At 49.6% G+C, this 143,401-nt stretch overlaps 1 protein-coding gene and 1 pseudogene across 1 annotated transcript; one reads left to right on the forward strand and one right to left on the reverse strand.

Annotated features, from left to right (window-relative positions):
• Nucleotides 1-342: 342 nt before the first annotated feature.
• LOC133282549 (olfactory receptor 14J1-like) lies at nucleotides 343-1,358 on the forward strand (annotated as a pseudogene).
• Nucleotides 1,359-2,040: 682 nt separating this feature from the next.
• Nucleotides 2,041-73,881, reverse strand: LOC133282546 (olfactory receptor 14J1-like). Its single transcript, XM_061478552.1, has 2 exons — nucleotides 73,322-73,881; nucleotides 2,041-2,062 (listed from the first exon to the last, which is right to left on the reverse strand). The coding sequence occupies exons 1-2, from the start codon at nucleotides 73,879-73,881 to the stop codon at nucleotides 2,041-2,043; spliced, it is 582 nt and encodes a 193-aa protein (XP_061334536.1).
• Nucleotides 73,882-143,401: the final 69,520 nt, after the last annotated feature.

Consider the following 143,401-nt stretch of genomic DNA (forward strand, 5'->3'; position numbering starts at 1 on the left):
GGCTGCTGGCCGTACTCTGCTGCCCACAGACCTTTGCTTCTCCCCGTGAGAGCTCTGTGGACTGTCCTTTGAAACCGTTCTCCCCTGATCTCAGCACAGGACACATGTTTGTGGGAGTTCTTAAGATCAATTTGTGTGTGAAGGCACCTTACAGGCAGTGCAAGTTTGAGCACAGGGCAAGTGGGAGAGGACTGATGGACACTGCAGCTCTCTCGGTTCTGCAAAGAACTGAGACTTTTTGCCTGATGCAATGCTCTTCTGATTGTACCTAGGAAGAAGCCTCAGCAGTGTAATGACATCACTGACGATGACACAGAACCTCTCCTCTCCTGCTAAAATGTGCTCAGTTGTGAATGTGTAAACTGAACTTCTGTATCTGACATCCCTCCTGTCCTAACCTGTCACTGCCTTTTTCTCCTCTGACGGTGCCCCATGCCCAGAGGCAGCAGATGTCCAACGGCAGCTCCATCACCCAGTTCCTCCTCCTGCCATTCGCACACACGCGGGAGCTGCAGCTCTGCCACTTCTGGCTCTTCCTGGGCATCTCCCTGGCTGCACTCCTGGGCAATGGCCTCATCATCACCAGCACAGCCTGCGACCAGCGCCTCCACACCCCCATGTACTTCTTCCTCCTCAACCTCTCCCTGCTGGACCTGGGCTGCATCTCCACCACTGTCCCCAAATCCATGGCCAATTCCCTCTAGGACACCAGGGCCATCTCCTACACAGGTTGTGTTGCACAGCTCTTTTTCTTTCTCTTATTCATTTCAGCAGAGTATTTTCTCCTCACTGTCATGTCCTACGACCGCTATGTGGCCATCTGCAAGCCCCTGCACTATGGGACCCTCCTGGGCAGCAGAGCTTGTGTCCACCTGACAGCAGCTGCGTGGGGCACTGGGTTTCTCAATGCCCTGGTGCACACAGCCAATACATTTTCACTGCCCCTCTGCCGAGGCAATGATGTGGAGCAGTTCTTCTGTGAAATCCCCCAGATCCTCAAGCTCTCCTGCTCCCACTCCTACCTCAGGGAAGTTGGGCTTCTTGTGGTTGGTGTCCTGATTGCTGTTGGCTGTTTTGTTTTCATTGTGGGGTCCTATGTGCAGATCTTCAGGGCCGTGCTGAGGATCCCCTCTGAGCAGGGACGCCACAAAGCCTTTTCCACGTGCCTCCCTCACCTGGCTGTGCTTTCCCTCTTTGTCAACACTTCTGTCTTTGCCTACCTGAAACCCCCCTCCATCTCCTCCCCATCCCTGGATCTGGTGGTGTCAGTGCTGTACTCGGTGGTGCCTCCAGCAGTGAACCCTCTCATCTACAGCCTGAGGAACCAGGAGCTGAAGGATGCTGTGAGGAAGCTGGTGACCAGATGTGTTTCAGCAGATATACGCTGCTTGCTTTAGCCTTGAAAGGGCTTCCAGTGTAGGTCATGACAGGCCATGTCTGTCTTTCCTGCTTTACATTTGTTTTCCTATTTCAATTTGTGATGATGTTGTCTTCATAGAAATGTCAGTTTTCATCTTCTCCTAATTAAGTTGCCACTCGTGTTGTGTGACCCACAGACTTTGTGTCACTCTGGTCTCTGACTGTATTTAAGGGAAATAAATGATCCTGCAGCAACTTCTTCTCTGTGATATGTCCTCACATGGCAGGAATGAAGGGGAATGAAAGCAGCTTTCTGGCTGCTCCAGCTCTGGGATGGCTGCTCTGTGCCTGCAGCAGGAAGAGCTCTTGGGAGCCCAAGGCCTGGGGCTGTTGTGCTGGAGTGGGGAGATGGGATGGCATGGGGGGGCTGCAGAGCTCTCAGGGAGTCCTGGGCAGGGGAGCTGGGGACACAGGGGTCCTGCAGGGAACTGCCCTGCAATGGCACAGGCTGGGGCTGCCTGGCTGAGAACAGCCCATGGGAAAGGTCTGGGTGGGCAGGAGCTGGACAGGAGGCAGCGTGTGCCCTGGCAGCAAGGGAGGACAGCAGCATCGCGGGCTGTATGAGCAGGAGCACGGCAGGAGAACAAGGGAAGGGATGATCTGGAATCCTCCATCCAGGTTTCAGATCTCCAGTTCAGGAATGCTATTGGCAAGCAGGAGGGGGTTTAGCAACAGGCCCTCAGGACAGGCAGGGACTGGATCACGGTGCCTGTGGAGAGAGGCTGGGGGAGCTGGGCTTGTCCATCCTGGAGAAGGGAAGGCTGATGGGGACCTGAGATCTTAGGAAGGGAAGGCTGATGGGGACTGGCTGCCTGTAGCGGCAAGGAGGACATGGAGAATACAGAGCCAGGCTCCTCACCATGGTGCCTGGTGGGAGGACAAAAGGCAGTGGGGGACAGTGACAGAGGAGAGGTTCAGCCCGGATAGAAGGAAACCTTGTTCCCATCGGCTCAGGCAAGTGCTGCATCAGGTCACCCAGAGAGGCTGTACAGTTTCTGGCCTTGGGAATTTCCAACTCAGCCTGAATCAAGCCTTGAACCACTTGCTCTGACCCTGTTCCTGGTGGGTTCAACTTGAGACCTCCTGGGGTCCCTTCCAACCTCTGTTCACTTCTGATCCTACAATGACGGGCTTATGAAGAGTCACAAAGATGCTCTAAGGGCTTGAGCACATCTCCAACGGAAACAGGCTGAGAGATGTTGGTCTTCAGACTGGAGAAGAGAAGGTTCCAGGGAGACATCTTAGCAATCTTCCCGTCTCTAAGCAGGGCCTACAAAGAATCTGGAGAGGGGCTTTTTATGAGACTGTGCAGTGACAGGACAAGGGGGAATGGCTTTAAGCTGAAAAAAGTGAGATTCAGCTTGGACATTCAGATGAAGTTGTTCCCTTTGAGAGTGCTGGGACACTGGCACAGGGTGCCCAGAGAAGCTGTGTCTGCCCCATCCCTGGCAGTGTTCAAGGCCAGGTTGGATGGGAGTCAGCTTTGCTCTGAAGCAGTGCTTTGTCCAACTCTGATGTTCACAAGGGATGACAGATGAAATCCAACTTCATTGTAAAGTTCACTACTTGCACTCATGACTCGAGTGAGTCTGGGCTGCACAAGAGAGGCTCAGCATGGCCTTAGAGTCATTTGGACTGTGTTATTTATTTACTGGCATAACACTGCTGAGGTGTTTTGTTTTGGATTTTTTTTTAGGGGGGGGAGGAGGCTATAAAACATTCTTTGTATGACAGAAAATGAGAACAATATTGAAACAGGGAGAAGCGCCCAGCTCCTTGTAGCTTAGTGTAGAGCGAGGAGGGCTGCAGTGTCCATCAGTCCTTTCCCATTTGCCCTCTGCTTACAACACATGTGTATGATGCCTTCACACACAAATTGATCTTAAGAACCCACACAAACACCTGTCCTGTGCTGAAAGCAGGGGAGAACAGTTTCAAAGGACAGTCCACAGAGCTCTCACGCTGAGAAGCAAAGAGCTGTGGGCAGCAGAGCACAGCCAGCAGTCACCTCCAGTGGCAGACCCCAAGAGAGCTGCCTGAACGCACCCTCCCCAGGGCTGGGCTGCACTTTCCCCCCACTCCCTGCCCATGTCTCTGCTGCCTGGAGCTGTCCCTGCCAGGAGCTGCTGCTCTGTGCCCAGCTCTGCTCCCTCTCCGTGCTCCCAGAGCCCATGCCATGGGCTGTGTGCTCAGCTCTGCCCTGCACACCCCTCCCGGCAGCAGGGCTCTACCCAGGGGCATCTCTGCCTCTGCAGGAACCTCACACCTGGCACTCAATGGATCCATCAATGGTGAATGGAGAAACATGGTCACTCCCTGAGGAAAGCCTTGAGAGCTTCTTAACTCTTCAGTTAGTTACTGGTGGCAATGAGCAGTGTGTAGGGAGGTGAGAGAGGGTGGAGGGAAGTCAGCAAGAAGCAAGGTGATGGTTCAGGGCTTTAACAAATGCTTACAAGCAGGACGGAGCCCAGCAATGGGGAGCAGTTGGTGTCTGTAGGTGGAGGAGGAGTAGGTGTTCCTGGAGTGTGGCTGCAGGCCCTGGACAAACCAGAGGCTACCTGAGAACTTTCCCTCATGGGAATATGCCTCAGCGTGGCAGATGGGGAATGCCCACCGCTGGGGGTGCCTGAACGCTGCTCATCATGGCCCATGAGCCCACCTTCCTGTCTCCCTCTCCTGCCCTACCCAAACTTGCCTGGAATTCAGCATCCATCACTGAGCCTGGGGAATGCAGGAACCTCCTGCAGTGAGGTGTCGCTGCTGCAGGGGAGGTGCAAAGCTTCTGTGAGACACTTGTGAGTGCAGGCAGAGAGCAGGGTGTGTGCAGCAGAGAGGGTTCTCAATCCAGGCCATTGTCTTTTCCCACTGCTCTCCCATGGTGCTTAGTTCTCTATACTGATGACCTGACCCATTCTTCTATAAGTCCCCTTTAGATCAGCTTGCTGAGGGATATTCACTCCACCTGCTGAATTGGCACTGTAGTAGCAGCCTACAACTAGGTGAAATGTGGCTTCAGAGATGATGGAGGTTTTCTTGCTAGCAGGAAGAGAAGGAAATGTCTGCAAAGTGCAGCTTGGAAGGTTCAGACTCAAAGTTAGGAAAGAGAAATGTCTCTCAAAAGGTGGACTTGTGGTGTAAGAGGTCACCCAGACCCAGTCTGGCTCAGCCCATGGCTTTGTGTTTCAAGGAACAGGCAGCCATGGGTGCAGAGATGGGACTGAAGGTACAGAAATGCCAGGTGAGAGCTAGCTGGGAAAGCAAGATGGGGGTCAACAGCCTGAAGGGAAAGAGGTGCAGGCATGGGCCAGTGTAGGACAGCCTGCAGCAGAGATGACAGGGTTCTGGCATGGCTGAAAGGCCCAAAAGAACAAAAGGCCTCTGTGCCCTGGGCTATGGCAGTTGCCTCTTTCAACAAGGCCTATGAAGAGAATTTTCATTCTCAGGATTTCAGGCTCTGCTTCTCCAAGGGCTGTGGTCAGGGCTTGGCCTTTCTGCATCATCAAACAAACCAAGGGTTTTCTCACCATCAGACACCTGCACTTTGCCTTTGTCTCCCTGTAATCACAACCTGCAGTTACTTGCTTTAACGAGTCCCTGGGGAGGCTTTGTCAGCAACAGCCCTCAGTGGGGCCCATGAATGCTGAAGGGACCTGGGGCTTTGTTTCTGAGTTGGACTTCTTGAGAGGTTTCCTCAGTCTCCTCTCAGCACCTGAGGTTCACGGACTCAGTCCAAATACACCATGGGACTCATTAAACCCTGATGAGCCATGTCTCAGCATGTAGTTTTTGTCAAGTCTTCTAGATTGTCTTCCAGGGAACTGGGGAGGTTTCTGGGTGCAGGAAGATTACAAAGGGCATCTGATAGAAGTTATTTGAAAGGGTTATTTGAAAGGAAAATCTATGAAAGATGAGAGGAATGAAGGACGCGGTGTAACAGGCAGGACAGTGGCAGTGCAGTTACAGGGGAAGATCGGCATTCCTTTGGGATCCCCCTTGTGAAAGGTCATTGGATTGGCAGAGGTCTCTTGGGAGGGAGGACAAGGACACGTTGCGCTTACCTTTGATAAAGGAACCCAGGCTGCACAAGCTGCCTTTGGTGAGGCATGTGCCAGCATCAGAGTCCTCTTGGGTGACACCTCTGGGCACCTAAAAGCCGTCCGAAGGGTAACTGCTGCCTGGCCAAGCTGAGAGCCTGCAGTTGTGCGTGAGGAGGCAAAGAGTGGATGTGGTTTCCCTCAGCTTCAGCACAGCTCTTGGCACGGTCTCCCTCAAGGCTGCTGTACCCAAGGGGTACACCACAGACATAACAATCCTCCTGTCCTTCTACTTATCAATTAGTTTAACTGCAGCCCATCCTGGACACCTGCCATTCCCAGATACCCCTTATCCCTGTGTCCTGTTCTTCTAGACTGTTTTTCTTATACTCATTTTGTACTAAGGTCATAAGGGCCTAAAACTACGTCAGCTGTAATGGTTTATCTTACATGAGAAAGAATTCTCAGTCTGTTCTCTAGCCGCGCTCTGCTTTTTTTCTGTGTATCCTGCACCTCAGTAATTTTCCATTGCTACTGTTACAAAGCCATCAAACAACATTACTTAAAACTGATTCTAAAGGTATATATATTTCATTTTGTAATGTTTTGCCCCCCCCTTGTCTCAAATTCCCCCTTTTTCTGTCCTTTTGCAAATTCTTTTGCAACATTTTTTATATTACCATTACCGTCTAAAGTCTTTTTGAAATAATTTCCCGTTTCTACCTGGTGCTTAATTTCGTTCCTTTGCCAATCTTCATAATTTATCATAGACCATTTACAAGACCAGAGGGAACGCTGTATCATACCACAAGTAATCAATATTAAAACAAATAACATCAATATTCCTGCAACAGGTTGCCTCAACCAGGAGAGGTTCAGGTAACCATGAAGTTAATTTTTTCCATATTTCTTCAAAACCCCAGGAGATGTCATCCATGGCCATTTCATGAAATATCTTAGTTTGTTTCCAAATTTCCTCCAGATCTGTTTCGATTCTGCCACTTTAGTCTGTATAGGAACAACAACTTTCATTGATTATGGAAGAAACCCCTCCTTGTCCTGCCAATAACATGTCTAGAGCTATTCAGTTTTGTAATACCACTTTAGACAGGCTGGTTATCTCTTGTTGTTCTGCCTGAATTATATCAATGGTTTTACTTTCCATTTCCTCTATGGTTGCTGAGATATTTACAATTGCCTTCTCTAATTCACTTACTCCCAAAGATGGAATTAGCCCTCTTACAAAACTATGAAATGCAGTGTGCCATTCAACAATAGGGTTAAACCCTCTCTTAATCCGTTTAGCAAAGGTTCTAATCCAGGTCCCAGAAGGATACCTGTTGATAATAGTAAAATTGGGTATTACAGCACCTAAGGTGCATGCCCCCTTAATTGGAACTCCAATTAATGGGAGATCCAGGCTTTCTCCTGATTTAGGCAACTGTGCACACACCCAACAGTCAGTACGATGAAAAACATTAGTAATATTCTGCACTAACTTCAGGTGTAAGTTCTGGTCCCAAGCTCGTGCGCCAGTTATCATATGAGTCCAAATTATGACCGACGCAATTTCACACGTAAGGGTCCTGAAGGTTCGATCCGCCATGTCTTCTCTGGCTCTGGTGCTTTCTTAATTCTTGAATGATGTATCCAAGCAGGTTGTTCCTTCATCTTCACTGCTGTAAAGGTGGTCAGTAATATCGTAGGGGAGTCGTAGAAGAGTCATAGTGTTATAGAGGAGGCATAGAGGAGTCAGATGGCTAATAGACGGCTCATAGAGGAATCTTAGGAGTCATAGTAGAGTCATAATGGGGGTCATAGAGGGGTCATAGAGGCATCATAGTGGCATCATAGAGGTGTCATAGAGGAGTCATAGAGGAGTCATAGAGGTGTCATAGAGGTGTCATAGAGGAGTCCTAGAGAAGTCATACAGGAGTCCTGGATGAGTCATAGAGAGGTCATAGAGCAGTCGTAGAGGAGTCATGGAGGGGTCATAGAGGACTCATAGATGGGTCATTGAGTGGTCATAGAGGAGTCACAGAGGGGTCATGGAGAAGTCATAGAGGAGTCATAGAGGTGGCATGGAGGATTCATACAGGAGTCTGAGAGGAGTCTTAATGTCAAAAGTCACAGAGGTGTCATCGAGAAGTCATAGAGCAGTCATACAGCAGTAACAATGTAGTCATAGAGGAGTCATGGACGAGTCACAGAGGAGTCATAGTGACATAGAGGAGTCACAGAGTTGTCATAGAGGTGTCCTAGAAAAGTCAGAGAGGAGTCACAGAGTAATCAGAGAGTCATAGGGGAGTCATAGAGAAGTCATAGAGTCATAGAGGAGTCATAGAGGTTTCATAGAGGAGTCATAGAGGAGTCATAGACGGGTCATAGACGGGTCATAGAGGCGTCACAGAGGCATCATAGAGGTGTCATAGAAAAGTCATCCTGTCCAAGACTCATAGAGGATTTGGAGAGGAGTCATAGAGTCATAGAGTCATAGAGGTGTCATAGAAAAGTCATCCTGTCCAAGACTCATAGAGGATTTGGAGAGGAGTCATAGAGTCATAGAGTCATGGAGGTGTCATAGAGGACTCATAGAGGCGTCATAGAGGAGTCATAGAGGAGTCATAGTGTTATAGCGGAGTCATAGAGGAGTCATAGAAGAGTCGGGGGCTCATTGACGACTCAGAGGAGTCATAATAGTCATAGTGGAGTCAGAGGGGTCATAGAGCGGTCATAGATGCGTCATAGAAGCATCATAGATGTGTCATAGAGGAGTCATAAAGGTTTCATAGAGTTATAGAGGAGACATTCAGGAGTCATAGGGGAGTCATAAAAGAGTCATAGAAGAGTCATAGAGGAGTCATAGAGGAGTCAGAGGAGTCATAGAGGACTCATAGAGGGGTCATAGAGGAGTCATAGAGGAGTCATAGAGGAGTCATAGAGGAGTCATAGAGGAGTCATACTGTCCTAGAGTCAAAGAGGGGTCATAGAAGAGTCATAGTGTCATAGAGTCATAGCGGTGTCATAGAGGAGTCATAGAGCAGTCAAATATCAGTCATAGAGGAGTCATAAAGGAGTCATAGAGGAGTCATAGAGCATTCACAGGGGAGTCATAGAGGAGTCATAGAGCATTCACAGGGGAGTCATAGAGAAGTCATAGAAGAGTCATGGAGGAATCATGGAGGTGTCATAGAGGAGTTATAGAGGAGCCATTGTGTCATAAGGGCATAGAGGAGTCATAGACAGGTCGTAGAGAAGTCACAGAAGTTTCATTTAGTGGTCATAGAGGAGTCATAGAGGGGTCATGGAGGAGTCATAGAGAAGTCATAAATTCATACATGTGTCATAGAGGAATCAGAGAGGAGTCACAGGAGTCATAGAGTAGTCGGAGAAGTCATAGTGGAGACATAGAGGAGTCATAGAGTAGTCAGAGGTGTCATAGAGGAGTCATATAAGAGTCATGGAAGAGTCATAGAGGAGTCATAGAGGAGTTATATTGGAGTCATAATGGAGTCATAGAGAAGTCATGGAATAGTCATGGAGGAGTAATGGAAGCGTCATAGAGGAGTCATAGCGGAGTCATAGGCGTGTCATAGAGGACTCATAGAGGAGTCATAGGGGAGTCATGGAGGAGTTGTAGATGAGTCGTAGAGGAGTCATACTGGAGTCATAGAAGAGTCCTAGAGGACTCATAGAGGAGTCCTAGAGGAGTCAAAGGGGAGTCCTAGAGGAGTCAAAGAAGATTCTTAGAGGCATCTTAGAGGAGTCATATAGGATTATTAGAGGGTTCATTGAATAGTCACAGATGAGTCATAGAGGATTTATAGTGGAGTTATAGTGGAGTCATAGAGGAGTCATAGAATGGTCAAAGTGGAGTCATAGAGGAATCATAGAGGATTCAGAGAGGAGTCAGAGAGGAGTCAGAGAGTCATAGAGGTGTCACAGAGTCACAGATGTGTCATAGAGGCGTTATGGAGGAGTTAAGGAGGATTCATAGATGAGTCGTGGTGGAGTCATAATGAAATCATAGAGGAGTCATATTGGATTCATACAGGAGTCATAGAATAGTCAAAGAGGAATCATAGAGGAGTCAGAGAGGAGTAAGAGAGGAGTCAGAAAAGAGTCAGAGAATCACAGAGGAGTCATAGAGTCATAGATGTGTCATAGAGGAGCCTTGGAGGAATCATGAAGGAGTCATAGTGGAGTAATAGAGGAGTTGTATAGCTTTCATGGAGGAGTCATAGAGGGGTCATGGAGGAGTCATAGAGGAGTCATGGAGGAGTCATAGAGGAGTCATGGAGGAGTTGGAGGCATCATAGATTCATAGATGTGTCATAGAGGAGTCATTGTGTCATAAAGTCAGAGAGGTTTCATGCAGGAGTCATTGAGGGGTCGTAGCAGAGTCATAGAATGGTCATTCTGTGGTCATAGAGGAGTCATAGATAGGTCGTAGAGAAGTCATAGGGGTGTCTTAGAGGAGTCATAGAGGATTCTTAGAGGAGTCCTAGAGGAGTCATAGTGGAGTTAGAGAGGAGTCATAGAGGAGTCGTAGAGGAGTCGCAGATTACTCACAGAGAAGTAGAGGAGTGGAAGAGGAATAGTAGATTAGTCATAGAGGTGTCAGAGGATTCATAGAGAAGTCATAAGGGAGTCACAGATTCATAGATGTGTTGTAGAGCATTCATAGAAGTGTCATAGAGGAGTCATTGCCTAAAGTCATAGAGGATTCATACAGGAGTGATAGAGGAGTCATAGAGGAGTCATAGAGAAGTCATAGAGGAGTCACAGAGTCAATAAGGTGTCAGAGCAGTCAATAAGGAGTCCTACAGGAGTCATAGAGGAGTCGTGGATGAGTCACAGAGGAATCATAGAGAAGTCATAGAGGAGTCATAGAGGAGTTGGAGAGTAGACATAGTATCACAGAGTTATAGGGATGTCATAGAGGAGACAGAGGACTCAAAGAGGATTCATAGAGGAGTCATAGCGTCTTAGAGGAGTCAGAGAGGAGTCAGAGAGGCATCAGAGAGGTGTCCTAGAGGAGTGCTAGAGGAATCCTAGAAAAGTCCTAGTGGAGTCTTAGAGGAGTCCTAGAGGAGTCATGGAGGGGTCATTGGGTGTTCATAGAGGAGTCTTAGACGAGTCATGGAGGATTCATAGAGGAGTCTTAGAGGGGTCATGGAGGAGTCATAGGGGCATCTTAGGATGGTCATAGAGCAATCATAGTGGAGTCACAGAGGAGTAATAGAGTCAAAGAGGAGTCATAGGGGGGTCATAGAGGAGTCATAGAGTAGTCATAGAGGATTCATAGAGGAGTCATAGTGTCATAGAGTCATAGAGGAGTCGTAGAGAACTCGTAGAAGAGTCATAGAGGAGTCATAGGGGAGTCATGGATTCATAGATGTGTCATAGAGCATTCATAGATGTGTCATGGAGGAGTCATAGAGGAGTCATAGGGGAGTCATAGATTCATAGATGTGTCACAGAGCATTCATAGCGATGTCATAGAGGAGTCATAGAGTTGTCATTCTTCCATGAAGTCATAGAGGATTCATACAGGAGTCATAGAGGAGTCATAGTGGAGTCACAGTGCAATCACATTATAGTTATAGAGGTGTCATAGAGGCGTCCAAGAGTAGTCACAGAGATGTCACGGAGGAGTCACAGTGTCATGGATATGTCATACAGATGTCCTAGAGGAGTCCAAGAGGAGTCCTAGAGGAGTCATAGTGGAGTCATATTGGAGTCAAAGTGTAGTCATAGTGGAGTCAAACAAGAGTCACAGTTCAGTCTTAGAAGGAGTCATAGAGGAGTCTTAGAGGAGTCAAAGAGGAGTCATAGTGGAGTCAAACAGGAGTCACAGAGGAGTCACAGGGGAGTCATAGAGTTATAGAGAAGTCCTACAGGAGTCCTAGAGGAGTCAAAGAAGAGTCATAGTGGAGTCAAAGAGGAAACATAGTGTAATCATAGAGGAATCAAAGAGGAGTCACAGAGGAGTCACAGAGGAGTCACAGAGGAGTCACAGAGGAGTCACAGAGGAGTCACAGAGTTATAGAGGAGTCATAGAGGAGTCATAGGAGAGACATGAATGAATCATAGTGAAGTCATAGAGTCATCAAAGAGGCGTAATATAGGCGTCAGAGAGGAGTCAGAGAGGAGTAGATGAGTCATTGAGGAGTCATATTGTTATAGAGGAGTCATAAAGGAATCATAGTGGAGTCATAGGGGCGTCACAGAGGCGTCATAGAGACGCCTTAGAGGAATAATAGATGAGACATAGAGGGGTCAATGAGCGGTCATAGAGGAGTCATAGAGGTGTCATAGAGGAGTCAGAGTCGAGTTAGAGAGGAGTCAGAGAGTCATAGAGTAGTCATAGTGTCATAGAGGAGTCATAGATTCATAGAAAAGTCATAGAGGAGTCACAGAAAAGTCATAGTGAAGTCATAGAGTACTCAGAGAACTCATAGAAGACTCGTAGAGGAGTCATGGAGGAGTCATGGCGGAGTCTTAGATGAGTCATAGTGGAGTCATAAAGGATTCGGAGAAGAGTCATAATGACATAGTGTCATTTAGCTGTCATAGAGGAGTCATATAATCATGGATGTATTATAGAGAAGTCCTAGAGGAGTCCTAGATGAGTCTTAGAAGAGTCATAATGGAGCCATAGGGGAGTCTTAGATGGGTCATAGAGGAGTCAAAGAGGAGTCACAGAGGAGTCACAGAGGAGTCATAGAGTTACAGAGGAGTCATAAAGGACTATTGGGGAGTCATACAAGAATCATAGTGGAGTCATAGAGGCGTCATAGTGATGTCATAGAGGCGTCTTTGAGGCGACATTGAGGCGTCATAGATTAGTCATAGATGTGTCATAGAGGGGTCACAGAGAGCTCAACGAGGGGTCAGAGAGGAGTCAGAGAGGAGTCCTAGAGGAGTCTTAGAAGAGTCATAGAGGAGTCATAGAGGAGTCATGCAGGGGTCACAGTGGAGACACAGAGGAGTCACAGTGGAGTCATAGAGGCTTCATAGAGGCATTATAGCAGCGTCATAGAGACGTCCAAGAGGAGTCATAGAAGAGTCGTAGAGGTGTCATAAAGGAGTCATAGTGTCATACAGAGTCATAGAGGAGCCATAGAGGAGTCATACAAGGGTCATAGAGTAGTCATAGTGGAGTCATAGAGAGGTCATAGAGGAGACTTAGAGGAGTCAGAGAGAAGTCATAGATTTATAGAGGATTCATAGAAGAGTCATAGGGGAGTCATATAAGAGTCACTGAGGAGTCATAGAGGAGTCCCAGTGGAGTCTCAGTGGAGTCACAATGCAGACACAGTGGAGTCATAGAGGCGTCATAAAGGTGTCATAGAGGCATCATAGAGGTGTTGAAGAGGAGTCATAGAGGAGTCATAGAGGAGTCACAGAGCAGTCATAGAGGAGTCAAAGAAGAGTCATAGAGGAGTCATAGAGGATTCATAGATTTGTAATGGAGGAGTCATGTAGGAGTCATAGAGAAGTCATAGAGGAGTCACAGAGGAGTCATAGAGGAGTCATACGACGGTCACAATCTAGTCACAGTGGAGTCACAGAGGAGTCATACGACGGTCACAATCTAGTCACAGTGGAGTCACAGAGGAGTCATAAAAGCTTCATAGAGGCATCATACAGGCGTCATAGAAGCGTCATAGAGTTGTCATAGAGGTGTCCAAGAGGAGTTATAGACGAGTCATAGACAAGTCATAGAGGAGTCATAGAGCATTCAAATATCTGTCATAGAGGAATCATAGAGTAGTCATAGTTATAGAGGAGTTATAGACGAGTCATAGACAAGTCATAGAGGAGTCATAGAGCATTCAAATATCTGTCATAGAGGAATCATAGTCATAGAGTTATAGAGGAGTTATAGAAGAGTCATAGACAAGTCATAGAGGAGTCATAGAGCATTCAAATATCTTTCATAGAGGAATCAGTCATAGAGTTATAGAGGAGTCATAGAGGAGTCCTAGAGGAGTCATAGAACATTCAAATATCTGTCATAGAGGAATCATAGTCATAGAGTTATAGAGGAGTTATAGAAGAGTCATAGACAAGTCATAGAGGAGTCATAGAGCATTCAAATATCTTTCATAGAGGAATCAGTCATAGAGTTATAGAGGAGTCATAGAGGAGTCCTAGAGGAGTCATAGAACATTCAAATATCTGTCATAGAGGAATCATAGTCATAGAGTTATAGAGGAGTTATAGAAGAGTCATAGACAAGTCATAGAGGAGTCATAGAGCATTCAAATATCTTTCATAGAGGAATCAGTCATAGAGTTATAGAGGAGTTATAGATGAGTCATAGAGGAGTCCTAGAGGAGTCCTAGAGCATTCAAATATCTGTCATAGAGGAATCATAGTCATAGAGTTATAGAGGAGTTATAGAAGAGTCATAGACAAGTCATAGAGGAGTCATAGAGCATTTAAATATCTGTCATAGAGGAATCAGTCATAGAGTTATAGAGGAGTCATAGAGGAGTCACAGAGGAGTCATAGAACATTCAAATATCTGTCATAGAGGAATCATAGTCATAGAGTTATAGAGGAGTTATAGAAGAGTCATAGACAAGTCATAGAGGAGTCATAGAGCATTCAAATATCTGTCATAGATGAATCAGTCATAGAGTTATAGAGGAGTCATAGAGGAGTCACAGAGGAGTCATAGAACATTCAAATGTCTGTCATAGAGGAATCATAGTCATAGAGTTATAGAGGAGTTATAGAAGAGTCATAGACAAGTCATAGAGGAGTCATAGAGCATTCAAATATCTTTCATAGAGGAATCAGTCATAGAGTTATAGAGGAGTTATAGATGAGTCATAGAGGAGTCCTAGAGGAGTCCCAGAGCATTCAAATATCTGTCATAGAGGAATCATAGTCATAGAGTTATAGAGGAGTTATAGAAGAGTCATAGACAAGTCATAGAGGAGTCATAGAGCATTCAAATATCTTTCATAGAGGAATCAGTCATAGAGTTATAGAGGAGTCATAGAGGAGTCACAGAGGAGTCATAGAACATTCAAATATCTGTCATAGAGGAATCATAGTCATAGAGTTATAGAGGAGTTATAGACGACAAGTCATAGAGGAGTCATAGAGCATTCAAATATCTGTCATAGACAAATCATAGAGTAGTCATAGAGATATAGAGGAGTGGTAGAGGAGTCATAGAGTAGTCATAGAGTTATAGCAAAGTCATAGAGGAGTCATAGTGTTATAGAGGATTCATAGAGGAGTCACAGGGTAGTCATAGTAGAGTCATAGTGAAGTCATAGAGGAGTCATAGAGGAGTAATAAAGGAGTCATAGAGGAGTCAGTGGAGTCACAGTGGAGTCATAGAGGCATCACAGGGGTGTCGTAGGTTGGTTCAAGAGAAGTCATAGAAGAGTCATAGAGGAGTCATAGAGGAGTCAAAGAAGAGTCATAGAGGAGTAATAGAGGAGTCATAGAGGAGTTGTAGAGTGTTCATAGATGAGTAATAGCAGAGTCATAGAGGAGTCATAGAGGAGGAATATAGGACTCATACAGGAGTCACAGAGATGTCATAGTATCATAGAGTCATAGAGAAGTCTTAGAGGAGTCATAGTGTCATAGAGTCATAGAGGAGTCTTAGAGAAGGCATAGAGCAGTCGTAGAGAAGTCAATAAGATGTCAGAGCAGTCAATAAAGAGGCATAGAGGAGTCATAGAGGTTTTATAGAGGAGTCATAGAATCATAGAATCATAGAATAGTTCGAGTTGGAAAGGACCTTAAGATCATCAAGTTCCAAGCCCCCTGCAATGGGCAGGGACACTTCATGCTAAATCATATCACCCAAGGCCTTGTCCAGCCTGGTCTTGAACACTGCCAGGGATGGAGCATTCACAACCTTCCTGGGCAACCCATTCCAGTGTCCCACCACCCTCACAGGAAAGAATTTCCTCCTTAGATCCAATCTAAACTTCTCCTGTTTAAGTTTTAACCCATTACCCCTTGTCCTATCACTACAGTCCCTAACGAAGAGTCCCTCCACAGCATCCCTATAGGCCCCCTTCAGATACTGGAAGGCTGCTGTGCGGTCTCCACGCAGCCTTCTCTTCTCCAGGCTGAACAGCCCCAACTTTCTCAGCCTGTCTTCATACGGGAGGTGCTCCAGTCCCTGATCATCCTCGTGGCCTCCTCTGGACTTGTGCCAACAGTTCCATGTCCTTTTTATGTTGAGGACACCAGAACTGCACACAATGCTCCAGGTGAGGTCTCACAAGAGCAGAGTAGAGGAGCAGGGTCACCTCCTTCGACCTGCTGGTCATGCTCCTTTTGATGCAGCCCAGGATACGGTTGGCTTTCTGGGCTGCAAGCGCACACAGCTGGCTCATGTTCATTTTCTCATCAAATAATAATAATGGGGTTCTATGAGGCTATGATGGGGCGCTATGAGGCAATAATGGGGTGTATGAGGCAATAATGGGGCTCTATGGGGCTATAATGGGCTCTATGAGACTATAATAAGGCCCTATGAGGCTATAATGGGGCTCTATGAGGCAATAATGGGTTTCTATGGGGTTATAATGGGCTGTATGATGCAAAAATGGTGCTCTATGGGGGTACAATGGGGCTCTATGGGGATATAATGGGGTCTATGAGGCAATAATGGGGTTCTATGCGGCTATAGGGGTTCTATGAGGCAATAATGGGGTTCTATGGGGCTATAATGGGCTGTATGATGCAATAACGAAGTTCTATGGGGCTATAATGGGGGTGTATGATGCAATAATTGGACTCTATGAGGCAATAATGGGCACTATGGGGTTATAATGGGGCTCTATGAGGCAATAATGGGTCTCTAACCAATAATGGGGCTCTATGAGGTTATAATGGGGCTCTATGAGGCTATGATGGGACTCTATGGGGCAATTATGGGGCTCTATGAGGTTATAATGGGGCTCTATGGGGCAATAATAGGGCTCTATGAGGCTATAATAGGGTCTATCTATGAGGCAATAATGAAGCTCTATGAGGCTATGATGGGGCTATAATGGGGCTCTATGAGGCAAAAATGAGGTTCTATGGGGCTAACATTGGCTGTATGATGCAATAATGGGGTTCTATGGGGCTATAATAGGGCTCTATGGAGCTATAATGGGTACTATGAGGCAACAATGGGGCTCCATGAGGCTATAATTTGGTCTATGAGGCAATAATGGGGCTCTATGAGGCTATAATGGGCTGTATGATGCAATAATGGGGTTCTATGGGGCTATAATGGGGCTCTATGAGGCTATAATGGGGTTCTATGGAGCTATAATGGAGCACTATAGGGCAATACTGGGGTCTATGAGGCTATAATGCGGTTTAGGAGTTAATAATGGGGTTTATGAGGTAATAATGGGGGTATATGAGTCAATAATGGGGTTCTATAGGGCTATAATGGGCTGTATGATGCAATAATGGGGTTCTATGGGGCTATAATGGGGCTCTATGGGGCAATAATGGGGCTCTATGAGGCTATAATGGGGTTCTATGGGGCTATAATGGAGTTCCATGAGGCAATAATTGGGCTGCATGGGGCAATAGTGTTGTCTTTGAGGCAATAATGGGGCTCTATGGGGTTATACTGGGGTCTATGGGGCAATAATGGGGTTCTGTGGGGCTATAATGGGCTGTATGATGCAATAATGTGGTTCTATGGGGCTATAATGGGGCTTTAGGGGAAATAATGGGGGTCTATGAGAATCTAATGGTGCTCAATGGGGCAATCATAGGGCTCTATGGCTATGCTGGGGTCTACGAGGCCATAATGGGGTTCTATGAGGCTATAATAGGGCTATAATGGGGCCCTATGAGGCAATAATGAGGTTCTATGGGGCTATAATGGGGCTCAATGGGGCTATAATGGGTCACTGTGAGGCAATAATGGGGCTCTATGGGGTTATATTGGGCTCTATGAGGCTATATGGGGGCTCTATGGGGCTATAATGGGGTCTATGAGGCTATAATGGGGCTCTATGGTGCAAGAATGGGGTCTGTGAGGCTATAAGGGGGCTCTATGGGGATATTATGTGGTCTATGAGAAAATAATGGGGCTCTATGGGGTTACACTGGGCTCTATGCGGCAATAATGGGGCTCTATGAGGAAATTATGAGCCTCTATGAGGCAATAATGGGGCTCTATAGGGCAATAATGGGGTCTATGGGGCTATAATGGGGCTCTATGAGGATATAATGGGTCTATGAGGCAATAAGATCATTCAGTTCCAACCCCCCTTCCGTGGGCAGGGACACCTCACACTAAACCATGCCACCCAAGGCCTCGTCCAACCTGGCCTTGAACACCGCCAGGGATGGAGCATTCACAACCTCCCTGGGCAACCCATTCCAGTGCCTCACCACCCTCACAGGAAAGAATTTCCTCCTTAGATCCAATCTAAACTTCCCCTGTTTCAGTTTTAACCCGTTACCCCTTGTCCTGTCACTACAGTCCCTAATGAAGAGTCCCTCCCCAGCATCCCTATAGGCCCCCTTCAGATACTGGAAGGCTGCTATGAGGTCTCCACGCAGCCTTCCCTTCTCTGCCCAACCTGTAGCTGTGCCTGGGATTGCTCCCACCCAGGTGTAGGACCTTGCACTTGGCATGGTTAAACTCCATGAGGTTGCCATCAGCCCACCTCACAAGCGTGTCAAGATCCCTGTGGATGGCATTCCTTCCCTCCAGGGTATCAACCGAACCACACAGCTCGGTGTCATCGGCAAACTTGCTGAGGGCGCACTCAATCCCACTGTCCATGTCAGCAATGAAGATGTTGAACAAGACCGGTCCCAACACCGATCCCTGAGGGACACCACTCGTTACTGGTCTCCAGCCAGGCACTGAGCCATTGACCACAACTCTTTGTGTGCAGCCATCCAGCCAGTTCTTTATCCACCAAGTGGTCCATCCATCAAATTGATGTCTCTCCAATTTAGAGACGAGGATGTCGTGTGGGACAGTGTCGAACGCTTAGCACAAGTCCAGGTAGATAACATCAACTGCTCTACCCCTGTCCATCAGTTCTGTAGCCCCATCATAGAAGGCCACCACATTGGTCAGGCAGGATTTCCCCTCAGTGAAGCCATGCTGGCTGTCACCAAGCACCTTGTTGATTTTCATGTGTCTTAGCATGCCTTCCAGGAGAATCTGCTCCAAGATGTTGCCAGGCTCAGGGGTGAGACTGACTGCTCTGTAATTCCCTGGTCATCCATTTTCCCCTTCTTGAAAATAAATACAGGGTCAGAGCCTCAAAACAGACCCAAAACAAGACAAAAACAGCAAAATCAGCCACAAAACAGACCCAAAACAACCCCAAAAAACCCTGGTCCTGCTTCTCCTGTGGGATACAGGCTCAGAGCCCCAAAACAGACCCAAAACAGGCAAAAACAAGGCCAAACCACCCCAAAACCACCCCCAAATCACCTTCTCCTGCTTTTCCTATGGGATACAGGGTCAAAGCCCCCAAAAAGACCAAAACCAGGCCAAAACCAACCCAAAACACCCCAAAACCACCTTGTCCTGCTTCTTCAATGGGACACAGTGTCAGAGACCCAAAACAGGCCAAAACCAGGCCAAACCACCCTAAAACCACCCCCAAATCACCTTCTCCTGCTTTTCCTATGGGATACAGGGTCAAAGCCCCCAAAAAGACCAAAACCAGGCCAAAACCAACCCAAAACACCCCAAAACCACCTTGTCCTGCTTCTTCAATGGGACACAGTGTCAGAGACCCAAAACGGGCCAAAACCAGGCCAAACCACCCTAAAACCACCCCAAAATCACCTTCTCCTGCTTCTCCTATGGGATACAGGGTCAAAGCCCCCAAAAAGACCCAAAACAGGCCAAAAACAACCCAAAACCACCTTGTCCTGCTTCTTCTAGGGGATACAGGGTAAGAGGCTCAAAACAGACCCAAAACAGGCCAAAAATGGGCCAAAACACCCAAAGCAAACCGCAAACCACCCCAAAACCACACCAAAAACACCTTCTCCTCCTTCTCTTATGGGATACAGGGTCAGAGCCCCAAAACAGGACAAAAACAGGAGAAAAGCGGGCCAAAACACCCCAAACAACCCCCAAGATGGGCCAAAACCACCCCAAAATCACTTTGTTCTGCTTCTCCTGTGGGACACAGGTCAGAGCCCCAAAACTGGACAAAACCAACCTAAAACCAACTCGTCCTGTTTCCCCTATGGGTCACAAGTTCAGAACCCCAAAACAGGCTCAAGAAAGTACGAAAACAACCAAAAACTTTTCAAAAGCACCCCCAAAACAACCCCAAACCACCCTAAACCCACCAAAAAAACACCTTGTCCTGCTTCTCCTGTGGGATACAGGGTCAGAGCCCCCAAACAGACCCAAAACAGGCCAAAAAGAGAAAAAAAACACACCAAAACACCCAAAACCACCCCTAAAACAGCCCAAGCCAACCCCGAAGCACCGGCTCCTGCTGCAGCTCTGCCTCATTCCAGAGCCTTGGATCATCTGGGAGCACGGGATCCCTTTGGCATCACAGGTCCTGGCGCTTGGGAGCAGATCCTATGGGATCTGGATCCAGATCCGGATGCTCCACACATGGACACGGATCCAGGTCTGGATCCGGTTGTAGGGGGGAGCGCGGACACGGAATTCCATGGGGGTGGAAGAGCAGAACCGGGCTCCTGGAGGGGGGGCTCTGGGGTGGGGGGGAGAGACGCCATTGCCCCTCATTGTCTCCATTGACCCTATTGGCCCCCATTACCCCCTTTGCCCTCCCCATTACCCCCACTGCCCGTTACCCCCATTGCCCCCACTGCCCCCCATTGCCCCTGTTACCCCATTACCCCCATTGCCACCCATTACCCCCATCCCCAACTCACTTCCCACTGCTCCGCACTGGATCCAAAGATGGGGCTGGGGATGCCCCGGTCCCGCCGCGCATCCGGTTGCGGCTCCCATTGAGGCTCCAGAGACCCCGGGTTCGAGCCCCGGTGCCCCCGGAGCAGCGGCGAGAGCCGGGGGGGGAAGCCCCGGTGCCCCCCCCCAACGGAGCAGCGCCCCCAGCACCGAGCGGCCCCGCTCCCGTAGCAGCACCGGGGCCCGGTGCAACAGCGCCCCCAAGCGGGCGGCCAGGACCCGCGCTATGGGGTGTTGGGGGGCGGGCACTGGGACCCCCAGGTTATGGGGCACCCCCTTTGTAGCCCCCAAGGTATGGGGCAGGCTCTGGGAGTCCCCTATGGAGCCCCCCAAGTTATGGGGCGGGGTCTGGGTCCCCCCTATGGAGCCGCCCAAGTTATGGGGCACCCCCTCTGTGCCCCCCTCAAAGTTATGGGGCACCCCTATAGTGCGGGGGTGCCGAGGCCCCGCCCAACGTGACCCGAGGTGACCTGGAGGGCGAAGAGCCCGCGGGGGTGGGGCAGGAGGCGGTGCTGGGTGATGACCACTTGACGTGGAGGGGGGGGAGGGGGGGCGCGCAGGGGCCAGGATCGGGCCCGGGCCCCGCCCCCCCCCCCCCCCCCCCCGCCCGCCCAAGTTTGGTCCCGTCCGGTTCCCGCCAATTTCGCCCATCATGGCGGAGCTGGAGCTCCCCTCCGATCCCGACCTGCGCAGGTTGGAGCCCGCGGGACCCCCCAGTGGGGGCTTTTGGGGTCCTGGGGGGGTTGGGGTGCTCCTGACCCCCTCTCTTTGTCTCCCCCCCACCTCCAGGCTGTGCACGGGGCCCTGTGCCCCCATCCGGGAGTACATCATGGGCCACGTGCGGCACCCGCGGTGAGGGGGGCACCCCAACATCTGGGGGGGAGGAACTGCAACATCTGGAGGTGATGCGCGGATAAACTCCACGACTCGTTAAAAGTTGTAAAGTAGGTATGCTTTTGATTCAGCGCTGAGACGCATAGGGATAATTCCTCAAAGATATGCGTGTCTCAGTGTTGTTTCCCTCTACATTTATTCTCTAAAGTTATATATATTCATGAGGTTACACAGTACGCCTATACATATTCATGTCCTATCCCCGCTTCGTATTATAATGAGTCAGAAAGTCCTCTGTGCCTGCTCAGTGCCCCCCTCCGGTCGTGGGCAGGGGTCTCAAGATGAAGTAAATGAGTCTTCCTCCTCTGGGCAGGGGTCTTCAAGATGAAGTAAATGAGTCTTCCTCTTCTTGCACTTTTCACCTTTTCTAGTCATTACATGTGGCCGTCGAGTTTGGTCATTATCCCAGCCGTAAATTCTCTGCTTCTCCCCTTTATCAGTAGAGTTTGGTCAGTTTCCCAGCCATAAATTCTCTGCTCCTTCCCCTTATCAGTAGAGTTTGATCAGTGTTCCAGCCGTAAACCTTCTGCTTTTCCCTTTATCAGTAGATTCAGGCATCTGCTCATTAACAGGACAGGAGGCCTCTGTTTTGCTTAGCAGGCATTTACAACAGATAGTCTATTTGTTTAAACAGATTCCTCTAGCAAACAAATTCCTCTAACCCCCTTACACAATTCCCCGTTCAACCCCCCTGTACCACAACCCCTATACTACCCCCCTGCACTACCCCCCTGTACATTGGTCCACCCTTTGCATCAATACCCCCCTGTACATTGGTCCACCCTTTGCATCAATCCCCCCTTTTCTTTTAAAAGTTAGTAAATTCTTTTACTATATTATTCATGACAGAGCTATCCATGTTCCTTTTATCGACTTATGAAGTGATTCTGATATACACTGTATTATACAAGGTACAATCGTTAAAATGAGTAATCCCATAACCAAAATTAAAAGGCCTTGTTTCAGTATGTCCCTGAACCATCCAGTAACTCCTAAGTTATTTAACCACTCATCCAATCCGCCTCCAACAATTCTAAGCTCTTGCATATTTTCCTGCAATTTTCGCAGCTTAGCATGAATTGATTCAGAATGGTCAGATAAGTTCATGCAACACATGCCTTCGAAATCCTCACAACCATGTCCATGAGCCAATAATAAAAAGTCAGTTGCTGCTTGGTTTTGTAAAGATGCATGTCTTAAGTTATATTTAATTGCTTAGCCGCCCAACATGCCAAATGATGTATACCTGCCAATGCTTTCCCCGCATCTACATTTGGTACAAATAATGCCACCAAAAATCTTGCTGTGTGATTCCAGATTAAAGTGGAATCGCAATTCGGGCCTAATTGCCCAATGGATTGTTTGTTTCTGCGGAGGTTGTCCTTCATGTCCTGGACTAAATGCCCTTTGGAGGCTGCAAACAGGGACAATTTACCTAGATAACATGGTCCTCCAAAGGGTTTGGTAGGAATCCCTGGCCATGCACGGTCTCCACATATCAAGAAATATCCTGGGGGTAGAGCTTTAGGTATTGTATCGTACCATGTCTTCCCACTAGTTACCTTGGTCTTAGGGACTTTGCTTGACCATGTATTAAGTTATAAAGCTCTGAGTAGTCTTGTCAGATCCCAAGAGTTGGAGTAATTTAAGTTTCTTCCATTTGCACTGATGCAACTGTCCAGTCGGTTCCATGAGCTCTCTGGACCATTTTGATCACTGTGCTAGGATTTAGAATCGAGTCATTCCTAACCCATCCCCGAAAATCAAAGGGGTTCAAGTATGGTATACCAATTAGGCACGTTTGAAAGGGATTTTTCACCTGTGCCAAGGTCGGACAAAAATCAGTAATCCCAGTCTTGTTTGCCCATGTGAGCCAGACATTCGTATTTGAACCCAGTATTGAAGTTTCTTTTTTCTATGGCTTGGACCATGGTACAGGTATAGGGGATTAATATCAATAATCGCTCCGTTTTAACTATTCTACTTAACTATGTATGTTGATTACAATTGCAACATCGTATTGACACCCATGAATCACTCTATTTTTTTTTTGTTTGTTTTCCCAGATTGACCAGAAATTTTAGGAGATAAACTTCTCCCACTTCCAGAAGACTTTCTCCTTTAAACTGGGACCGATAGGGTCTTCCACATAAAATTTTTACATAGGATAGCCTCTGGTACTCCAAAACCTACAAGGGAATGCTTCTGGCCACCCTAAAAAAGTATTCGTTAGCACCCTTCAATTTGTTCATATGTATAAAGACTTGCTATCTCAATGAGTTTTATTATGTTCCTCCTGAACTACCATCCAGAGTTGGTTACAGGGGATTATAATTCACCCATCAGGTATCTGAACCCAATCTTCTTTGTTTTCCTCTCCTCCTCTGCGATCTTCAATAAATTTTCTATCCTACTTTGATTTTCTAGGTTTAGATTTCTCAATTGTTAGTTTGCCGTCAGGGATTAAGGGAATGAGTTTAGATTGTTAAAATCAGCCAAATTTCATCTTGTTGATATCCTTGACAACACATAATAGCTACTTCCTCAGGTAGCTGAACAGCTCTCAGTAGTCGTAGCATGTTTATTCTGTTTCTCCTGTGTGTTCAAAGGTCCTCGTTCTTTCCAGATGGCACCATGTGCATGGACCACACCAAATGCATATTTAGAACCAGTGGGCTTCTTTCTGTTCCAGGAATGCTGATACAACACAGGACACTAGTACAGTAAGCGGGCCTCTTCAATATTCATGACAACTGCTGTCACAGCTCATAAGCATCCGGGCCATCCTTTGCTCACTTCATTCAGCTGTTTTGAAAAATACACCACTGTTTTTCCTTACTGTGTCAGGATGTTCCCATTTAAAAGCAAATAAATTCTGGTTTTCTTTGGCCAATGGTAAGCAAAAGAAAGAGTCCTTTAAATCCAAGATGGCAAATCATTTTTGATTTGGTTTAGTCAATACGGATTAGCTATTACTGAATATCATCTACAAATTTGTTGATTCCTGAGATCTTGAACCAATCTGCAACTTTTCTTTACTGGCAAGATAGGAGTATTTTAAAATTTATTAATGATTTTTTTTAATTCCCTTTCCTGCAACTTTAGGGGCTATTGTTTTATTCTAATTGGGCAGGCCCCCTTTTTTATTTCTACTTTAACAGGCAAAGCATTTTTCGCTTTACCTGGAACTTCAGATGTCCATATTCCCAGGTATACCTGGATTAAGGATTTCTTCTATTTCAGGGAGGTCCTCCTGTTTGCTTTTTCTGTTGAATTAAAGATAAACTTAAAACTGCAATTAATTGATTTTTAACTCTTTAATTCCATTTTGCCTTCTTTAAATGTTGCTTTTTCCAATTTTTGCCTTTTTTTTTTTTTTTTTTTTTTTCTTCTTTTCCTTGGTGGCCAGTAGCTCCCACATCTGTAACAAATTCTTTTCCCTCTGAATGAACACCGAATAAGTTGCTCCTGTATCCACTAAAATTCCACTTTATTTCCTCTGGTCTCTAGTTTTAATTTAATCAGTGGATCTACTAGGGCAGATTCCCCAGGTCCTTTGTCCATGGCATTCTTCCCCCAGGGCAAAAACTCTCCACAGCACCCGGTCCCATAGGAGAAAAACCCACTTCCCCCACCTTTGCCCGACATTCCTCCTCCACCAGTTTCAAAACATTCAACAACCCCTCAGTCCCGTCTATCAACATGTCTGTTCCCACTTGTTTGCCTGCCCCAGCACTCATTCCGTGCTCAAACACAGGAGCTGCTCGAGCTCCCCTCCTTTCCCCTTTGGTTTTCCCTTTTTTTTTTGTTTTTTTTTTTTCTTCTCACAGCTGCTCACCCTGCTCTGCAGGGGTTACAGATGCCTGCCTCTGCAACAGCACTTCTGGTTTTGTTGCTTGTTGCGAGTGACAGAATCTCCTCCTCCTTATCAATATCTGATAGGACAGGTATAGAGGATGCTCCTCTCAGAGGTATCTGTGATATATATAATTTTTCTATTATTTATTTTCCTGATTCAACTTTTAAACATCATTCTCCCAATATCACAGGCTGAACGACACCTCTTCAGCTTAGCTTTCTGGTTTTCTCTGTCCTTTTCCAAAGCCAAAATTAGGTTTTTCACTTTAAGAAACCACCCGGAGTGGCAGACAGGATGTGAAATTAGCTCTGCCAGATCCCTATCTGTATATAGTACTTCATCCCATTTTCCTGGCCCCCTCAAAACCAACATTAATTGTAGCAATGTATTATAATTTAAAGTTCCATTTTTAGGCCATTTCTCCTGATCACAGAATTGTAGAATTAACCGGGTTGGAAAAGACCTTTAAGATCATAAAGTCCAACCATTACCCCAGGACTGCCAAAACCACCACTAAGCCATGCCATTAAAGGCCTCATCTCAATGTTGTTTTTTTTTTTTTTTTGAACGCTTCCAGGGACACGTATTCCACTACTTCCCTGGGCCACCTGTTCCAATGCTTGATCACATTTTGGTGAAGAAATTTTTCCTAATACCCAGACTAAGCCTCCCCATGCCCAGCTTGAGACATGAGATTAAAATGTGATTTTTTTTTTTTTTTAACCTCTTTCCTATAATTCAACCATTTTCATTGCTTTATATAATTAAATTCACTAAGATTTACCAGACAGACAATGGGAGCTGTAGCCCCATTTTCTGATCTGATAAATTTAAAATAAATAAATTATACATGTACACACTGCCAGAGGATCCTCTGCCTTAGGCATCAAACATCCTTAAAGAACTGCTATCAAACCCTAACACACGACAGACAGAAGGAGGAATCCAAGTCAGGGAAAATTCCATATCAAATAGGAAAAATGCTTAGCAGTCTCCAGAGCAATCCAAGTCTGGAAAGGCAAATCAAACACATACAGATGATGACCATGGGAAAGAGTCATTTCATTGACACACTGTTCTCTTTCCATATCATTCCTGAATGTCTTATGGGTTTTTTTTTACGGATAAGCATATAATAAATAGGGGGCTAATACTTGTCCTCTGGTACTCAACTTCAGAGACTTCACACCAAAATCCCAATTAATACTTTCCCAATCTCATAAACAATCACAAGCTTGGCAATGAATTTTTCAAAAGTAAGCTTTTTACACTCACAGTATTTTTACAGATAGGAACATCACAGTCTTCATAAAATTATATACCTGCACACAAGACCTGATATTCCATACGTATGCATCAAGTACTCAATTTTATCCAGAGAAGTTTCCTATCAAATTTTACAAGTTAAAAATAACAGGGGTGTACATCATGCAAAATTACAGGAATGGAGAATTTTACAATATTTTATCAACGTTTTCTTGTTTACCGAACCCCCAGAAGACCCTCCCAGTTCTTTCCAATGTGCCAAAATGTAACCCAATGGGCTTTTCTTCAGAATTCCCTTATTTCGACCGGCTCCCATTTCAAACAATCTTTTACAAATCTATAGCTTCTCTTTCCTAGTGCTCTGCAAATGCACTTAAAAATGAGAGCACCTACACACAAGTTTTATGATATTCTCAGGGGTTCAGTGAAATAATATCTCTGGGTTCTGCAGATCAGTTCCCCTGTTGTTAGATCATAGTTTCGGTTCCAGCAAAATTTACACTAGTATCCACGGTAGGTTCCACTGTTCAGAAGTTAATATGCACCCATATGTGAGGCTACAAGCCTCTGGTACTGAGTGTAAAGTCCAGATCTCAAGAATAGGACTGCAGATATTAGAGGTTATACTTTTCTTATACAGCCACTGGCGCGCAGAGAGGGAACTCTTCTTAAACCCCCATTAGCCACAGTTTACTTTTGTCTACTCCTCCCCCCACCGCTTAAACGCTAATCTTTAACACTAACGACAGACATATACACACACAAAGCACTTAGGCACAACACAAAACAAAGACGCTTAGTCCGTCTCCGGCCACTCTCCTCGCGGAGAACACGGAACCGCGGATCAGGACTCCACACTCGCTTCGTAGCTGTGCTACGTCTCAGTCACGCAGAAACACAAACACACATGGGATCCCACACACTCACACCATGGTTCCGCCTTACCCTTCTCCTGCTTCTTATGGTAGCAGGTCTGTAATTTGAGATGCAGCGGAGACCTGGTGGGTTCGCCTACCGGTTCATCTGCTTCCACTACGGTCATTAGCAGATCCTTCCTGGCTCCCAAAACTTGGGATGCAGCGAAAACCCGAACTCACCCGATCCACCCTCAGGATCGTTAGCGGCCGCTCTACCGGTCGGCGAGTCCCCTGCTTGCAAGCCCTACCTGCCAAGGGGAACTACGCTGTGTGCCAGACGTCTCTGCGCGCCTTACCAGCAGCCCCGGGCCACGCGTACGCCTTACAGGCCCCCCGTTTCTCCGCAGCCGGCACAGGTTGTTGTCTGTCCTCGCAGTGAGCGGACGAGGAGCGGAGCTCCTCCAGGCAAGCGGCCTGGGGCGCCTAGGATGTCCGCCCCCCAGCCGATCCTGCAGCCGAACAGAGACCTCCTGGCTGGCTCGCCAAATTGATGCGCGGATTGACTCCACAACTCGTTAAAGTTGTAAAGTAGGTATGCTTTTTATTCAGCGCTGAGACGCACGGGGATAATTCCTCAAAGTCATGCGTACCTCAGTGTTGTTTCCCTCTACATTTATTCTCTAAAGTTATATATATTCATAAGGTTGCACAATACGCCTATACATATTCATGTCCTATCCCCGCTTCGTATTATAATGAGCCAGAAGGTCCTCTGCGCTTGTGCAGTGCCCCCTCTGGTCATGGGCAGGGGTCTCAAGATGAAGTAAATGAGTCTTCCTCTTCTTGCACTTTTCACCTTTTTTAGTCTTTACGTGTGGCCTTAGAGTTTGGTCAGTGTCCCAGCCGTAAATCCTCTACTTCTCCCCTTTATCAGTAGAGTTTGATCAGTGTCCCAGCAGTAAATCCTCTACTTCTCCCCTTTATCAGTAGTGTTTGATCAGTGTCCCAGCTGTAAATCCTCTGCTTCTCCCCTTTATCAGTAGATTCAGGCGTCTGCTTATTAACAGGACCAGAGGTCTCTGTTCTGCTTAGCAGGCATTTACAACAGATAGTCCTTTTGTTTAAACAAATTCCTCTAACCCCCCTGTACAACCCCCCTGTACAACCCCCCTTGTACAACCCCCCTGTACTACCCCCCTGTACAATGGTCAACCCTCTGTATCAGCATGATCAGGGTTGTAGTCCCTGTAGTCTATGGGTCTCTATGGGGTCTCTATGGGGTCTCTGTGGGGTCTCTATGGTTCACTTTGGGTCGCTTTCTGGCTCTCTGCGGTGTCTATGGGTCTCTATGAGTCTCTATGGGGTCTCTATGGGCCTCTATGAGTCTCTGTGGGCTGTGGGTCTATATGGTGTCTATGGGTCTCTCTATGGGGTCTCTATGGGTCCCTGCAGGGTCTGACCATGGAGGGGGGGATCTCTTTACGAGTCCCTTGGAGGGGGAAGCAGCAGCAGCTCCAGTACCAGGATGCAGGGGGCAGAGCTCGAGACCCCGAGACCCCCCCTTTACCCCCATTACCCCCCGTTACCCCAAATTGCTCCCATTGCCCCATTACCGCCACTGCCCCCATATAAAGCCATGGGGGGAGCCAGCAGTGGGTGTGAACCTGTCCCTGCCCCATAGGGTTCTATAGGGGTCCCATCACCCCCCATCTCCCTCCTTTCCCCCCCCAGCCAACACGCGCTCTGTTCTTGTCGCCCTGCCCACTTCCACGGCAGCCAATCAGCGCCTGGCTCCGCCCACTGCACCGCGGAGCCAATCAGAGCGCAGGGTGGGAGAGTAACCCCCTCCGCTCCCCTCAGCTGACTCCGCCCCCTGTAACAGCCGCAGGCTGTTGAACGAGACCGGTCCCAACCCCGATCCCTGAGGGACCCCACTCGTTACTGGTCTCCAGCCGGACACTGAGCCATTGACCACAACTCTCTGTGTGCGGCCATCCAGCCAGTTTTTTATCCACCAAGTGGTCCATCCATCAAATTGATGTCTCTCCAATTTAGAGTAAAGGATGTTGTGCGGGACGGTGTCGATCGCTTTGCACAAGTCCAGGTAGATGCCATCAACTGCTCTGCCCCTGTCCATCAGTTCTGTAGCCCCATCATAGAAGGCCACCACATTGGTCAGGCAGGATTTCCCCTCAGTGAAGCCCTGCTTCAAGCACCTTGTTGATTTTCATGTGCCTTAGCATGCCTTCCAGGAGAATCTGCTCCAAGCTTTTGCCAGGCACAGAGGTGAGACTGACTGCTCTGTCATTCCCCAGGTCATCCATTTTCCCCTTCTTGAAAATGGGGGTTATAGTTCCCTTTTTCCAGTCGTCAGGAACTTCACCTGACTGCCATGTTTTTTCAAATATGAAGGCCAGTGGCTTAGCAACTTCATTCGCCCGCTCCTTCAGGACTCATGCATGGATTTCATTAGGCCCCATGGACTTGTGCATGTTCAGGTTTTTAAGATGGTCTCGAGCCAGCTCCTCTCCTACAGTGGGCCCAAGGTCTTCATTCTCACAGTCCCTGCATCTGCCTTCCAAGACTTGGGTGGTGTGGTCAGAGCCTTTGCCAGTGAAGAGCGAGGCAAAGAAGTCATTCAGAACCTCAGCCTTCTCCAAATCCCGTGTAGCCAGTTCTCCCGAGAGCTTCCGGAAGGGGTCTATGTTCTCCCTAGTCTGTTTTTTATTTGCTACATACCTGAAGAATCCCTTCCTGTTATCCTTAACATCCCGAGCCTATCTGAATTCTAACTGGGTCTCAGCTTTCCTAACCTGGTCCCTAGCTTCCCGGAGAAATTCTTCCTCAGCTCCATCTAAACCTGCCCTGGTGCAGCTTGAGGCCATTTCCTCTTGTCCCATCCCTTGTTCCTTGGGAGCAGAGCCCAGCCCCTCCTGGCTCCATCCTCCTCTCAGGCAGTTGTAGGCAGTGATCAGGTCCCCCCCAGGTTCCTCAGCCCTTCCCCATCACATTTGTGCTCCAGGCCCTGCACCAGCTCCATTGCCCTTCTCTGGCCCCTCTCCAGCACCTCAATGTCTCTCTTGTAGTGAGGGGCCCAGAGGTGAACCCAGGATTCGAGGTGCGGCCTCAGCAGTGCTCAGTGCAGGGGCACAACCACTGCCCTGGCCCTGCTGCCGCACTGGTGCTGATCCAGGCCAGGATGCTGGTGGCTTCCTGGCTGCCTGAGCACAAGCTGCTCATGTTCAGCTCCATCAATCAGCACCCCCAGATCTTTTCCCATGAGCAGTTTTCAGCCCCTCTTCCCCAAACCTGGAGCGTTGCAGGGGGTTGTTGTGGCCCAAGCGCAGGACCCGGCACTTTGCCTTCTTGACCCTCAACACATTGGCCACAGCCCATGGATCCAGCCTGTCCAGATCCCTCTGCAGAGCTTCCTACCCTCCATCCCCCACCACACCTCCTTGGTCTTTTGGTGGGACATCCCAAATTAGGCAATCCCCCACTCTGGGGCTGGCCCCCCAACTCCCTGATACCAGAGATGGGGGAGCTGGGATGCCCCATGGGGTGTGGTTTGGGGGCAACGAGGAGCAGTTGGGGGCGGGTGTTTGGTGGGGCTCCTCCAGGTTTTTGGGTCCCTGGGTTCATCTGGGGGGGCCCGGGGTGATGGAAGTGTGTGGGTGACTTTGTGCTGCCCCAGGCCCCCACTTGGGGGTCCTGCCTGCTTTTGTGCTGCTTCAGGGAAATTTGGGGTTACCCTAGGATTTAGGGGCAGCACGATTGCTTTGGGTGCCTCCAGGGCCCTTTGGGGTGCAGTGTGGTTTTGGTTTGCCCCTTTATTGGGGTGACCCTTTTGGGGGATCCACCCCCTTAGGCCCACCTAATTCACTACTGAACCGAAAGCAATGTTGGGGTCCCCCCAGTGTGTTCGGGGTTCCAGAGCATCTTGATGGATCCCCAGGGCAGGTGTTGGGGGAACACCACTTTTCGGAACACCCCTTTTTTAGCAAGTCTGTGCCACTGTGCTGAGCCGGGGCGGCTTTGGAGCTGTGGGCTTTGGGTTTGGGGGGATTTGGGGATTCAGGCTGGTCCACAAAACTCTTTGGGGTGGCTCATTTATTTGGGGGACTCCCTGTCTACTGAGACTGGGGTGTCCATCAATCCCAGGGCAGCCGAATCACATTGGATGCCCTAGGGAGCCCCGTTGACAGAAGCGGGAGGAATTTGGGTGTTCAGAGGGATTTGAGGATTCAAGGAACATTTTGAGGTTCAGGGGGGGATCCCCAAAATGTTCTGTAGGGGGCACATTATATTGGGAGATCTCCCATGTACCTGAGTCCCAGGGCCCCCTCAGTCGCTTTTGAGTGAGCAACATTCCCCCAGCATGGAGATGTGTTGAGGGGAAGAGTTTGGGGGTTCAGATGGGATTTTGGCATTGGGGGAGATCCCCAAAGCTCCCCGGGGTGGTGCAGGGATTTGGGGAACAGCCAGTGTCCCAAAGCTAGGGGTTATATTTTACCCAAAGTACCCTGACTCTTCAGTGCCCCTGTTGGCCCATGGCAGCAAATGGAAGGGATTTGGGGTTCGGAAGGGAACTGGAGGTTTAGGGGGATTTGGAGGTTCATGGGAATGTGCCCAAGCTCTGCAGGGGACAAATGGAGGCCTCAAACAGGGGCTACAGCCACCAGAGACCACCCCACAGATCACTGGGGCTTTGGGATGGCGGCAGCATCGTGCCCATGGCCACTGGGCACCCAGGGGTGCTCCAGGAGTCGCTGCGGGGGGACCAGCCTCTGCCCAGCCGGCTCGGGGAGGTCCCTCACGGGCTGCTCTTCCTCAGTGCCTTTGGTCCGGAGGTGGAGCATGCGAGGGGTCACAGCTCAACGTGGGCCATGGAACAGGGCGTCACGGCCACCTACGAGGAGTGGAGAGGGACCGACATTGGCACAGCAGAGAATCATGGAATCCCAGACTGGGCTGGGCGGGACCTTAAAGCTCACCCAGCTCCAACCCCCAAAGGCACGGGCAGGGACACCTTCCACTAGAGCAGCTTGCTCCACGGCCCTGTGTCTCTGTGCACTCCCAGGGCATCCTGGGGATACCCCTAGAGAATCCCAGAGAATGCCTGCAGCACCTCCAGAGCACCCCATGGACCCAGTCAGAGCTCATGCATCACAATGACCTTGGGGACATGGAGACCACAGGGGTGGCTGATTCTGGAACTCCCCGTGTTCAGGTGTGTGAGGTCACAGAACCCCACAGAACCCTCCAGCAGAGGCACCGGGAGACGACAGCTGCCCCACGGAACACAAGCTACCGGTGGAGGAGGCAAGAGCAGCTCCTCTGGTGGTTCCTCTCTTGGTGTCTCAGAGCCGGTGCCGCCTGTGGACACAGGAGCGTGGAAGGAGGTGGGTGGCGATGGCGATCTTGGGGTGCTGTAGGAGTTGCCAGAGCACCTCAAGAGACTTCCCCAGAGTGGCTGCTTTGGACTCGGTGTGTGAGTTGGGCTGGCTGAGCCGGCAGCGGAGCGCTGCGGCTGCCGAGGGATGATCCTGGGATCTGCCCTCATTTCTTGTGGGGAGAGCAAGGGCCTGTGGGGATGGGCCAAGGGGGAACGATTTTAACGTGACCGAGAGGGGAGATTGAGATGAGATCTTAGAAGTTGTTGCCTGTGAGGTGGTGGGACAGTGGCACAGGGTGCCCAGAGAAGTTGTGGCTGCCCCATGGCTGGCAGTGTTCAAGGCCAGGTTGAATGGAGCTTGGAGCAAGCTGCTCCAGTGGAAGTTGTCTCTGCCAGTGGCAGGGTTTGGAGCTGGAGGAGCTTTAAGGTCCCTCCCAGTCCAAACCATTGTGTGCTTCCGTGATATCCTCAAGTCCCCTGGGGGGAAGTGAGTGAACAAGCTGTCTGTCTGCGTTTAAACCAGGACAGCAAGGCAAGGCAAGGCAAGGCAACGCCAGGCGAGACCAGGCCAGGAGATGCAAGACAAGGGAAGGCAAGGCCCATGAAGGGAAGGCCAGGCCAGGTCAGGAAAGGAAAGGCAAGGCCAGTTAAGGCAAGGTAAGGCTAGGCAAGGCAAGGCTAGTCCAGGTCTAGACAGGCCATGTAAGGCCAGGCAAGGCCAGGTAAGGAAAGGCCAGGCAAGGCCAAGCAGGTCAGGGAAAGGCCAGGCCAGGCCAGGCTAATAAAGGCAATGCAAGGCCAGGAAATCACAGGGAAGGCAAAGCCAGGCCAGGCCAGAAAAGGCCAGGCCACACAAGGCCAGGCCAGGCAAGGCCAGGGAAGGCAAGGCCAGGCCAGGCCACTCCAGGCCAGGCAATGCTAGGCCAGGTAAGGCAGGGTAAAGCAATGCAAGGCACGGCCAGTCGAGGGCAGGCAACCCAAGGCCAGGTTAGGCCAGGTAAGTCAAGGCAAGGAAAGGCCAGGCAAGGCAAGGCAAGACAAGGCAAGGCAAGCGAAGGCAAGGCCAGGCCAGGGCAGGCAAGGCAAGGCAAGGGAAGACCAGACAAGGCAAGGCCAGGCCAGGCCAAGCCGTGCAAGAGAAGACCAGACCAGGCCAGGCAAGGCAAGGCCAAGCAAGGCAAGGCTAGTCCAGGACTGGCCAGTCCATGCAAGGCCAGGGAAAGGCCAGGTAAGGCAAGGTAAAGCAAGGCAAGGCCCATACAGTAGTAGCAGTGCAGGACCGGTAAGGGCAGGTAACGTAAGGCCAGGCAAGGGCAGGTAAGGTCAGCCCAATCAAGGCCAGACAGGGCAAGGCCAGGCCAGGTTAGGCCATGCAAGGCAAGGCTAGGCAAGGAAAGGCAAGGCCAGGCCATGCCAGTCTTGGTCAGGCTATACCAAGCACGGCCAGGCAAGGCCAGTTCAGGCAAGGGCAAGGAGGTCAAGGCCAGGCCAGGCCAGGCCAGGCCAGGAAAGGCCAGGATAGGCCAATCATGGCAATGCAAGGCCAGAAAAGGACAAGGAAGGCAAGGCCAGGCCAGGCCAGGCCATGACGGGCCAGGCCAGGCAAGGGAATTCAAAGCAAGGCAAGGCACGGCCAGGCCATGTCAAGCCATGCAAGGAAAGTCAAGACCAGGCCAGGCAAGGCAAGGCAACCAAAGGCAAGGCAAGGCAAGGCAAGGCCAGGCTAGGCCAAGGCACGAAAGGCAAGTGCAGACCAGGCCAGGCAAGACAAGGCAATGCAAGACAAGGTAAGGCAAGGCAAGGGAAGACCACTCCAGGAAACGCAATGCCATGCCAGGTAAGGCTATGCAAGGCAATGCCAGGCAAGGCAAGGAAAGGCAAGGCAAGGCAAGGCAATGCCAGGGAAGGCAAGGAAAGGCAAGGCAAGGCAATGCTAGGGAAGGCAAGGCAAGGCAAGGCAATGCCAGGGAAGGCAAGGCAAGACGAGGCAAGGCCCAGCAAGGCCATGCCAGTCCAGGACGGGCAATGCAAGGCCAGCTAAGGCCAGGCAAGGCAAGTTAAAACAAGGCAAAGCAAGGCCAGGAGAGTCCATGCAAGGTCAGGCCAGGCCAGGCCAGGCCTGGCAAGGCCAGGCAAGATAAGGCAAGTCAAGGGAAGGCAAGGCTAGGCAAGGCAAGGCAAGGCACGGCCAGTCCAGGACAGGCAATGCAAGGCCTGGTAAAGCCAGGGAAGGCCAGGCCAGGCAAGGTCAGGCCACGTTAGTCAAGGCCTGGGAAGGCAAGGCCAGGCCAGGCCATGACAGGCCAGGCCAAGCAAGGCAATTCAAGTCAAGGAAAGTCAAGACAAGTCAAGGAAAGGCTAGGCAAGGAACGGGAAAGCAAGGCAAGTCCAGGATAGGCAATGCAAGGCCAGGTAAGGCCAGGCAAGGAAACACAAGGGAAGGCAAGGCAAGGCAAGGCAATGTCAGGCATGGCAACGCCAGGCCAGGCAAGTCATGGCAAGGCTAGGCCAGGCAAGGCAAGACAAGACAAGGCAAGGCAAGGCCAGGCCAGGCCAGGCCAGGCCAAGCCATGCAAGGGAAGACCAGACCAGGCCAGGCAAGGCAAGGCCAAGCAAGGCAAGGCTAGTCCAGGACTGGCCAGTCCATGCAAGGACAGGGAAAGGCCAGGTAAGGCAAGGTAAGGCAAGGCAAGGCCCATACAGTAGTAGCAGTGCAGGACAGGTAAGGCAAGGTAAGGCAAGGTAAGACAAGGCATGGCCCATACAGTAGTAGAAATGCAGGACAGGTAAGGCCAGGTAAGAAAGGCCGGGCGAGCCCCGTCCAGGCAAGGGCAGGCAAGGTCAGGCCAATCAAGGCCAGCCAGGGCAAGGCCAGGGCAGGCCAGACAAGACAAGGCAAGGCAAGGTAAGGCTAGGCAAGGCATGGTAAGGTAAGGCTAGGCAAGGCAAGGCAAGCCCAAGCCAGGCAAGGCAAGGCAAGGCTAGGCTAGGGAAGGCAAACTTAGGCCAGGCCAGGCCAGGCAACGCAATGCCAGGTAATATAAGGCCAGGCAAGGCAACGCAAGGCAATGCAAAGCAATGCAAGGCCAGGCCAGGAAATGCAATGCCAGGTAATATAAGGCCAGGACAGGCAAGGGAAGGCTTGGGAAGGCCAGGCCAGGCAAGGCCAGTCAAGGCCATTAAAGACAAGGCAAGGCAGAGCAAGGCAAAGCAAGGCCAAGCATGGCCAGGCCATGCCAGGCCAAGCTAGGCCAGAGAAGGAAAGCAAAGGCAGGGCAAGTCAGTGCAAGGCAAGGCAAGGCGTGGCTAGGCAAGGCAAGGCCAGGCCAAGCCATGCAAGGCAAATCCAGACCAGGACAAGCAAGGCAAGACAATGCAAGGCAAGGCCAGGCCAGGGCAGGATAGGAGATGCAAGGCCAGGTAAGGCAAAGCAAGGCAAGGCACAGCAAGGCCAGGACAGGGCAGGCCAGTCCAGGCAAGGGCTGGCCAGGCAATGCACGGGAAGGCCAGGCCTGGGCACGCCAGGCAAAGCAATTCAGTGCAATGCAAGTCAAGGGAAGGGAAGGCAAGGCCGGGCCAGGTGAGGCCATGACAGGCAATGCAAGGCCAGGCAAGGCAAGGCCAAACCACGCCAGGCCTGACAAGGCCAGGTAAGGCAATGCAAGGGAAGACAAGGTAAGGCAAGTCCACGACAGGCAATGGAAGGCCTGGTAATGCAAGGCAGGGCCAGGCCAGGAAAGGCCGGGCCAGGAAAGGCCGGGCCAGGTCATACAAAACCAGGGCACGCCATTCAAGGCCAGGCAAGGCAAGGCAAGGCAAGGGAAGTAAGGCAAGGGAAGGGAAGGTAATGCAAGGCAATGCAAAGCATGACTAGGCCAGGCAAGGCCAGTCAAGGCAAGGCAAGCAAAGACAAGGTAAGGCCAGGCCAGGCAAGGCAAGGCAAGGCAAGGCAAGGCAAGGCTACACAAGGCGAGGAAAGGCAAGGTAAGGCATGTCCAGGACAGGCAATGGAAGGCCTGATAAGGCAAGACAAGGCCAGCCCAGGAAAGGACAGGCCAGGCCAGGTCATACAAAAGGAGGGCAGGCCAGGCAAGGCCAGGCAAGGCCAGGCAAGGAAAGGCAAGGCAAGACAAGGCCAGTCCAAGACAGGCAATGCAAGATCATGTAAGGCCAGCTAAGTCAAGGCCAGGCCAGGCCATAAAGGCAAGGCAAGGCCTGGCCATGCAAGGCAAGGCAAGGCCAGGCCAGGCAAGGCAAGGCCAGGCTAGGCCATGCAAGGAAAGGCTAGGCAGGGAAAAGCAAGGCAAGGCAAGGCAACAGAAGGCCAGGCAAGGCCAGTCCAGGCAAGGCCAAGCAGGTCAAGGCAAGGCCAGGCAAGGCAATTCAAAGCAAGGCAAGGCTAGGCAAGGCAAGGCAATGCAAGGCAAGGCAAGTCCACGACAGGCAATGCTAGGCCAGGTAAGGCCAGGTAAGTTAATGCAAGGCAATACAAGCCCAGGACAGGCAATGCAAGGCCTGGTAAGGCCAGGTAAGGCAAGGCAAGGAAAGGCCAGGCAAGGAAAGGCAAGACAAGGCAAGGAAAGGAAGGCCAGGCCAGGCCAGGCAATGCAATGCCAAGTAATATAAGGGCAGGACAGGCAAGGGAAGGCTTGGTAAGGGCAGGCCAGGCAAAGCCAGTCAAGGCCATTAAAGACAAGGCAAGGCAAGGCAAGGCAAAGCACGGCAAAGCAAGGCCAAGCAAGGCCAGGCCATGCCAGGCCAGGCTAGGCCAGAGACGGCAAGGACAGGCAGGGCAAGTGAGTGCAATGCAAGGTAAGGCAAGGCCAGGCCAAGCCATGCAAGGCAAATCCAGACCAGGACAAGCAAGGCAAGACAATGCAAGGCCAGGCCAGGCCAGGCCCGACCAGGAGATGCAAGGCCAGGCAAGGAAAGGTAAGGCAAGGCAAGGCCAGGCTAGGCCAGGCCAGGCCAATAAAGGCAAGGCAAGGAAAGGTGAGGAAAATGAAGGCCAGGCCTGGCAAGGCAAGGCCAGGCCAGGTAAGGACAATCAAGGCAAGGAAAGGAAAGGCAAGGTGAAGGCCAGGCCAGGCCAGGCAAGTCAAGGCCAGGCCAGGCAAGAACAATCAAGGCAAGGCAAGGCAAGGGAAGGCAAGGCAAAGCAAGGCAAGGAAAGCCAAGCCAGGCCTGGCAAGGCAAGGCAAGTCATGGCAAGGCCAGGCAAGGCAAGACAAGGCAATGAAAGGCAAGACCAAGACAGGCAATGCAAGGCCAGGTAATTCCAGGTAATTCAAGGACGGGTGAGTCCAGGCCAGGCAATCCAATTCAGAGCAATGCAAGGGAAGGGAAGGGAATGCAAGGCCAGGCCATGCCAAGGAAAGGCCAGGCTATGACATGCCAGGAAAAACCAGGCCAGACAAGGTCAGACAAGAGCAGGGAAGGCCAGGACAGACCAGGCAATAAAAGGCCAGGTAAGAAAAGGCCAGGCCAGACGAGACCAGAGAAGGTCAGGAAAGACAAGGCCAGGCCAGGTCAGGCCATGGCAGGACAGGCAATCTCAGGCCAGGCCAGGCCAGGGATTGCCAGGCAAGACAAGGTCAGGCCCGGCCAATGTAGGCAAGGCCTGGCCAGCAAGGCACGGCAAGGCCAGGCCAGGGCAGGCCAGTCCAGGCAAGGGCTGGCCAGGCAAGGCATGGCAAGGCCAGGCCTAGGCAGGCCAGGCCAGGCAATTCAGTGAAATGCAAGTCAAGGGAAGAGAAGGCAAGGCTGGGCCAGATGAGGCCATGACAGGCAATGCAAGGCCAGGCAAGGCAAGACCAAACCAGGCCAGGCCTGGCAAGGCCAGGTAAGGCAATGCAAGGGAAGACAAGGTAAGGCAAGTCCACGACAGGCAATGGAAGGGCGGGTAACGCAAAGCAAGGCCAGGCTAGGAAAGGCCAGGCCAGGAAAGGCCAGGCCAGGGCAGGCCAGGCCAGGTCATACAAAACCAGGGCATGCCAGGCAAGGCCAGCCGAGGCGAGGCAAGGCAAGGCAAAGCGAGGCAAGGCAAGCGAAGACAAGGTAAGTCCAGGCAAGGCAAGGCAAGGCAAGGGAAGGTAATGCATGGCAATGCAAGGCAAGACTAGGACAGGCAAGGCCAGTCAAGACAAGGCAAGCGAAGGCAAGGTAAGGCCAGGCAAGGCAAGGCAAGGCAAGGGAAGGTAAGGCTAGGGAAGGACAGGCCAGGCAATGAAGGCAAGGCAAGGCAAGGCGAGGCAAGGCTAGACAAGGCAAGGCTGTTAGCGGTGAGGAGAAGCAAGACACGCCAACCCAATATGGGTGATAAGCAAGCTTCTACTTTATTCATGGCGCACATCCCTTATATCCACGTGGTGTTAGCGACGCCTACTAGTCACAGCGGTATTGGTTAGTTCTACATGGCTTCCTTTACATTCTCTTCCCATGTCTGGTTTCTGGTTACCTGTGAGGCCTACACTTTGCTTTGCTCGCACAAGGCCTCTAAGGATCCATGGCCTTGCTCTTGGCGCCATTCTGCAACACCTGACCTGGCCTTGCCTGGCCTTACCTATCCTTACCTGGCCTTGCATGGACTGGCCAGTCCTGGACTGGTCTTGCCTTGCCTAGCCTTACCTTGCCTTGTCTGGCTATTTCTTGTCTAGTCTTACATTGCCTAGCCTGCCCTTTCCTTCCCTTACCTTGCCTGGCCTGGCCTTTCCTTCCCTTACCTTGCCTGGCCTGACCTTGCCTTGCCTGGTGTGGACTGGCAGCACCTGGCTTGCCTGGCCTTTCATTTTCTTGCCTTGCTTTTTATGGCCTGGCCTTGCCTTGCATTGCCTTCCCCTGCCTTGCCCTGCCCTGCCCTGCCCTGCCATGCCCTGCCTTTCCCTGCCTTGCCTTTCCTGGCCTTGCCTTGCCTCTCATTTCCTTGCCTTGCCTTGCCTGGCTTTGCCTTGCCTTGAATTTCCTTTACTGGCCTGGCCTGGCCTGGCGTTGGCTGGCCTTGTCTGTCCTGATATTACCTATCCTTACCTGGCCTTACCTGGTCTTATCTGGCATTGCAATGCCTGTCCTGGCATGTCCTGGAGTGGCCTTGCACTGCCTTGCATTGCTGTGCTTTGCCTTGCCTTGCTTTGATTTGCCTAGACTCACCTGTCCTTACCTGGCCTGGCCTGGCCTGCCCTTAACTGGACTGTCCTAGCTTGTCTGGCCTGGCCTTGCCTTGACTGTCCTTGCCTTGCCTGGCCAGTCCTGGACAGACCTTGCCTTGCTATCCTTACCTTGCCTTGCCTGGCCTTGCCTTGCTTTGCCTGGCTTGGCCTAGACTTGCCTTCATAACCTGGCCTGGCCTTGGCTTACCTGGCCTTACCAGGCCTTGCATTGCCTGTCCTGGACTGGCCTTGCTTTGCCTAGCCTTACCTTGCCTTGCCTTGCCTGGACTTGAATGGCCTGGCATGGCCTGGCATGGCCTTTCCTTGCCTGCCCATGTCTTGCCTCGCCTGGCCTTGTCTTGACTTGCCTTGCCTTGTATTACCTTGCCTTGCCTGGACTTGCTTGGCCTGCCCTGGTTTTGTATGACCTGGACTGGCTTGGCTTGGCCTTGCCTGGCCTTACCAAGCTTTCCATTGCCTGTCCTGGAGCTGCCTAAACTTGCCTTTCCTTGCGTTGTGTAGCCTTGCCTTGTCTAGGCTCCTAAACTTGCCTTTCCTTGCGTTGTGTAGCCTTGCCTTGTCTAGGCTTGCCTTGCTTTGCATTGATTGTCTGGCCTGTCCTTCCCTTGCCTTGCCTTGCCTTGCCTTGCCTTGTCTTGACTTGCCTTGACTTGCATGGCCTTGCCTGGCCTGGACTGGCCTGGACTTGCCTTGCCGTGCCTTGCATTGCTTTGCTTTGCCTGGCCTTGCATTCACGGACTGGCCTGTCCTGGCCTTGGTTTACCTGGCTTTACCTGGCCTTGCATTGCCTGTCCTGGACTGGCCTCGCCTTGCCTTGCTTTGCTTTGCCTTGCTTTTCCTGGCCTTGCCTGGCCTGGTCTGTCCTGGTTTGTCCTGGCCTTGCCTTGCCTGGCCATGCCTGGCCTGGCCTTCTCTTACCTTGCCTTGCCTTGTATTGCCTTGCCTTGCCTGGCCTTGCATTGCCCTGATTTTGTATGACCTGGCCCGGCCTGGCCTTACCAGGCCATCCATTGCCTGTCTTGGACTTGCTTTACTTTGTGTTGCCTTGCCTTTCCTAGCCTGGCCTTGCTTTGCGTAACCAGGCCTTCCATTGCCTGTCGTGGACTTGCCTTACCTTGTCTTGCCTTGCATTTCCTTACCTGGCCTTGCCAGGCCTGGCCTGGTTTGGTCTTGCCTTGCCTGGCCTTGCATTGCCTGTCATGGCCTCATCTGGCCCGGCCTTGCCTTCCCTTCCCTTGACTTGCATTTCACTGAATTGCCTGGCCTGGCCTGCCTAGGCCTGGCCTTGCCGTGCCTTGCTGGCCAGGCCTTGCCTGACCTGGCCTGCCCTGGCCTTGCCTGTCCAGGCCTTGCCTGGACTGGCGTGGCCTGGTCTGGCCTGGCCTGACCTCTTCTTGACTGGCAATCCCTGGCCTGCCCTTACATCTCCCTGCCTGCCCTGGCCTGGCCTGCCCTGAGATTGCCTGTCCTGCCGTGCCTGACCTGGCCTGGCCTTGTCTTTCCTGACCTTCTCTGGTCTCATCTGGCCTGGCCTTTTCTTACCTGGCCTTTTCTTGCCTGGTCTGGCCTGGCCTTCCCTGCTCTTGTCTGGCCTTGCCTGTCCTGGCTTTTCCTGGCATGTCATAGCCTGGCCGTTCCTTACCTGGCCTTGCATTGCCTGGCATGCCTTGGCATGCCCTGGCCTTGCATTCCCTTCCCTTCCCTTGCATTGCTCTGAATTGGATTGCCTGGCCTGGACTCACCTGTCCTTGAATTACCTGGAATTACCTGGCCTTGCATTGCCTGTCTTGGTCTTGCCTTTCATTGCCTTGCCTGGATTTGCCTGGCCTGCCCTGGTTTTGTATGACCTGGACTGGCCTGGACTGGACTTTTCCTGGACTTTCCAAGTCTACCCTTGATGGTCCTGGACTTGCCTAAACTTGCCTTGCCTTGCCTTGTGTAGTCTTGCCTTGTCAATCCTTGCCTTGCCTTGACTTGCCTGGCCTGGCCTGCCCTTGCCTTGCCTTGCATTGCCTTGCTTCGCCTTGTCTTGCTTTGGTTGTCTTCCCTTCCCTTCCCTTCCCTTCCCTTCCCTTCCCTTCCCTTCCCTTCCCTTCCCTTCCCTTCCCTTCCCTTCCCTTCCCTTCCCTTCCCTTCCCTTCCCTTCCTTTCCCTTCCCTTGCCTAGCCTAGCCTAGCCTTACCTTGCTTTGCCTTGCCTTGCCTGGCCCTGCCTTCATGGCCTGGCCTGGCCTTGTCTTACCTGGCCTTACCAGGCCTTGCATTTCCTGTCCTGGACAGGCCTTGCCTTGTCTAGCCTTACCTTGCCTTGCCTGGCCTTGCCTGGCCTGGCCTGGCCTTGCCTTCCCTGGCCTAGCCTGGCCTTTCCTTCCCTGGCCTTAACTGGCCTTGCATTGCCTGTCCTGGGACTTGCCTTGGACTGACTTGCCTTGACTGGCCTGCCCTGGCCTGGCCTTTCCTTGCCTTGCCTTATCTGGCCTTCCGTTGCCTGTCCTGGACTGGCCTCGCCTTGCCTTGCAGTGCATTACCTGGCCTAGCATTGCCTGTCCTGGAGAGGCCTTGCATTGCATTGCCTTGCCTTGCATTGCCCTGCCTTGCCTTACTTACCAGGCCCTACCTGGCCTTGCATTACCTGTCCTAGACTGTCCTTGCCTTGCCTTGCAATGTCTGGCCTTGCCTTGCCTTGCATATCCTTACCTCACCTTACCTGGCCTAGCATTGCCTGTCCTGGACTGCCCTTGAATTGCCTTGCCTTGCCTTGCCTTGCTTTGCTTTGCCTGGCCTTGCCTTGCCTCTCCTTGTCTTGCCTGGCCTGGCCTGGCCTGGCCTTGCCTTGCCTTACATGGAATTGCTTCTTGTGGCCTTGGCTTGCCTGGCCTTGAATGTCCTGGCCTTGCCTTGTCTTGCCTTGTATTGCCTTGCCTTTCCTGGCCTTGTCTGGCCTGTCCTGGACTTGCACTGCCTGTCCTGGACTTGCCTTACCTTACCTTGCCTTGCTTTGCTTGCCTTGCCTTGCTTTGCCTTGCCTTGCCTAACCTTGCCTTGCCCTACCTTGATTTGCCTTGACTTGAAATACCTTGCCTGGCCTATCCTGTTATGACCTGGCCTGGCCTTGCGTTCCCTGGCCTTGAGTCGCCTGGCCTTGCCTGTCTTGGCCTTGCCTCCCCTGGCCTTCCCTGGCTTAACCTGGCCTTGCATTGCCTGTCCTGGACTGGCCTTGCCTTGCCTTGCCTAGCCTTGTTTTCCCTTACCTTACCTTACCTTGACGTGCCTGCCTTGCCTTGCCTTGCCTTTCCTGGCCTTTCCTTGCCTTTCCTGGCCTGGCCTTTCCATGGCTTGCCTTACCTGGCCTTACCTGGCCTTGCATGTACTGGCCAGTCCTGGACTGGCCTTGCTTGCCTAGCCTCACCTGGCCTTACCTGCCCTTGCCTGGCTTGGGCTGGCCTTGTCTTGCCTTACCTGGCCTGCATTGCCTGTCCTGAACGAGCCTTGCCTTGTCTTGCCTTGCCTTGCCTTGCCTTGCCTGGCCTTCCAAGGGTTTGCCTATACTGGCCTGTCCTTGCATTTCCTGGCATAGGCTGTCCTGGCCTTTCATGGGCTGTCCTGGCCTTGCCTTCCCTTGCCTGACCTGGCCTTTCCTTGCCTTACCTGTCCTTACCTGGACTTGCACTGCCTGTCCTGGCCTGTCCTCAACTGAACTTGCCATATCTGGCCTTGCATTGGCAGTCCTGGTCTTGACTGGCCTTGCCTGGCCTGGCCTTGCCTGCCCTTGCCTGGCTTGGGCTGGCCTGGCCTTGCCTTACCTGGCCTGCATTGCCTGTTCAGGACGAGCCTTGCCTTGCTTTGCCTTGCCTTGCCTAGCCTTGCCTCTCCTGGCCTGGCCTGGCCTGGCCTGGCCTGCCTTGCATTCCCTGGCCTTGCCTTGCCTTGCATTGCCTTGCCTTGCCTGGCATGGTCTGGACTTTCCTTGCATGGCTTGGCCTGGCCTGGCATGGCCTGGCCTTGCCTTGCCTCACCTTGCCTTGCCTTGCCTTGCCTGGACTTGCCTGGACTTGCCTGGACTTGCCTGGCCTGCCTTTCTTTTCCTTGCCTTCCCTTGATTTGCCTTTCCTTGCCTTGCTTGGCCTTTCCTTGCCTTGCTTGGCCTTTCCTTGCCTTCCCTTGCCTGTCCTTGCCTTGCCTTGCCTGGACTTGGCTGGACTTGCCTGGCCTGCCTTTGCCTTGCCTTCCCTGGCCTTGCTTGCCTTCCCTTGCCTTGCCTGGCCTGGCCTGGCCTGTTTTTGTATGACCTGGCCTAGCCTGGCCTGGATTTGCATTGCATGGCCTTACCTGGCCTTGCATTGCCAGTCCTGGACTTGCCTAGCCTTGCCTTGCCTTGCCTTGCCTGGCCTGGCCTTCCCTTGCATGACCTGGCCTATCATGGCATGGGCTAGCATGGCCTTGCCTGATCTTTACCTGGCCTGGCCTGGCCTGGCTTTGTCTTGCCTGTCCTTTCCTGGCTTGGCCTTACCTTGCCTGGCATTGCCTAGCCTTGCCTTGCCTTCCTTTGCCTTGCCTTGCCTGGCCTTGACTGGCTTGGCCTTTCCTGGTCTTACTTGGCCTTACCTGGTCTTGCATTGTATGTCCTGGACTGTCCTGGACTGGACTGGGCTTGCCTTGTCTTGCCTGGCCTAGTCTGGCCTTGCCTTGCCTTGCATTGCCTGCCCTGGTCTGGCCTTGCTTACCTGGCCTGGCCTGGCCTGGCCTGGTCTTGCCTGGCCTTACCTGGTTTTGCCTTGCCTTGCCTTGTCTGCCTGGGCTCCCTTGGTGTGGACTGGCCTTGCCTGGCCTGGCCTGGTCTTGCCTGGCCTGTCCTTAATGGCCTATCCTTACCTGGCCTGGCCTTGCCTGGCCCCGACTAGGCTGCCTTGCCTTGCCTTGCCTTGCCTAGCATTTCCTGGCCTGGCCTGGATTTCCTTGCCTTGTCTTGCCTGGCCTTGCCTTGCCTCTCATTTCCTTGCCTTGCCTGGCCTTGCCTTGCCTCTCATTTCTTTGCCTTGCCTGGCCTTGCCTTGCCTTGAATTTCCTTTACTGGCCTGGAGTGGCCTGGCATTGGCTGGCCTTGTCTGTCCTGATATTACCTATCCTTACCTGGCCTTACCTGGTCTTATCTGGCATTGCAATGCCTGTCCTGGTATGTCCCAGAGTGGCCTTGCACTGCCTTGCATTGCCTTGCCTTGCCTGGCCTTGCTTTGATTTGCCTAGACTCACCTGGCCTTCCCTGGCCTGGCCTGGCCTGCCCTTGACTGGACTGTCCTAGCTTGCCTGGCCTGGCCTGGCCTTGCCTGTCCTTGCCTTGCGTGGCCAGTCCTGGACAGGCCTTGCCTTGCTAGCCTTACCTTGCCTTGCCTGGCCTGGCCTGGCCTTGCCTTCATGGTCTGGCCTGGCCTTGGCTTACCTGGCCTTACCAGGCCTTGCATTGCCTGTCCTGGACTGGCCTTGCCTTGCCTAGTCTTACCTTGCCTTGCCTGGCCTTGCATGGCCTGGCCTGGCCTTTCCTTGCCTGCCCATGTCTTGCCTGGCCATGTCTTACCTCACCTGGCCTTGTCTTGCCTTGCCTTGTATTACCTTACCTTGCCTGGCATTGCCTAGCCTTGCCTTGCCTTCCTTTGCCTTGCCTTGCCTGGCCTTGACTGGCTTGGCCTTTCCTGGTCTTACCTGGCCTTACCTCGTCTTGCCTTGCATGTCCTGGCCTCTCCTGGACTGGACTGGGCTTGCCTTGCCTTGCCTTGCCTGGCCTAGTCTGGCCTTGCCTTACATTGCCTGTCCTGGACTGGCCTTGCCTTGCCTAGCCTTTCCTTGCCTTGCCTTGCCTGGGCTTGCATGGCCTGGCATGGCCTGGCCTGGCCTTTCCTTGCCTGCCCATGTCTCGCCTGGCCATGTCTTGCCTCACCTGGCCTTGTCTTGACTTGCCTTGCCTTGTATTACCTTACCTTGCCTGGCATTGCCTAGCCTTGCCTTGCCTTCCTTTGCCTTGCCTTGCCTGGCCTTGACTGGCTTGGCCTTTCCTGGTCTTACCTGGCATTACCTGGTCTTGCCTTGCATGTCCTGGCCTCTCCTGGACTGGACTGGGATTGCCTTGCCTTGCCTGGCCTTGCCTGGCCTAGTCTGGCCTTGCCTTGCATTGCCTGTCCTGGACTGGCCTTGCCTTGCCTAGCCTTACCTTGCCTTGCCTGGGCTTGCATGGCCTGGCATGGCCTGGCCTGGCCTTTCCTTGCCTGCCCATGTCTCGCCTGGCCATGTCTTGCCTTGCCTGGCCTTGTCTTGACTTGCCTTGCCTTGTATTACCTTGCCTTGCCTGGACTTGCCTGGCCTGCCCTGGTTTTGCATGACCTGGACTGGCTTGGCTTGGCCTTGCCTGGCCTTACCAAGCTTTCCATTGCCTGTCCTGGAGCTGCCTAAACTTGCCTTTCCTTGCGTTGTGTAGCCTTGCCTTGACTAGGCTTGCCTTGCCTAGGCTTGCCTTGCTTTGCCTTGATTGTCTGGACTGTCCTTCCCTTGCCTTGCCTTGCCTTCCTGTCCCTTGCCTTGCCTTGCCTTGAATGGCCTTGCCTTGCCTGGCCTGGCCTGGCCTTGACCTGCTTGGCCTTGCCTGGCCTGGCCTTGCCTTGCCTAGCCTTATGTTGCCTTTCCTTGCCTTGCCTGGCCTGGCCTGGCCTTGCCTTCCCTTTCTTTGCCTTGTCTCGTATTTTCTTGCCTTGACTTACCTGGCCTTACCTCGCCTTGCGTTGCCTGTCCTGGACTGGCCTTGCCTTGCATTACCTTGCCTGGCCTTACCTGGCCTAGCATTGCCTTCTCCTGCCTTGCCTTGCCTTGCCTTCCTTGCCTTGCCTTGCCTGCCCTGGCCTGGCCTCGCCTGGCTTGCCTGGTGTTGCCTTGCCTTCCCTTGCCCTGCCTTGCCTTGCCTTGCCTTTTCTTGGCTTCCCTTACCTGCCGTTGCCTTGCCTTGCCTTGCAAAGCCTTACCTGGCCTTACCTGGCATAGCATTGCCTTTCCTGGAGTGGCCTTGCCTTCCTTGCCTTGCATTGCCTTGCCTTGCTTGGCCTGGTCTGCACTTGTCTTGCATGGCTTGGCGTGGCCTGACCTTACCAGGCCTTGCATTCCTTGTCCTGGACCTGCCTTGCCATGCCTTGCCTTGCCTTGCCTCGCCTTGCCTCGCCTGGCCTTACCTGGCCTTCCATTTCCTGGCCTGGCCTGGCATTGCATTCCCATCCCTTGCCTTACATTGCACTGAATTGCCTTGCCTGGCCTTACCTGGCCTGCCCTTGTATTACCTTTCCTTACCTGGCCTTGCAGTGCCTGGCCTTGCCTGGAATGGCCTGGCGTTGCCTTGCCTTGCCTTCCTTCACTTTCCCTGCCTTGCCTTGACTTGCTTGACTTGCCCTGCCTTGCCTTGCCTGGCCTTGCCTTGCCTGGCTTTGATTGGCCTGTCCTTGACTGTCCTTTCCTAGCCTTCCATAACCTATCCTTGAATTGCCTTGCCCTGCCTAGATTGTCCTCACCTGGCCTAGCCTGGCCTGGTCTGGCCTGGCCTGGCCTTGCCTTGCCTTGCCTTGCCTTGCCTTGCATGGACTGTCCTGTCCTGTCCTTGCCTTGCCTTGCTTTGCCTTGCCTTACCTTGCCTTGCCTCGCCTCGCCTCGTCTTGCCTTGCCATGCCTGCCTGGACTGTCTTTCCCTTGCCTTGCCTTGCCTTACCTTGCCTTGTATGGCCTTGCCTTGCCTGGCCTTGCCTGGCCTTACCTGGCCTTACCTGGCCTTACCTGGCCTTGCATTGCCTGTCCTGGCCTGTCCTGGACTTGCGTTGCCTTGCCTTGCGTTGTCTTGCCTTGCCTAACCTTGCCTTACTTACCGGGCCTTACCTGGCCTTGCACTGGACTTGGACTTTGCCTGTCCTGGACTTGCCTTGCCTTGTCTGGCCTTGCCTGGACTAGCCTGCCTTGCCTTGCCTTGCCTTGCCTTGCCTTGCCTTTCCTGTCCCTTCCTGGCCTGGCCTGGTCTAGCCTTGCCTTGCCTGGCATTGCCTGGCCTGGCCTTGCCTTGCCTTGCCTGGTCCTGCCTTGCCTTGCCTGGCATTGCCTGGCCTGGCCTTGCCTTGCCTCTCCTTTCTTGGCATTGCCTGACCTGGCCTTGCCTTGCCTAGCCTTGCCATGCATTGCCTTGCCTTATTTTGCCTTACCAGGCCTTAACTGGCCTTCCATTACCTGTTCTAGACTGTCCTTGCTTTCTTTGCCTTTCCTTGCCTTGTATTGCCTTTCCTTGCCTGGCCTGGCCTGGCCTGGCCTGGTTTTGCATGACCTGGCCTAGCCTGGCCTGGCCTGGCCTTGACTGGCCTTACCTGGACTTGCATTGCACGTTCTGCACTTGACTTGACTTGCCTTGCCTTGCTTTCCCTCGCCTTGCTTTCCCTCGCCTTTCCTTGACTTGACTTGCCTCTCCTTGCTTTCACTGCCTTGCCTTGCCTTGCCTTGTATTACCTTGCCTGGCCTGGCATGGCCTGGTTTTGTATGAGCTGGCCTAGCCTGGCCTGGCCTTGCCTTTCCTGTCCTGGACTTGCCTTGCCTTGGTTGCCTTTGTGTTGCCTGGCCTGGCCTTGCCTTTCCTGTCCTGGACTTGCCTTGCCTTGATTGCCTTTGCGTTGCCTGGCCTGGCCTGGCCTGTCTGTACCTGGCCTGGCCTTTCCTGGCCTAGCCTGGCCTGGCCTGGCCTGGCTGTACCTGGCCTGGCCTTTCCTGGCCTAGCCTGGCCTGGCCTGGCCTGGCCTGGCTGTGCCTGGCCTGGCCTTTCCTCGCCTAGCCTGGCCTCGCTTGGCCTGGCCTGGCATTACCTATCCTGCACTTCTCTGGCGTTGCCTGGCCTGGATTTGCCTGTCCTTCCCTTTCCTGTCCTTGCCTTGCTTTGTCTTGCTTTGCCTTGCCTGCCTTTCCTTGCCTGCCTTACCTTGCCTTGCCTTGCCTTGCCTGCTTTGCCTTGCCTTGCCTTGCCTGGCCTTGCCTTGCCTTATCTTCCCTTGCCCTGCTTTGCCTTGCCTGGCTTTGCATTGCCTGTCCTGGACTGGCCTTGCCTGGCTTTACCTGACCTTGCATTGCCTGTCCTGGACTGGCCTTGCCTTGCTTTGCTTTGCTTTGCCTTGCTTTTCCTGGCCTTGCCTGGCCTGGTCTGGGCTGGTTTGTCCTGGCCTTGTCTTGCCTTGTCTTGCCTGGCCTTGCATTGCCCTGATTTTGTATGTCCTGGCTCGGCCTGGCCTTACCAGGCCTTCCATTGTCTGTCCTGGACTTGCTTTACCTTGTGTTGCCTTGCCTTGTCTAGCCTCGCCTTGCCTTGCCTTGGTTGCCTGTCCTGTCCTTCCCTAGCCTTACCTTGCATTGCCTTGCCTGGCCTGGCCTTGCCTTCATGGCCTGGCCTAGCCTGGGCTTGCCTTGCCTTGTGTGGCCTTGCCGGGCCTTGCCTTCCCCTGTATTGCCTTGCCTTGTTTTGCCTTTCGTTGCCCTGCCTTGCTTGGCCTTGCCTGCCTGGCCAGGCCTAGCCTGGCCTTGCCTTGCCTTGCCTGGCATTGCTTCTCCTGGCCATGCCTTGCCTTGTCTGGCCTGGCCTGGCAAAGCCTTGCCTTGCCTTCCCTTGTATTGCATTGCCTTGCCTGTCCTTGCCTGTCCTGTCCTGGTTTTATATGAACTGGGCAGGCCTGGTTGGTCTGGCCTTGCCTGGCCTTACCTGGCATTGCATTGACTGTCCTGGACTTGCCTTGTATTACCTTGCCTTGCCTTGCCTTGCCTAGCCTTGCCTTGCATTGACATGACTTGCCTTGCCTTGCCTAGCCTTGCCTTGCCCTGCTGGCCTTCTCTGGCCTTGCCTGACCTGGTCTTACCTGGTCTGGCCTGGCCTTACCTGGCCTTGCATATACTGTCCAGTCCTGGACTGGCCTTGCCTTGCCTTGCTGGCCTTTCCTTTGCTTGCCTGACCTGGCCTTACATGGCCTTACCTGCCTTGCTTGGCCTTCCCTGACCTTGCATGCACTGGCCAGTCCTGGACTGGCCTTGCCTGGCCTAGCCTTACCTTTCCTTGCATGGTATTGCCTTGCCTGGCCTGGCCTTGCCTTCATGGGCAGGCCTGCCTTGGGCTTACCTTGCCTTACCTGGCCTTGCCTTAACCTGTATTGCCTTGCCTTTTTTGCCTTGCTTTGCCCTGCCTTGCCTAGCCTTGCCTGGCGTGGCCTTGCCTGGCCTGGCCTTGCCTTGCCTTGCCTTGCCTGCCCTTGCCAAGCCTGGCCAGGTTTGTCCTGGCCTGGTCTTGCCTTCCGTGTCCTTTCCTGGCCTTGCCTTGTGTTGATTGGCCCAGTCTGGCCTTGCCTTCCCTTTCCTTGCCTTAGCTTGCCTTTCCTTGCCTGGCCTTTCCTTGCCTGGCCTTTCCTTGTCTTGCCTTACCAGGCCTTGCATTGCCTGTCCTGGACGTGTATTGCCTTGCATTAACTTACCTGGCCTTACCTGGCCTAACATTGCCTGTCCTGGACTTGCCTTGCCTTGCATTGCCTTGCCTTGCCTAGCCTTGCCTTGCTTTGAATTGCCTTGCCTGGCCTAGCCTGCCCTTTACTTGCTTGGCCTTGCCTTGACTGGCCTTGCCTGGCCTTCTGTTGCTTTGCCTTGCCTTGCCTTGCCTTTCTGTGCCTAGCCTTTCCTTGCATGGCCTAGCCTGGACTGGCCTTGCCCTGGCTGGCCTTGATTGGCCTGAGCTTGCCTGCCCTTGCCTGGCCTAGCCTTCCTTGTCTTGCCTTGCCTGGCCTTTCCTGTCCCTTCCGGGCCTTGCCTGGTCTACCCTTGCCTTTCCTGGCATTGCCTGGCCTGGCCTTGCCTTGCCTAGCCTTGCCATGCCTTGCCTTGCCTTATATTGCCTTTCCAGGCCTTAACTGGCCTTCCATTACCTGTCCTAGACTGTCCTTGCCTTCCCTTCCCTTGCCTTGTCTGGCCTTGCCTCTCCTGGACTGGACTGGCCTTGCCTTGCCTGGCATGGCCTCTCCTGGCCTTGCCTTGCCTGGCCTTGACTGGCCTAACCTGGCCTTGCCTGGACTGTCCTGGATTTGCACTGCTAGTCCTGGACTTGCCTTGCCTTGCCTTGCCTGTCATTTCCTTGCCTTGCCTGGCATTGCCTGGCCTTGACTTTACTTTACTTCACTTCACTGGCCTGGCCTGGCTTGGCCTTGCCTGGCCTTGCCTTGCCTGGCCTTGCCTGGCCATGCCTGTCCTTGCCTTGCCTGGCCAGTCCTGGCCAGGCCTTCCCTTGCCTAGCCTTACCTTGGCTTGCCTGGCCTTGCCTTGCCTTGCCTGGCCAGGCCTGGCCTTGCCTTTATGGCCTGGCCTGGACTTGGCTCAGCTGGCCTTACATGGTCTTGCATTGCCTGTCTTGGACTGGCCTTGCCTTGCCTTGCCTTGCCTTTCCTGGCCTTGCCTGGCCTGGCCTTGCCTGGCCTGCCCTCCTTTTGTATGATCTGGCCTGGCCTGGCCTGGCCTGGCCTGGCCTTTCCTGGGCTGGCCTTGTCTTGCCTTACCAGTCTTCCGTTGCCTGTCCTGGACATGCCTTACCTTGCCTTTCCTCGCCTCATGTAGCATTGCCTTGCCTTGCCTTGCCTGGCCTTGCCTGGCCTTTACTGGCCTTGCCTGGCCTTACCTTGTCTTCGCTTGCCTTGCCTTGACTGGCCTTGCCTGGCCTAGTCTTGCTTTTCATTGCCTTGCATTACCTTCCCTTGCCTTGCCTTGCTTGGCCTTGCCTTGACTTGGCTGGCCTTGCCTGGCGTGCGCTGGTTTTGTATGACCTGGCCTGGCCTGACCTGGCCTGGCCTTTCCTGGCCTGGCCTTGCCTTGCATTACCAGGCCTTCCATTGCCTGTCGTGGACTTGCCTTGCATTGCCTTCCCTGGACTGGCCTGGCCTGGCCTGGCCTGACCTTGCCTTGCCTGACAATCCCTGGCCTGTCCTTACATCTCCCTGCCTGCCCTGAGATTGCCTGTCCTGCCATGGCCTGACCTGGCCTGGCCTGCCCTGAGATTGCCTGTCCTGCCGTGGCCTGACCTGGCCTTGCCTTGTTTTTCCTGACCTTCTCTGGCCTCATCTGGCCTGGCCTTTTCTTGCCTGGTCTGTCCTGGCCTGCCCTGCTCTTGTCTGGCCTTGCCTGTCCTGGCCTTTTCTGGCATGTCATAGCCTGGCCTTTCCTTACCTGGCCTTTTATTGCCTGGCACGGCCTGGCCTTGCATTCCCTTCCCTTCCCTTGCATTGCTCTGAATTGGATTGCCTGGCCTGGCCTCAGCTATCCTTGAATTACCTGGTCTTGATCTTGCCTTTCATTGCATATCCTAGTCTTGCCTTGCCTGGCCTTGCCATGACTTTCCTTGCCTTGCGTTGCCTTGCCTTCCCTTGCCTTGACTTGCACTGACTTACCTTGCCTGGCCTGGCCTGGTCTGGCCTGGCTTTGCCTTGTCTTGCCTTGCCTTGCCTGGCCTTGCATTGCCTGGCCTTGCCTAGCATTGATTGGCCTGGCCTTGCCTGGCCTTCCCTAACCTATCCTTTCCTTGCCTTGCCTTGCCTCGTCTTACCTTGCCTTGCCTTGCCTCGTCTTACCTTGCCTTGCCTAGCCTTCCCTGGCCTTGGCTTGCCTTGCCTGGCCTGACCTTGCCTGGCCTGGACTTGCCTTGATTTGCCTTGCCTTGCCTTGATTGTCCCTGCCTGGCCTGGCGTTGATTTGCCTTGCCTGGCCTGGCCTTCATTTGCCTTGCCTTTCCTTGCCTTGCCTTGATTGTCCTTGCCTGGCCTGTCCGTGGCTTGCCAGGCCTGGCCTTCATTTGCCTTGCCTTTCCTTGCCTTGCCTCTATTGGCCTGGCCTGGCCTGGCCTTGCCTTGCCAGCCCGTCTCTGGCTTTGCCTGGCCTTGCCTTGCCTTGCCTTGCCTTGCCTGCCCTTGCATCTCCTGGCCTGGCCTGGCCTTGCCTTGCATTGTATTTCCTTGCTTGTCCTGGTCTGGATTTGCCTTGCATGGCCTGGCCTGGCCTTGCCTTGCCTAGCCACGCCTTGCCTTGCCTTGCACTGACTGGGCCTGCCTGTCCTTGCCTTCTCTGGCCTAGCCTGGCCTAGCATGGCCTGGCCATGCTTGGCCTTGTTTTGCCTTGCTTTGCCTTGCTTTGCCTTGCCTTGCCTTGTCTTTAATGGCCTTGACTGGCCTTGCCTGGCCTGGCCTTACCAAGCGTTCCCTTGCCTTTCCTGGCCTTATATTACCTGGCATTGCATTGCCTGGCCTGGACTGGCCTAAGTTTACCTTGCCTTGCCTAGCCTTGCCTTGCCTGCCTTAGCCTGGCCTGGCCTGGCCTTGCCTAGCCTAGCCTTACCTTGCCTTGCCTTGCCTGGCCTTACCTTTCCTTGCCTGGCCTTGCCTGGCCTGGCCTGGCCTGGCCCTGCCTTCATGGCCTGGCCTGGCCTTGGCTTACCTGGCCTTACCAGGCCTTGCATTTCCTGTCCTGGCCTTACCTTGCCTTGCCTGGCCTTACCTTGCCTTGCCTTGCCGTGCCTGGCCTTGCTTCGCCTGGCCTTTCCTTGCCTGGTGTCCTGGGTTCAGCAGTAGCAGTCATGTTTTTCCTTTGTGTTAACTGGTGCAGTGCTGTGTTTTGACTTCTAGCTTGAGAACAGTGTTGGTGAAGCCGATGTTTTCCGTTGTTGCTAAGTGATGTTTACCCTGACCAAGGACTCTGTGAGGCTCATGCTCTGCCAGGGAGGAGGGGAAGCTGTGAGGAAGCAGAGACGGGGCGCCTGACCCGGGCTAGTCGGGGAGGTATTCCATACCACAGCACGTCATGCCCGGGGTGGGGGGTAACTGGGAGTTACCCAGAAGGACAGGGGCTTCTGGGTGGAACTCGCTTTCTTGGCCGGTGGTATCGTATTCTCTTCCCTTGTTATTTTCCCTTATCATTGTTTTAGCTGATAGTAGCGGTGGTGATTTGTTGCTGGACTGTTCTTGTCTCAACCCGTAGAAGTTGCACTCTCTCGATCCTCCTCCCCGTTCCTCCGGGAGCAGGGAAGGGGAGAGCCCCGGTGCGGGGGGGGGGGAGACGGACACGGACCTCGATTGTTGTCAGCTCGGCACCACTCACTGGGAGTGAGTGAACAAGTTACCTGACTGGGTTTAAACCACAACAGTTCTTTTTGGCACCCAACTTGGGTCACGAGGGGTTGAGATAAGAACAGATCTGACTGGATTGATAGTCACTCGTCACAATGCTGATTTATTGGCTCTCAAGGTTTTTCCTCTTGATCTCACAGTTTCAGTATATTGTATCTTACGTCCATCCGGTATTTGCTGTATTAGTGTTTTTCAAGGGTGGGGCTTGGGCTAAGGTTTTTGTCCCATTGTACTTTATGGTAATGACTTGTAATACAATAGAATCATTGATCATGAAACTGATCTGGCTTATGTTCCCAGTGTGGTCACCACCTTTATACTTTGGGAGGTATATGATGGAGGTGCTTAGCAATTACACATCTTTTTTCTCCTCCTCAGGTGGTCAACCTGTGAAGGAGACATCCTTTTATCCTCCCAGTCGTCCCCCCAGACCATTTACATTTGAGAGTTTTGAATTTTTTGAATGGCCTTTTAATGCTGTTGAGACTTGTTTGCTGATGGTGATGGGAATCACCATGCTAACACGCATACAGAGTGTGTTTTGCCCACTACTGATTTCAAGAGTTAAGCAGAGTCAGGTTTGGGTCTTGTCTGGGGTCAAACGACGATGTAGGAGGACCGAGAGATTTTCCCTGAGGCTGGACAGCCATGAGTGGCAGGGTGTGTGGGATAGTATGGGCAAGTATCTAGGTCAGTGGGCCCCTCCAGTACTTTGGAATTTCACTACCGAACAACTGCAAAATCCAGAAGAATTAGTAAAACACTTAAATGAGGTGTGTGGTCATTCTGGCCATACCAGAGATGGACAAATCACGGCAACGTGCTGGGGCTTGGCCTATGCTTACAGGGCCTTGTTCAACACTATCCGGCACCTTCAAAAGGAAAAGAATGTCAGCGGATTTGAGGGCAAAGTGACAGTCGCTACTCAAACTTTGGCTGCAATGAACTGCGCAGCTACCCCAGTGGCAAGTACAGCAGCTGCTCAAACTTCAACTGCAACAGACAGCGCGGTTACCCCAGCTCCAAGCACGGTAGCTACACCACCCCCAGCAACAAGTACAGTCGCTACTCAAACCACAGTGATAATCACTGCAGCCAAACCAGAGGACCAATTCGTACCAATATCAGTTGCCCCTGCACGCAAGAGAAAAAGCAAAAAGGAGGCAAAAAGGGTGAAGCGAGATGAAGAACCAATGAATTCACCACCCGGTCCAGAATCTGATCAGGAGTCATCATCACATGACGAAGAAGAAGAAGAAGAGGTAACTTCTCGACCTCGGACCTCAACCGAGCTGCGGAATATGCGAAAAGATTTTACCCGTCAACCAGGGGAGCACATCATCACGTGGTTACTCCGATGCTGGGACAATGGGGCCGATGGTCACGAACTAGAAGGCACAGAAGCCAAGCATCTGGGATCACTTGCTAGAGAAGGGGGAATTGACAAAGTAATTGAAAGAGGGAAAAAGTCCCTCAGCCTTTGGAGGCGGCTCTTGGCAGCTGTGAAAGAAAGGTTTCCGTACAAGGACGATGTTACGAGTCGTTCGGCCAAGTGGACTACTATAGACAAAGGCATCCAGTCTCTGAGGGAATCGGCCATCGTAGAGATGCTCTATCACATCAAGCCGAATAACGGGGATACACCTATAGATCCAGATGAAGTTGAATGTACACGACCCATGTGGCGAAAACTTACACGGAATGCACCGTCATCATATGCCCATTCATTGGCAACAGTGACCTGGAATGACATAGTACCACTAACAGTGGATGAAATGGTTCATAAACTCCGAGAGTTCGAAGACAACCCCACCCCTTCCATCATCTCAGCTGTGGAAAAACTGTCCCAGGACCTCAAACAATTGAGGGACGATGTATCTGATTTATCCATCTCCTCACGTGTACCAACACATGTCTCAGCTATTAACAAAAGGCGTCCTATTGTTCAAGAGAGGAGATACAGGAGGTATACGCCACGGGGTAACCTATGGTTTTACCTGCTGGATCACGGAGAAGACATGACAAAGTGGGATGGAAAACCTACTTCAGCTGCCATACCGGACATGCTAGAACTTCAGTATGAACAAGAGTCAAAGGCAGCCAAGTGGTATGCCACGATTGATATTGCCAATGCATTTTTCTCAATTCCTTTGGCAGCAGAGTGCAGGACACAGTTTGCTTTTACTTGGAAACACAGCCCTACCATTTGCCACGGACTGATCCAGACTGCACTGGAACAGGGGCAAGCTCCAGAACACCTGCAATACATTGATGACATTATTGTGTGGGGCGATACAGCGGAAGAAGTCTTTGAGAAAGGGAGGAAAATAATCCAAATCCTGCTGAAAGCCGGTTTTGCCATAAAACGGAGTAAGGTCAAGGGACCTGCACAGGAGATTCAATTTTTGGGAATAAAATGGCAAGATGGACGTAGACAGATCCCCACAGATGTGATCAACAAGATAACAGCAATGTCTCCACCAACTAATAAGAAAGAAACGCAAGCTTTCTTGGGTGCAGTGGGGTTCTGGAGAATGCACATCCCAAATTACAGTTCGATTGTAAGCCCTCTCTATCATGTGACCCGGAAGAAGAATGATTTTAAATGGGGCCCTGAGCAGCAACAAGCCTTTGAGCAAATTAAACGTGAGATAGTTCATGCAGTAGCCCTTGGACCAGTCCGGACCGGGCCAGATGTAAAAAATGTGCTGTACACTGCAGCTGGGGAGAACGGTCCTACCTGGAGCCTCTGGCAGAAAGCTCCAGGGGAGACTCGAGGTCGACCCCTCGGCTTTTGGAGTCGGGGATACAAAGGATCTGAGGCCAGCTATACCCCAACTGAGAAAGAGATACTGGCAGCGTATGAAGGGGTTCGAGCTGCTTCGGAAGTGATTGGCACTGAAGCACAGCTCCTTCTGGCACCCCGGCTGCCCGTGCTGGGCTGGATGTTCAAAGGCAGGGTCTCCTCTACACATCATGCAACTGATGCTACATGGAGTAAATGGGCTGCACTAATTACACAACGAACTCGAATAGGAAATCCCAGTCGTCCAGGCATTCTAGAAGTCATCATGGACTGGCCAGAGGGCAAAGATTTTGGAATGTCACCAGAGGAGGAGGTGGTACGTGCTGAAGAGGCCCCACCATATAATAAACTGTCAGAAAGTGAAAAGCAGTATGCCTTGTTTACTGATGGCTCTTGCCGTATTGTGGGAAAGCATCGGAGATGGAAGGCAGCTGTGTGGAGTCCTGGACGACAAGTTGCAGAAACTGCTGAAGGAGAGGGTGAATCGAGTCAGTTTGCCGAGGTGAAAGCCATCCAGCTGGCCCTGGACATTGCTGAACGAGAAAGGTGGCCAGTACTTTACCTCTATACTGACTCATGGATGGTGGCAAATGCCCTGTGGGGGTGGTTGAAGCAATGGAAGCAGAGCAACTGGCAACGCAGAGGTAAACCCATCTGGGCTGCTGCACTGTGGAAAGATATTGCTGCCAGGGTGCAGAACCTGGTGGTGAAGGTACGTCATGTAGATGCCCATGTAGCCAAGAGTCGGGCCACTGAGGAACACCAGAACAACCAACAAGTGGATAAAGCGGCTAAGATTGAAGTGGCTCAGATGGACTTAGATTGGCAACATAAAGGTGAATTATTTTTGGCCCGGTGGGCCCATGACACTTCAGGCCATCAGGGCAGAGATGCAACATACAGGTGGGCCCGTGATCGAGGGGTGGACTTAACAATGGACACTATTGCCCAGGTTATTCATGAGTGCGAAACATGTGCTGCAATTAAACAAGCCAAGCGGTTAAAGCCTCTTTGGTATGGAGGACGATGGTTGAAGTATAAATATGGGGAGGCCTGGCAGATTGACTATATCACACTGCCACCAACCCGCCAAGGCAAGCGCCATGTGCTTACCATGGTGGAAGCAACCACCAGGTGGCTGGAAACACATGCTGTGCCCCATGCCACTGCCCGGAACACTATCCTGGGCCTTGAGAAACAGATTTTGTGGCGACACGGCACCCCAGAGAGAATTGAGTCAGACAATGGGACTCATTTCCGGAATAACCTTATAGATATTTGGGCCAAAGAGCATGACATTGAGTGGGTATATCACATCCCCTACCATGCACCAGCCTCTGGGAAAATCGAACGGTACAATGGGCTGTTAAAAACTACACTGAGAGCAATGGGTGGAGGAACTTTCAAGCATTGGGATACACACTTACCAAAGGCCACCTGGTTGGCCAACACCAGAGGATCTGCCAACAGGGCCGGCCCAGCCCAGTCAGAACTTTTACATATTGTAGAGGGGGACAAAGTTCCCGTGGTGCATATGAAGAATTTGCTGGGGAAGACAGTCTGGGTTATTCCTGCTTCAGGTAAAGGCAAACCCACTCGTGGGATTGCTTTTGCTCAGCGGCCTGGATATACTTGTTGGGTAATGCAGGAAGATGGGGAAGTCCAATGTATACCTCAAGGGGATTTGATTTTAGGGGAAAACAGCCAGTGAACTCAATTGTATGCTGTTGCCTGCTGTGTAATGCTTTTATAGCCCATCAACTAGATGTCTCCAGGTCACCAGCGACTGGCCCTGACTTCCCTCCAGCCATCATCCCAACAGAGAATGAACTTTGAACATCATGGACCGAATATAGGGATTGGTCCATGCACTAAGAAAATGATCTTTTCCTCTTGGTCTGTATGTATATGGATGTATATATGTGGGAGAGCGATGGTGTATTGAAAATGTGGGATCTGAGCACGACATGAATGGTATGGAATAAGGGGTGGATAATCTCCTGGGTTCAGCAGTAGCAGTCATGTTTTTTTTTTCCTTTGTGGTAGCTGGTGCAGTGCTGTGTTTTGACTTCCAGCCTGAGAACAGTGTTGGTGAAGTCGATGTTTTCGGTTGTTGCTAAGTGATGTTTACCCTGACCAAGGACTTTGTGAGGCTCATGCTCTGACAGGGAGGAGGGGAAGCCAGGAGGAAGCAGAGATGGGGCGCCTGACCCGGGCTAGCCAGGGAGGTATTCCATACCACAGCACGTCATGGCCGGGGTGGGGGGTGACTGGGAGTTTCCTGGAAGGACACGGGCTTCCGGGTGGAACTCGTTTTCTTGGCCGGTGGTATTGTATTCTCTTCCCTTGTTATTTTCCCTTATCATTGTTGTAGTTGATAGTAGCGGTGGTGATTTGTGTACATTGGTTGCTGGGCTGTTCTTGTCTCAACCCGTGGGAGTTGCATTTTTTCGATCCTCCTCCCCGTTCCTCCGGGAGTGGGGGAGAACCCCGGTGGAGGGGGACACGGCCCTCGATTGTTGTCAGCTCGGCACCACTCACTGGGAGTGAGTGAACAAGTTACCTGACTGGCTTTAAACCACGACACCATTGCAGGGGGGGTTGGAACTTGATGATCTTAAGGTCCTTTCCAACTCGAACTATTCTATGATTCTATGATTCTATGACTCCTCTATGACTCCTCTATAAAACCTCTATGACTCCTCTATGCTTCTTTATTGACTGCTCTGACATCTTATTGACTTCTCTACGACTGCTCTATGCCTTCTCTTAAGACTCCTCTATGACTCTATGACACTATGACTCCTCTAAGACTTCTCTATGACTCTATGATACTATGACATCTCTATGACTCCTGTATGAGTCCTATATTCCTCCTCTATGACTCCTCTATGACTCCTTCATGACTCCTCTGACTCCTCTATGACTCTGCTATTACTCATCTATGAACACTCTACAACTCCTCTATGACTCCTCTATTACTGCTCTATGACTCTTCTTTGACTCCTCTATGACTCTTCTATGACTCCTCTTGAACCAACCTACGACACCCCTACGATGCCTCTATGACTCCACTGTGACTTCACTGACTCCTCTATGACTCCTCTATGACTCCTTTATTACTCCTCTATGACTCCTCTATGACTCCACTATGACTCTACTATGACTACCCTGTGACTCCTCTATGAATCCTCTATAACTGTATGACTCCTCTATGAATCCTCTATAACTCTATGACTCCTCTATGACTTTGCTATAACTCTATGACTCCTCTACCACTCCTCTATATCTCTATGACTATGATTTGTCTATGACAGATATTTGAATGCTCTATGACTCCTCCATGACTTGTCTATGACTCGTCTATGACTCGTCTATAACTCCTCTATAACTCTATGACTATGATTCGTCTATGACAGATATTTGAATGTTCTATGACTCCTCTATGACTTGTCTATAACTCCTCTATAACTCTATGACTGATTCCTCTATGAAAGATATTTGAATGCTCTATGACTCCTCTATGACTTGTCTATGACTCTTCTATAACTCCTCTATAACTCTATGACTATGATTCCTCTATGACAGATATTTGAATGCTCTATGACTCCTCTATGACTTGTCTATGACTCGTCTATAACTCCTCTATAACTATGACTACTCTATGATTCCTCTATGACAGATATTTGAATGCTCTATGACTCCTCTATGACTTGTCTATGACTCGTCTATAACTCCTCTTGGACACCTCTATGACAACTCTGTGACGCTTCTATGACGCCTGTATGATGCCTCTATGAAGCTTTTATGACTCCTCTGTGACTCCACTGTGACTAGATTGTGACCGTCGTATGACTCCTCTGTGACTCCACTGTGACTAGATTGTGACCATTGTATGACTCCTCTATGACTCCTCTGTGACTCCTCTATGACTTCTCTATGACTCCTACATGACTCCTCCATTACAAATCTATGAATCCTCTATGACTCCTCTATGACTACTCTATGACTCTTCTTTGACTCCTCTATGACTGTTCTATGACTCCTCTATGACTCCTCTTGAACGCCTCTATGATGCCTCTATGACACCTTTATGACACCTCTATGACTCCACTGTGTCTGTATTGTGACTCCACTGAGACTCCACTGGGACTCCTCTATGACTCCTCAATGACTCTTATATGACTCCCCTATGACTCTTCTATGAATCCTCTATAAATCTATGACTCCTCTCTGACTCCTCTATGTCTCCTCTATGACCTCTCTATGACTCCACTATGACTCCTCTATGACCCTTGTATGACTCCTCTATGGCTCCTCTATGACTCTGTATGACACTATGACTCCTTTATGACACCTCTACGACTCTTCTATGACTCCTCTTGGACGTCTCTATGACGCTGCTATAAGGCCTCTATGAAGCCTCTATGACTCCACTGTGACTCCTCTGTGTCTCCACTGTGACCCCTGCATGACTCCTCTATGACTCCTCTATGACTCTTCTATGACTCCTCTGTGACGCCGCTGTGATTTCTCCATGAATCCTCTCTGACACTTGAACAACACCTCTATGATTCCACCATGACTCCTCTATGACTCCTCTATGACTCTTCTAAGACTCCTCTAGGACTCCTCTCTGACTCCTCTCTGATCCCTCGTTGAGCTCTCTGTGACCCCTCTATGACACATCTATGACTAATCTATGACGCCTCAATGTCGCCTCAAAGACGCCTCTATGACATCACTATGACGCCTCTATGACTCCACTATGATTCTTGTATGACTCCCCAGTACTCCTTTATGACTCCTCTGTAACTCTATGACTCCTCTGTGACTCCTCTGTGACTCCTCTCTAACTCCTCTTTGACTCCTCTGTGACCCATCTAAGACTCCCCTATGACTCTAAGACTCCATTATGACTCTTCTAAGACTCATCTAGGACTCCTCTAGGACTCCTCTAGGACTTCTCTATAATACATCCATGATTCTATGACTCCTCTATGATTCGTGAATGACTCGTCTATGATTCCTTTTGGATGCCTCTGACGCATCTATGAAGCCTCTATGACTCCTCTCTGACCCCTCATTGATCTCTCTGACTATTCTATGATACTATGACTCCTCTATGACTTCTCTGTGACTCCTCTGTGACTTCTCTATGATTCCACTATGACTCCTCTTTGAGTCCACTATGACTTCTCTAGGACTCCTCTAGGACTGCTCTATGACTCCTTTATGACGCGTCTATGACTCCTCTTGGATGCCTCTATGATGCCTCTATGACGCCTGGATTACTCCTCTATGACTCCTCTACGACAGTATGATTCCTCTATGATGCTACGACTCCTCTATGACTCTAAGACACCTCTATGACTCCTCTATGACTCTAAGACACCTCTATGATTCGTCTATGACTCTTCTATGACTCCACCTTGTCTCCACCGGGACTCCACTGTGAGCCCTGTATGACTCCTCTGACTCCTCTCTGATTCCTCTATGACTCCTCTATGACTCCTCTATGACTCCTCTATGACACTATGAATCCTCTATGACAATATGACTTCTCTATGACTCCTCTATGACTCTATGAACACTATTAATTTATGAGCCCTCTATGACTCTCTGATTCCTCCTTGACTCCATGACTCCTCTATGACAGCTAAATGACACTATGTCATTATGACTCCTCTCCGAATCCTTTATGACTCCACTATGTCTCATCTAAGACTCCGCCATGACTCCTCCATGACTCCTCTACAAGTCTTCTATGAGTTCTCTGAGTCCTCTATGACTTCACTATGACTTTTCTGTGACTCCTCTATGACTTTTCTATGAATCTATGACTCCTCTATGACACTATGACTACTCTATGACTACTCTATGACTCTCTCTAACTTGACTCTGACTCCTCTATGACACCTCTATGACTCCTCTATGACCGCTCATTGACCCCTCTATGTCTGATCTATTATTCCTCTAAGGCGTCTCTATGACGCCTCTGTGACGCCCCTATGACTCCACTATGATTCCTTTATGACTCCTCTATGACTCCTCTATAACAATATGACTCCTCAATGACTCATCTACTCCTCTCTGACTCCTCTCTGACGCCTATATTACACCTCTTTGATGACTCTATGACTTCACTGTGATTCATTCATGTCTCTCCTATGACTCCTCTATGACTCCTCTATGACTCTATGACTCCTCTGTGACTCCTCTTTGATTCCTCTATGATTACACTATGTCTCCTCTTTGACTCCACTATGACTCTTCTTTGACTCCTCTAGGACTCCTGTAGGACTTCTCTATAACTCTATGACTCCCCTGTGACTCCTCTGGGACTCCTCTGTGACTCCTGTTTGACTCCACTATGACTCCTCTTTGACTCCTCTAAGACTCCTCTATGACTCCTTCTAAGACTGTTCTGTAACTCTATGATTCCTCTGTGACACCTCTATGACTCCTCTATGACTGAACTGTGATTCTTGTTTGACTCCACTATGACTACACTTTGACTCCAATATGACTCCACTATGACTCCTCTAGGACTCCTCTTGGACTCCTCTAGGACATCTGTATGACATATCCATGACACTGTGACTCCTCCATGACATCTCTGTGACTACTCTTGGATGCCTCTATGACACCTCTATAACTATAATGTGATTGCACTGTGACTCCACTGTGACCCCTGTATGACAACTCTATGAATCCTCTATGACTCTTCTCTGACTCCTCTCTGATCCCTCATTGACTCCTCTTTCACTCCTCTATGACTTCTCTATGACACTATGACTCCTCAAGGACTCCTCCCTGACTCCTCTGTGACTCCTCTGTGACACTTCTCTGACTCCTTAATGACTCCTCTATGATTCCACTATGACTCATCTTTGACTCTATGACTCCTCTGTGACTCGTCTATGACTCCCCTAGAACTCCTCTAACACTCCTCTATGAGTCATCTATGATTCCGTTAGGACTATTCTAGGATTCCTCTAGGACTCCCCTATGACACCTCTATGACTCCACTAAAACTCCACTATGAGTCTTCTATGACTCCTCTAGGACTCCGCTATGACTCCTCTATGACACTTCTAGGACTCCACTATGACTCCAGTCTGACTCCACTATGACTACTCTATGACTCCTCTGTGGCACCTATATGACTGCCCTTAGACTCTTCTATGACTCCTCTAGGACTCCTCTATGACTCCGCTAGGACTCCTCTACGACATCTCTATGACTCCACTATGACTCATCTATGATTCGGCTATGACTTTGCTATGACTCCCCTATGACTCCTCTGTGACTACTCAATGACTCCTCTGTGACTCCTATACGACACTATGACTCCTCTATGAATCCTCTTTGAGTCCTCTGTCTCCTCTATGATACCCCTATGACTCTATGATACTATGACTACTCTCTGACTCCCCTATGACACCTCCATTACTCCTCTATGACTCCTCTATGACTCCTCCATGACTCCTCCATGACTCCCCTATGACTCCTGTAGGACTCCTTATTGACTGCTCTGACACCTTATTGACTCCTCTGCGACTCCTCTATGACTCCTCTATGACTCCTGTATGAATCCTCTATGACTTCATGGAACAATGACTACTCTATGACTCCTCTATGACATCGCTATGAATGCTCTGTGACACATCTATGAATCTATGACTCCCCTATGACTCCTCTATGACACATCTATGAATGCTCTATGACACATCTATGAATCCATGACTCCCCTATGACTCCTCTATGACTCTTCTACGAGTTCTCTACGATTCCTCTATGACTCTATGACACTATGACTCCTCTATGAATCCTCTATGAATCCTCTATGACTCCTCTATGACTCCTCTATGACCCCCCTATGACTCCTCTTTGACTCTATTACTCCTCTATGACTCCACTATGATTGCTCTATGACCATCCTAAGATGCCCCTATGACTCCTCCATGACCCCTCTAAGACTCCTCTATGAATCCTCCATGACTCATCTAAGACTCCTCTATGAACACCCAATAACCCCTCCATGACTCCTCTAGGACTCCTCTAAGACTCCCCTAGGACTTTTCTAGGATTCCTCTAGCACTCCTCTGGGACACCTCTCTGATGCCTCTCTGACTCCTCTCTGACTCCTCTAAGACACTATGACTCCTCTATGAATCCTCTTTGATTCCTCTGTCTCCTCTATGACACCCCTATAACTCTGTGATACTATGTCTACTCTCCAACTCCTCTATGACTCCTCTATGACTCCTCTATGACTCCTCCACGACTCCTCTATGACTCCTGTAGGACTCCTTATTGACTGCTCTGACACCTTATTGACTCTCTGACTCCTCTATGACTTCTCTATGATTCCTCTATGACTTCTCTATGACTCCTCTATGACTCCTCTATCACTCCTGTATGAATCCTCTATGACTTTAGGCAATGACTCCTCTATGACACTTCGATGAATGCTCTACAACACATCTATGAATCTATGACTCCCTTATGACTTCTCTATGAATCCTCTGACACCACTATGACTAATCTACTATTCCTCTTCCACTCCTCTACTTCTCTGTGAGTAATCTGCGACTCCTCTACGACTCCTCTATGACTCCTCTCTGACTCCAATATGACTCCTCTAAGACTCCTCTAAGAATCCTCTATGACTCCTCTAAGACACCCCTATGACTTCTCTACGACCTATCTATGACTCCTCTATGACCACAGAATGACCATTCTATGACTCTGCTACGACCCCTCAATGACTCCTGCATGAAACCTCTATGACTTTATGACACAATGACTCCTCTATGACACATCTATGAATCTATGATGCCTCCAACTCCTCCATGACTCCTCTATGACTCCTCCATGACTCCTCTATGACTCCTCCATGACCCCTCTATGACTCCTCCATGACCCCTCTATGACTCCTCCATGAAAACTATACGACTCCTCTATTACTCCACTATGACTCCTTCCTGATTCCTCCAAGGCTCCTCTATGACACATCTATGACTCTATGACTCCTCTGTGAATCTCTGACTCTTTTCTGACTCCTCTCTTACTCCTCTCTGACTCCTCTATGATTCCTCTTTGACTATTCTATGACTCCTGTATGAATCGAATGACTCCTCTATGATTTCATTATGACTCCACCACGACTCATCTATGAATCCTCCTTAACTCCTCCATAACGCCTCTATGACACATCTGTGACTCTGTGACACCTCTATGACTCTCTGACTCCTCTCTGACTCCTCTCTGAATCCTCTATGATTCCTCTATGCCTCCACTTTGACCATTCTATGACTCCTCTATGACTCCACTATGACTCCACTATAACTCCACTATAAATCCTCTATGACTCATCTGTGACTATTCAATGAACCCTCTAATAATCTTATATGACTCCTCTAAGATGCCTCTAAGAATCTTCTTTGACTCCTCGAGGACTCCTCTATGAGTCCCCTAGGACTCTTCTATGACTCCAGTATGACTCCTCGACGACTCATGTACAACTCCTCCATGACTCCCCTATGACTCCTCTATGAGTCCCCTATGACACGCCTATGACTCCGCTATGACTCCTCTATGACGCTTCCATGACTCCTCCATGACTATTCCATGACTTCTCTATGACTCCATTATGACTCCGATATAACTCCTCTATGACTCCTCTATGACTCTTCCATGACTCTTACATGACTCCTCTATGGCACCTCTATGACTACTCTATGACTCCTCTATGTCTCCACTATGACTTCTCCGACTACTCTATGACTCCTGTGACTCCTCTCTGATTCCTCTATGACACATGTATGAATTTATGACTTCTCTATGACTCCTCCATGACCCCTCTATGACTCCTCTAGGACCACTAAATGAAACTTCTATGACTTCTCTACGACCTGTCTATGACTCCGCTATGCCCTTATGACACAATGGCTCCTCTATAACTCCTCTATGATACCTCCATGATTCCTCCATGACTCTTCTATGACTTCTCTATGACTCTCTATGACTCCCCTGTGAATGCTGTATGACTCCTCTATGACTCCTTTATGACTCCTCTATGACTGATATTTGACTGCTCTATGACTCCTCTATGACTCCTTTATGACTCCTCTATGACTGATATTTGACTGCTCTATGACTCCTCTATGACACCCCTATGACTCTATGACACTATGACTCTTCTATGACCCCTCTTTGACTCTAGGACAGTATGACTCCTCTATGACTCCTCTATGACTCCTCTATGACTCCTCTATGACTTCTCTATGACCCCTCTATGAGTCCTCTATGACTCCTCTGACTCCTCTGACTCCTCTATGACTCCTCTATGACTCTTCCATGACTCTTTTATAACTCCCCTATGATTCCTGAATGTCTCCTCTATAACTCTATGAAACCTTTATGACTCCTCTATGACACATCTATGATGCTTCTATGACGCATCTATGACCCCTCTGACTCCACTATGACTATTATGACTCCTCTGAGTCGTCAATGAGCCCCCGACTCTTCTATGACTCCTCTATGACTCCTCTATAACACTATGACTCCTCTATGACTCCTCTACAACTCCTCTATGAGTCGTCTATGACACCTCCATGACTCTATGACTCTATGACTCCTCTCCGAATCCTCTATGAGTCGTGGACAGGATGACTTTTCTATGACACCTCTATAATGCCTCTGTGACGCCTCTATGACCCGTCTTCAACTCCTCTATGACTCCTCTATGAAACCTCTATGAAACCTCTGTGACTCCTCTATGACTCTATGACTTCTCTATGACTGCCCTATGACTCTCTGATTCCTCTGTGACTCCTCTCTGACTTTTCTAGGACACCTCTATGACAACTCTGTGATTCCTCTATGTCACTATGACTCCTCTATGACTCGTCCATGACTCCTCTATGACTACATTGTTACTGCTGTATGACTGCTCTATGACTTCTCGATGACACCTCTGTGACTTTTGACATCAAGACTCCTCTCAGACTCCTGTATGACTCCTTCATGACTCCTCTATGACTCCTCCATGAATCCTCCATGACACCTCTATGACTCCTCTATGACTTCTCCATGACCCCTCTGTGACTCCTCTATGACCACTCAATGACCCATCTATGAGTCCTCTATGACCCCTCCATGACTCCTCTACGACTGCTCTATGACCTCTCTATGACTCATCCAGGACTCCTGTATGACTTCTCTAGGACTCCTCTATGACACCTCTATGACTCCTCTATGACTCCTCTGACTCCCCTAAGACTCCTCTATGACTCCTCTATGACACCTCTATGATGCCACTATGATGCCTCTATGACACCTCTATGACCCCCATTGTGACTCTACTATGACTCCTAAGATTGCTCTATGAGCCGTCTATTAGCCATCTGACTCCTCTATGCCTCCTCTACCACACTATGACTCTTCTACGACTCCCCTACAATATTACTGACCCCCTTTACAGCAGTGAAGATAAAGGAACAACCTGCTTGGATACATCATTCAAGAATTAAGAAAGCACCAGAGCTACAGAAGACATGGCGGATCGAACCTTCAGGACCCTTACGTATGAAATTGCGTCGGTCATAATTTGGACTCATATGATAACTGGCGCACGAGCTAGGGACCAGAACTTACACCTGAAGTTAGTGCAGAATATTACTAATGTTTTTAATCGTACTGACTATTGGGTGTGTGCACAGTTGCCTAAATCAGGAGAAAGCCTGGATCTCCCATTAATTATAGTTCCAATTCCAAACACTGCCTCATGGACAAATTTGTGGGTGAACACTAGCAATCTGTATTCGAAGGAAAGGTTAAACTTTGGAATAGTTAATCCTAATCCAGGTAATAAACATTACACCTGTGCACAAAGATGTATTACACCAGGAACCAGGGTAGGAGATCATGCTTGTTTCAATGCCACAGATGTAGGTCACCATTCAAATTGCAATCGCGCTATTAATATAGATGGTATTGTAGTTCAGTGATGGCCTGTTCCTAAAGGTACTGGTTATGTGGAGAAAATGCTTATAAGACTCTGCCCCCCAGCTGGAAGGAGGCATGCACCTTAGGTGCTGTAATACCCAATTTTACTATTATCAACAGGTATCCTTCTGGGACCTGGATTAGAAGTTTTGCTAAACGGGTTAAGAGAAGGTTTAACCCTATTATTGAATGACACACTGCATTTCATAGTTTTGTAAGAGGGCTAATTCCATCTTTGGGAGTAAGTGAATTAGAGAAGGCAATTGTAAATATCTCAGCAACCATAGAGGAAATGGAAAGTAAAACCATTGATATAATTCAGGCAGAACAGCAAGAGATAACCAGCCTGTCTAAAGTGGTATTACAAAACAGAATAGCTCTAGACATGTTACTGGCAGGACAAGGAGGGGTTTCTTCCATAATCAATGAAAGTTGTTGTTCCTATACAGACTAAAGTGGCAGAATCGAAACAGATCTGGGGGAAATTTGGAAACAAACTAAGATATTTCATGAAATGGCCATGGATGACACCTCCTGGGGTTTTGAAGAAATATGGAAAAATTTAACTTCATGATTACCTGATCTCTCCTGGTTGAGGCAACCGGTTGCAGGAATATTGATGTTATTTGTTTTAATATTGATTACTTGCGGTATGATACAACGTTCCCTCTGCTGTTGTAAATGGTCTATGATAAATTATGACGATTGGCAAAGGAACGAAATTAAGCACCAGGTAGAAACGGGAAATTATTTCAAAAAGACTTTAGACGGTAATGGTAATATAAAAAATGTTGCAAAAGAATTTGCAAAAGGACAGAAAAAGGGGGAATTTGAGACAAGGAGGAGTATAAGGACAGGAGGATTGTTATGTCTGTGGTGTACCCCTTGGGTACAGCAGCCTTGAGGGAGACCGTGCCAAGAGCTGTGCTGAAGCTGAGGGAAACCACATCCACTCTTTGCCTCCTCACGCACAACTGCAGGCTCTCAGCTTGGCCAGGCAGCAGTTACCCTTCGGATGGCTTTTAGGTGCCCAGAGGTGTCACCCAAGAGGACTCTGATGCTGGCACACGCCTCACCAAAGGCAGCTTGTGCAGCCTGGGTTCCCCTGGGTTGCCCTTGGCACCTTTATCAAAGGTAAGCGCAACGTGTCCTTGTCCTCCCTCCCAAGAGACCTCTGCCAATCCAATGACTTTTCACAAGGGGGATCCCAAAGGAATGCCGATCTTCCCCTGTAACGGCACTGCCACTGTCCTGCCTGTTACACCGCGTCCTTCATTCCTCTCATCTTTCATAGATTTTCCTTTCAAATAACCCTTTCAAATAACTTCTATCAGATGCCCTTTGTAATCTTCCTGCACCCAGAAACCTCCCCAGTTCCCTGGAAGACAATCTGGAAGACTTGACAAAAACTACATGCTGAGACATGGCTCATCAGGGTTTAATGAGTCCCATGGTGTATTTGGGCTGAGTCCGTGAACCTCAGGTGCTGAGAGGAGACTGAGGAAACCTCTCAAGAAGTCCAAGTCAGAAACAAAGCCCCAGGTCCCTTCAGCATTCATGGGCCCCACTGAGGGCTGCTGCTGACAAAGCCTCCCCAGGGACTCGTTAAAGCAAGTAACTGGAGGCTGTGATTACAGGAGACAAAGGCAAAGTGCAGGTGTCTGATGGTGAGAAAACCCTTGGTTTGTTTGATGATGCAGAAGGGCCAAGCCCTGACCACAGGCCTTGGAGAAGCAGAGCCTGAAATCCTGAGAGTGAAAGTTCTCCTCATAGGCCTTGATGAAAGAGGCAACTGCCATAGCCCAGGGCACAGAGGCCTTTTGTTCTTTCGGGCCTATCAGTCATGCCAGAACCCTGTCATCTCTGCTGCAGGCTGTCCTACACTGGCCCATGCCTGCACCTCTTTCCCTTCAGGCTGTTGACACCCATCTTGCTTTCCCACCTAGCTCTCACCTGGCATTTCTGTACCTTCAGTCCCATCTCTGCACCCGTTGCTGTCAGGTCCTTGAAACACAAAGCCATGGGCTGAGCCAGACTGGGTCTGGGTGACCTCTTGCACCACAAGTCCACCTTTTGAGAGACATTTCTCTTTCCTAACTTTGAGTCTGAACCTTCCAAGCTGCACTTTGCAGAGGTTTCCTTCTCTTCCTGCTAGCAAGAAAACCTCCATCATCTCTGAAGCCACATTTCACCTAGTTGTAGGCTGCTACTATAGTGTCAATTCAAGAGATGCATTGAATATCCCTCAGCAAGCTGATCTAAAGGAGGCTTCTAGAGGAATGGGTGATGCCATCAGTATAGAGAACTAAGCACCATGAGAGAGCAGTGGGAAAAGGCAATGGTCTGGATTGAGAACTAATTGGGAAGACCCAAAAGGAGATGTGGTGTCCTTGGGTGCAAGGTAAACCATGCTCTGGGGACAGGGCACCTCATCTGGGACTGGAGGTGGCTGCTGGCTGTTCTCTGCTGCACGCAGTCCTTTGCTTCTCCCCATGAGAGCTCCGTGATCTGCCCTTTGAAACCGTTCTCCCCTGCTTTCAGCACAGGGCAGGTGTTTGTGGGGGTTCTTAAGATCAATTTGTGTGTGAAGGCATCATACACAAGTGTTGTAAGCAGAGGGCAAATGGGAAAGGACTGATGGACACTGCAGCCCTCCTTGCTCTGCACTAAGCTACAAGCAGCTGAGAACTTCTCCCTGTGTCAATATTGTTCTGATTTTCTGTCAAACAAAGAATGTTTTATACACCCCACCCCCCAAAAAAAAAAAAACCACCTCAGCAGTATTCTGCCAGTAAATAAATAACACAGTCCAAATGACTCTAAGGCCATGCTGAGCCTCTCTTGTGCAGCCCAGACTCACTCGAGTCATGAGTACAAGTAGTGAACTTTACAATAAAGTTGGATTTCATCTGTCATCCCTTGTGAACATCAGAGGTGGACAAAGCACTGCTTCAGAGCAAAGCTGACTCCCATCCAACCTGGCCTTGAACACTGCCAGGGATGGGGCAGACACAGCTTCTCTGGACACCCTGTGCCAGTGTCCCACCACTCTCAAAGGGAACAACTTCATCTGAATGTCCAAGGTAAATCTCCCCGTTTTCAGCTTAAAGCCATTCCCCCTTGTTCTGTCACTGCAGGCCCTTGCAAAAACCCCTCTCCAGATTTCTTGTAGGCCCTGCTTAGATATGGAGAGATTGCTAAGATATCTCCCTGGAGCCTTCTCTTCTCCAGGTTGAACACCCACATCTCTCAGTCCGTTTCCATTGGAGACGTTCTCCAGCCCTTAGAGCATCTTTGTGACCTTTCTTAAGCCCATCATTGTAGGATCAGAAGTGAACAGAGGTTGGAGGGGACCCCAGGAGGTCTCAAGTCCAACCCATCATGAACAGGGTAAGAGCAAGTGGTTCAAGGCTCAATTCAGGCTGAGTTGGAAATCCCCAAGGCCAGAGACTGCACAGCCTCTCTGGGTGACCTGATGCAGCACTTGCCTGAGCCGATGGGAGCAAGGTTTCCTTCTGTCCTGGCTGAACCTCTCCTCTGTCACTGTCCCCCACTGCCTTTTGTCCTCCCACCAGGCACCACGGTGAGGAGCCTGTCTCTGTATTCTCCATGTCCTCCTTGCCGCTACAGGAGGCCAGTCCCCAACAGCCTTCCCTTCCCAAGATCTCAGGTCCCCATCAGCCTTCCCTTCTCCAGGATGGACAAGCCCAGCTTCCCCAGCCTCTCCCCACAGGCACCGTGATCCAGTCCCTGCCTGTCCTGAGGGCCCATTGCTAAACCCCCTCCTGCTTGCCAATAGCATTCCTGAACAGGGGATCTGAAACCTGTATGGAGTATTCCAGATCATCCCTTCCCTTGTTCTCCAGCCGTGCTCCTGCTCATACAGCCCCCGATGCTGCTGTCCTCCCTTGCTGCCTCCTGTCCAGCTCCGGCCCACCCAGACCTTTCCATGTGCTGTTCTCAGCCAGGCAGCCCCAGCCTGTGCCATTGCAGGGGAGATCCCTGCAGGACCCCTGTGTCCCCTGCTCCCCTGCCCAGGACTCCCTGAGAGCTCTGCAGCCCCCCCATGCTTTCCCATCGCCCCACACCAGCACAACAGCCCCATTCAATGGGCTCCCCAAGGGCTCTTCCTGCTCCAGGCACAGAGCAGCCATCCCAGAGCTGGAGCAGCCAGAAAGCTGCTTTCATTCCCCTTCACTCCTGCCATGTGAGGACATATCACAGAGAAGAAGTTGCTGCAGGATCATTTATTTCCCTTAAATACAGTCAGAGACCAGAGTGACACGAAGTCTGTGGGCCACACAACACGAGTGGCAACTTAATTAGGAGGAGATGAAAACTGACATTTCTATGAAGACAACATCATCACAAATTGAAATAGGAAAACAAATGTAAAGCAGGAAAGACAGACATGGCCTGTCATGACCTACACTGGAAGCCCTTTCAAGGCTAAAGCAAGCAGCGTATATCTGCTGAAACATCTGGTCACCAGCTTCCTCACAGCATCCTTGAGCTCCTGGTTCCTCAGGCTGTAGATGAGGGGGTTCACTGCTGGAGGCACCACCGAGTACAGCACTGACACCACCAGATCCAGGGATGGGGAGGAGATGGAGGGCGGCTTCAAGTAGGCAAAGACAACAGTGTTGACAAAGAGGGAAAGCACGGCCAGGTGAGGGAGGCACGTGGAAAAGGCTTTGTGGCGTCCCTGCTCAGAGGGCATCCTCAGCACAGCCCTGAAGATCTGCACATAGGACCCCACAATGAAAACAAAACAGCCAACAGCAATCAGGACACCAACCACAACAAGCCCAACTTCCCTGAGGTAGGAGTGTGAGCAGGAGAGCTTGAGGATGTGGGGGATTTCACAGAAGAACTGCTCCACATCATTGCCTCGGCAGAGGGGCAGTGAAAATGTATTGGCTGTGTGCACCAGGGCATTGAGAAACCCAGTGCCCCAGGCAGCTGCTGCCATGTGGACACAAGCTCTGCTGCCCAGGAGGGTCCCATAGTGCAGGGGCTTGCAGATGGCCACATAGCGGTCATAGGACATGGCAGTGAGGAGAAAATACTCTGCTGAAATGTATAAGAGAACAAAAAAGAGCTGTGCAGCACAACCTGTGTAAGAGATGGCCCTGGTGTCCCAGAGGGAATTGGCCATGGATTTGGGGACAGTGGTGGAGATGCAGCCCAGGTCCAGCAGGGAGAGGTTGAGGAGGAAGAAGTACCTGGGGGTGTGGAGGCGCTGGTCGCAGGCTGTGCTGGTGATGATGAGGCCGTTGCCCAGGAGCGCAGCCAGGGAGATGCCCAGGAAGAGCCAGAAGTGGCAGAGCTGCAGCTCCCGCGTGTGTGCGAATGGCAGGAGGAGGAACTGGGTGATGGAGCTGCCGTTGGACATCTGCTGCCTCTGGGCATGGGGCAGTGTCAGAGGAGAAAAAGGCAGTGACAGGTTAGGACAGGAGGGATGTCAGATACAGAAGTTCAGTTTACACATTCACAACTGAGCACATTGTAGCAGGAGAGGAGAGGTTCAGCGTCGTCCCCAGTCATGTCATTACACTGCTGAGGCTTCTTCCTAGGTACAATCAGAAGAGCATTGCATCAGGCAAAAAGGCTCAGTTCTTTGCAGAAACAAGAGAGCTGCAGTGTCCATCAGTCCTCTCCCAATTGCCCTGTGCTCAAACTTGCACTGCCTGTAAGGTGCCTTCACACACAAATTAATCTTAAGAACTCCCACAAACATCTGTCCTGTGCTGAGACCAGAGGAGAACGGTTTCAAAGGACAGTCCACAGAGCTCTCACGCTGAGAAGCAAAGGGCTGTGTGCAGCAGAGTACGGCCAGCAGCCACCCCCAGTGGCAGACCCCAAGAGACCTGCCTGAACCTCCCCAGGGCTGGGCTGCACTTTCCCCCCACTCCCTGCCCATGTCTCTGCTGCCTGGAGCTGTCCCTGCCAGGAGCTGCTGCTCTGTGCCCAGCTCTGCTCCCTCTCAGTGCTCCCAGAGCCCATTCCATGGGCTGTGTGCTCAGCTCTGCCCTGCACACCCCTGCCCGTGCAGGGGCTCAGGAGCAGCTCACACAAGCCCTCACAAGACTCTTGGTGCCTCCCCCAAAGCAGAGAAGTAAATTCCCAGCTCCCACTGCCCAAGCTGCCCACCAAGAGGGAAAAACATCAAAGCTCAGGATCCTTCCCTATCAGGTAAATGATGCCTCAGTGTCTTTCAGAGGGACCCTCTGAAGAAGTGCTCAGAGTGACGGCAGATTGGAGCAGCGTCACCCATACAGCACTTCCCTTCCCTGTCAGGAGTTTCTCCTTTCCCCTCAGCTCCCCATGAGCTCCATGGGGAGCTCGCTGGCAGGCTGAGTGTTGACCCTGGCAGGCAGCAGAGTCCCTGCCCCTGCACACAGCCTTTGGGCTGCAGGGACCCTGCTGCAAGGGCAGCGCTGGGCACCCCTGGCTGCACACCCACATTCACACCCTGCAGCCAGCCCCGGGACAAGGGACCTGCCTTGTCCTGTCCCTGCATGGTGCAGGGGAAGCCCTGCTCTGCAGCACATCCTCCTCCTTATCTACACAGAGAGAAACTGCAGCTGCATTGCCCTGCACACAGTGGCTTACCACAAACAGGGCTGGGAAGGTTTCTCCTTCAGAAGGTTCCTCCTCCTCCTCCTCAGCATCCTCCACTGCCAAGTGCCTTTAAGCTCCCTGTGTCTCACAGGTCTCCCCTCGGTCCCAGCTTAGCAGCAGAGGCCCAGCCCAAGGTGTCTCTGCCTCTGCCCCACTGGGCTCCTTCCAGGGCTCCCTGGGGCTCCAGGGAAACACCATGGGAAACAGCCTGTAGCAAGCACTGATCTTCCCTCCCTCAGCTGGGGGGCACACTGCCTTCCTGCAGTGCCAGTTCTCTGATGATACAAAGATTTAAGGCTGAAAATCTTCATTTCTTACAATCAATCAATGAATTTGAAAATGGCCCTTTGAGAACATCGAGTCCAACCGTTAAACTGTCTCTGGCAAGTCCACACACTGCGCATGAGAACATCTTCATTAGGATACCCTGTTTGGATGGTCAGCAACAGCAACTGGGGCTTTAAAGTTGAATTTTACATCGTACCTTAATTTCACTAATTTAATATCCAATTCTGTTTGATGGTAAACATTCTGCTATGCATTAGAGTATAGAAATCAGCTGGACAAGTTATGTTGATGCAGAATCCTCTCCATGTATATAATCGTACTTAAACCCATTTAAGAAATTCTTAACAACTGAGTAAAGCAACCAAACATTGCCCTCAATTTATAACCGGAATTCAGTACTAGTCTCTTTGCTGGCACAGGGGCAAGAGGTGAGCACACCTCTCTGACAACCCTAGAACTTTTAGTCCCGAGAGAGATCCTTTGAGCTCTAACCCCCAACCCTAACACTAACCCTAACCCTCTCCTGGACCGCAGTGTACTGTGGGCAGCATCTCCCTCATAGTGAGACATCTCTGATAGCCCCCTAACCTCTCCAGTTTAGCTAATAGGGGGATCATCTGGCTGGGCCGATCCTGCTGCTCACTGACACTCAGCCCTTCGCCCGCTGAGGAATGCTTCCAGAGCTGCTGTGAGTATTGTGCTCTGCTTTTACTTTTCACTTCACCAAGGGCAGCTTTAGCATAGGGATGCATCTAGATCTGTGCACAGCCATCTAGCTCCATCTCAGTGTGTTGTGTTAGGTTGGATATTTAATTGCAAGTGCGTGTATATTAGCTTCAGTGATCAAGTGCTGTTAGAAATCCTGTGATTGAGTTTACAAATGCAAACTGCTGCTAGCTGGCATTTGTGATCCTTTAGATGAATACTAGGCCTGAGACTAAGATGGAATCCAGCTGCACGCAGACTGCTCTCGGAGAGGGAGCTTAGAAAGCAAAGAGATCCAATCTGAACCTCGTGACTCAACAAGAGGGTCTCCCTTATTCCTTTCTGTTTGCAGTTTCTATACACATGATTTCAGTTCAATGCTGTGTAAATCACTTGAATCCAGTCCTGGATAAATCCTTGCCAAGTCTGACACAATCTCTTTTTGTAGATGGTGGAGTGGGGCCTCGCCACCAAATCCTGAGGAATCCTGCTTTTAGAAATTCACATTAAAATCACTTTTGCTGGTATCTGTGGAAGTGATTCTTTCAGCAACCCTAAACAGTTTCAGAACAGGCATGGGGGACTTCTCTGGGAAACACATTCCAGTGTCTCACCACCCTCGCCAGAAAGAATTTCTTCAGAGAACACAGTTTCTGTTTCACTGCAGAGAAAGGAGGCAGGAGAGAAGGGGTGGGGAGCACACACCCCAGCACCGACTCCGCACAGGGCAGTGAGGGGTGCTGCTCTTCAGTACAGCACAGCTGGGCTGAACTGAGTCAGTGCTTACACAGAAACCTGTCCTTGTCCCTGATGAAGCTCTACAGGCCACAGGCTTCTCCACAAGTACCAGCCCAGCTGTTTTTCTCGTCATGTCTTGCACAGTGTCACAAGCTGTGGCACAAGGGGAGGCCCTTGTTGCTCTTTCTCCTGGAACACAGGGAAGTAGAAAATGAAATACTTTTTTTAATAATGAAACCCATTACAGTGACCACAGAAAATATGGAACAAGATGCTAGAGCCCTACAGGTTTTCCCAGGAAGAGCTACAATGAACTAAAAATTCCCTCCTGCGCTGTTTCCTTTCCCAGCCCATGGATACTTTCCTCAGTAACTGGCAAGTGCACATGACACAGCAAGAGATCTGTGTCAAGCAAGGCCAAGCAAGGCAAGGCAATGCAAGACAAAGGAAGGCAAAGCAAGGGAAGGCAATGCAAGGCTAGGGAAGGCAAGGCAACGCAAGGCAAGAAATGGCAAGGCAAGGCAAGGACAGGCAAGGCCATGACAGGACAGGCCAGGCCAGGCAAGGTAAGGAAATGCAAGGGAAGGCAAGGCAATGCAAGGCCAGGCAAGGCAATGCTAGGCAAGGCAAGGAATGTCCAGGCCAGGCTAGGCCAGGAAAGGCGAGGCAAGTCAAGGCAAGGCAAGGGAAGGACAGGACAGGCCATGCCAGGCAAGGCAAGGCATGGCAAGGCAAGGCAAGGCTAGGCAAGGCAAGGCAAGGCATGGCAAGGGAAGGGAAGGGAAGATATGGCAAGACAAGTCAAGGCAAGGAAAGGCAAGGCATGGCAAAGGAAGGAATAGCATGGCGAGGCGATGCGAGGCAATGGAAGGCAAGGCATGGCAAGGCAAGGGAAAGAAATTCATGGTGAGTTGAGGTGAGGCGAGGCAAAGCCAGGGCAACAGAAATAAAGACATAGTGAGGGAAGGCAAGGCAAGGGAAGGCAAGGCAAGGGAAGGCAAGGCAAGGGAAGGCAAGGCAAGGGAAGGCAAGGGAAGGCAAGGGAAGGCAAGGCAAGGAGAGGGAAGGAAAGGGAAGGGAAGGGAAGGGAAGGGAAGGGAAGGGAAGGGAAGGGAAGGAAAGGAAAGGAAAGGAAAGGAAAGGAAAGGAAAGGAAAGGAAAGGAAAGGAAAGGAAAGGAAAGAGGAAAGGAAAGGAAAGGAAAGGAAAGAGGAAAGGAAAGGAAAGGAAAGGAAAGGAAAGGAAAGGAAAGGAAAGGAAAGGAAAGGAAAGGAAAGGAAAGGAAAGGAAAGGAAAGGAAAGGAAAGGAAAGGAAAGGAAAGGAAAGGAAAGGAAAGGAAAGGAAAGGAAAGGAAAGGAAAGGAAAGGAAAGGAAAGGAAAGGAAAGGAAAGGAAAGGAAAGGAAAGGAAAGGGAAGGCATGATGAGGCAAGGGGAGGCAAGGCAATGCAAGGCAAGGCAAGGGAAGGCAAGGCAAGGCCATTAAAGGTCAGGAAAGGCAAGAAGAGGTAAGGTGAGGCGAGGCAAGGCAAGGGAAGGAAAGAAAAGGCAAGGCAAGGCATGGCAATGGAAGGCAAGGCAAGGAAAGGGAAGGCAAGGCAAGGCAAGGTAAGGCAGTGCAAGGCAAGGCAAGGCAAGGCAATGCCAGGCAAGGCCAGGCATGGGTAAGGCAAGGTAAGGCAAGGCAAGGCAAAGCAAGGCAAGTCAAGGCCAGGCCAGCCCAGGAAGGGCAAGGCAAGGCAAGAAAAGCCCTGCAAGGCCAGGACAGACCACATCAAGCAGGGCAAGGTCAGGCTAGGCCAGGACAGTCAAGCAACGGAAGGTATGGCAAGGCAATTCAATGCAAGGCAAAGAAAGGCCAGGCAAGCCATGCCAGGAAAGGCTAGGCAAGTTAGGTCAATGCAAGGCAAGACCAGGCAAGGCCAGGCTAGGCTAGTCCAGGCCAGGCAACACATGTTGGCACACACACAGAGTGTGTTTTACCCACCACCATTTTGTCTGATCTCAAAAGTTAAGCAGAGTCAGGTTTGGGTCTTGCTTTGCCTTTTCTTTCCTTCCCTTCCCTTGCCTCTCCTTGCCTCACCTCTCCTCGCCTTTCCTGGCCTTTAATGGCCTTGCCTTACCTTGCCTTGCCTTGCATTGCCTTGCCTCACCTCGCCTTGCCTTGCCTTGCCTTGCATTGCCTTGCCTCACCTCGCCTTGCCTCACCTCGCCTTGCCTTGCCTTGCCTCCCCTCGCCTCACCATGCCTTCCCTTTCCTTGCCTCGCCTTTCCTTTCCTTGCCTTTCCTCGCCTTGCCTTTCCTTGCCTTGCCTCGCCTTGCCTCGCCTCACTCTGTCTTTATTTCTGTTGCCCTGCCTTGTCTTGCCTCACCTCGCCTCACCATGAATTTCCTTCCCTTGCCTTGCCATGCATTGCCTTGCATTGCCTCGCTTCACCTCACTGTCTTTATTTCTGTTGCCCTGCCTTGCCTCGCCTCACCTCGCCTCACCATGAATTTCCTTCCCTTGCCTTGCCATGCATTGCCTTGCATTGTCTCGCTTCACCTCACTCTGTCTTTATTTCTGTTGCCCTGCCTTGCCTCGCCTCACCTCGACTCACCATGAATTTCTTTCCCTTGCCTTGCCATGCCTTGCCTTGCCTTGCCTTGCCTTGTGTAGCCTCGCCTCTCCTCACCTTGCCATGACTTTCCTTCCCTTGCCATGTTTTGCCTTGCCTTGACTTCCATTGCCTCGCATCGCCTTGCCATGCCATTCCTTCCTTTGCCATGCCTTGCCTTTCCTTGCCTTGACTTCTCTTGCCGTGTCTTCCCTTCCCTTGCCATGCCTTGCCCTGCCTTGCCTAGCCTTGCCTTGCCTTGCCTAGCCTTGCCTTGCCTTGCCTGGCATGGCCTGGCCTGTCCTTCCCTTGCCTTGTCTTGACTTGCCTGGCCTTTCCCGGCCTAGCCTGGCCTGGACATGCTTTGCCTTGCCTAGCATTGCCTAGCATTGCCTTGCCTGGCCTTGCATTGCCTTTCCTTGCCTTGCCTTGCCTTACCTTGCCTTGCCTTGCCTTGCCTTGCCTTGCCTTGCCTTGCCTTGCCTTGCTGGCCTGGCCTGGCCTGGCCTGGCCTGGCCTGGACATGCTTTGCCTTGCCTAGCATTGCCTTGCCTGGCCTTCCATTGCCTTGCCTTTCCTTTCCTTTCCTTGCCTTGCCTGGCCTGGAAATGCCTTGCCTTGCCATTTCTTGCCTTGCCTTGCCTTGCCTTTCCTTCCCTTTCCTTTCCTTCCCTTGACTTGCCATGCCTTGCCTTCCATTGCCTCAGCTCGCATCTCCTCGCCTCTCCTCACCTCGCCATGACTTTCCTTCTCTTGCCATGTTTTGCCTTGCCTTGCCTTCCATTGCCTTGCATCGCCTCGCCATGCTATTCTTTCCTTTGCCATGCCTTGCTTTTCCTTGCCTTGACTTGCCTTGCCGTGTCTTCCATTCCCTTGCTATGCCTTGCCTTGTTTGCCTAGCCTTGCCTTGCCTTGCCTGGCATGGCCTGGCCTGTCCTTCTCTTGCCTTGCCTTGACTTGCCTGGCCTTTCCTGGCCTAGCCTGGCCTGGACATGCCTTGCCTTGCCTAGCATTGCCTTGCCTGGCCTTGCATTCCCTTGCCTTTCCTTGCATTTCCTTGCCTTGCCTGGCCTGGCCTGGCCTGTCATGGCCTTGCCTTGCCTTGCCTTGCCTTGCCTTACGTTGAGTTGCCTTGCCTTGCCATGAGTTGCCTTGCCTTGCCATTTCTTGCCTTGCGTTGCCTTGCCTTCCCTAGCCTTGCATTGCCTTCCCTTGCTGATGGAGCAGGAAGAGCTCTTGGGGAGCCCAGGGGCCGGGGCTGTTGTGCTGGTGTGGGGAGATGGGAAGGCATGGGGGGGCTGCAGAGCTCTCAGGGTGTCCTGGGCAGCGGAGCAGGGGACACAGGGGTCCCTGCAGGGGACTGCCCTGCAATGGCACAGGCTGGGGCTTCCTGGCTGAGAACAGCCCATGGGAAAGGTTTGGGTGGGCAGGAGCTGGACAGGAGGCAGCGTGTGCCCTGGCAGCAAGGGAGGACAGCAGCATCGTGGGCTGTATGAGCAGGAGCATGGCAGGAGAACAAGGGAAGGGATGATCTGGAATCCTCCATCCAGGCTTCACATCCCCACTTCAGGAGTGGGTTTAGTAATGAGCCCTCAGATCAGGAGATACTGGAGCATGGTGCCTGTGGGGAGAGTCTGGGGTGCTGGGCTTCTCCAGCCTGGAGAAGGGAAGGCTCATGGAGACCTGAGATCTTGAGAAGGGAAGGCTGTTGGGGACTGGCTGCCTGTAGCGGAAAGGAGGACATGGAGAATACAGAGCCAGGCTCCTCACCATGGTGCCTCGTGGGAGGACAAAAGGCAGTGGGGGACAGCGACAGAGGAGAGGTTCAGCCAGGACAGAAGGAAACCTTGTTCCCATCGGCTCAGGCAAGGGCTGCATCAGGTCACCCAGAGAGGCTGTGCAGTCTCTGGCCTTGGGGATTTCAGCTTACACTGAATCAAGCCTGGAACCACTTGCTCTGACTCTGGTCCTGGCAGCTTAGACTTGAGACCTCCTGGAGTCCCTTCCAACCTCTCTTCTCTTATGATCCTTCAATGATGGGCTTATGAATTATCACAAAGATGCCCTGAGGGCTGGAGCATGTTTCCCATGATGACAGGCTTAGAGATGTTGGTCTTCAGCCTGGAGAAGAGAAGGTTCCAGAGAGACATCTTAGCAGTCTTCCCGTGTCTAAGCAGGGCCTACAAAGAATCTGGAGAGGGGCTTTTTATGAGACTGTGCAGTGACAGGACAAGGGGAAATGGCTTTAAGCTGAAAAAAAAAGGGAGATTTAGCTTGACATTCAGATGAAGTTGTTCCCTTTGAGAGTGGTGGGACACTGGCACAGGGTGCCCAGAGAAGCTGTGGCTGCCCCATCCCTGGCAGTGTTCAAGGCTGGATTGGATGGGAGTCAGCTTTGCTCTGAAGCAGTGATTTCTCGAGCTCTGATTTTCACAAGGGATTTCAGATGAAATCCAACTTGGTTGTAAAGTTTTCTACATGTACTCCTGATTCAGATGCATGTGGGCTGCACAACTGAAGCTCAGCATGGCCTTAGAATCATTTTGTCTGTGTTATTTATTTACTGGCATAATATTGCTGAGGTTGTTTTGGGGGGTATAAAACATTGTTTCTTTGAAAGAAAATCAGAAGAGTACTGAAACAGGGAGAAATTCTCAGCTCTTTGAAGCTTAGTGCAGAGCCAGGGGAGCTGCAGCATCCATCAGTCCTTTCCCATTTCCCCTGTGCTCAAACTTGCACTGCCTGTAAGATGCCTTCACACACAAACTGATCTTAAGAACCCCCACAAACATCTGTCCTCTGTGGAGAGCAGGGCAGCACGGTTTCAAAGGGCAGATCACAGAGCTCTCATGGGGAGAAGCAGAGGACTCCGTACAGCAGAGCATGGCCAGCTCCAGTGCCAGACTCCAAGAGAGCTGCCTGAACGTGCCCTTCCCAGGGCTGGGCTGCACTTTCCCCCCACTCCCTGCCCAGGCTATCTGAGAACTTTCCCTCGTGGGAACATGCCTCCGTGTGGCACATGGGGAATGCCCAAGGCTGGGGGTGCCTGAACGCTGCTCATCATGCCCCATGAGCCCACCGTCCTGTCTCCCTCTCCTGCACTACCCAAACTTGCCTGGAATGCAGGATCCATCCTGAGCCTGGGGAATGCAGGAACCTCCTGCAGTGAGGTGTCATTGCTGCAGGGGAGGTGCAAAGCTTCTGTGAGACACTTGAGAGTGCGGGCAGAGAGTGGGGTGTGTGCAGCAGAGAGGGTGCTACAGGCAGGAAGCTGTCCCACATGAGGTGCCCTGTCCCCAGAGCATGGGGTACCTTTGCACCCAAGGACACCACCTTTCCTTTTGGCTCTTGCCAAGAAGTTCTCAATCCAGGCCATTGCCTTTTCCCACTGCTCCCCCATGGTGCTTAGTTCTCTATACTGATGACCTCACCCATTCTTCTGTAAGTCCCCTTTAGATCAGCTTGCTGAGGGATATTCACTCCACCTGCTGAATTGACACTGTAGTAGCAGCCTACAACTAGGTGAAATGTGGCTTCAGAGATGATGGAGGTTTTCTTGCTAGCAGGAAGAGAAGGAAACCTCTGCAAAGTGCAGCCTTGAAGGTTCAGACTCAAAGTTAGGAAAGAGAAATGTCTCTCAAAGGGTGGACATGTGGTGCAAGAGGTCACCCAGACCCAGTCTGGCTCAGCCCATGGCTTTGTGTTTCAAGGAACAGACAGCCATGGGTGCAGAGATGGGACTGAAGGTACAGAAATGCCAGGTGAGAGCTAGCTGGGAAAGCAAGATGGGGGTCAACAGCCTGAAGGGAAAGAGGTGCAGGCATGGGCCAGTGTAGGACAGCCTGCAGCAGAGATGGCAGGGTTCTGGCATGGCTGAAAGGCCCAAAAGAACAAAAGGCCTCTGTGCCCTGGGCTATGGCAGTTGCCTCTTTCATCAAGACCTATGAGGAGAGCTTTCATTCTCAGGATTTCAGGCTCTGCTTCTCCAAGGGCTGTGGTCAGGGCTTGGCCTTTCTGCATCATCAAACAAACCAAGGGTTTTCTCACCATCAGACACCTGCACTTTGCCTTTGTGTCCTGTAATCACAGCCTCCAGTTACTTGCTTTAACGAGTCCCTGGGGAGGCTTTGTCAGCAGCAGCCCTCAGTGGGGCCCATTAATGCTGCACACTCTTGGGGCTTTGTTTCTGACTTGGACTTCTTGAGAGGTTTCCTCAGTCTCCTCTCAGCACCTGAGGTTCACGGACTCAGCCCAAATACACCGTGGGGCTCATTAAACCCTGATGAGCCTTGTCTCACCGTGAAGTTTTTGTCAAGTCTTCCAGATTGTCTTCCAGGGAACTGGGGAGGTTTCTGGGTGCAGGAAGATTACAAAGGGCATCTGATAGAATTTATTTGAAAGGGTTATTTGAAAGGAAAATCTACGAAAGATGAGAGGAATGAAGGACGCGGTGTAACAGGCAGGACAGTGGCAGTGCCGTTACAGGGGAAGATCGGCATTCCTTTGGGATCCCCCTTGTGAAAGGCCATTGGATTGGCAGAGGTCCCTCCATGTTGCAGTTACCTTTGATAAAGGTACCAAGGACAACCCAGGGGAGCCCAGGCTGTACAAGCTTCCTTTGTTGAGGCGAGTGCCAGCATCAGAGTCCTCTTGGGTGACACCTCTGGGCACCTAAAAGCCGTCCGAAGGGTAACTGCTGCCTGGCCAAGCTGAGAGCCTGCAGTTGTGCGTGAGGAGGCAAAGAGTGGATGTGGTTTCCCTCAGCTTCAGCACAGCTCTTGGCACGGTCTCCCTCAAGGCTGCTGTACCCAAGGGGTACACCACAGACATAACAATCCTCCTGTCCTTCTACTTATCAATTAGTTTAACTGCAGCCCATCCTGGACACCTGCCATTCCCAGATACACCTTATCTCTGTGTCCTGTTCTTCTAGCCTGTTTTTCTTACACTCATTTTGTATTAAGGTCATAAGGGCCTAAAACTACGTCAGCTGTAATGGTTTATCTTACATGAGAAAGAATTCTCAGCCTGTTCTCTAGCCGTGCTCTGTTTTTTTTCTGTGTATCATGCACCTCAGTAATTTTCCATTGCTACTGTTACAAAGCCATCAAACAACATTACTTAAAACTGATTCTAAAGGTATATATATTTCATTTTGTAATGTTTTGCCCCCCCCCCCCTTGTCTCAAATTCCCCCTTTTTCTGTCCTTTTGCAAATTCTTTTGCAACATTTTTTATATTACCATTACCGTCTAAAGACTTTTTGAAATAGTTTCCCGTTTCTACTTGGCGCTTAATTTCGTTCCTTTGCCAATCGTCATAATTTATCATAGACCATTTACAACAGCAGAGGGAACATTGTATCATACCACAAGTAATCAATATTAAAACAAATAACATCAATATTCCTGCAACCAGTTGCCTCAACCAGGAGAGATCAGGTAACCATGAAGTTAAATTTTTCCATATTTCTTCAAAACCCCAGGAGGTGTCATCCATGGCCATTTCATGAAATATCTTAGTTTGTTTCCAAATTTCCTCCAGATCTGTTTCGATTCTGCCTCTTTAGTCTGTATAGGAACAACAACTTTCATTGATTATGGAAGAAACCCCTCCTTGTCCTGCCAATAACATGTCTAGAGCTATTCAGTTTTGTAATACCACTTCAGACAGGCTGGTTATCTCTTGCTGTTCTGCCTGAATTATATCAATGGTTTTACTTTCCATTTCCTCTATGGTTGCTGAGATATTTACAATTGCCTTCTCTAATTCACTTACTCCCAAAGATGGAATTAGCCCTCTTACAAAACTATGAAATGCAGTGTGCCATTCAACAATAGGGTTAAACCCTCTCTTAACCCGTTTAGCAAAACTTCTAATCCAGGTCCCAGAAGGATACCTGTTGATAATAGTAAAATTGGGTATTACAGCACCTAAGGTGCATGCCCCCTTAATTGGAACTCCAATTAATGGGAGATCCAGGCTTTCTCCTGATTTAGGCAACTGTGCACACACCCAACAGTCAGTACGATGAAAAACATTAGTAATATTCTGCACTAACTTCAGGTGTAAGTTCTGGTCCCAAGCTCGTGCGCCAGTTATCATATGAGTCCAAATTATGACCGACGCAATTTCACACGTAAGGGTCCTGAAGGTTCGATCCGCCATGTCTTCTCTGGCTCTGGTGCTTTCTTAATTCTTGAATAATGTATCCGAGCAGGTTGTTCCTTCATCTTCACTGCTGTAAAGGTGGTCAGTAATATAGTAGAGGAGTCGTAGAAGAGTCATAGTGTTATAGAGGAGGCATAGAGGAGTCAGATGGCTAATAGACGGCTCATAGAGCAATCTTAGGAGTCATAGTAGAGTCACAATGGGGGTCATAGAGGGGTCATAGAGGCATCATAGTGGCATCATAGAGGTGTCATAGAGGAGTCATAGAGGAGTCTTAGGAGAGTCATAGAGGAGTCATAGAGGTGTCATAGAGGTGTCCTAGAGAAGTCATACAGGAGTCCTGGATGAGTTATAGAGAGGTCATAGAGCAGTCGTAGAGGAGTCATGGAGGGGTCATAGAGGACTCATAGATGGGTCATTGAGTGGTCATAGAGGAGTCACAGAGGGGTCATGGAGAAGTCATAGAGGAGTCACAGAGGTGGCCTGGAGGATTCATGGAGGAGTCATAGAGGAGTCATGGAGGAGTCATACAGGAGTCTGAGAGAAGTCTTAATGTCAAAAGTCACAGAGGTGTCATCGAGAAGTCATAGAGCAGTCATACAGCAGTAACAATGTAGTCATAGAGGAGTCATGGACGAGTCACAGAGGAGTCATAGTGACATAGAGGAGTCACAGAGTTGTCATAGAGGTGTCCTAGAAAAGTCAGAGAGGAGTCACAGAGTAATCAGAGAGTCATAGGGGAGTCATAGAGAAGTCATAGAGTCATAGAGGAGTCATAGAGGAGTCATAGACGGGTCATAGAGGAGTCACAGAGGCATCATAGAGGTGTCATAGAAAAGTCATCCTGTCCAAGACTCATAGAGGATTCGGAGAGGAGTCATAGAGTCATAGAGTCATGGAGGTGTCATAGAGGACTCATAGAGGAGTCGTAGAGGAGTCATAGAGGAGTCATAGTGTTATAGCGGAGTCATAGAGGAGTCATAGAAGAGTCGGGGGCTCATTGACGACTCAGAGGAGTCATAATAGTCATAGTGGAGTCAGAGGGGTCATAGAGCGGTCATAGATGCGTCATAGAAGCATCATAGATGTGTCATAGAGGAGTCATAAAGGTTTCATAGAGTTATAGAGGAGACATTCAGGAGTCATAGGGGAGTCATAAAAGAGTCATAGAAGAGTCATAGAGGAGTCATAGAGGAGTCAGAGGAGTCATAGAGGAGTCATAGAGGAGTCATAGAGGAGTCATAGAGGAGTCATAGAGGAGTCATAGAGGAGTCATACTGTCCTAGAGTCAAAGAGGGGTCATAGAAGAGTCATAGTGTCATAGAGTCATAGGGGTGTCATAGAGGAGTCATAGAGCAGTCAAATATCAATCATAGAGGAGTCATAAAGGAGTCATAGAGCATTCACAGGGGAGTCATAGAGAGTCATAGAGAAGTCATAGAAGAGTCATGGAGGAATCATGGAGGTGTCATAGAGGAGTTATAGAGGAGCCATTGTGTCATAAGGGCATAGAGGAGTCATAGACAGGTCGTAGAGAAGTCATAGAAGTTTCATTTAGTGGTCCTAGAGGAGTCATAGAGGGGTCATGGAGGAGTCATAGAGAAGTCATAAATTCATACATGTGTCATAGAGGAATCAGAGAGGAGTCACAGGAGTCATAGAGTAGTCGGAGAAGTCATAGTGGAGACATAGAGGAGTCATAGAGTAGTCATAGAGGTGTCATAGAGGAGTCATATAAGAGTCATGGAAGAGTCATAGAGGAGTCATAGAGGAGTTATATTGGAGTCATAATGGAGTCATAGAGAAGTCATGGAATAGTCATGGAGGAGTCATGGAAGCGTCATAGAGGAGTCATAGCGGAGTCATAGGCGTGTCATAGAGGACTCATAAAGGAGTCATAGGGGAGTCATGGAGGAGTTGTAGATGAGTCGTAGAGGAGTCATACTGGAGTCATAGAAGAGTCCTAGAGGACTCATAGAGGAGTCCTAGAGGAGTCAAAGGGGAGTCCTAGAGGAGTCAAAGAAGATTCTTAGAGGCATCTTAGAGGAGTTATGTAGGATTATTAGAGGGTTCATTGAATAGTCACAGATGAGTCATAGAGGATTTATAGTGGAGTTATAGTGGAGTCATAGAGGAGTCATAGAATGGTCAAAGTGGAGTCATAGAGGAATCAGAGAGGATTCAGAGAGGAGTCAGAGAGTCATAGAGGTGTCACAGAGTCACAGATGTGTCATAGAGGCGTTATGGAGGAGTTAAGGAGGATTCATAGATGAGTCATGGTGGAGTCATAATGAAATCATAGAGGAGTCATATTGGATTCATACAGGAGTCATAGAATAGTCAAAGAGGAATCATAGAGGAGTCAGAGAGGAGTAAGAGAGGAGTCAGAAAAGAGTCAGAGAATCACAGAGGAGTCATAGAGTCATAGATGTGTCATAGAGGAGCCTTGGAGGAATCATGAAGGAGTCATAGTGGAGTAATAGAGGAGTCGTATAGCTTTCATGGAGGAGTCATAGAGGGGTCATGGAGGAGTCATAGAGGAGTCATGGAGGAGTCATGGAGGAGTCATAGAGGAGTCATGGAGGAGTTGGAGGCATCATAGATTCATAGATGTGTCATAGAGGAGTCATTGTGTCATAAAGTCATAGAGGTTTCATGCAGGAGTCATTGAGGGGTCGTAGCAGAGTCATAGAATGGTCATTCTGTGGTCATAGAGGAGTCATAGATAGGTCGTAGAGAAGTCATAGGGGTGTCTTAGAGGAGTCATAGAGGATTCTTAGAGGAGTCTTAGAGGATTCTTAGAGGAGTCTTAGAGGAGTCATAGTGGAGTTAGAGAGGAGTCATAGAGGAGTCGTAGAGGAATCGCAGATTACTCACAGAGAAGTAGGAGTGGAAGAGGAATAGTAGATTAGTCATAGAGGTGTCAGAGGATTCATAGAGAAGTCATAAGGGAGTCACAGATTCATAGATGTGTTGTAGAGCATTCATAGAAGTGTCATAGAGGAGTCATTGCCTAAACTCATAGAGGATTCATACAGGAGTGATAGAGGAGTCATAGAGGAGTCATAGAGAAGTCATAGAGGAGTCACAGAGTCAATAAGGTGTCTGAGCAGTCAATAAGGAGTCCTACAGGAGTCATAGAGGAGTCGTGGAGGAGTCATAGAGGAGTCATAGAGGAGTCATAGAGAAGTCATAGAGGAGTCATAGAGGAGTTGGAGAGTAGACATAGTATCACAGAGTTATAGGGATGTCATAGAGGAGACAGAGGACTCAAAGAGGATTCATAGAGGAGTCATAGCATCTTAGAGGAGTCATAGTGTCTTAGAGGAGTCAGAGAGGAGTCAGAGAGGCATCAGAGAGGTGTCCTAGAGGAGTGCTAGAGGAATCCTAGAAAAGTCCTAGTGGAGTCTTAGAGGAGTCCTAGAGGAGTCATGGAGGGGTCATTGGGTGTTCATAGAGGAGTCTTAGATGAGTCATGGAGGATTCATAGAGGAGTCTTAGAGGGGTCATGGAGGAGTCATAGGGGCATCTTAGGATGGTCATAGAGCAATCATAGTGGAGTCATAGAGGAGTAATAGAGTCAAAGAGGAGTCATAGGGGGGTCATAGAGGAGTCATAGAGTAGTCATAGAGGATTCATAGAGGATTCATAGAGGAGTCATAGAGTCATAGAGTCAGAGAGGAGTCGTAGAGAACTCGTAGAAGAGTCATAGAGGAGTCATAGGGGAGTCATGGATTCATAGATGTGTCATAGAACATTCATAGATGTGTCATGGAGGAGTCATAGAGGAGTCATAGGGGAGTCATAGATTCATAGATGTGTCACAGAGCATTCATAGCGATGTCATAGAGGAGTCATAGAGTAGTCATTGTTCCATGAAGTCATAGAGGATTCATACAGGAGTCATAGAGGAGTCATAGTGGAGTCACAGTGCAATCACATTATAGTTATAGAGGTGTCATAGAGGCGTCCAAGAGTAGTCACAGAGATGTCATGGAGGAGTCACAGTGGCATGGATATGTCATACAGATGTCCTAGAGGAGTCCAAGAGGAGTCCTAGAGGAGTCATAGTGGAGTCATATTGGAGTCAAAGTGTAGTCATAGTGGAGTCAAACAAGAGTCACAGTTCAGTCATAGAGGAGTCGTAGAGGTGTCACAGAGGAATCATAGAGTTACAGAACAGTCTTAGAAGGAGTCATAGAGGAGTCTTAGAGGAGTCAAAGAGGAGTCATAGTGGAGTCAAACAGGAGTCACAGAGGAGTCACAGAGGAGTCACAGAGTTATAGAGAAGTCCTACAGGAGTCCTAGAGGAGTCAAAGAAGAGTCATAGTGGAGTCAAAGAGGAAACATAGTGTAATCATAGAGGAATCAAAGAGGAGTCACAGAGGAGTCATAGAGTTATAGAGGAGTCATAGAGGAGTCATAGAAGAGACATGAATGAATCATAGTGAAGTCATAGAGTCATCAAAGAGGCGTAATATAGGCATCAGAGAGGAGTCAGAGAGGAGTAGATGAGTCATTGAGGAGTCATATTGTTATAGAGGAGTCATAGAGGAGTCATGAAGGAATCATAGTGGAGTCATAGGGGCGTCACAGAGGCGTCATAGAGACGCCTTAGAGGAATAATAGATGAGACATAGAGGGGTCAATGAGCGGTCATAGAGGAGTCATAGAGGTGTCATAGAGGAGTCAGAGTCGAGTTAGAGAGGAGTCAGAGAGTCATAGAGTAGTCATAGTGTCATAGAGGAGTCATAGATTCATAGAAAAGTCATAGAGGAGTCACAGAAAAGTCATAGTGAAGTCATAGAGGAGTCACAGAATAGTCATAGTGAAGTCATAGAGGACTCAGAGAACTCATAGAAGACTCGTAGAGGAGTCATGGAGGAGTCATGGTGGAGTCTTAGATGAGTCATAGTGGAGTCATAAAGGATTCGGAGAGGAGTCATAATGACATAGTGTCATTTAGCTGTCATAGAGGAGTCATGGAGTCAAGGAGGAATCAGAGAGTCATAGAGGACTCATAAATTAATAGAGTGCTCATAGAGTCATAGAGGAGTCATAGAGAAGTCATAGAGGAGTCAGAGGAGTCATACAGGGCTCACAGTGGAGTCCCGGTGGAGTCAAGGTGGAGTCATAGAAGAGTCATAGAGGAGTCATAGAGGTGTCTTAGAGTCATAGAGGAGTCATAGAGGTGTCTTAGAGTCATAGAGGAGTCGTAGCATCATAGAGGAATCATACTGTCATAGAGGAGTCATAGAGGAGTAATCCAGGCGTCATAGAGGCATCATAGAGGCATCCAAGAGGAGTCATAGACGCGTCATAAAGGAGTCATAGAGGAGTCATAGAGCAGTCCTAGAGAAGTCATAGTGGACTCAAAGAGGAGTCATAGTGGAATCATAGAGGAGTCACTCAGAAGTCATAGAGGAGTCATAGTGTCATAGAATAGTCAGAGAGGTCAATGAGGGGTCAGAGAGGAGTCCTTGAGGAGTCCTTGAGGAGTCATAGAGGCTTCATAGATGCATCAGAGGCATCCAAAAGGAATCATAGACGAGTTATTCACGAGTCATAGAGGAGTCATAGAATCATGGATGTATTATAGAGAAGTCCTAGAGGAGTCCTAGAGGAGTCCTTGATGGGTCTTAGAAGAGTCATAATGGAGCCATAGGGGAGTCTTAGATGGGTCATAGAGGAGTCAAAGAGGAGTTAGAGAGGAGTCACAGAGGAGTCATAGAGTTACAGAGGAGTCATAAAGGAGTATTGGGGAGTCATACAAGAATCATAGTGGAGTCATAGAGGCGTCATAGTGATGTCGTAGAGGCGTCTTTGAGGCGACATTGAGGCGTCATAGATTAGTCATAGATGTGTCATAGAGGGGTCACAGAGAGCTCAACGAGGGGTCAGAGAGGAGTCAGAGGGGAGTCAGAGAGGAGTCCTAGAGGAGTCTTAGAAGAGTCATAGAGGAGTCATAGAGGAGTCATAGAGGAGTCATAGAGGAGTCATGGTGGAATCATAGAGGTGTTGTTCAAGTGTCAGAGAGGATTCATGGAGAAATCACAGCGGCGTCACAGAGGAGTCATAGAGGAGTCATAGAAGAGTCATAGAGGAGTCATAGAGGTGTCATGGAGGAGTCGTAGAGAAGTCATAGTGTCATAGAGAAGTCATAGAGGAGTCAAAGAGGGGTCAATGAGGAATTGTCAGAGATGAGTCATAGAATAGTCTTAGAAGAGTCATAGAGGAGTCATAGAGGAGTCATGCAGGGGTCACAGTGGAGACACAGAGGAGTCACAGTGGAGTCATAGAGGCTTCATAGAGGCATTATAGCAGCGTCATAGAGACGTCCAAGAGGAGTCATAGAAGAGTCGTAGAGGTGTCATAAAGGAGTCATAGTGTCATACAGAGTCACAGAGGAGCCATAGAGGAGTCATACAAGGGTCATAGAGGAGTCATAGGGGAGTCAGAGAGAGGTCATAGAGGAGACATAGAGGAGTCAGAGAGAAGTCATAGATTTATAGAGGATTCATAGAAGAGTCATAGGGGAGTCATATAAGAGTCACTGAGGAGTCATAGAGGAGTCCCAGTGGAGTCTCAGTGGAGTCACAATGCAGACACAGTGGAGTCATAGAGGCGTCATAAAGGTGTCATAGAGGCATCATAGAGGTGTTGAAGAGGAGTCATAGAGGAGTCATAGAGGAGTCACAGAGCAGTCATAGAGGAGTCAAAGAAGAGTCATAGAGGAGTCATAGAGGAGTCATAGAGGATTCATAGATTTGTAATGGAGGAGTCATGTAGGAGTCATAGAGAAGTCATAGAGGAGTCACAGAGGAGTCATAGAGGAGTCATACAATGGTCACAATCTAGTCACAGTGGAGTCACAGAGGAGTCATACGACGGTCACAATCTAGTCACAGTGGAGTCACAGAGGAGTCATAAAAGCTTCATAGAGGCATCATACAGGCATCATAGAAGCGTCATAGAGTTGTCATAGAGGTGTCCAAGAGGAGTTATAGACGAGTCATAGACAAGTCATAGAGGAGTCACAGAGCATTCAAATATCTGTCATAGAGGAATCATAGAGTAGTCATAGAGGAGTTATAGACGAGTCATAGACAAGTCATAGAGGAGTCACAGAGCATTCAAATATCTGTCATAGAGGAATCATAGTCATAGAGTTATAGATGAGTTACAGAAGAGTCATAGACAAGTCATAGAGGAGTCATAGAGCATTCAAATATCTGTCATAGAGGAATCAGTCATAGAGTTATAGAGGAGTTATAGACGAGTCATAGAGGAGTTATAGACGAGTCATAGAGGAGTTATAGACGAGTCAAAGAGGAGTCCTAGAGCATTCAAATATCTGTCATAGAGGAATCATAGTCATAGAGTTATAGAGGAGTTATAGAAGAGTCATAGACAAGTCATAGAGGAGTCATAGAGCATTCAAATATCTTTCATAGAGGAATCAGTCATAGAGTTATAGAGGAGTTATAGATGAGTCATAGAGGAGTCCTAGAGGAGTCCTAGAGCATTCAAATATCTGTCATAGTGGAATCATAGTCATAGAGTTATAGAGGAGTTATAGAAGAGTCATAGACAAGTCATAGAGGAGTCATAGAGCATTCAAATATCTTTCATAGGGGAATCAGTCATAGAGTTATAGAGGAGTCATAGAGGAGTCACAGAGGAGTCATAGAACATTCAAATATCTGTCATAGACGAATCATAGTCATAGAGTTATAGAGGAGTTATAGACGACAAGTCATAGAGGAGTCATAGAGCATTCAAATATCTGTCATAGACGAATCATAGAGTAGTCATAGAGATATAGAGGAGTGGTAGAGGAGTCATAGAGTAGTCATAGAGTTATAGCAAAGTCATAGAGGAGTCATAGTGTTATAGAGGATTCATAGAGGAGTCACAGGGTAGTCATAGTAGAGTCATAGTGGAGTCATAGAGGAGTCATAGAGGAGTAATAAAGGAGTCATAGAGGAGTCATAGAGGAGTCAGTGGAGTCACAGTGGAGTCATACAGGCATCACAGGGGTGTCGTAGGTTGGTTCAAGAGAAGTCATAGAAGAGTCATAGAGGAGTCATAGAGGAGTCAAAGAAGAGTCACAGAGGAGTAATAGAGGAGTCATAGAGGAGTTGTAGAGTGTTCATAGATGAGTAATAGCAGAGGCATAGAGGAGTCAGAGGAGTCATGAAGGAGTCATAGAGGAGTCTTAGAGGAGGAATATAGGACTCATACAGGAGTCATAGAGATGTCATAGTATCATAGAGTCATAGAGAAGTCTTAGAGGAGTCATAGTGTCATAGAGTCATAGAGGAGTCTTAGAGAAGGCATAGAGCAGTCGTAGAGAAGTCAATAAGATGTCAGAGCAGTCAATAAAGAGGCATAGAGGAGTCATAGAGGTTTTATAGAGGAGTCATAGAGGAGTCATAGAATCATAGAATCATAGAATAGTTCGAGTTGGAAAGGACCTTAAGATCATCAAGTTCCAAGCCCCCTGCAATGGGCAGGGACACTTCATGCTAAATCATATCACCCAAGGCCTTGTCCAGCCTGGTCTTGAACACTGCCAGGGATGGAGCATTCACAACCTTCCTGGGCAACCCATTCCAGTGTCCCACCACCCTCACAGGAAAGAATTTCCTCCTTAGATCCAATCTAAACTTCTCCTGTTTAAGTTTTAACCCGTTACCCCTTGTCCTATCACTACAGTCCCTAACGAAGAGTCCCTCCACAGCATCCCTATAGGCCCCCTTCAGATACTGGAAGGCTGCTGTGCGGTCTCCACGCAGCCTTCTCTTCTCCAGGCTGAACAGCCCCAACTTTCTCAGCCTGTCTTCATACGGGAGGTGCTCCAGTCCCTGATCATCCTCGTGGCCTCCTCTGGACTTGTTCCAACAGTTCCATGTCCTTTTTATGTTGAGGACACCAGAACTGCACACAATGCTCCAGGTGAGGTCTCACAAGAGCAGAGTAGAGGAGCAGGGTCACCTCCTTCGACCTGCTGGTCATGCTCCTTTTGATGCAGCCCAGGATACGGTTGGCTTTCTGGGCTGCAAGCGCACACAGCTGGCTCATGTTCATTTTCTCATCAAATAATAATAATGGGGTTCTATGAGGCTATGATGGGGCGCTATGAGGCAATAATGGGGTGTATGAGGCAATAATGGGGCTCTATGGGGCTATAATGGGCTCTATGAGACTATAATAAGGCCCTATGAGGCTATAATGGGGCTCTATGAGGCAATAATGGGTTTCTATGGGGTTATAATGGGCTGTATGATGCAAAAATGGTGCTCTATGGGGGTACAATGGGGCTCTATGGGGCTATAATGGGGTCTATGAGGCAATAATGGGGTTCTATGCGGCTATAGGGGTTCTATGAGGCAATAATGGGGTTCTATGGGGCTATAATGGGCTGTATGATGCAATAACGAAGTTCTATGGGGCTATAATGGGGGTGTATGATGCAATAATTGGACTCTATGAGGCAATAATGGGCACTATGGGGTTATAATGGGGCTCTATGAGGCAATAATGGGTCTCTAACCAATAATGGGGCTCTATGAGGCTATAATGGGGCTCTATGAGGCTATGATGGGACTCTGTGATGGGGCAATTATGGGGCTCTATGAGGTTATAATGGGGCTCTATGGGGCAATAATAGGGCTCTATGAGGCTGTAATAGGGTCTATCTATGAGGCAATAATGAAGCTCTATGAGGCTATGATGGGGCTATAATGGGGCTCTATGAGGCAATAATGAGGTTCTATGGGGCTAACATGGGCTGTATGATGCAATAATGGGGTTCTATGGGGCTATAATAGGGCTCTATGGAGCTATAATGGGTACTATGAGGCAACAATGGGGCTCCATGAGGCTATAATTTGGTCTATGAGGCAATAATGGGGCTCTATGAGGCTATAATGGGGTTCTATAGGGCTATAATGGGCTGTATGATGCAATAATGGGGTTCTATGGGGCTATAATGGGGCTCTATGAGGCTATAATGGGGTTCTATGGAGCTATAATGGAGCACTATAGGGCAATACTGGGGTCTATGAGGCTATAATGCGGTTTAGGAGTTAATAATGGGGTTTATGAGGTAATAATGGGGGTATATGAGTCAATAATGGGGTTCTATAGGGCTATAATGGGCTGTATGATGCAATAATGGGGTTCTATGGGGCTATAATGGGGCTCTATGGGGCAATAATGGGGCTCTATGAGGCTATAATGGGGTTCTATGGGGCTATAATGGAGTTCCATGAGGCAATAATTGGGCTGCATGGGGCAATAGTGTTGTCTTTGAGGCAATAATGGGGCTCTATGGGGTTATACTGGGGTCTATGGGGCAATAATGGGGTTCTATGGGGCTATAATGGGCTGTATGATGCAATAATGTGGTTCTATGGGGCTATAATGGGGCTCTATGGGGAAATAATGGGGGTCTATGAGAATCTAATGGGGCTCAATGGGGCAATCATAGGGCTCTATGGCTATGCTGGGGTCTACGAGGCCATAATGGGGTTCTATGAGGCTATAATAGGGCTATAATGGGGCTCTATGAGGCAATAATGAGGTTCTATGGGGCTATAATGGGGCTCAATGGGGCTATAATGGGTCATTGTGAGGCAATAATGGGGCTCTATGGGGTTATATTGGGCTCTATGAGGCTATATGGGGGCTCTATGGGGCTATAGTGGGGTCTATGAGGCAGTAATGGGGTTCTATGGGGTTTTATTGGGGCTCTATGAGGAAATAAGAGGGCTCTATGAGGCAATAATGGGGCTCTATGGGACAATAATGGGGTTCTATGAGGCAATAATGGGGTCTATGAGGTAATAATGAGCCCCTATGAGGCAATAATGGGGCTCTATGTGGCAATAATGGCGTTCTATGGGGCTATAATGGGGTTCTATGAGGCAATAATGAAGCTCTATTAGGGAATAATGGGGCTCTACGAGGCAATAATGGGGCTCTATGAGGCAATAATGTGCTTCTATGGGGGAATAATAGGGCTGTATGGGTCTATAATGGCCTGTATGATGCAGTAACGGGGTTCTATAGGGCTATAATTGTGCTCTATTGGGGTATAATGGGGCACTCTGGAGCAATAATGGATCTCTATGGGGCAATAATGGGGTTCTGTGGGGCTATAATGGGGGTCTATGAGGCAATAATGGGGTCTATGAGGCAATAATGAGGCTCTGAGGCAATAATGGGGCTGTATGGGGCTATAATGGGGCTCTATGAAGCAAAATGGGGCTATATGAGGCTATAATGCGGCACTATGAGGCAATAATGGGGCTCTATGGGACTATAATGGGGTCTATGAGGCTATAATGGGGATCTATGGTGCAAGAATGGGGTCTGTGAGGCTATAAGGGGGCTCTATGGGGATATTATGTGGTCTATGAGAAAATAATGGGGCTCTATGGGGTTACACTGGGTTCTATGCGGCAATAATGGGGCTCTATGCGGAAATTATGAGCCTCTATGAGGCAATAATGGGGCTCTATGGGGCAATAATGGGGTCTATGGGGCTATAATGGGGCTCTATGGGGCAATAATGCGGCTCTATGAGGATATAATGGGTCTATGAGGCAATAAGATCATTCAGTTCCAAGCCCCCTGCCGTGGGCAGGGACACCTCACACTAAACCATGCCACCCAAGGCCTCGTCCGACCTGGCCTTGAACACTGCCAGGGATGGAGCATTCACAACCTCCCTGGGCAACCCATTCCAGTGCCTCACCACCCTCACAGGAAAGAATTTCCTCCTTAGATCCAATCTAAACTTCCCCTGTTTCAGTTTTAACCCGTTACCCCTTGTCCTGTCACTACAGTCCCTAATGAAGAGTCCCTCCCCAGCATCCCTATAGGCCCCCTTCAGATACTGGAAGGCTGCTATGAGGTCTCCACGCAGCCTTCTCTTCTCTGCCCAACCTGTAGCTGTGCCTGGGATTGCTCCCACCCAGGTGTAGGACCTTGCACTTGGCATGGTTAAACTCCATGAGGTTGCCATCAGCCCACCTCACAAGCGTGTCGAGGTCCCTCTGGATGGCATTCCTTCCCTCCAGGGTATCAACCGAACCACACAGCTTGGTGTCATGGGCACACTTGCTGAGGGCGCACTCAATCCCACTGTCCATGGCAGCGACAAAGATGTTGAACAAGACCGGTCCCAACACCGATCCCTGAGGGACCCCACTCGTTGCTGGTCTCCAGCCGGACATTGAGCCATTGACCACAACTCTTTCCGTGCGGCCAACCAGCCAGTTCTTTATCCACCCAGTGGTCCATCCATCAAATTGATGTCTCTCCAATTTAGAGACAAGGATGTCGTGTGGGACGGTGTCGAACGCTTTGCACAAGTCCAGGTAGATGACATCAACTGCTCTACCCCTGTCCATCAGTTCTGTAGCCCCATCATAGAAGGCCACCACATTGGTCAGGCAGGATTTCCCCTCAGTGAAGCCATGCTGGCTGTCACCAAGCACCTTGTTGATTTTCATGTGCCTTAGCATGACTTCCAGGAGAATCTGCTCCAAGATGTTGCCAGGCTCAGAGGTGAGACTGACTGCTCTGTCATTCCCTGGTCATCCATTTTCCCCTTCTTGAAAATAAATACAGGGCCAGAGCCTCAAAACAGACCCAAAACAAGACAAAAACAGCAAAATCAGCCACAAAACAGACCCAAAACAACCCCAAAAAAACCTGGTGCTGCTTCTCCTGTGGGATACAGGCTCAGAGCCCCAAAACAGACCCAAAACAGGCAAAAACAAGGCCAAACCACCCCAAAACCACCCCCAAATCACCTTCTCCTGCTTTTCCTATGGGATACAGGGTCAAAGCCCCCAAAAAGACCAAAACCAGGCCAAAACCAACCCAAAACACCCCAAAACCACCTTGTCCTGCTTCTTCAATGGGACACAGTGTCAGAGACCCAAAACAGGCCAAAACCAGGCCAAACCACCCTAAAACCACCCCAAAATCACCTTCTCCTGCTTCTCCTATGGGATACAGGTTCAAAGCCCCCAAAAAGACCCAAAACAGGCCAAAAACAACCCAAAACCACCTTGTCCTGCTTCTTCTAGGGGATACAGGGTAAGAGGCTCAAAACAGACCCAAAACAGGCCAAAAATGGGCCAAAACACCCAAAGCAAACCGCAAACCACCCCAAAACCACACCAAAACCACCTTCTCCTCCTTCTCTTATGGGATACAGGGTCAGAGCCCCAAAACAGGACAAAACCAGGAGAAAAGCAGGCCAAAACACCCCAAACAACCCCCAAAATGTGCCAAAACCACCCCAAAATCACCTTGTCCTGCTTCTCCTATGGGACACAAGTCAGAGGCCCAAAACTGGACAAAACCACCCCAAAACCACCTTGTCCTGTTTCCCCTGTGGGTCACAAGTTCAGAACCCCAAAACAGGCTCAAATAAGTACGAAAACAACCAAAAACTATTCAAAACCACCCCCAAAACAACCCCAAACCAGGCTAAAACCACCAAAAAAACACCTTGTCCTGCTTCTCCTGTGGGATACAGGGTCAGAGCCCCCAAACAGACCCAAAACAGGCCAAAAAAGAGAAAAAAACCACACCAAAACACCCAAAACCACCCCTAAAACAGCCCAAGCCAACCCCGAAGCACCTGCTCGTGCTGCAGCTCTGCCTCATTCCAGAGCCTTGGATCATCTGGGAGCACGGGATCCCATTGGCATCACAGCTCCTGGTCCTTGGAAGCAGATCCTACGGGATCTGGATCCAGATCCGGATGCTCCACACATGGACACGGATCCAGGTCTGGATCCAGTTGTAGGGGGGAGCGTGGACACGGAATTCCATGGGGCTGGAAGAGCAGAACCGGGCTCCAGGAGGGGGGGCTCTGGGGTAGGGTGGAGAGACACCATTGCCCCTCATTGTCTCCATTGACCCTATTGGCCCCCATTACCCCCTTTGCCCTCCCCATTACCCCCATCGCCCCTGTTACCCCATTACCCCCCATTACCCATTACCCCCATTGCCACCCGTTACCCCCATCCCCAACTCACTTCCCACTGCTCCGCACTGGATCCAAAGATGGGGCTGGGGATGCCCCGGTCCCGCCGCGCATCCGGTTGCGGCTCCCATTGAGGCTCCAGGGACCCCGGGTTCGAGCCCCGAGCTCCCGGGTTCGGGTCCCGGTGCCCCCGGAGCAGCGGCGAGAGGCGGGGGGGGGAAGCCCCGGTGCCCCCCCCTCACGGAGCAGCGCCCCCAGCACCGAGCGGCCCCGCTCCCGTAGCAGCACCGGGGCCCGTTGCAACAGCGCCCCCAAGCGGGCGGCCAGGACCCGCGCTATGGGGTGTTGGGGAGCGGGCACTGGGACCCCCAGGTTAGGGGGCTCCCCCTTTGTGGCCCCCAAGGTATGGGGCAGGCTCTGGGAGTCCCCTATGGAGCCACCCAAGTTATGGGGTGCCCCCTTTGTCCCCCCCAAGTAATGAAGCAGCGTCTGGGTTCCCCCTATGGAGCCCCTCTTTGTGACCCCTAAGGTATGGGGCAGGCTCTAGGTGTCTCCCTTTGTACCCCCCCCCCCCCAGGTTATAAGGCGCCCCCTTCGTGCCCCCAAGCTATGGGGCAGGGTCTGGGTCCCCACTTTGGAGCCCCCCATTGGTGCCCCCAAGTTCTGGGGTGGGGTCTGAGGGTCCCCCTTTGTGCCCTCTCCCAAGGTAGGGGGCTCCCCACCTGTGGAGCCCCCCAAGTTATGGGGCGGGGTCTGGGTCCCCCCTGTGGAGCCGCCCAAGTTATGGGGCACCCCCTCTGTGCCCCCCTCAAAGTTATGGGGCACCCCTATAGTGCGGGGGTGCCGAGGCCCCGCCCCACGTGACCCGAGGTGACCTGGAGGGCGAAGAGCCCGCGGGGGTGGGGCAGGAGGCGGTGCTGGGTGATGACCACGTGACGTGGAGGGGGGGAGGGGGCTGCGGGGGGCGCGGGCAGGGGCCAGGATCGGGCCCGGGCCCCGCCCCCTCCCTCCCCCCCCCCGCCCGCCCCAGTTTGGTCCCGTCCAGTTCCCGCCAATTTCGCCCATCATGGCGGAGCTGGAGCTCCCCTCCGATCCCGACCTGCGCAGGTTGGAGCCCGCGGGACCCCCCAGTGGGGGCTTTTGGGGTCCTGGGGGGGTTGGGGTGCTCCTGACCCCCTCTCTTTGTCTCCCCCCCACCTCCAGGCTGTGCACGGGGCCCTGTGCCCCCATCCGGGAGTACATCATGGGCCACGTGCGGCACCCGCGGTGAGGGGGTGTCGTGGTTTAAACCCAGTCAGGTAACTTGTTCACTCACTCCCAGTGAGTGGTGCCAAGCTGACAACAATCAAGGTCCGTGTTCGTCTCCCCCCCCCTCCCTGCACCGGGGCTCTCCCCTTCCCCGCTCCCGGAGGAACGGGGAGGAGGATCGAGAGAGTGCAACTCCTACGGGTTGAGACAAGAACAGTCCAGCAACAAATCACCACCGCTACTATCAGCTAAAACAATGATAAGGGAAAATAACAAGGGAAGAGAATACGATACCACCGGCCAAGAAAACGAGTTCCACCCGGAAGCTCCTGTCCTTCCGGGTAACTCCCAGTTACCCCCCACCCCGGGCATGACGTGCTGTGGTATGGAATACCTCCCCGGCTAGCCCGGGTCAGGCGCCCCGTCTCTGCTTCCTCACAGCTTCCCCTCCTCCCTGGCAGAGCATGAGCCTCACAGAGTCCTTGGTCAGGGTAAACATCACTTAGCAACAACCGAAAACATCGGCTTCACCAACACTGTTCTCAAAACTAGAAGTCAAAACACAGCACTGCACCAGCTAACACAAAGGAAAAAACATGACTGCTACTGCTGAACCCAGGACATTATCCACCCCTTATTCCATACCATTCACGTCGTGCTCAGATCCCACATTTTCAATACACCATCGCTCTCCCACATATATACATCCATATACATACAGACCAAGAGGAAAAAAATCATTTTCTTAGTGCATGGACCAATCCCTATAATGCTGCCGAGTCCATTCGGTCCATGATGTTCCAAGTTCATTCTCTGTTGGGATGATGGCTGGAGGGAAGTCAGGGCCAGTCGCTGGTGACCTGGAGACATCTAGTTGATGGGCTATAAAAGCATTACACAGCAGGCAACAGCATACAATTGAGTTCACTGGCTGTTTTCCCCTAAAATCAAATCCCCTTGAGGTATACATCGGACTTCCCCATCTTCCCGCATTACCCACCAAGTATATCCAGGTCCCTGAGCAAAAGCAATCCCACGAGTGGGTTTGCCTTTACCTGAAGCAGGAATAACCCAGACTGTCTTCCCCAGCAAATTCTTCATATGCACCACGGGAACTTTGTCCCCCTCTACAATATGTAAAAGTTCTGACTGGGCTGGGCCGGCCCTGTTGGCAGATCCTCTGGTGTTGACCAACCAGGTGGCCTTTGGTAAATGTGTATCCCAATGCTTGAAAGTTCCCCCACCCATCGCTCTCAGTGTAGTTTTTAACAGCCCATTGTACCGTTCGATTTTCCCAGAGGCTGGTGCATGGTAGGGGATGTGATATACCCACTCAATGCCATGCTCTTTGGCCCAAATATCTATAAGGTTATTCCGGAAATGAGTCCCATTGTCTGACTCAATTCTCTCTGGGGTGCCGTGTCGCCACAAAATCTGTTTCTCAAGGCCCAGGATGGTGTTCCGGGCAGTGGCATGGGGCACAGCGTATGTTTCCAGCCACCCGGTGGTTGCTTCCACCATGGTAAGCACATGGCGCTTGCCTTGGCGGGTTGGTGGCAGTGTGATATAGTCAATCTGCCAGGCCTCCCCATATTTATACTTCAACCATCGTCCTCCATACCAAAGAGGCTTTAACCGCTTGGCTTGTTTAATTGCAGCACATGTTTCACACTCATGAATAACCTGGGCAATAGTGTCCATTGTTAAGTCCACCCCTCGGTCACGGGCCCATCTATATGTTGCATCTCTGCCTTGATGGCCTGAAGTGTCATGGGCCCACCGGGCCAAAAATAATTCACCTTTATGTTGCCAATCTAAGTCCATCTGAGCCACTTCAATCTTAGCCGCTTTATCCACTTGTTAGTGGTACTATGTCATTCCAGGTCACTGTTGCCAATGAATGGGCATATGATGACGGTGCATTCCGTGTAAGTTTTCGCCACATGGGTCGTGTACATTCAACTTCATCTGGATCTATAGGTGTATCCCCGTTATTCGGCTTGATGTGATAGATCATCTCTACGATGGCCGATTCCCTCAGAGACTGGATGCCTTTGTCTATAGTAGTCCACTTGGCCGAACGACTCGTAACATCGTCCTTGTACGGAAACCTTTCTTTCACAGCTGCCAAGAGCCTCCTCCAAAGGCTGAGGGACTTTTTCTCTCTTGCAATTGCTTTGTCAATTCCCCCTTCTCTAGCAAGTGATCCCAGCTGCTTGGCTTCTGTACCTTCTAGTTCGTGACCATCGGCCCCATTGTCCCAGCATCGGAGTAACCACGTGATGATGTGCTCCCCTGGTTGACGGGTAAAATCTTTTCGCATATTCCGCAGCTCGGTTGAGGTCCGAGGTCGAGAAGTTACCTCTTCTTCTTCTTCTTCGTCATGTGAGGATGACACCTGATCAGATTCTGGACCGGGTGGTGAATTCATTGGTTCTTCATCTCGCTTCACCCTTTTTGCCTCCTTTTTGCTTGTTCTCTTGCGTACAGGGGCAACCGATATTGGTACGAATTGGTCCTCTGGTTTGGCTGCAGTGATTATCACTGTGGTTTGAGTAGCGACTGTACTTGTTGCTGGGGGTGGTGTAGCTACCGTGCTTGGAGCTGGGGTAACCGCGCTGTCTGTTGCAGTTGAAGTTTGAGCAGCTGCTGTACTTGCCACTGGGGTAGCTGCGCAGTTCATTGCAGCCAAAGTTTGAGTAGCGACTGTCGCTTTGCCCTCAAATCCGCCGACATTCTTTTCCTTTTGAAGGTGCTGGATAGTGTTGAACAAGGCCCTGTAAGCATAGGCCAAGCCCCAGCACGTTGCCGTGATTTGTCCATCTCTGGTATGGCCAGAATGACCACACACCTCATTTAAGTGTTTTACTAATTCTTCTGGATTTTGCAGTTGTTCGGTAGTGAAATTCCAAAATACTGGGGGGGCCCACTGACCTAGATACTTGCCCATACTATCCCACACACCCTGCCACTCATGGCTGTCCAGCCTCTGGGAAAATCTCTCGGTCCTCCTACATCGTCGTTTGACCCCAGACAAGACCCAAACCTGAATCTGCTTAACTTTTGAAATCAGTAGTGGGCAAAACACACTCTGTATGCGTGTTAGCATGGTGATTCCCATCACCATCAGCAAACAAGTCTCAAGAGCATTAAAAGGCCATTTAAAAAATTCGAAACTCTCAAATGTAAATGGTCTGGGGGGACGACTAGGAGGGTAAAAGGATGTCTCCTTCACAGGTTGAGCACCTGAGAAGGAGAAAAAAGATGTGTAATTGCTAAGCACCTCCATCATATACCTCCCAAAGTATAAAGGTGGTGACCACACTGGGAACATAAGCCAGATCAGTTTCATGATCAATGATTCTATTGTATTACAAGTCATTACCATAAAGTACAATGGGATAAAAACCTTAGCCCAAGCCCCACACTTGAAAAACACTAATACAGCCAATACCGGATGGACGTAAGATATGGTATACTGAAACTGTGAGATCAAGAGGAAAAACCTTGAGAGCCAATAAATCAGCATTGTGACGAGTGACTATCAATCCAGTCAGATCTGTCGTTATCTCAACCCTTCGTGCCCCACGTTGGGCGCCAAAAAGAACTGTCGTGGTTTAAACCCAGTCAGGTAACTTGTTCACTCACTCCCAGTGAGTGGTGCCAAGCTGACAACAATCAAGGTCCGTGTTCGTCTCCCCCCCCCTCCCTGCACCGGGGCTCTCCCCTTCCCCGCTCCCGGAGGAACGGGGAGGAGGATCGAGAGAGTGCAACTCCTACGGGTTGAGACAAGAACAGTCCAGCAACAAATCACCACCGCTACTATCAGCTAAAACAATGATAAGGGAAAATAACAAGGGAAGAGAATACGATACCACCGGCCAAGAAAACGAGTTCCACCCGGAAGCTCCTGTCCTTCCGGGTAACTCCCAGTTACCCCCCACCCCGGGCATGACGTGCTGTGGTATGGAATACCTCCCCGGCTAGCCCGGGTCAGGCGCCCCGTCTCTGCTTCCTCACAGCTTCCCCTCCTCCCTGGCAGAGCATGAGCCTCACAGAGTCCTTGGTCAGGGTAAACATCACTTAGCAACAACCGAAAACATCGGCTTCACCAACACTGTTCTCAAAACTAGAAGTCAAAACACAGCACTGCACCAGCTAACACAAAGGAAAAAACATGACTGCTACTGCTGAACCCAGGACAGGGGGGCACCCCAACATCTGGGGGGGAGAAACTGCAACATCTGGAGGGACCCCAAACCTCGGATCGGTCCCTAAAATACATGGGGGGGGGGGGGGGGGGGCGGGAGTTCCTATAGGAATGTGAAGAAGATCAAAGGGAACCTGCTGTGGTATCCGCTGCACCCCAAAGTGGGGGGGGACACCCAAGCTCATTGGGGAGCCTCCAAAACCCCTCAGGACCCCCCCAGTCCCCTTTGCCTGTTAGGACCCCCCCAAAATTCCATTGGGATCCCAAGAACCCCCAGCACCCCCCAATTCCCTCTTGTGACCGCCCCCCCCACCCCCTTCTCCCAGATCCATGCACAGGAGCCCAAATTCCTTTAGGACCCCTCCAAATCCCATTGGGATCCCCAGGAACCCCCAGTTCCCTCCCATGATCCTCCCCGACCCCCCCCCCAACCCTTCCTTTAACCCCCCCCAGGTTTCCTCCTTAACTCTGGGCTCAGGTACCAGCACCTCAAGGAGATTCAGGTTTGGGGGGTGGGGTGGGGAGCGTTAGAGGGTTTTGGGGGGGCTCTGTGGGGTTTTGGGGGATCCCACAGGGACCAAAACACACCTCTGCACCTCAAAACCATCCCCCCTGCATCCGAAAACACCCCCTCTGCACTCCAAAACCATCCCCCCCTGCACCTCAAAACAACCCCCTGCATCCCAAACCGCCCCCCCTGCACCCCAAAACCATGCCCCCTGCACACCAAAACACAACCCCTGCACCCTAAAACCACCCCCATGCATCCCAGAAGCCCCACGGCACCCCAAAACAACCCCATGCACCCCAAAAGCACCCACTGTGCACCCCAAATCTACCCCACTGCACCCCAAAACAACCCTCTGCACCCCAAAAGCACCCACTGTGCACCCCAAAACAACCCCCTCTGCACCCCAAAACCACCCTATGGATTCCCCCATGCACCCAAAACCCTCTCAAGGACCCCCCCTGAATGCATCCTGCAGCCCGGTTTTCCCCCTTGCAACCCAAAACTGCCCTGGGCCCTCCCCCATGATCTTTTCCTCCCCACTCCTGAACCCCAGAACCCTTTAGGGACCCCCTCTATACTTTAAACCCCCCTGGGTTTTCTTCTGAAGTGGGTGCTGGGCTCATAGGGGTCCTTAAACCCCCCCCCCCCACTCTCCCTAAACCCAGTGCTGAGACCTTTTGGGGTGGCCCCAACCCCTCCATGGTCCCTGCAGCCCTTTTGGGGTCCCCAAAATGGGATCTGGACCCCTTTGGGCACCCCAGACCCCCCTCAACGTTTGGCTTTGGGGCCCCCCTTGACACCAGGTTGATGCTGGAGGCCACGGGGCTCTCAGGGGCTCGGGGGGCCCAGATCCAGCAGGGCCCAGAGCTACGGGGCAGCCCCATGGACTCCCCAGAAGCTGCCCTGGGGCCACTGAGGAGGCAGCTGCAGGAGGGGAAGCAGCGGCTGGTGGGTGCCAACGGGGGAATGTGGGGATTTGGGGGGGGTCCTGATGGGCTTGGAGGGATCTGGGAAGTGGAATTTGATGGTTATGGGGAGGGGTTGGGGTCCCTAAAGGGTCCCAGCGCTGCTTTTTGGGAGGGATGAGGGATATCTGGGGGTCCTGGAGGGGGATTTTGGGTCTATAGGGGATGACATGGGGGAGTTTGGGGCTTTAGGGGGAATTTTGGGGGTTCAGCGGTGCTGGGCGGGGGAACTGGGGATTATGGATGGGTTTGGTGTTAAGGGAGAGGCTTGTGGGGAAATCTGGGGCGATATTTAAGGTGTTTGGGGGTCTTGGGGGGTATTTGGGTCCCTCCCATGGCTTTGGGGTCCCTCATTTCCTTGTGTCCCCCCCCTCCATCCCTTCCAGTCCCGTCGCTGGATCCAGCTCCGGGCTCTGGCCGCATCCAATGGGAAGCTCCAGGCGCAGCTGCGCCCCCTGCAGGCCGAAGTGAGCAAAGAGGGGAAGGGGGGGCGTGGCCTCACCCATTTGGCCACGCCCCTTTCAGGCCCTAGGGAGAAGGGCGGGGGCTGCTGGAAGCGCTGAGCATGCTGGACTAAAAGGACACAAATTAAGTAGGCCCTACATTAATAACATGTAAATAAGGAAGTAACGTGTAAATAAGGTCAGCCCTACATGAAGTGCGTGTGGATAAAGCAGGTCCTACGCTAATTGCATGTAAATAAGGGGGGGTAACGATGGTGGGATGAGAAATGGGGAGGGATGGAGAGAGAGGGGGAGAAATGGCAGGAATGTGGGGAATGGAGGTGGGAAAAAGGGGGAGGATGAATGGGGGGCATAAGGGGGGGAGGGGAGAAAATGGGGATGTGGTGGGGGAGGGGAAGAGGGGACAAATGAGGGGGAGGGGCGAGGAAAGGCCCCAAATTCAGCCCCATGGGCCGTAGCCTGGCAACATGCAGGAAGTGATACGCAGAGACCCCGTTGCTAGGCAACAAACCCGGAAGTGCGGAGAGCATCGCGGAACGGGGATGGGGAAAGGCCGAAACACGGGGGGGAGAGGGGGCCTCGATTTCCTGTGAAATCTTTATTTATTGGTTAAGTTTCCTTTTCATACATTCTTAAGGTGACCCCTCCCATCTCCCCTCCCCCCCCCCGCGCTATTTACATCGGTGTCAATAAGGCTTCGGATAGACACCCCCCCATCCCCCCCTTTATCCTCCCCTCTCCCATCCCGGGTATAAAGAGGGGGGGAGGTGCCACCCCCCAACACCCCTGGGTGGGGCATGGGAGGTTGTGTCCATTAAGCACCCTCCCCCACCCCCCTCGTTTTTGGGGTGCTGGGGGGGAGGTGAGGCCCATCCCCCCCTTCCCCCACAGACAGCTCATCAACAGGCACTTAATGACCCTTCCCCACCCCCGTTTTTGGTTACATGAAGCCCCGAGGGAGGGAAGGGCTCTCCTCTGCACTGGTTACTGCAGGGCTCTCCCTCCTTAAAGAGCCCACGCTCACCGTGGGGGCCCCGTCACAATGGGCAAATCCACAGCAACCGCCACGGCTTTGGGATGGCGGCAGCATCGTGCCCATGGCCACTGGGCACCCAGGGGTGCTCCGGGAGTCGCTGTGGGGGGACCAGCCTCTGCCCAGCCGGCTCGGGGAGGTCCCTCACGGGCTGCTAATCCTCAGTGCCTTTGGTCCGGAGGTGGAGCATGCGAGGGGTCACAGCTCAACGTGGGCCATGGAACAGGGCGTCACGGCCACCTACGAGGAGTGGAGAGGGACCGACATTGGCACAGCAGAGAATCATGGAATCCCAGAGTGGGCTGGGCTGGGCTGGAAGGGACCTTAAAGCTCACCCAGCTCCAACCCCCAAAGGCACGGGCAGGGACACCTTCCACTAGAGCAGCTTGCTCCACGGCCCTGTGTCTCTGTGCACTCCCAGGGCATCCTGGGGATACCCCTAGAGAATCCCAGAGAATGCCTGCAGCACCTCCAGAGCACCCCATGGACCCAGTCAGAGCTCCTGCATCACAATGACCTTGGGGACATGGAGACCACAGGGGTGGCTGATTCTGGAACTCCCCGTGTTCAGGTGTGTGAGGTCACAGAACCCCACGGAACCCTCCAGCAGAGGCACCGGGAGACGACAGCTGCCCCACGGAACACAGGCTACCGGTGGAGGAGGCAAAGAGCAGCTCCTCTGGTGGTTCCCCTCTTGGTGTCTCGGAGCCGGTGCCGCCTGTGGACACAGGAGCGTGGAAGGAGGTGGGTGGCGATGGCGATCTTGGGGTGCTGTAGGAGTTGCCAGAACACCTCAAGAGACTTCCCCAGAGTGGCTGCTTTGGACTCGGTGTGTGAGTTGGGCTGGCTGAGCCGGCAGCGGAGCGCTGCGGCTGCCGAGGGATGATCCTGGGATCTGCCCTCATTTCTTGTGGGGAGAGCAAGGGCCTGTGGGGATGGGCCAAGGGGGAACGATTTTAACGTGACAGAGAGGGGAGATTGAGATGAGATCTTAGAAGTTGTTCCCTGTGAGGGTGGTGGGACAGTGGCACAGGGTGCCCAGAGAAGCTGTGGCTGCCCCATGGCTGGCAGTGTTCAAGACAGAGCTGAAAATACCCTGACCCTTTCCTCGGTACATGGTTGAGTTGCTTTGGAGATAAATCTGACTTTACAGCTCTAACACCCAAAGGAACTTTTCCCCTTCACGTGCAGCAGGCACACAGATCTCTTCTGTCACTGAAGAAACTATCTATGGGTATGAAAGGAAAGAGCACAGGAGGGAATTTTTAGTTCATTGTTGCTCTTTCTTGTAAAACCTGTAGGGCTCTAGCATCTTGTTCCGTATTTTCCATGGTAACTGAAATGTATTTGTGTTATTAAAGATAATATTTCATTCCCTCCTCACCTGTGTTCTGGGAGAAACAGCGGCAAGGGTCCCCCTCAATCCATCCTTCTCACAGAGCGGTGTGGTCACCCCTCGCCTCTGTGCCTCCAAACAGAGTAGTGCTGAATTCCAGTTATAAACTGAGGGAAAAGTTGGGTTGGTTTACTCAGTGGTTAAGAGTTTGTTTCAGGTGTTTAAGTCCCATGATTTACGCCAAGAGGTTTCTGCAGTACCGTAACTTGTCCAGCTGATTTCCATGCTCTACCATAGAGCCGAATGTTTAACAACAAACAGAATAGAATGGAAATGAGTGAAATTAGGGTAAGTTGTGAAATTGGACTTAAAGTTGCTGTTGGTGACCATCCAGACAGGGTATCCCACAGAGATGTTGATGTTGTCAGGTTGTTAGGGACACGTTAATGGCTGGACTCTATGTTCTCAAGCCTCTTTTCAAATGAAATGATTCTGTGATGCTGAGAAAAGTTGATTTTTAGCCTTAACTCTGTCTCTCATCAGAGAAATGACACTGCAGGAAGGCAGTGTGTCTGCCAGCTGAGGGAGGGAACATCAGGGTTTGCTTCAGGCTGTTTCACTCTTGGGTTGCTTTTTCCTCCCCCTCAGGAGAGTGATCCCCCTGGGATGGCATCTTTGCTGGTTTTGGGCTGGTTTGGGTGTATTTGGGCTGGTTTGGTCTGTTTTTGGGGTGCTGACGTGCCACCCCCCCAGTGCAAAGGGCCGTGTCCCTGTTCTCCCTCACGGAGCCAGTGCTGAGCCCCGACCCCCCCCTACCCCTGGAGAGGCTGCAGGGTGGCGCCCCCCCATCAGGTCCAGGGACCCCCCCTATATGGAGACCCCCCCCCATGTCCCCACATGTGGGTCTGGGACCCCCCCCAATATGGGGACACTCCAGTGCCCTCCCCCCCTTGCCCTTTGCCCCACCCCCACACCCCCCCCCCCCAGCCGTGGACCTACCCCAGAAGGTGTCGCAGCTCGAGGCCAGGCTAAAGCAGCTCCACAGCAACCTCCAGAAGGTTCCATTTTGGGGGGGGTTGGGGTGATTTGGGGCTGTTTTGGGTTCTCACTGGGTGCCACCCATAGGAGAAACAGGACAAGGTGGTTTGGGGGTGGTTTGGGGGTGCTTTTGGGTGTTTTGGGGTGTTTTTCTGTTTTGGGGCTCCTACCCTGTATCTCATACGAGAAGCAGGATAAGGTGGTTTTGGGGTGGTTTTGTCCTGTTTTCGGGTTTTTTTTTGGGCTCTGACCCTGTATCCCATAGGAGAAGCACCACAAGGTGGTTTTGGGTTGTTTTGGGGGTGTTTTGGTTCTGGTTTTGGGGTATTTTGGGTTGTTTTTTTTTGCCTGTTTTGAGGCTCTTTTGGGGCTCTGACCCTATATCCCACAGGAGAAGCAGGACAAGGTGGTTTTGGGTTGGTTTTGTCCTGTTTTGGGGGTGTTTTGACGCTGGTTTTGGGTGCTTTTATCCTGTTTTTGTCCTGTTTTTGTCCTGTTTGGGGGTGTTTTGGGGCTCTGACCCTGTATCATGTAAGAGAAGCAGGACAAGATGATTTTTGGGTGCTTTTAACCTGTTTTGGGGGTTGGTTTGTGTCTTTTGGCCTAGTTTTGGCCTGGTTTTGGCCTGGTTTGGGGCTGTTTTTGTCATGTTTTTTGGCTCTGACCCTAGATCCCATAGCAGAAGCAGGACAAGGTGGTTTTGGGCTGGATTTGGGGGTGGTTTTGTTTTTTTTTTCCTGTTTTGGGTCTGTTTTGGGGCTCTGACCCTTTATGAAAGAGAAGTAGGACAAGGTGGTTTTGCGGTAATTTTCACCTGTTTTTGGGGTGCTTTGGGGCTGTTTTGGGGCTATGACCCCGTATCCTATAGGAGAAGCAGGACAAGGGGGTTTGGGGCATGTTTTGTGGCTGGTTTTGGGTGTTTTGGTGTGTTTTTTGTCCTGTCCTGGTCTGTTTTGGGACTCTGACCCTATATCCCACAGGAGAAGCAGGACAAGGTGGTTTTGGGGTGATTTTGGATGTTTTGTTGTTCTTTTCTCCTGTTTTGGGTCTGTTTTGGGGCTCTGATGCTGTATCCCATAGGAGAAGTAGGACAAGGTAGTTTTGGGCTGGTTTTTGGGTTGTCTTGGGGGTGTTTTTGTTCTGTTTTTGGGCTCTGACCCTGTATCCCCTAGGAGAAGCAGGACAGGGTGGTTTTGGGGTCATTCTGGGGTGTTTTTTGGGTGTTTTTGTCCTATTTTTGGGTTGTTTTCGGGCTGGTTTTGGTCTCTGACCTGTGTCCCATAGGAGAAGCAAGACAAGGTGATTTTGGGGTGGTTTTGGCCTGTTTTGGGGCTGTTTTGGGGCTCTGACCCTGTGTCCCATAGGAGAAGCAGGACAAGGTGGTTTTGCGGTGGTTTCTGTGGTGTTTTTGTCCTGTTTTGGGTCTGTGTTGAGGCTCTGACCCTGTATCCCACAGGAGAAGTGGGTCAAGGTGGTTTTGGAGTGGTTTTGGGTGTTCTTTTTTCCTGTTTTGGGGCTCTGATGCTGTATCCCATAGGAGAAGCAGGACAAGGTGGTTTTGGGGTGGTTTTGAGTTGTTTTGGGCGTTTCGAGTTGGTTTTTCGTTGTTTTTGGCCTGTTTTCGGTCTGTTTTGCGGCCTGACCCTGTATCCCATAGGAGAAACAGGGTGTTTTGGGTTGGTTTTGTTCTGACTCTGTTTCGGGGCTCGGAACCTGTATCTCACAGGAGAAGCAGGAGAAGGTGATTTTGGGGTGGTTTTGGCCTGTTTTGGACCTGGTTTTGTTTTGTTTTGGGGCTCTGACCCTGTATCCCATAGCAGAAGCAGGACAAGGTGGTTTGGGGCTGGGTTTTAGGGTGGTTTTGATTGTTTTTGGCCTGTTTTAGGTCTGTTTTGGGGCTCTGACCCTGTATCCCACAGGAGAAGGTGATTTTTGTGTGGTTTTAGGGTGGTTTGGGGGTAGTTTTGAATGGTTTTGGGGTTTTTTGGTCCTGTTTTAGGGCTGTTTTGAGGTTCTGACAGTGTGTCCTGTAGGAGAAGCAGGAAAATGTGACAGGGTAGTGTTGGGGGTCTTTTGGCCTTTGTTTGTCCTGTTTTGGGGCTGTTTTGGGGCTCTGACCCTGTATCCTATAGGAGAATTAGGACAAGGTGATTTTGGGGTGGTTTTGGCCTGTTTTGGAGTTTGCTTTGTGTGTTTTGGGCTGGTTTTCGCCTGTTTTTGGCGTTTTTAGGGGCTGGTTTGGGTCTGTTTGGGGACTCTGACCCTGTATCTCATAGGAGAAGCAGGACAAGGTAGTTTTGGGCTGTGTTTTGGGGTGTTTTGGGTTGTTTTTGGCCTGTTTTGTGTGTGTTTTGGGGCTCTGACCCCGTATCTCACAGGAGAAGCAGCAGCAGATGATTCTGGGCTGTGTTTTGGGGTGTTTTGGGTTTGTTTTGGCCTGTTTTGGGTCTTTTTTGTAGCTCTGACCCTGTATCCCATAGGAGAAGCAGGACAAGGTGGTTTTGGGGTGTTTTGGGTTGGTTTTGGCCTTTTTTGGGGGCTGTTTTGGGGCTCTGACCCTGTATCCTGCAGGAGAAGGGTATTTTGGTGTGGTTTTAGGGTGGTTTAGGGGTGGTTTTGAATGGTTTTCTTTTTTTTTTATCCTGTTTTAGGGCTGTTTTGGGGTTCTGACCCTGTGTCCCATAGGTGAAGCAGGAAAATGTGATCTTAGGGTAGTTTTGGGGGTGTTTTGGGTTGTTTTTGGCCTGTTTTGGGTCTGTTTCAGGGCTCTGATCCTGTATCTCACAGGAGAAGTAGAAGAAGGTGATTTTAGGGTGGTTTTGGGGTTTGCTTTGTGTGTTTTGGCCTGGTTTTCTCCAGTTTTTGGCCTTTTGGGGGGCTGTTTTGGGTCTGTTTTGGGGCTCTGAACCTGTATCCCAAAGGAGAAGCAGGACAAGGTGGTTTTGGGGTGGTTTTGTCCTGTTTTGGGGTCTGTTCTGGGGCTCTGACCCTGTATCCTATAGCAGAAGCAGGACAAGGTGGTTTGGCACTTGGTTTTGGGGTGTTTTGGGTTGTTTTTGGCCTGTTTTGGATCTGTTTTGGGGGACTGACCCTGTATCTCACAGGAGAAGCAGGACAAGGTGATTTTGGTCTGGGTTTTGGGGTGTTTTGGGTTGTTTTTGGCCTTTTTTGGGGTCTTTTTGGGGGCTCTGACCCTGTATCCCATAGGAGAAGCAGGACAAGGTGGTTTGGGCTGGGTTTTGGTGTGGTTTGTTTTTTTTTCTGTTTTGGGGCTATTTTGGGGCTCTGCCGCTTTATTCCACAGGAGAAGCAGGAGAAGGTGATTTTGTGGTGGTTTTAGGGTGGTTTAGGGGTGGTTTTGAATGGTTTGGGTTTTTTTTTTGTCCTGTTTTATGGTGGTTTTGGGGTTCTGACCCTGTGTCCCACAGGGGAAGCAAGAAAATGTGACCTTAGCGTTAGCATGGGAACAAACACAGAACCACCGGAATGGTTATATGAGGTGATTTATTGCAGCGCTGGGAAACCAGGGGTACGCACCCAAATCTGGTTCCAACCTCGTCGCATCGCGTTCGCAATTTATACACGTTTAACACAGATTACAACATTAGCTAATGCATATGCATTAAGGATTGCCACATCAGGAATGTTACGACATCAGCCTCTTCTACGCTTGCGCAGCCCCCTCTGGTGTCGCCTGGTGGTCGTTCCGATGAAGGAAGGAGTCTTCCTCAGATGAAGTAAGAGGTCTTCCTCAGGTTGTCCTCTTTACGTTTTCCTTACTTGGATATATCCCAACCCTTGTGTGGACGCTAGCATTTTCTTATCAGCTTCTGGTATGCTTTTCTGGCTACCTTATGCATAGGTTCTACTTGGGTATAGTCTCCAGTACATGCCTTTTTAATTCACCCATACGCATAGGTTCTACTTGGGTATAGTCTCCAGTACATGCGTTTCTAATGCACCCATACACATAGGTTCTACTTGGTTATAGTCTCCAGTACATGCCTTTCTAAATCCACCCATACACATAGGTTTTTGCTACTATCATTGCAACACTGGTTACAGAACAGCCGTGACACAAAATTGCAAAGTTACAACATTTTCTAATATACAAAATCCCAATATACAAAACCCCAATACAAAACCCCACTATTGATTTATAAATTTCTCAAACATAATCATTTCTACTATTTTATATAATTGTTTTATCATAAAGGCTTTGCCCTTTTCCAACATTTCCCCCCATTGAAAATACTTCACTTAAGTAAGTAGTTTCATTCTCTTAGGTAGCTGTTTCCTGATAATTAGGAGGAGGTGTCAGATATTTTGAGTGGTCTCTGGTCACTGCTCCTGTAATTCGATGCGTCCATGCACTGTTTCGGGCTATTTCTTTTCGGATGCAAAGATACATTAGATAGATCATCAGAAACACAATCAGCATCATGATTACATTCTGCACGAGGGAACGGCCCACCCCGTGAGGTGAAGGCCCAAATCATCAAAAAGCGCCCCGATCCAATTTTGTTCAATATATTCTTTTTCCTTTTCTGCTTCTTGTTCAATTTTGGTCAGTTGAGAAATACTGTATTCTACGTCTGCAGTTACATTAGGAATATGAATACAACAGTGGTCTATTCTGTCTTTTAAATATTCACAAACACCATGTTCTTTAATCAGTAACATGTCCAATGCCATTCTGTTCTGCAAGGTCATCTTAGTTGCTGCTTGCAGTTGCAAATTTATATCTCTGAATCCCTTCCTTGTTATTCTGGCTAATCTTTCTGTTTGACCAATCAGATCATAAATCATTTCCCTGTTTCGGTAGGTTGCTACCTGGGCAAATAGGGATTCTAGGGCCCATCCTACTTTGGTACCTGTGGAGGGTTCCTGCCAAGTATCTTCATCGTCTACACTCCTTTTTGTTCAAATTTGTAAAGTTTCCAATTTGCCTCTGAACGGTGACTTCTTCCATATTGGACAGAGTGTGGGTAACCCTAAAGTGATTTCTCTAACTGGACCTTCCATTGATAGGTGAGTAGTCCAGGTTCCATCGCTAATTGCCCATACCAAATGTCCCATACTGTGTACTGTCGAATACCTACAGTTTACTAGATATGGGGCCTTGATTATTTCTCCTCCAACTTTCAGTCCTCGGCATGCACATCCTGCCATCAAAGCAGTTCTAACGGGGCATTGTAATTGTTTCAGGATTGGTATCACAATCCAGAACCTTAGTACAATTCCACCAGGGGACACTCTCAGTCCTGTTTCGACTGGCTCTATATGAGCTCATGTCCTCTGTTAGGCTTTGTTTTCCGGTCCATCTTAAACACCAAGGCGTCTCTCCTCCATATTGAAATTTTTGCAGGATACCTACTGACCAAATTGTATCCCAAGTTTCCTGTGAGTTATTTTTCTCTTGGCACTCCCATGTCTTTTCTCTTATTTGTTGAATTATTTTAATTTCTTTATCATAAATGCATTTTCCAATTCCTTCTTCTTAGGTAGTGAATTGGGTGTTTAATTTCTCTTTGCACAATGATTCTGTTATAGAGGCACCTAGAACTCCTTCCTTTTGATATTCTGTCACTGTCACATTCTTTATTGTTTCTTTTTCCTGACAGGCCACTGTTTTATTGGTTTCTGGAAGTGGTAATGTTATTATTTCCCATTCAATTGGTTCTCCTGCTGCTTTGGGTATCGGCAAACATGCTGTTATTCTGCTCGTGTTTTTCATTTTTGAGAAATCCTCAATCAGACCTATCATTAAATTTTCCTCAGGATTTCGACGGTATGATTGGATTATCTGTGCTGGATTCACTGATCTTTTAGTCCTTTTTCCCATAACTTCAATTTTGCTGTGGCCAATTGCAGATTCAGTCCTATAAGACCATTTACCTTTTCCCAAACTACCTTTATTAGTGTTGGTCTTATTGGAATGGTTTCTGTGAACTTGCAGGTCAGAATGGCATCTTGTTTTAAGTTTTGTCAAAACATTTTTCTGAGGAATTCCTAGGATAAGAATAGATACCAGCTGTGTTAGTGACCAAATGACAATCAAAGTTTTGTAACAGAACCCAGACATCTTATTTACATTTCAGCTTTAGTCTCGTAGGGCCTAGTATCTGTGTTTCCCAAACCTTTGGAACTTTCTTTACTCGTGTATAATGTATCCAAGAATCCACCCCTTCTACCTTTACTGCTGTAAACGTAGTTAGCAGTACTTGGTATGGTCCGTCTCAGCGTTCTTTTAATGGTTCTTCGTTCCAGTTCCGGACGTATGCTTGGTCTCCTGGTTGGATGTCATGTGCTGGATTTTCCAGGGACAGTGGCCTATTCCACACCAGAGTGCTCCGCAGTCGAGTTAAGGTTCTACCGAGAGACAGCACGTAATTATAAACATCCTGATTCCCTTTAATAGGGGTATTAGGGTTGGGTTCCGGCGCTTCATACGGGTTTCCATAGAGGATCTCATAGAGGCTTACTGACATTTTGCTTCTGGGTTTTACTCTGATTCTTAGCAGAGCTATAGGTAATGCTTGTGGCCATTTTATTTTAGCCTCCTGACATATTTTACTGATCTGTCTCTTTATTGTCTGATTCATCTTTTCTACCTGTCCACTAGACTGGGGCCTCCAAGGAGTGTGTAAGTTCCATGATATTCCTAATAGTTTACTAACTTCTTGTACTGTGGTTGCAATAAAATGTGGACCCCTATCTGATGATATCCCTAAAGGGACTCCAAATCGTGGAATGATTTCTTTAAGCAACCACTTCACCACTTCTTTTGCGTGATAGGTGCGACGGGGAAAGGCCTCCGGCCATCCAGAAAACGTGTCAACCCCTACTAACAGATATTTGTATCCCTGTACCTTCGGTAGTTCCGCAAAATCAACCTGCCAATAATCTCCTGGTTCCATTCCTACTCTAATTCTTCCCATTTCAACTTGTCTTTTTACGACTGGATTGTTTTTCAAACAAATTTCACATTTCGATCCCACTGCTTTTGCCATAGTTAACATCTGTGTGGAAATTATTCCTCGTTTTAAATAAGTTACCAATGCTTCTGCACCCCAATGACATTTCTGATGTTCAGTTTGTAGAATTTTCCGCATTATTGTCGGTGGCACTATTACTTGTCCTGTTGTTGTTACATACCACCCTTCAGAGTTCTTTTGGGCTTTTAAGAGTCCTGCTAACTTTTCATCTTCTTTTGAATAGTTTGGACTTTATGGAAGATAGGTGTGGAGCGGGCTTACCTTCAGAGGTATCAAAGCCATCATGTTCCATACCCTCCGGGCTATTTGTCGGGCCGTCCGATCTGCCGATGTATTTCCTTCAGATATCTTTGAAGTTCCTCCTTGATGCGCCTTGTAATGCATGATGGCTACCTGTTTAGGTCTTTGCACAGCAATTATTAATTCTAACATTTCCTTTTGATACTTTATGTTAGTCCCTTGTGAGGATAAAAGTCCCCGTCCTTTCCATAATGCTCCATGAATGTGTACCACACCAAATGCATATTTTGAGTCTGTCCATAGATTTACCTTTTTGTCATTGCTCAGTTCCAACGCTCTCGTGAGAGCTATTAATTCTGCCCATTGGGCCGATGTTCCAGGAGGCAGTGCTTTGGCTCCGACTACCTCTTGTTGTGTTTTCACAGCATACCCTGCATATCGTGTCCCGTTCTCCACAAAACTGCTTCCATCTGTGAAGAGTTCCCAGTCTGGTCGTTCAAGAGGTACATCCTTTAAGTCCGTTCTGGTTGCATATGTATGTTCGATGACTTCTATGCAGTCATGTTCAAGAGTTCCTTCTTCTAGGTCAGTTCCTAGAAAAGCTGCTGGGTTTAGCAGATTAGTAGTTCTCAAGTTTATATCATCCTGTTCCATTAGGATTGCCTGATATTTCATCATCCGGCTAGGGGACAACCAATGCCCCCCTTTTTGTTCTAGAACAGTGGTTACCGTATGTGGCACAAACACATCGATATGTTTTCCCAAAGTTAATTTCCTAGCTTCTTGGATCAAAATGACAGCTGCTGCTACTGCCCTCAAGCATGAGGGCCATCCTGCACTCACCGGATCCAGTTGTTTTGAGAAATATCCCACCAGTCTTTTCCAGCTTCCGAGTTTCTGAGTTAATACTCCCATTGCCAACCTCTGTCTTCCGTGGACAAACAATTGAAAACCTTTTGTCAAATCTGGGAGTCCCAATGCCGGTGATTTTGTTAACGCCTCCTTCAGATTTTTGAAGGCCTCTTTCTGTGGTTTGTCCCAAACAAAGGCATGTGATTTTTGGGCTTCATACAGGGGTTTGGTAATAAGTCCATAGTGCATTATCCATAATCTGCACCACCCTGTCATGCCCAAAAATATTCTTAGTTCATGCAAGTTTCGTGGTTCTGGGATGGCACAGATTGCCTCTATGCGATTTATTCCCAGTTTTCGCTGCGATCTTGGTACCTGTATTTCTCCTTGGGTGGTCCATGCTTCCAATTCCTTGGCCAATTGGTTTCCAGATAGGGTCGGACTGTTCTTGAATCCTTGTGGAAGTCTGGTCCATGTCAATTGTGTTTTCCGTCCATTCTGTGGATTTTCCCATTCAAATGCAAACAGTTTCCTGCTATTTTTATCAAGAGGAATGCAGAAGACATCCTTTAAATCAATTACTGTAAACCATTTATATTTTTCCTTCACAGATGTTAGCAATGTATAAGGGTTTGCCACCACCGGGTGGATGTCTTTTGTTATTTCATTTATTGCCCTCAAGTCTTGTACTTATCTATACTCACAGTTTGGTTTCTTTACCGGGAAAATTGGCATGTTATATTCTGATTCACATTCTTCTAAAATTTGGTATTTTAAAAATTTCTCAATTGTTTTTATAATTCCATATCTTGCTTCTAGTTTTAATGGATATTGTTTAATCCTTACTGGTTTAGTTCCGTCTTTTAATTCTACTACTATCGGCTGAGCTGCTTTTGATTTTCCCGGGATTTTGGTTTCCCAAACTGTCGGTATTACAGCCTGTTCCACTTCTTTTGGAATTTGTGGAATAGGTTTGTCTTTGAGAACTAGAATCTGTCCTGGTTTGGATTCAGGGATTTGCATTATCAATTCGCCGTTTTCAAAAGCAATTGTAGCATCCAATTTACTTAGTAAGTCCCGTCCCAATAGAGGAATGGGACATTCAGGCACATATAAAAATTCATGTGTCAATTCTTTTCCTCTAAATCGTAAGTCTAGGGGTTGCAGGGGTTCTTTCCCTGTGGCTCCCACAATTGTCATTGTTTTCTTTCCTATTCTTCTGTGCAAATCATTTAAAACTGAATAAGTGGCCCCTGTGTCTATTAAAAATTTTACTTCTTACTCTCCTAATTGGATTTTTACAAGGGGCTCCTTATTTTCTACTCGGCCTAGTCAGCTCTGATTATCAAATTCCCCCAACACCATTGTTTTAGCTATGTCGGATCCTGCAAAAGGATTTCTTGGAGACATGAACTGCCCCCCCCGGATGGACATTCATTTTTCCAATGTCCTTCCTGCTTGCAAAGTGCACATTGATTATATCCTATTCTTTCTGTGCTCATTCCCATCCTTGGATTATAAAATCCTCTGCCTCGTCCCCGTCCTCGCATATTTCCTCATCCTCTTCCCCTAGGGTTAGGGAAACCTTGTTCTGTTCCCTGTATCACTGCCAGTAAATTCTGTTGTTGTCTCCGGGAGCTCTCTTTTTCCCGATTATTATACACCTTCCAAGCCACCTCTAACAGTCTGTCCAGGTTATCTGCCCCTTCTAGTGTTTGCAGTTTCTTTCTGATATCATCTTGAGACTGCCCCAGGAAAATCAAGGCTAATTGTGCTTTAGCCTGTTCCGTTTCCACATCTAAATCTGTATATTTCTTTGCTGTCTCTTTAAGTCTCTCTAGAAAGGCAGATGGTGATTCTGCCTTCTCTTGTCTAACATTATACAATTTTGACCAAATTATCATTTTGGGCATAGCATGTTGTACTCCGAAAACTACCCAGTCTTGAAATCTCTGTAAATTTCTCATTCTTCCTTCTGTGTTATAATCCCACATCGGGTCTTCCGTCGGGAAGTTTTCATCTATATTTCCCGTAACTAATCCCTGTCTTATATCTTCCTGAACCCTCTCCCAAGCACTTTGCAGCACCATCTCTTTTTCTGTCGAGTCCATAAGAGTATCTAAAAGCACTTGTATATCATCCCAGTCCAGGTTTTGAGTTTTCATAATCATTTTCATTACTCGAGCTACTTTATCAGGATTTTCTCTGTATGTTCCTGCTGATTGTTTCCATATAACCAAATCCCTGGGAGAGAAAGGTACTTTAACGTACACTGGTCCCCCAGTTCCGACTCCTTGCCTTAAAGGAGCAAGCACCGCACTAGCTGCTTGAGGCTGTGCTTTTCCTTCTCGCCCTCCCCTCCGGCGAGTTCTGTGTGAGACTGGGGTGACAGGGGGATTTATTTCTTGACCTCCCCTATTTTCACACCCTTCCTCACTCTCAAGATCACAATCACTTTCCTCCTGCTCCCCCCTTTCTTCATTTGTCACTAGCGGAGCTACTAACAAACCGAGATCTTCCTCATCCTTTTGATGTCGACTATTCCCTAAGGCAAGGCATTTCACACATTCCTGTTCTCCAACACAACCCTTACACTCTCCAGCATTGCTTGCCTTAACAACCATTATTCCGCAAGATTTCTGCCACTTATCATTGTTTCTTAAGGTAAAGAAAAGATCCACATATGGTACTTCATCCCATTTTCCTTCCCTTTTACAATACAACATCAACTGCAAGATAGTATTATACTGTAAAGTTCCATTCTCAGGCCATTTTTCCTGATCTTCTAGTTCATATTGCGTCCACCAGACATTACAGTAATCAGTTTACTTTTCCGCATGCTTTGCCCGAATCCACCCTCCTTCTAATGGTTTAAGATACAACCTAATGTAAACGACTTGGGAATCGACGGCATTTTGTAAATACAGAGATCTCTAAAACAAGTTTCTCTCACAACACGCACACACACCCCAATATGTTACACAATTTATACAGACAGATGCTGATCCTGCAGCACAAATACCAATACCAATACCAAACCACGTTTGCCGAACCTGCAGAGCTTTCGCTACTGTCTAACGGCCTTTTACCCCGAGAGCTCTCTAGCCCCAACCAAGCGCAGCTTTCGCTGTGTCTAACAGGCAGGCTTTACTACTAGCCCAGCCAAACGCAGCTTTTTCGCTGCGTATAACAGGCAGGCTTTTACCAGACCTTTACCAAAGGTCAATACCATACATTTACTAGAAATCGGTACCATAACCCAAATCAAAAGCACCTTTCTTACCGTGTCAGAGGTCCGTCGTGAGCAGCGGAGGTCGGTTGCAGTCGATGGCTCCCCGAGAATCTCTCAGTGCCGGCTGGAGCAGGATCGAGACGTGATCCACCTCAGCAATGCCCGTGAGGTCCCATCTGGGTCACCAAAATGTTAGTGTGGGAACAAACACATAACCACCGGAATGGTTATATGAGGTGATTTATTGCAGCGCTGGAAAACCGGGGGTACACACCCAAATCTTGTTCCAACCTCGTCGCATAGCGTTCACAATTTATACACGTTTAACACGGATTACAACATTAGCTAATGCATATGCATTAAGGATTGCCACATCAGGAATGTTACATCAGCCTCTTCTACGCTTGCGCAGGCCCCTCTGGTGGTCGCCTGGTGGTCGTTCCGGTGAAGGAAGGAGTCTTTCTCAGATGAAGTAAGAGGTCTTCCTCAGGTTGTCCTCTTTACGTTTTCCTTACTTGGATATATCCCAACCCTTGTGTGGACGCTAGCATTTTCTTATCAGCTTCTGGTATGCTCTTCTGGCTACCTTATGCATAGGTTCCACTTGGGTATAGTTTCCAGTGCATGCCTTTCTGAATCCACCCATACACATAGGTTTTTGCTACTATCATTGCAACACTGGTTACAGAACAGCCGTGACACAAAATTGCAAAGTTACAACATTTTCTAATATACAAAACCCCACTATTGATTTATAAATTTCTCAAACATAATTATTTCTACTATTTTATATAATTATTTTATCATAAAGGCTTTGCCCTTTTCCAACATAAGGGTTGGTTTTGGGGTGTTTTGGGTTGCTTTTGGCCTGTTTTGGGTCTGTTTCGGGGTTCCAACCCTGTATCCCACAGGAGAAGCAGGACAAGGTGGGGTTTGCAGTGTTTTGGGCCTGTTTTTGTCCTGTTTTTGACTTTTTTTTGTCCTGTTTTGGGGCTATCTGGGGGCTCTGACCCTGTATCCCATAGCAAAGGCAGGACAAGGTTGTTTTGGGCTAGGCGTTGGGGTGTTTTGGGTTGTTTTTCCCCTGTTTTGGGGCTCTGACTCTGTATCCCGTAGGGGAAGCAGGACAAGGTGGTTTTGGGCTGGGTTTTGGGGCTGTTTTGGTGGTTTATGACTGTTTTTGTCCTGTTTTGGAGCTGTTTTGGGGCTCTGACCCTTTATCCCATAGGAGAAGCAGGACAAGGTGGTTTCGGGCTGGTGTTTGGGGTGTTTTGGGTTGGTTTTGGCCTGTTTTGGGTCTGTTTTGGTGCTCTGACGTTGTATTCCCACAGGAGAAGCAGGACAAGGTGGTTTTGGGGTGCTTTTGTCCTGTTTTTTGTGTGTTTTGGGGCTCTGACCCTGTATCCCATAGGAGAAGCAGGACAGGGTGTTTTTGGCGTGTTTGGGGGCTGTTTTGGGGTTTTGGGGTGTTTTGGGTTGTTTTTGCTCTGTTTTGGGGCTGTGACCCTGTACCCCGCAGGAGAAGCAGAACAATGTGATCTTGGGGTGGTTTTGGGGGTGTTTTGCTTTGTTTTTTGTTTTGTTTTGGGTCTGTTTTGGTGCTCTGACCCTGTATCCCATAGCAGAAGCATGACAAGGTAATGTAGTGGTGATTTTGTCCAGTTTTGGGGCTTGGTTTGTATCTTTTGTCCTGGTTTTCTCTTGGTTTTGGCCTGTTTTGCGTCTGTTTTGGGGCTCTGTATCCCACAGGAGAAGCAGGACAAGGTGGTTTTGGGCTGGGTTTTGGGTTGGTTTTGGCCTGTTTTGCCTCTTTTGGGGGGCTCTGACCCTGTATCCCACAGGAGAAGCAGGACAAGGTGGTTTTCGGGTGTTTTGGGAGTGGTTTGGGGCTGGTTTTGGGTGGTTTTGTCCTGTTTTTGTCCTGTTTTGGGTCTGTTTTGGGGCTCTTACTCTGTATCGTATAGGAGAAGCAGGAGAAGGTGATTTTGGGGTGGTTTGGGCCTGTTTTGGGGGTTGGTTTGTGTCTTTTGCCCTGGTTTTGTCCTGTTTTTTGCCTGTTTTGGGTCTGGTTTGGGGCTCTGACCCTGTGTCCCATAGGAGAAGCAGGACAGGGTGGTTTTGGCATGTTTGGGGGCTGTTTTGGGGTTTTTTACCGTTTTTGGCCTGTTTTGGAGCTGTCTGGGGGCTCTGATGCTGTATCCCATAGGAGAACCAGGACAGGGTGGTTTTGGGCTGGTTTTTGGGGTGTTTTGGGTTGTTTTGTCCTGTTTTAGGGCTGTTTTGGGGTTCTGACCCTGTGTCCCATAGGAGAAGTAGGAGAAGGTGGCCTTGGGTTGGTTTTTGGTTGTGTTTTGAGGCTGTTTTGGACCTCTGACCCTGTATCACATAGGAGAAGGAGGACAAGTTGGTTTTGAGTGGTTTTTGTGCTGTTTTGGTGGGTTTTGACTGGTTTTAGCCTGTTTTGGGGCTTTTGGGGGGCTCTGACCCTGTATCCCATAGGACAAGCAGGACAAGGTGATTTTGGTCTGGGTTTCGGGGGTGTTTTGGATTGTTTTTGGCCTGTTTTGGGGCTTTTTTGGGGGCTCTGACCCTGCATCCCATAGCAGAAGCAGGACAGGGTGTTTTTGGGCTGTTTTTGGGGGTGTTTTGTGGCTGGTTTTGTCCTGTTTTATGGTTCTGCCCTGTGTCCCACAGGAGAAGCAGGAGAAGGTGGCCTTGGGGTGGTTTTTGGGGTGGTTTGAGGCTGTTTTGGGTCTGTTTTGGGGCTCTTTTGGGGGTTTATGACTGTTTTTGTCCTGTTTTCGGGCTGTTTTGGGGCTCTGACCCTGTATCCCATAGGAGAAGCAGGACAAGGTGGTTTTGGGGTGTTTTGAGGCTGTTTTGGTGGGTTTTGACAGGTTTTAGCCTATTTTGGGTCTGTTTTGGGGCTCTGACCCTGTATCCCATAGGAGAAGCAGGACAAGGTGGTTTTGGGCTGGGTTTTGGGGTGTTTTGGGTTTTTTTTACAGTTTTGGGTCTGTTTTGGTGTTCTGACCCTGTATCCCACAAGTGAAGCAGGACAAGGTAGGTTTGGGCTGGGTTTTGGGTTGTTTTTGGCCTGTTTTTCCTCTTTTTGGGGGCTCTGACCCTGTATCCCATCGCAGAAGCAGGACGAGGTGGTTTTGGGGTTTTGGGAGGCTGTTTTGGTGGTTTTTGACTGGTTTTGGCCTGTTTTGGGGCTGTTTGGGGGCTCTGAGCTTGTATCCCATAGGAGAAGCAGGACAAGGTGGTTTTGGGCTGGGCTTTGGGGTGTTTTGGGTTGTTTTTGCTCTGTTTTGGGGCTGTGACCCTGTACCCCGCAGGAGAAGCAGAACAATGTGATCTTGGGGTGGTTTTGGGGGTGTTTTGCTTTGTTTTAGTTTTGTTTTGGGTCTGTTTTGGTGCTCTGACCCTGTATCCCATAGCAGAAGCATGACAAGGTAATTTAGTGGTGATTTTGGCCAGTTTTGGTGCTTGGTTTGTATCTTTTGTCCTGGTTTTCTCTTGGTTTTGGCCTGTTTTGCGTCTGTTTTGGGGCTCTGTATCCCACAGGAGAAGCCGGACAAGGTGGTTTTGGGCTGGGTTTTGGGGTGTTTTGGGTTGGTTTTGGCCTGTTTTGCCTCTTTTGGGGGGCTCTGACCCTGTATCCCACAGGAGAAGCAGGACAAGGTGGTTTTCGGGTGTTTTGGGAGTGGTTTGGGGCTGGTTTTGGGTGGTTTTGTCCTGTTTTTGTCCTGTTTTGGGGCTCTTACTCTGTATCGTATAGGAGAAGCAGGAGAAGGTGATTTTGGGGTGGTTTGGGCCTGTTTTGGGGGTTGGTTTGTGTCTTTTGCCCTGGTTTTGTCCTGTTTTTTGCCTGTTTTGGGTCTGGTTTGGGGCTCTGACCCTGTATCCCATAGGAGAAGCTGGACAAGGTGGTTTTGGGGTGGGTCTGGGCTGTTTTTGTCCTGTTTTGGGTCTGGTTTGGGTCTCTGTTTCTGTATCCCACAGGAGAAACAGGACAGGGTGGTTTTGGGGCAATTTTGTCCCGTTTTTGGCCTGTTTTCTGGCTGTGATCCTGTATCCCACAGGAGAAGCAGGACAAGTTAGTTTTGGGGTTTTTTGGGGCTTGTTTTAGAATCATAGAATAATTAGGGTTGTAAAGGACCTTAAGATCATCTCTTTCCAACCCCCCTGCCGTGGGCAAGGACACCTCACACCAAACCATATCACCCAAGGCCTCATTCAACCTGTTCTTGAACACCGCCAGGGATGGAGCATTCACAACCTCCCTGGGCAACCCATTCCAGTGCCTCAGCACCCTAGCAGGAAAGAATTTCCTCCTTAGATCCAATCTAAACTTCCCCTGTTTCAGTTTTAACCCGTTACCCCTTGTCCTATCACTGCAGTCCCTAATGAAGAGTCCCTCTCACGCATCCCTATAGGCCCCCTTCAGATACTGGAAGGCTGCTATCAGGTCTCCACGCAGCCTTCTCTGCTTCTGCAGAAAACCCAGAGAACTAGATGGTCCTGGTATGGGTAATCAAAGCTAGGAAGTAAGATCCCGAAACATCAGTATTACAGTGCAGATGCCCTGCTAACAGTTTCCCAAATGAACTTACCCAAGTGCCCAGTGCCAGCAGAGAGCATGCCGGGTACTGCGGCTCACGGTAGCCGGCCTGTTCGGTGTGCATGGCCACGCACAGCACAGTCAGGATGCTCCTCTTCACACACAGCTCTGCAAACGCACTGCAGTCCTGACCTCCAGCACTGCTTATTGTGGTTTGGAATGTTTCTGAACAGCTACTGCCAGAGTTGTCAAAATGAATGAAATTAAAAACTGACCTACAGTGAAAACCACGCTCGGTTTTTTATTTATGACTCAAAATAAGAATATACCTTCCTACTTTTAAAGTCTGTCAAATAAGGAAAGTTTAAAATTACGTAGATAATTCACAATCAGTGATGAATTTTAAAGTCAGCCACGTGTCTCCAGTTCGTGTCAATACGTCTGAGGAAATTCTCTCGGTCGTCTTTGGTATTTGAAGAGTTGGAAGCACGTTGTAACAAACAAACAAGGACCCATGCAGAGATATCAATGGGTGGTATTGCCACAAGGCATGAAAAATTCACCAACAATATGTCAAGGTTATGTTGATGTAGCTGCATCCATTTCGGGAAAGACACCCCCAATTATTTGTGTATCGTTATATGGATGATATACTGGTGGCTGGGAAAGTAACCTAGAAGCTGTTAAACAAGAATTGTGTTCAGTGTTGCAACAACATAAATTGCAAATTGCCCCTGAAAAGGTTCAGGATACCACACCATGGAAATATTTGGGTTGGAAAATCTTAGATCATACCATTGAACCTCAGAAAATTAGCCATCAAGGTCAATATCCAAACATTTAATGATGTGCAAGTCTTGTTAGGGAATATCAATTGGATTCGAGCATTATTGGGAATTGACAACAAAAGTTTAGAACCATTGTTTGAATTGTTGAAGGGTGACACAGACTTCAATGCACCCAGACAATTAACACCAGCAGCAAAAGAAGCAGTAGTGATGGCAGAAGCCGCATTGAGAGACAGGCACGTCGTGTGATGAATGGAGTTCCTACTGAATTTTTGATTGTCAGTAATGATTTCCAGCCAGTAGGATTAACTAAGCAATGGGTTGAATCTGATAAGGAGAAACTGAAAATTCTTCAGTGCCAATTTTTGTCACATCAACCATCAAAGAACATTGTGACCAGAGCTGAAACATTTGCTAAGTAAGTTAAATATGAAATGAAGGGATCGTATCATAGACCTATCTGGTAAAGAACGCCAAACCATAATTTTTCCTATGACAGAACAGTATTTGCAATGGTGTATGCAGAATAGTGTAGCACTGCAGATAGCTCTAGCAGGATTTGATGGAGCAATCAAGGTCCGTCATCCTAGCCATCGAATATTGACTTTTATTCAGCAGGAATGTATAGAGGAAAAACCCAAGTACAATCTCAAAGCTGTGAATGGTATCAGAGTCTTTACAGATGGGAGTGGAAAATCAGGCAAAGCAGCTACTACATGGCAGGAACAGGGCCAGTGGAAATCACATATAGTTTTTTCTGAGGGATCACCCCAGATTGTAGAACTGAAGGCAGTGAGTGAGGTGTTTAAACGATGGAACACATGTCCAATCAATATGATTTCAGACTCAGCGTATGTAGTAGGAGTTGCGCAACCATTAGAAAAAGCTTATTTGAAACAGGTTGCAGTTGAAACCTTGTTTAGCAATATGAAACAGTTATGGTTGTTGTTAAAACAAAGAACAGAAGTGTACTCTGTATGTCACCATCGCAGTCAGACACACTTGCCAGGATTCTATGCAGAAGGAAATGCTAGAGCGGACCATTTAACTCAACCTGTCAGTGTGTCACCAACGTATGGCAACAAGCTCGAATTTCTCGTGAATTTTCCCACCAATCAGCAAAGGTCCTAAAACGGTGGTTTCACTTGTCAATGGCAGAGGCAAAAGCTATCATACAAGCCTGTCCTGATTGTCAACAACTCACTAAGGGTCCTACATTGTTGGTTAAGCCCAGAAGTATTCAATCACTTCAAATATGGCAAACAGATGTCACACATATCCCTGAATCTGGCAAACTAAAATACGTTCATGTTTCTATGGACATCTTTTCTCTGGCAGTTTGTATGACCGCTTTGGGAGGAAAACCCTGTAGACATGTGCAAACTCATTTTCGTCATGCCTTTGCTACTTTAGGAGTCACAGGACAAATAAAAACGGACAATGGTCCAGCATATGTTTCACAATTGACTGAAATTTTTTTGCAAACTTGGGGAATCCAACATGTCACCGGCATTCCCCACTCACCCACAGGAAAAGCCGTTGTCGAGCGCACCCATCCGACTATCAAGACATATTTGCAAAAATAAAGAAAATGGGGACTCAGAACAGCCAGTAAGTAAATTGGTAAAGGTCCAAAATGTCATGAATTTTTTTGTGCTTGCCTGGTGACAGTGTGATTCCCCCCATTGTGAAACACATGCAAACCATGTCAACCGGAATACTTGAATATGAAGGTTAAATTAAGGTTATGGTAAAAGCTTGGGAAGGAAACTGGGAAGGTCCAGTACCACTGCTAACTTGGGAACGAGGATATGCTTGTGTCATTACAGATTCAGGCCCACGCTGGCTCCCTGCGGAGACAGTGTTGTCACGGGAGAATGGATGATTGGTACATAAACTCTGAATAATCCTGAAAGATACAGGAAGGCCGTGAGAGGCCCAAGGAAGCTTAAGCAAGCAAGATAAGAAGAAGCTGGAATTCACTGATGTAATGAGAACTGTGCACTGTTGGCAAGCTTTCAAGGTCAAGTTCCCACACCTGTGCTTAACCAATTATATGCTAGTTGCAAAGGGTCTTCAAGACATGTATCCAATCATAATATGCCAAATCACTGTGAGTGCAAGTAGAAATACTATTTAAGGTGTTAAGGCTTTGTAATAAACAGCTTTTGTCTGATCATATTGATCTCTGACTGAGTCCATGTATATTCTGCAGCAATTGGCGCCCGAAAAGGGACCCCCCATATTTTTCATATTGAAACTGAAAGAATTAAAGCACGTGGCACCGAAGAAAGTGGAAAACACGGAGCTGCAGGGACGTTGGCTGGGTTCGATCCGGCAGGACCAGGATTGGGAGGTAGTCACCTCGGAACGGAGCCTAGTGAGCCCGGAAGACACTGCGCTGTGCAAATAAGGTAACAGCCGACGGGGTCTGGAAGAGGGTTAGGATGGGGAATCAATTAAGTAAAGAAAAAATGGTCATCCTTAAGCTCTTCCAGCACATCCTGTCAGTGAGAGGGATAGAATATGTCGATAATCTGTTAAAAAGATTGTTGCTCTGGAGTAAAGAAAAAGATCTGATCCAGGGGGTTAATGAAACTTTTGATCTCGGGACTTGGAAAAAAATTGGGGCATGCCTGTGGGATCAAGTTACTTGTGGGTTTAAGGAGGCAAAGTCTCTTGCTGCCCCCTGGTTACTACTAAAATGGACTCTAGCCGCAAACAGGCGGCAAAATCCGTTTTTACAGCTCTCTCTGACTCGCCTTCACAACAGCAGGGCTCGGCACCTACATTAGATTCAGCACCCGGTGCTACAGCCATGGTAGTGCGTCTGTTTCGGGCATAAAACCTTCTGGTCAAAAACCGGCACGCAGTAAGGTACGAATGTTTGAGGACCCTGCGCCTTTCCCCTGTCCTGTGTCGACAACGCCTTTATCGGCGGTAGCTCCAGTTGATACTCGGGAGCCTGTAGGGGCTAGTAAGGAAACGAAACAAACTGATGTTAACCCTTTTCGTGCCGCTACTGCCCCTGAACTGAGTCCCCAAGAATTTTTGCTGGGGTGGGAGTCTCCTAAGGAGGAGAGTGTAACTCCGAATAAATACCCACCTCCACCACATAAACCACCGCTTGCATCGCTCCCACTGGAGCTGCAAAATGAGTGGAACTGGGGGCAACGGATAAAATCCTTAGATAAGCAATTGCAGGACTTGAGGGACGGTCTGGACAAGTTGGGGGAGGAGAGGGAGCAAGCTCCAGAAAAAACGGGAAAAAACAGATAAGATCAGTCCGTGTGATGTGTCGTTACCACGGACTCCTACATCTAATAAAGCCAATCCGAGTGCCATGAGATGGTGAGGCTGCATTCAGGATGCAATCATAGATGGTACTATTTTACCGATAGATGTTCCTGCTGCATTCCCTGTTATTATAAATACTCAGGACAGTCTGTCTGGACTCCTATGGACTGGAAAGCTATGAAAGAAATTAAGGGAGCAATTACTCAGTATGGGTTGTCTTCCTCATATACACAGCAAATGTTATCTGCTTTCTTTTCTAGTAATGTTCTAACTCCAAATGATTGTCTCAGAGTGGCTGCAATTTTATTAACTCCTTCACAGCTCCTGCATTTTAAAAGTGGGTTTGAGGAGCTTGCTGAAGGGCTGCAGATGAGAATTCAGAGTGTAATCCTCATCGCCCTTTGCACAGTGTTTCATCTGAAATGTTATTGGGAAAGGGACAATTTCACCCTGATGGAGTACAAGCTTGTATGAAAATTGAAGTTTTACAGCAAGCACAGCAATCGGCTTTAGCTTCTCTGAAAGCTGTGCTGGAAGCAGGAAAGCCTAATCCTTCATATACATCAGTAAAACAGGGACCTACTGAGCCATATATGCAATTTATTGACAGATTGACAGAGGCTATCGAAAAGGATATTGATCTGGCATCTAATGCTAAAGAATCGATGCTTATGTCTCTGGCTATGGAAAATGCTAACCCAGCTTGTAAGCATATTTTGCAGGTTTTGCCAAAATCTGCTGGTCTTCAAGAAATGATGGATGCATGTTCTAAAGTGGGCACAGCAGAGGAAAAGGCTGGATACATGGCTACTGCCTTCACCGCTGCTGTTAAACCCCTGCCACAACAAGGTCAGGGGGATAGTGGGGATCCTAAAGGTACGAGACGTTATAGTTGTGGATGGATGGGACATTTTAAAAAGCAGCGTACTGTAAAGAAAATTAGTTCAGCAACCCGACCCCCTCAGGGTGGTGTTACTGATTTTGCAGACAGATGTATTAAATGTGACAAATTTGGCCACAAGACAATAGAATGTTGTTCAAAGTTTAAAAACGACAGAACCCTGTTGGGAAACTTGAATGTGAGTGCGACGCCACCCTGCGCGACAACACTAAATCAGGGTGTCTGGACTGCATCCCCTCCGCCACCGCAGGGAGTGCCAGAGTCGACGTGGCAACAGCAATAGATTTTACCATAACTGATACTTCTGTTCAGTGTATTCCATCTAAATTAAAAGGGCCCCTTGGTCATGGGTTATGTGCTTTGCTACTGGGACAATCATCAACATCAAGGAAAGGAATCTTTGTATTACCCGGTGTAATTGATGCTGACTATACTGGAACTATTGGGATCATGGTGCAAACGCATGCTCCTCCGGTCAACATCCCTGAAAATTCGAAAAGAGCTCAAATCTCAAATGATGATCTGACTGATCTCATGCCCCTTTTAAAGGGTGAGTCAAAGGCAGAACAAAAAAGAGTTCTATCAAAAGCTCAGTATGAGGCCTTAGATCGCATCATGACAAAAATCACTAATCTTGTCCCGATTGCCAAGGCCAAGCAGTAGGTATAGGACTTGGAGTCAACCCTCGAGGCCTCCAGCCTCTTCAGCTTTGGCAAATGGATGTGACTCACGTACCCTCTTTCAGGAAATTGAAATATGTCCATGTTACTATTGACACTTGACATTCTCCTACAGGACAAGCTATTATTGAACGAACACATCAAACTTTGAAATAACTGCTGGAAAAACAAAAAACGGGGGAAGGACTTACACCGGTAGCAAGGATACAGAAAGCTGTATATGTTATGAATTTTTTGCGATTGACAGGAGACTTTAATGATCCCCCGGCCATAATACATGGTCAGGCATTAGGTTCAGGTTATATGACTAAAACTCTGGGTGTTCTGGTCCAGTATAAGGATTTGGAAACCGGCATTTGGAAAGGTCCTGCAGAAGTGTAAGCGGCGAGGAGAAGCAAGACACACCAACCCAATATGGGTGATAAGCAAACTTCTACTTTATTTGTGGCGCACTTCGCTTATATCCGCGTGGTGTTTAGCCACGCCTACTAGTCAGAACAGTATTGGTTGGTTCTACACAGCTTCCGTCACATTCTCCTCCCACATCCGGTATCCGGTTACCTGTGAGGCCTACACCTTGCTTTGCTCGCACAAGGCCTCTAAGGATCCATGGCCTTGCTCTTGAAGCCATTCTGCAACAATTCCCCCCTTTTTCTTTTGTGCGAGCAAAACATTGTGGGTCGTTCTGTTCACTTGTTTTCACCACGCAACTATAAGCAAGTCTAACAACTACAGTGATTAAAATAGCAATGATACATCAGCGCAGTCCTTCAAATAGCAGTGTTTTAAGCCAACCTGTAATGCCCCATGAGGACAACCATTTAGTTATCCCTAGGTCATTGTTCACTTGCAATTGCTGGGTAAGCTGAGCCAGGGTTTTCAGCTGTGCATGTATCGAATTAGAATGACCAGAAAGATTCATACAACACATTCCATCAAACTCTTCGCATCCATGTCCCTGTTCCAACAACAAAAGGTTCTGTAGTGTTGCATGTCTTAGAGAGTCAACATTAAACAACAAATCAGAAATTGCCTTCGATTTAGTATTTGTCTGCTTAGCAACTCAGCAACTCAGTCTGTTTAGCTGAGCCAAGGCCCCGGCTGAAGCACTTACGGTGATTTGGCATATTATGATTGGATACGTGCCTTGAAGACCCTTAGTGACTAACATATAATTGGTTAAGCACAGGTGTGAGAACTCAACCTTGAAAGCTTGCCAACAGTCCACAGTTCTCATTAACTTGGTGAATTCCAGCCTCTTATCTTGCTTGCTTAAGCTTCTTCGGGCCTCTCATGGCCTTGCTGTATCTTTCAGGACTATTCAAAGTTTATGTACCAATTATGCATTCTCCCGTGAGAACACTGTCTCCACATCTCCCCCCTTTTGTTTTATCCAGTAACAAGTTGCTACTACAGCAAGGCACACACACATTTCCATTAGCAGAGTAACTATTACAGGGTGCAGCAGCATGTTGAAGATGCTGATGGTAGCGAGGGACTAGCCAAAGAAATTTCTTACCACTGGAATTCTCCTGCCCTCTTAATTTGTTCCATTACCTGCTTTAGAACACTACCGTTGTATTAAAATCTTTCTAGCTTTTGCCTTAGCATTTTTCTATCAGCTACTGCAAATTTGCATACTCTAACATCTCTTTTACAAGTGACAAATCTATACAATACAAGGTGCAGTTTCTTATTGCGAGTAGCTAGTACATACAGGTGGCTTTATACACAAAATCACAACCTCTAATAATAGCTACTTTACAAGCACACATATTCAGGATGTTACTTTTCAGTTGCCCCCAAGTGATGCTTTGCAGCTACTCATTCTTTCTCTTCCTCTATCTCATTCTGCTTGGGGTATTCACGGTCAGCTCCTGTAGCTGAGGCATCAGGTTTATCCATTCGTCTGTCAAGCTCATGGCAAGACTTGACAAACTTTGTAGGCAGTCGCCACGGACCTGTAGGCAGGAGGGCACAAATATACCCCCTCCCCCAGGTTATCAGTTCTTGAGAAGTAGACAGGTTAGACAGGTTAAATGCAGCATCATTACTCTCTCTCTCCCCCCGCCTCTTTTTTTTTTTTAATCCCTGCGAAAGCCGTCCTGCTGGGCAGCAACTATAGCGGCCTGCCTGCTTCAGCAGCAACCATAAATACCCGCCGGCAACCACACCTTTACATTAACCCTTTCATGCCCGAAATGTTAAACAGTTACCTGTTGAAAGCTTTTACATGAACCCAACAACAAAAATACACAGAACACCGTCTGCCCTCAACACACGCACACACACATGCCTATGGGATCCCACAAGCACACGCCACACAACTACAGTATTTGAAGCACAGAATCCAGACAATCATTACTCCCACTACAGTTCCACGTACAGAACGTGGCAGAAAGACCCTGTGGAGACTAACAGCAAACCAGCTCCGAGAAGCATCACTGCAGTGCAAGGTGACAGGCTCAACCTTAGCGGGCGCCCCCGCAGAGGCTCTGCCTCCCCCTCATCGTATGAGGCTTGGGCTTTTATACTGACCAAAATGCACACTCATTCCGACACAGGTGGCCAGCCTGTGCTGGAAGAAGTGGCCAGCAGTATCTACAAAGGTCTCCAAGGGTTGATAGAAACCTGGACATACTTATATTTACCAACTTCTAGTACATGAGTATCACAGAGGAACTGTATGGGCTCCCCCTGTCAATTGCAAGAAAAATCATAACATATACAGCTTGAGTATAAGAGGATTTTAACCCATACGTGGTCACTGCTTGTCAGGCCTCCTTAACTATTTTGAGATCAAGAGCTTCCCACTCTTTAGCCCCCTGCTGTGTAGTAAACACAGGATATGCAGAGATGCCCATTGCAGAAAATTCACCAGTAATGATCGCATCTTTGGTTAACCATTGTTACAGCTGAGCGTCTCCAGGGCCAGTGAGTCTGAGCAGACCGACCCGGGAGACAAAGAGTCAGAGTCTGGAAGCAGAGGATATAAATCTGGCTCAGATTCAGGGGATTCAGGGGCTGATCCTGGGCCGAACTCAGGGTCTCCGTTGCTCATAGCTATGTCTTTCTTGTCAGATGTCTCTCGTTCAGTATGTGGCCATCTGCAGACCTGGCTCCTCCATAACTGAGTTAAAAATTTCCACTCTAGGGCATAATGGGTTGGAAAGGATCGCAGTCCCTTTAAATCTCCTGCTAGCACATAATCTCTATTTTCTACTGCATGCTTCAAAATGGCTCCCCAATCGACCCGGCGCCCAGGCACCGCCCTCTTCCTTTCAGCTTCCTCGACATTCATCATGCGTATCCCTTCTAATATACTTTCTCTGTCCTTTTCAAAGTCCCTACTTTTGGAACTGGGGTGGTGGGGGAGCAGGGGGTTACACCTCCTCCGCGGCACCTTCTGATGAAGGAGGGGGAGAAAAGGAAGGGGTGGGGGGAACCCTGTGCTCCCGCGAGTTGGGTAAAACGAGTTGTAATCTTCCCCTGGCTTCAACCGACCGGGGACGTCTGTTCCTAGTGTCTCCGTTGCTACCGTGGCAGTTTTCTTTTCCGCCTTGTATCTTTTTATACAGTTTATTACTTCTCTCCGTGGTTTACCGAGTTTCTTTGCCGTTTTATCATCATTAAGCATTGAGTCAAATAGTTCATCACCAAACTTTTGCCACTCACTCTCCTCAAAAACTGTGTTAGGATCTACAAAAAATCCCTTAGCCTTCCCTACAGCCACTAGACCTGCTAGCTGCTTTAGAGTCTCAGGCTCAATTCCTCGCTTTTATAAAAAAGCACTGTAGTAAGTCCAGGGCTACCTCTCGGTCCATTTTCATGGCCGGCCTTTTCTGGATCGTCTTCTTCTGGGTCGTCCTGTAACCTCGGTCTCCGGATCGGCCTCCCGACACAGCAGTGCCTGATTCGCCCCAGCGGCGGACTCCTTTCGGTCAGTCCAAGCACCCGGGTCCGTCAAGCCACCCCAGCAGCATTGCCCACGCTCCCCGGCCGCTGCCGCCGGCGCCACTCACTCGCCGTTCCAGATCCCTGATACTCAGGGCCCTGTATTCCAGGTCCCCGCTAACCGGGGCCCTGTATTCCGGGTCCCCGTTAACCGGGGCCCTGTAATCTGGGTCCCCGGTAGCCGGGGCCCTGTAGTCCATGGTCCCTGTTCGGGCGCCATTTGTAAGCGGTGAGAAGAAGCAAGACACGCCAACCCAATATGGGTGACAAGCAAACTTCTACTTTATTTGTGGCACACTTCGCTTATATCTGCGTGGTGTGTAGCTACGCCTACTAGTCAGAACAGTATTGGTTAGTTCTACACAGCTTCCTTCACATTCTCCTCCCACATCCGGTATCCGGTTACCTGTGAGGTCTACACCTTGCTTTGCTTGCACAAGGCCTCTAAGGATCCATGGCCTTGCTCTTGGAGCCATTCTGCAACACAGAAGTAAAACTAACTGGTCGAGGTTATATGTGTATAATTATAGATTCTGGTTTGCGGTGGGTGCCAGCTCGATGGGTGAAACCGTGGAAAGAGTCAGCACTGCCCCAGGACACCCCCCTTGTCAGTGATTGAATGAACTGAAATTTCAGCTTAGGACTTCTGTTTTATGGATGTGTCCAGCCCTTCTTAAAGTGAAGAGAGCAATCTTTTTTACGTTAAAGAAGGAAAAACAAAAACAAAAAACGAACAAACAAAAAAAACAAACAAAAAAACCATCCACCACCCCCCCCCCCCAACCTACAGCGAGACAAATACAGGATACAGGTGTATTGTATGCGGTTTTGGTGGTAGGAAGGTCTTTCATATGTTCTTATCAGGGGTATTGGGCATACTGTGACTCATTTAATACACTCTCTCTGTGATACTCATGAACTAGAAGTCGGTAAATACAAGTATGTCCAGGTTTCTATCGACCTTTGGAGACCTTTGTAGATATTGCTGGCCACTTCTTCCAACATAGGCTGGCCACCTGTGTTGGAATGAGTGTGCATTTTGGTCAGTATAAAAGCCCAAGCCTCATGAAATGTGGGGGAGGCAGAGCCTCTGCAGGGACGCCCGCTAAGGTTGAGCCTGCCACCTCGCACTGCAATGATGCTTCTCGGAGCTGGTTTGCTGTTAGTCTCCACAGGGTCCTTCAGCCACGTTCTGTACGTGGGAGTGATGATTGTCTGGATTTTGTGCTTCAAATATTGTAGTTGTGTGGAGCGTGCTTGTGGGATCCCACAAGTGTGTGTGTGCGTGTGTTGAGGGCAGATGGTGTTCTGTGTGTTTTTTTTGGTGTTTGGTTCATGTAAAAGTTTTTAATGGGGAGCAGTTTAACATTTCGGGCATGAAAGGGTTAATGTAAAGGTGAGGTTGCCAGCAGGTATTTATGGTTGCTGCTGAAGCAGGCAGGCAGCTGTAACTGCTGCCGAGCAGGCCGGTGTTTGTAGGGTGAGCGACTTTGGATCAAAAAAACAAAACCAAAACCAAAGGCAATGATGCAGCAAACTCCTCGCCGGTTAACAACGTGCAGTTTAACCTGTCTGCTTCTCAAGAACTGATAACCTGGGGGAAGGGGTATATTTGTGTCCTCCTGCCTACAGGTCCACGGCGACTGCCTGCAAAGTTTGTCAAGCCTTGCCATGAGCTGGACAGACAAATGGAAAAACCTGATGCCTCTGCTACAGGAGCTGACCGTGAATACCCCAAGCAGAATGAGATAGAGGAAGAGAAAATCTAATGATTGCAAAACATCACTTGGGGGCTACTGAAAAGTAACTGCTTGAATATGTGTGTGTGCTTGTAGAGTAGCTATTATTAGAGGCTGTGATTTTGTGTATAAAACCACCTGTATTTACTAGCCAGTCGCTAATAAGAAACCACACCTTGTATTATATAGATTTGTCACTTATAAAAGAGATGTTAGAGTATGCAAATTTGCAGTAGCTGCTAGAAAATGCTAAGGCAAAGGCTAGAAAGATTCTAATACAATGGTAGTGTTATAAAGCAGGTAATGGAATAAATTAAGAGGGCGGGAGAATTCCAGTGGTAAGAAATTTCTTTGGCTAGTCCCTCGCTGCCATCAGCATCTTCAACATGCTGCTGCACCCTGTAATAGTTACTCTGCTAATGTAAATGTGTGTGTGCCTTGCTGTAGTAGCGACTTGGTACTGGATGAAGGAGGTGAAACTCTGCATTGACAACAAGGTGCAAGGACTGAGGCTGACCAAATGCCTGCTACCACAGTCAAGGGCAAGACTGGGTTGGCCTCTGTGTTTGCCACCAAGAAGAACCTTTAGCTCTGCTGTTGGCTGCAACCCGGCAGGTGTGGAGCGGTGGGGACACATGCCATGCCAGACCTTGATGTGAAGGATGGCCTCCCCTGTTATCAGAGAGCCATACTGCAGAAAAAAGGGGCAGGCCCAGCAGCCTGTAGTTGGCATATATTGGAGATATGATCTAGGCCAAATTCCCTGCTCAAGTAGGGTCACCCAAAACATATATAAAACAAAAAGGGAGAGATGGGGAGGCAGTGATCTCATGGGAAAATGCATAATTAGTTCATAAATTCTGAATAATCCTGAAAGATACAGCAAGGCCATGAGAGGCCTGAAGAAGATTAAGCAAGCAAGATAAGAAGCTGGAATTCACTGAGTTACTGAGAACTGTGGACTGCTGGCAAGCTTTCGAGGTCGAGTTCTCACACCTGTGTTTAACCAATTATATGTTAGTCACTAAGGGTCTTCAAGACATGTATCCAATCATAATATGCCAAAATCACTGTAAGTGCATGTAAGAAATAGTATATAAGGAGTTAAGGCTTTGTAATAAATTTGGCAATCGCTTGATCACATTGATCGTCTCTGCGTTGTCCGTGACTCCTGCGTCAACAATCTTGTAGTGTTCATGACTGCAGATATAGTTTATTACCTTTACATAACAATACACTGAAATCATAGACCCATACTTTGTGAACTTACAAGAAAAACAGCCATAGAGACTACCAAATATTTTATGCAACCAGCAAATTCAAAGAAATGTCAAAGGAGGTAAAATTAAGTACCAAGAAGCATATTTTGGTGGCTTCATCCAAACCCTCTGGAGGATCAAGTTTGTTCTGCTCTAGATCTACAGGACCAACAATGGGTGGCTCCACATCTTGATCTTGTTCCCTTTCTTCCAGTTCAGTATGCTCACGTTCAGCCAGGGAACTGATCTCTCTCTTAGAGGTATACAGCATTACTGACAAAATCGAGATAGAAAAAAAGGCAGCATATGCTGTGACAGCTGTAGATATTATTAGTGTATCTGCAATCAGCATTTCCTATGAACATTTTAAGACTTGGACCGTGCTCAGTCCCCTACTCCAGAGACAGGCTGCTGCTACTGCTAAGAAATACCAAGTGGGTCATTTTGAAGGGGAACAGTGTTAAATGGTCTGCAGTGCAGTATCAGGAGCAAAATTCCTCGCTCCGACAACGCTATCGCTTTCTATTTGCTGTTTATGATGTACCTGCTGTGTAGGGACAGAGGGACAAAATGCACGACAATCCTCTCCCTACCAGTCCAGTCACCACTGCAGAATTAAATGCACCACTGCTACCTGATAACATGAAAAAAAAGGAAGACAAAAGACACAAGCAGTACCTTTTCCTTCCCAGCCATTAAATTGCTCTGAAGAAAAGCAGCAAAAACTTACACACTAAACCTGCTATTTGCTGTGTTCGTTCAAGCCAGGATATGATGAAAGCCCATCAAGAGCCCCAATTAACATTTCAGAACGCAAACTTCACTGGATGACCAGTGTCTAATGCTTACATCTAACACTAACATGGGACACAGCTTCCCCAAAATTCTCTCCAAAATTCTGCTGTCCTTCTGCACTAATGCTGCCATTTCAATATCCTCATGAAGTATTTCCATTGTTAAAACTTAAAGACTATGAAATAGAAAAAGTGGGATTCAGGAGTGTCGTGGTTTAAACCCAGTCAGGTAACTCGTTCACTCACTCCCCCCCTTCTTTCCCTCCCCCTACTCCCGGAGGGACGGAGAGGAGAATCGAAAAGAATGCAACTCCCACGGGTTGAGATAAGAATAGTTTAGTAACTAAGGTATAACACAGATCACTACTGCTACCACCAGTAATAATAATGATAAAGGAAATAACAAGGGAAGAGAATACAACACCTCACCACCAGCCAACCGATAACTTGCACCCCAAGCCCGACCAAGCACCGACCCTCTTCCAACCCTGCAGTCTCCCAGCCCTTCCAGCTAACTCCCAGTTACATCCTGGGCATGACGTGCTGTGGTATGGAATACCTCTTTGGTCAGTTTGGGTCAGGTGTCCTGTCTCTGCTTCCTCATGGCTTCCCCTCCTCCCTGGCAGAGCATGAGGCTCACAAAGTCCTTGGCCAAACCAAAACATCGCTATCAGCTCTGTTCCCAGGCCAAAAATCAAAACACAGCACTGCACCAGCTACCAAGAAGGAGAAACATGACTGCTACTGCTGAACCCAGGACAAGGAGGAATTTGGCTGGGTTTGCATGCACACTCAGGCTTCGGGATGGAAGGGGTATTTCTGGCAACCAGGTCCCTGGGGAAGGCGTGAATACGAGAGGAAGCGCAAGCCCCATCGTATGAGTTAGCTGGGAAGACAAAAGAGCTCAAAGAATAACCTCCATGTCCTCCCACTCAGCGGACTTTCACGTCACTGCTTTTGGTTTTGCTGAGTGTCTCTCACCAACCCCATCCTGCGCTCTCCCAGCCTGGCAAAACCCTCCCTTGGCAGCCCAGTGAGTAAGCACCTCTGGAGCTGCTCACCGCTCCCATCCAGGCAGAGCTCATTGCCTTTAGAGAACTAACAAATTCACCCCCCTAAGAACAGGGGTCACTTTACTGACTAGAATGGAAAGTCATCTATTAGAGACTGCTTTAGGAAGGCAACGGTTACCAAGTCATCACTTTTCACTCACTGAGATTGCAACTGAATTGGTGGCGATGAAGGTACCTGGAGTAAGAAAAACGGCCCAGTTTCAAACCAAAGATACTCATTTTGCTTTGCACCTTGGTGGCTTTGCACAAGATGGGCCAGCCCACGTTCTCTAGAGCACCAGTGTCCTGGGTTCAGCAGTAGCAGTCATGTTTTTCCTTTGTGGTAGCTGGTGCAGTGCTGTGTTTCGACTTCCAGCCTGGGAACACTGTTGGTGAAACCGATGTTTTCGGTTGTTGCTAAGTGATGTTTACCCTGACCAAGGACTCTGTGAGGCTCATGCTCTGCCAGGGAGGAGGGGAAGCTGTGAGGAAGCAGAGACGGGGCACCTGACCCGGGCTAGCCAGGGAGGTATTCCATACCACAGCACTTCATGCCCGGGGTGGGGGGTAACTGGGAGCTACCCGGAAGGACACGGGCTTTCGGGTGGGACTCGTTTTCTTGGCCGGTGGTATCGTATTCTCTTCCCTTGTTATTTTCCCTTATCATTGTTGTAGTTGATAGTAGCGGTGGTGATTTGTGTTGTACATTGGTTGCTGTTCTGTTCTTGTCTCAACCCGTAGGAGTTGCACTCTTTCGATCCTCCTCCCCGTTCCTCCGGGAGTGGGGGAGAACCCCAGTGGGGGGGGGACACGGACCTCGATTGTTGTCAGCTCGGCACCACTCACTGGGAGTGAGTGAACAAGTTACCTGACTGGGTTTAAACCACGACAGTTTTTTTTTTTTGGCGCCCAATGTGGGGCACGAGGGGTTGAGATAAGAACAGATCTGACTGGATTGATAGTCACTCGTCACAATGCTGATTTATTGGCTCTCAAGGTTTTTCCTCTTGATCTCACAGTTTCAGTATACCATATCTTACTTCCATCCGGTATTTGCTGTATTAGTGTTTTTCAAGTGTGGGGCTTGGGCTAAGGTTTTTGTCCCATTGTACTTTATGGTAATGACTTGTAATACAATAGAATCATTGATCATGAAACTGATCTGGCTTATGTTCCCAGTGTGGTCACCACCTTTATACTTCGGGAGGTAGATGATGGAGGTGCTTAGCAATTACACATCTTTTTTCTCCTTCTCAGGTGCTCAACCTGTGAAGGAGACATCCTTTTACACTCCCAGTCGTCCCCCCAGACCATTTACATTTGAGAGTTTTGAATTTTTTGAATGGCCTTTTAATGCTGTTGAGACTTGTTTGCTGATGGTGATGGGAATCACCATGCTAACACGCATACAGAGTGTGTTTTGCCCACTACTGATTTCAAGAGTTAAGCAGAGTCAGGTTTGGGTCTTGTCTGGGGTCAAACGACGACGTAGGAGGACCGAGAGATTTTCCCTGAGGCTGGACAGCCATGAGTGGCAGGGTGTGTGGGATAGTATGGGCAAGTATCTAAGTCAGTGGGCCCCTCCAGTACTTTGGAATTTCACTACCGAACAACTGCAAAATCCAGAAGAATTAGTAAAACACTTAAATGAGGTGTGTGGTCATTCTGGCCATACCAGAGATGGACAAATCACGGCAACGTGCTGGGGCTTGGCCTATGCTTACAGGGCCTCGTTCAACACTATCCAGCACCTTCAAAAGGAAAAGAATGTCGGCAGATCTGAGGGCAAAGCAACAGTCGCTACTCAAACTTTGGCTGCAATGAACTGCGCAGCTACCCCAGTGGCAAGTACAGCAGCTGCTCAAACTTCAACTGCAACAGACACCGTGGTTACCCCAGCTCCAAGCACAGCAGCTGCACCACCCCCAGCAACAAGTACAGTCGCTACTCAAACTTTGGCCTCAATGAACAGAGCAGATACCCCAGTGGCAAGTACAGCAGCTGCTCAAACTTCAACTGCAACAGACAGCGTGGTTACCCCAGCTCCAAGCACAGCAGCTACACCACCCCCAGTCACAAGTACAGTTGCTACTCAAACCACAGTGATAATCACTGCAGCCAAACCAGGGGACCAATTCCTACCAATATCGGTTGCCCCTGTACGCAAGAGAACAAGCAAAAAGGAGGCAAAAAGGGTGAAGAGAGATGAAGAACCAATGAATTCACCACCCGGTCCAGAATCTGATCAGGAGTCATCATCACATGACGAAGAAGAA

This window comes from Pezoporus flaviventris, unplaced genomic scaffold (assembly GCF_033815535.1).
Source record: "Pezoporus flaviventris isolate CSIRO_AGI_PZ_B2104156 unplaced genomic scaffold, CSIRO_AGI_Pfla_v1 ptg000127l, whole genome shotgun sequence".
Lineage (NCBI taxonomy): Eukaryota > Metazoa > Chordata > Aves > Psittaciformes > Psittacidae > Pezoporus > Pezoporus flaviventris.

Excerpts from the sequence above, each read along its gene's own strand:
- LOC133282546 (XM_061478552.1), bottom strand. The coding sequence starts at position 73,881 with ATGTCCTATGACCGCTATGTGGCCATCTGCAAGCCCCTGCACTATGGG. Across the intron at positions 2,063-73,321 it reads AAGGATGCTGTGAGGAAGCT|CATTCCTGAACTGGAGATCT; the intron begins GGTGACCAGATG and ends GCTTGCCAATAG.